Below are 144179 nucleotides of genomic sequence, written 5' to 3' on the forward strand. Positions count from 1 at the left end.
TTAAAAAATGTTTAAATGCATAACTGAGCCTTCAAGAAAGTAAGGAAAATTCTTAGAAGAAACAAATAAGGCTAGACCCCAAATCCAGAGAAGTTAGGAGGCCCTGACCCTGGACACTTGGTGACTCCTATCCCCAGAGGTGTCAGTTTGTCCAGATACGTGGGGACAGGACACAGGCCCTGATGAAATACCTTCCACACAGCCGGGACACCTGAAGGACTCACCTCCGGCTAAAGGTGAATGAGGGAAGCCTGCTCTATGGACACAGTGAGAGGCATGTGGGAGCACATGGTGGGGGTAAAGAGAAGAGAGAGTAGGGTCCTGCAAGACAGGCGTGAGGGCAGAGCCAGCCAGAGGACACCCGCAAAGGGCAGCCGAGGGCAGCAGCGGGGGTGGCCGGGCACCCTAGGGCTCACCACCACAGCAAGGAATCTCGGGGCCAGCTGGATTTTGGTTGTAGGCCTGAGGGCTCCGGACCAAGGGGCAGGACAACACGCTGTAGGTACGGGTGGGAAGCAAGCACAGAAGGGCATAGCAATGGGGGAGGATAGAGGTCACGTCCAAGCTAGGGAGAGGTCTCACACACTAGGGCATTTACAGGCGCATTTCAAGAGAAGGGGCGGTTCAGCATGGGGCCCAGTGCCCATGGAGGATTGGGTTATCAGAAAGATGACTGATCAGCAGACCACAGTGGGTGTTTCAAGATAGAAGCCAAGCCTCACAGGCAGGGCTGATGGAGAAGGAGATGGTGAGGCATTGTGGGGCATGCACAGGGTCCGGGTCCAGGCAGAAGTTAAACCTACATGGTCCCAGCGGGGCCCGTAGGGACACAAACAGAGAACAGAGAACGTGATGTGATTGAATGGAAACCCAAGGGGGAGCTTAAGCCTCTAGCAATGCCGTGTGCTTCACTCAAGATCTGCTCAGGTTTGGGAGTGAGCCTTCAACCAGAGGCGCCCCAGGAAGGCTGTCTTAGGCTGCTGGGGCTGCCATAACAGAATGCCACAGATGGGGTGGCTGAAACAGCAGACATTTATTTTCTCCCGGTCTGGAGGCTGGAAGTCCAAGATCAAGGTCCAGCAGGGTGGGATTCTGGTGAGGCCTCTCTCCTCGTTTGCAGATGGTGCCTTCTTGCTGTGTCCTCACATGGCCTTTTCTCTGCATGCGTCCCTGGTGTCTCTTCCTCTTCTTATAAGGACACCAGTCCTATTGGATTAGGGTCCCATCCTTATAACCCCACTTAGCCTTAATTACTTCCTTCAAGGCCCCATCTCCAAATACAGTCACACTGGGGGTTAGAGCGTCAACATAGGAATTTGGGGGGAAACAACTCAGTCCAAACACAGGCTGAGGCAGAGGACGTGAGGTCAGGGTGAACTCTGGGAATGTTTGATGCAGAGGGAAATAATAAAGTACAGCACGGGACTGCTCTCCAGCATTCCATCAGGTCACCCCACCGGAGGCAGGCTATGAGTGGCACTGACGAGGCCGGCTCCCAGGACCAGCGCATGCCCCACAGCGTTTCCTGGGCTAGATGCTCTGACCCTCACACTGGCCAGCAGGGGGTGGGCGGCCCCATGTCCTTACCCTGGTGCCCTGGCTCAGCCACTTCCCAAGTGAAGCCAGTTCCTTACGCCCTCGCCACGTGACCTGGTGGTGTGAGGCTTCACCCCTCCCACAGAACCCAGAGAAAGCATTTCTACCCAGCTTTGGAAGTGAGATTCTGGTGGGGTTTTCTTGTTTTGTTTTTTTAATTTCTGATTTTTTCCCTTTTCCTTCAATTTCAAATTGCATTTTTTATTGTATTAAAATATATATAACGTAAAGTTTACCTTTCAACCACTTTTAAGTGCACAGTTCAGTGGCATTAAGTATGTTCGCATTGTAGTACAACCATCCCCACCATCCCTCTCCAGAACTTTTCATCTTCCCAAACTGAAACTCTGTCCCTATTAAATACTGACTCCCCATCCCCCTCCCCCAGCCCCTGGCAGCCCCCACTGTACTTTCTGTCTCTACAAGTGTGACCACTCTAGGGACCTCATATGAGTGGAATCATGCCGGATTGCCTTTCGCAACTGGCTTATTTAGCTCAGCATAATGCCCTCAAGGTCCATCCATGTTGTAGCAGGTGTCAGAATGTCCTTCCTTTAGGCTGAACAACCTTCCATTGTCTGGATGGACCACACTTTGTTCATCTGTTCATCCATTGATGGACACTGGGCTGCCTTGTCCCTCCTGAGCACACGAAGCTGCCTCACCCAGGCTGGTCCCCTGCCCTTGTCGGGTGAGAGGGCAGGTGCCCAAACTCGCTCTGTGCACACTGTATGTTTGGGAAGAGAGAAAAAAAATCAAAAAGTGTGTCTAAATATGGAAACACCAGAGTTCCTCCTCTCCTCAGCACGCTCGTTTACAGGCACTGGGACGTCCTGCTCCTCCCTTCAGTCCCCCCCACAGCTGGGGTCTTGTCCCCTCTCGAGCAGACACCAGTCAGCAGCTGGGTTGTCATCCAGGGACCTCCTGTGCAGGCACCACAGTTCTTCAATACATAAGGAACGGCCTCTGAAAGAGGGGTTGGCCAAACTACAACCCCCAGGCCAATGTGAGGAAGAACTTTCTGAGGAAGGGAGCTCCACATTATAGGGGGTATTCAATGGCTTCATAGCCAGGAGGGAGGGAGGGAGGGATATTGAAGAGGTCCCTGAATCAGAACGTGGGAGACATGAGAGAGTCTCTGTGTCCTTTCCAACTCCAAGACCATGACAAGACAGCCCCGAGGCCTCGATACCACAGGCAGGACGAAGACTGCAAGGGATGCTCCAGTGTCACTGAAAGATGAGGGAGCTGCCAGCTGAGGGGGAGAAAGATGGAGCTCACACAAGGGAGCCTGAGGTTCAGAGGAAGAGACACTGGACAAGAAGCCCGAGAAGAGGGTCTGAGTAGAGGGGACTCATGTGGGCAGGAGGAAGGTGACCAGGGAATCGCCTTCACAGAGTTGGCCCTCTCTCCTCCACAGGTACTGTTAATGGGCAGCTCTGTCCCTCTTTGGCGTGTTGGCAGGACAGGCAGGTGCAGGCCCCCTCCTGGCCAGCGCTGAGGTGGAGGGGAGTGTGCCCCACCTCTCCACGGCGTAGCCTCCTCGCTTGGCTTGGCTGGAGCTGGTCTTCATGAGGTCGCGGTCTCCCGCTGGCCACCCCAGGGCCAGGTGGCCTTGCTGAGGGCAGAGGCTCTCCTCAGCCGGTTCAAGGCCACGGGGTCAGACAGGAGGACAGCCCGGATGAATCAGCACAGACCACTCTCGCTCATCATGACAGCTATTGGTGGACACAGGAAAATAACAATGGTGACAGGGAACATCTGAGTGGAGGCCAGTGGACGTCACAGGCTATAAACTGGGGAACAGAAGACCGACCCATTTCTTTACCTCCTTTAACTCCGTTTAATCCTGACTTGGGTCCCCAATCTGCCGTGCGGACAGGACACAGAGTCTCAGCCAAGTCCATGAGACTCCCGGGGTCCTCGCAGAGCCAAGACCCTGGAGTCCTTGCTCCACTGCCCACACCGGTCACTGTGGAGATGCCCACTGTCCAGCCCCGTGGACCCTTTAGAGAGTCCTGCAACTCTATTGTCCCCAGACGGGGACCCCAGTGGCCTTGGGTGGCGGCTGACCTCCCTGAGGGCCCACAGCCCTTTTCTCCGAGGCCCGGCCACCTCCCTAGGGATCCCCAAGTCCCCTCTGCGCCTGGGACCCCCGTATTCAAGGACCCCTTCCTCCTCTGAACACCAGAAAACCTCCACCCTCGACTGGGCTTTCACCAAATACAGGGAGGGAAGATCCTTGCAGACAGCTTCTGCTCTTGACTGTGTAACATGACTCACCCATCCTGCCTGAAGTGACAGGCAGGTACTGTCCATCCTCACTCACCCAGCCCTGTAACAACCCCCCAAGGAGGCTATGCTCATTATCCCATTTGGGGAACGTGAGGTGTGGCCATCTATGGGACTTGCCCAAGGCTTCCTGGCAGGGAACATGACATCAGAAACCCTACCCACCTGGCCGTAGGTAGACACAGACTCTCCACTGTGATGGTTCGTTTTATGTGTCAACTTGCCTGGACCATGGTGTCCAGTTGTTTGGCCAAACACCAATCCAGATGTTGCTATTAAATTACGTTTTAGTTGTGAGTAATATTTAAATCAGAAGACTTTGAGTAAAGCAGATTATCCTCCATAATGGGGGTAGGCCTCACCCAATCAGTTGAAGGCCTCACGGGCAAAGACTGAGGTTTTCCCGAGAATTGGGAATCTGGCCTCAAGACTGCCACATAGGAACTGTGCCTGAGTTTCCAGCCCGCTGCTCTGTGGAATTCAGGCTCAAGATGCAACACCCACTCTTCCCTCACTCTGCACCTTATCGGCTCTGTTTCTCTGGAGAACTCTGACCACACACCCATCTATCTGTGGGTGTCATGGAGGCTCCCTTGAGCACCCATAACCTTGACCAGATGTCCAGGACCACAGAGGGCAGCAAGCCCTGGGACCCGTCAGGTCCTGGTGTTGGTGTACCGGGTGGAGCCCTCGCCACACTGGTGCATCCTTGCTTTCACTGACAGAGTTTTTTCACTCGGGGTCCAGCCGTAAGCTCTACCTCAGCGCCCTTAGCGGGGAGGGACAGAGGCACTGTGTGCGAGTGTACGTCGGTTCCCATCCTGTTTATTTTTCTTTCAAAATATGGAAAGGGCTTTTTTCGGCTAAAATGTACATCTACTCACAGGTTTCCATCTGTCTTCGTTGTTCTGTAATTGCCTCTGAGACGTGGTATCAAGTCATGATGGAAATCTCCACACTGCAGCACTGTAACGGAGTGTTTTGAGAAAAGAAGCAATCCCCCCATGCTCTGTCACGGCCAGCATCTCTGCTCAGGGGGGCATCACTACAGGGGCAGCGAGCTCGGAGATGGAGACAGCCCATGTGAGGACGCGGAGTGACGGCACAATCAAGGCCGCACCCACAATGGGGGGAAGCAGCCCAGTCGTTTACGTGGACTCAAAGAGAAACTCTTTATTTAATCAAGTTAGTGCAGTATAGTCACATCCCACATCAGAAAACTAGAAAACCAGTAAAGGATGATCTTATGTTGCTAAAAAAAGAACTTATCTGAGTCTTAGGGAGATTCCCTTCCCCAGAAGTCCAGTTCCAACAATAGTCACCGTCCTGAGGTTTCCCAGCACCTTAGGTCCCGGGGCACTGTTAGGACGGGCGGGGTTATCGTCATAGACCAGAAAATGTTCGCTTTTGGATCCTTTGCTCCTAGGGCTTGAATTTTATACTCTCTTAAATTTGGCCAGAAGGGTCAGTGTAGACATGGCATTGAGGAAGACAGAGTTTTGGGTGGAATGGTGGCTGGTCATTCTGCTGGTCGCAAATGGCCCACTCGGGGCCAGAGGGCTGCCCCACTCCAGAGCAGGGCTCTGGGTGGTCACCTGGAGATTGCTGGTTAAGCCGTGGAAGGCAGGGTTGTTTGTTAGGGGAGCTCTGAGATCCTCCAGTTGGGGGTTGTGCATTAAGGATCTCCCAGCGAGGAGAGGATGGTGGAGTAGGTACTGTGGGTAGCATTTGCCAAACTCCACAACAGTGAGCACCAGTGAAGGACCCAGGGTTCACCTTGGAGGGCCAGGTGCCAACCAGCAGCAGGCAGGACTGAGGTGCCAGGGGTGGCCCGACGGGGACTCACCATGGAAGGAAGAGTTGAATCTGGCTCCCTTCGGGCAGAGAAGGGAGAGCAAGCAGGTTCCGGACACGCAGTTTCCTGGGGCCTCCATCGAAACTGACCTGGTGTTTTGAGTAAGAACATTTTCTTGAAAGGGAGATGGGATGAGGCCATCCAAGCAAGTTTGTAAGCAGAAATCAGCCCCTCTTCCTGGGGTCCCAAAGTCAACACTAAGCTCCTTTTGCGTTAGGCGCCAAAAGGGATTCACCTTCCAAGTCGGTATACGTGGAGCCACCCCCAAGCAAAGTTAGTTACCTGGACACCAAAGAAATGGATGCCTGAAACAGGGGGAGATGAGAGCACCTGCTGAGGGAGGTCAAGGTCCAGGGACTGCGTGGGCAGTCCCGTAAGGAGGGCCTTACGAGAGTTAGCAGGGGAGCTCTCCCAGAGAGGGGCTCCCCTCGGGGACTGGGGATCTAGGCTGCTTCCTGGGTCCCTGGGACCTGCCTCAGCCCACCGGCCCATTTAACACCTAGGAGAAGCTTGGTCTAAGCTGCATTGTCCAATCTGGTAGCTGTCAGCTACACACGGCCAGTCCAAATTGAGACATGGTGCAAGTCTATAATACCCACCAGACTTCAAACACTGAGTATGAAAAGAGGAAAGTGAAATATCTCTTTCATAACTTTTATATTGACTACATGTTGAAATTATATTTTAGATACATTTGATTAAATAAAATATATTATTAAAATTAATTTACCAGTTTATTCTATTTAACGTTTCTACAAGAAAATTTTAAATTACACACGTGTGGCCTGCATCGTATTTCCAGTGGATGGCGCTGATCTGTGCCCGGTGGCAGCAGCTTCTGGGGGTCCCGAGGATGCCCACCTCCTGCATCCACAGTCGTGTGTGGTCCCCTCCCCCCGGTGACTGCCTCAAACCACCAGAATCTGGCAATATTGAGGGGAAGTCACTTCCGTGACGGGGTTACAAGAGCCTGTGACCTCACCTTGCTGCAGGCTCTCTCGCTGGCTCTGGTGGAGCGAGCTGCCAGCTGAGGGGCCCACGTGGCGGGGCCCTGAGGGTGGCCCTCAGCCAATAGCCCACGAAGAAGCGGATCCTGCCATCAACTATTGAGAGGCTTGGAGGCCGATCCTTCTCCAGTTGAAGCTTGACGTGACTGAGGCTGTCACCAATGCCTCGATGGCAGCAGGGGACCCAGCAAAGCCAGGCGCAGACTCCTGGTCCCTAGAGACGGTCATGGACTAAGCATGTGTTGCTTGAAGCTACTAAGTTTTGGGGTAATTTGTCACGTGGCCACGGATGACTAATAACCACCCTCCACCATGCCCCCCACGGGAAGACATGTTCCTCTGGCCTCGGGCCTTTGGACTTTCCCTGTTTGGGTTTAAATTCTCCAGATAAACGGTGCAGACACAGCCCTGAGCAGCCGCGAGTTGGGTCCCAGAGCGATAAGCCAGCGGAGGCGTGGCACTGCCATTGGGTGGAGCGTGAGAAGCAGCTGTGGTTTGCGGCAGCCCCTCAGCTGCAAGAAAGTCGTGTCACTGTGAGCTGTGGCCCCTGAGCTCTCCGAGCAATCCGGTGTCACAGTTTAAGATACTTAGAGTAAATTAGGTGCCGCAGCCTGTCTATGATTTGAAAGCTCCCAATCAAGGCTCCTGACTGCGATCCTGTTGTCTGGAGACCGCAGCAAGTCCCCACTCTGGTTTCTCTCCTGGATCGTGGGTGCCCTGCACGACCTTGGGGCAGGTCGTGCTCCATAGAGGGGACATGTGCAGAGTCCAGGTCCCGCCTGGTCAGCTCCGTGAGGGGTTCCCAGGACGATGCAGCGGGGGACAGGAGCGGACCCAGCAGTGCTCTGGGAGGGCTGCAGCCTGCGTCTGTCCCTGCCATCACCACAGAGCTCCTGCACCGGCCTCCAGACAGCCCAAGCCAGCTGGCTTACTCGGATGTCCCACCTGAGTCACTGAGTCACCACCCTCAAGAGCTTGATCCACTTCTGCTGTGGAGGTCCGCAGGGGATGAACACGGGGGCACACACGGACAAACACACAGGGCCCCAGCCTCCTCCCTACCTCTGGAGCATTGTGGACTTCTGGGGGTAATTTAATGACACTCAAACCCAAGGGCATCCCCAAGGCCTCTTTTGAGATCAAGAGTCTGGTTCAGGAAGCTGGGGGCTTTCGAGCGTAAGCTCACATTGTTCAGGACGGTGGGGGGTGTGATGAGGTGAGGGCTCCAGGACCAACCATTTTAACCAGAGCTGCGCTTCTCTTGTCTCTTGTATGGTGGACGGAGGCTTCCACAGAGTATGGTTTGCAACACCGACTGGGCGCCTGATGCTTTTCAGTTGTATAGACCGCCACTGCTGGCACATGGAGATGGTAGTCAGGAGACGGAGGAGGCCCCTGGCTCCACAGGAGGGGCACGCCTGGCCCCTAGTCCCAGGAGAGGGTGCAGGACACCTGCAAATGCCCTTCATCTACAGAGTCCTTCCTCTTCCCTCTGTGCAGACACCCTCAAGCATAGCCCTGTACGGGCCCTGCAGCCGCTCCTAGGAAGAAGCAAGTCCTCGAGCCTTACCCTCCTGGGTGCTGGATAAAGCCCTGACCTTGTATATCCACACCTGCGCTCACTTCTACGCTCTGGAACTCAGACTCCACCTCCTCCCATCTCCCCCCTCCTCCTTCCTTCCCAGACCCTGGTCCCCATCCCTGAGGCACCTTCTTCCCAACCTTTCCCTTTCCTGGCGCCCTCTCCCTGGGCCCCTTTGGACTACACACCCCTCCCCACCCACCTGCACCCAGGACCTTTCTACTCTGCTCCTGACAGCACCTCGGAGCCTTTGCAGCTTTCTCTGCTTTACAGCACGCATCTCTGTTCTCTACAACTCCCTCAGGCTGTGGAGTTTTGCTAGAAAAAAATAAGTGAGATAATCTGGCAGCTGGCTGCATGACGAAGGGCTCGGCTTGTCCCCAGTCCTTCCATCCCGGGCATCCTGGCTCCCCATCCCATTTGCCTCGTCACGTCCTATCTCTCTGCCTCCTCCTCCTCCTGTCCCCCTCATGCTGGCTGGCTGCACGTTACCATCTACTGGCCATCTCCGCACTCTCTGCATTATCTCACTAATTGCAGCTGCCCCTATTATTTTGGTGTAACATCTACCCAGGCCTGTCCCTTAATACTAAGCCCCCATTTCCAACAGCCTGAGTGTTCTCTGCCCCGAGTCAACTCACAATCTTTCCTAATGTGCTCTTCCCACCATCTTCTCAGCTCTCAAGCATAAAACTTGAGCATCATCTAAACCTCTCTCTCTTCCTCACGCCTCCCACACCAATGAGTCATCAAGACCTGAGTCTCGAGCTACCAGGATGTATCACCATTAGTCTTAATCTCCCTTCTCCAAGTGTGTTAGGATTTGGTTCAACTACGTATAACAGAAAACCTCCAAACAACAGAACTTAAACATGAGGTATCATTCTTTTGTATAAAATAAACTCAGAGGTGTAGTCTCTTGCAGAAGTCTTGACTTGGTCTCTGGCATTAAAGGTCTAGAGCCTTCATGCTAGAAGTTTATTTGGGTGACTGGTATGGTGACCCCACAGATGTCATGAACCAGGCAACTTCTATCTAGTTCCTCCACCATCCTTAGTGCATTGTCTTAAAGTCAAAAATAGCTGCTTGAGCTCCAGCCATCACATTCACATTCCAGACAACAGGAAAGAGGATGGGAGGAAAGAAGGGTATGCTGTCTTTCAAAAATAATTTCTAGACACTTCACATAACATTTCAAAGTACATCTTATTGTCAGAATCTGACTGCCACAGAAGTTGGAAATGTTTGTCTTTTATTGAGGCCCCAAACAAAATCAAGTGAGTGTTTTCTGCCCCACATCAACTCATGATCTTTCCTAATGTACTTTTCCCCCCATTATCCCAGCTCTCTAGAATAAAACTACACTGTGGGAGAAGGGAGAATAGATATAGGGAAGCAACCAGCCATTGTGGCCACACCAAAACTCTCTTCTCCAACTGAACACCAAAATGAAGCAGTCAGCTTGTACTTAAGAGTCTTGTGTTGTTTTTTTTTTTTTAAAGTAACTGTAAAGATTGCAGTTATAGGCAATTTGGTTCAATGCCTACATGGAGAAGCAGGCACAAAGCCATACCCAAGCACAGATGTATGGCTCCCACCTGGGCAGAGCCCCATGGGGTGAAGAAGGGCAGGCAAAGTCGTTTCTCTGCCACCCACCCCTCACTGCATTGTCTCCCTAGACAAGAACATCTTATGTGATTTCACCGAGCCTTGGCCCCAGCCTCATGGCCTCTCCTCTCCCCGCCTGCCCCCTCCACGGTTCCTGCCTGCCCTTTTTCCTATCTGTCATTCCCTCTAACCCACTCCACCCCTCTCCACCCCTCTCCTCGCCCTACACCCCCACCAACCTCACTTAGTGGATCTCACATACAGAGTGTTGACACAGACCCGCTGCTGGTTCACTCTCTCCATGCTTGGTCCATGTAAACACCTGTCCTGCTTTATGAGTTTATTTATCCCTGACTATCCTCCTCCCCCGTCCTAATCTTCACACACACACACACACACACACACACACACAACCATTCCAGTGCGAGTGGTACACATCCTTTCATCTGTAGGCTCCTGTACACCATGGTGGGTGTTTGAGGCAGATGCATTCTTACATAATTCACGTATGTGTGTTGGCTGTGGGTCTCGTGCTGTTTCTTCCTTTTTCCACCCAGCCCTGTGTGTTAAGACCCATCGCATGTGCACAGGCGTCCTGTGGCTCTAGCTGCCTCCAGTGCTTGACGGGGTGTGTATCAGTCAGGGCTCCACCAGAGAAACAGAACCAGCAGGAGACACATATATGAAGAGAGTTATTGCAAGGAGTTGGCTTACCCGGTGGGGGCTGGCAGGCAAGTCCGAATCTGAGGGGCAGGCCATCGGGAAGGGTAGGCTGGAACTCGTAGCCGGGCTGAAGCTGCCATCCACACTGGATTTCTTCTCCAGGGAGCTCTGGCTCTGCTCTTAAACTCTTTCAGCTGATTGATTCAGGACCACTCAGATTATCCAGGATGATCTTCCTTACTTAAAGTAAACTGATTATAGACCTTAATCATGTCTACAGAATTCCTTCACAGGAACACGAGAAGAGTGTTGGATTGAATAACTGGGGACCATAGTTATTCACAACAATCTGAGCTCCGTGGTGCCCGCTCCACACTCTGCCCATCCTCTCCCCTGGAGACGACACCCAGACGGCCTCCACCTTCCCGCCGCGTGAGAACACCGTGATGACCCTCTTCACACAGGCCACCTAAAGATTCTTGGCGAGAATTTCTTTAGGATCCATGTCTAGGAGCAGAACTGCTGGGCTATAGGTGTGTATGTACTTCGTTTTACTAAATCCCAATAGATTGCACTAAAAATGACTACACCAGTCTGTGCTCTCCCCAGAAGTGCAGGAGGGTTCCATCTCTGGCACAAATGGCATCGCCCAACTTTCAAATGTTTGCATGTCTGATGGGTGGAAAGTGATGGTTTTAATGGGGGTAAAGTGATACTGTTTTTCAATTAGCAATTCTTTAATTATAAATGGGTTTAAACAACTCTCTATCTGTGTATGTCTGTAAAGTTTCTTCTTCTATAAATTATCTCTTTGTACCTCTTGTTCATTGTTTATTTTTTATTGAAGTTCTTGACTTTTTCTTGTTAATTTCAGTGTTTCCTTGTATAACTTATTTTTTCAGTTATTGTTTTCAGGCCTTATAGATATCTTCTCCCAATCAGCACTCAACAGAAATCTGTATCATGGAATCACTATCATCAATAGTTTATTTTGTCTTATAGTTCATCTTGTATTTGGAGATTTAGTTTAACAAGCCTTCTGCACCTCTGTACTACAGAGATATCCGTTTATATTATCTTCTATTACTTTAAGGAGGTGCCACTTTTACTGTGTATAATATTCCCACATGTACAGGAGTCTCTTTCTGATCTTTGTCTTCTAGTTCACTGGTCCTTTTCTTCCTTCAAAAATACCATATTGTTTTTATTGCTACATCTTCATAGAATGTCCTGCTATCTAGTAGGACAAATCTCTTTCTCTTCTTTTTCAAAGTCTTTAGAGATTTCAAACAAATTTGATAGTAAGTTTACCAAGTTCCTCAAACAAAATTCAACTACAAATATGATTGGCCTTGCATTAGATTCATGGCTTAATTTAGGAAGAAATGTCTTCTTGATAATGCTGTCATCTCAACCCAGTGCATGGATCATTCCTATTTATTCATATCAGCTTCTGGGTCTGTCATTGGAGTTTGCCGTAGAAGTTTTATATGGTCTTAGATGATTCCTACACCCTTTATAATTTTTGTTATTATTGCGAGTAATATGTTACTTTTTTATTATATTTCTTAGTTGATTATTTCTGGTATGAAGAAACACTGTTGATGTTTTAACTTAATCAGGTATCCATCAACATTGCTAAACTTCCTTATCATTGTAATCATTTGCTGATTCTGTTGGTTTTTCTTGTAAGATGATCATATAATTTGCATATACTGACCTTGTATTAAAGTTATTCGTGTATCTGACTCTTTGGGGAACACAGACTCCATGCTTGACCCGTCTTTTATCACCACGGCACCAAGCAAAGTGCAGAGATGTTCAATTAATATTTTATTGAATGCATAAATGAATGAGTCATCAAAAGAATGTGGTGAACAAATTGAGGTCATTCAGAAGTGAAAAATTTAGTCAAATTGGGTTTTGAAATTGGGTTGAGCAAAAAGTCATACACGTCTAGTTGACTCCCATGGGCATCTGATTGAATCTAATTCAGGGCCCATGTCTTTGGGGACTTATTATCAAAGAGACGCCACAGCTGAATCAACAGACATAAAAACAGTGTGAGCACGTGAATCAAGGACAAACCAGTGATGCACTAGTACCAGCCAGCTCCACACTGACCTGCTAGGGCTTCACCAGGTGAGGCCAGCAGAGCCTGGGTCCCTCCAGCTCCGCCTCCTGCCTGCCTGTCAAGAACCTCGTCCTGGCTGCCATTGTGGTTTCTATTCCGTCCTTGCCTTTCAACAAACTGCGGGGCTAGAACTAGGCCACTGTTGAGTCAGTACAACCCGTGGGATCTCCTAACCCAGGGCTGCCGGCTGGAAACTTCAGCCTCCATGAAGACCTCTGCTGTGCCCGTCAACATCTCAGGTCTTCACCAATCACTCAGAGCTGTCGACCTGGTGCCTCGTGAGGTCCCCCTGCAGGGAACAAGAGCTAGGGTCAGCTGAAGCAGGACCCACTGTCTTTGTCCCAACTCCAGTCACCCAGCTCTTCTCTTTCTCTGTTGCTCACATTGAAATGCTCTAGGATCCACCAAATGAGGGATTCTCCTCTCTCTGGGTCATTCTGAACTTGGAGCAGCTGTCACTGCAATGAGTAGGCAATTGGGGAACACAAAGAGGCAAAGACCAGCCCAGTGGTCTCCTTATCCTGGACCTTATTATTATTCTGACAGAAGTCCATATCCAGCAACACATAGTTATGGCCAGCTCTGCTCCTGCCCTCTGCCCGAGGGTGCAGATCCTCAGTCCTCAAGTTGTCCCGGGCCTCTGAACAAGCTCCTCCACTCAGTCTTTGCGGGCAAATGACACAAGGGCCCCCTGGTTGTTGCAGAGCCTCTGTAAGCATCACCAGGTGGTGATTCTACACGATGAGCATTCTGCTCACTTTCACTGCTCTCCAGCCCTCCTATCTAGGGCCGGCTTAATGAGGATGTACAATCACCACCGGCATCACCAGGGGGCAAATTTTTTTTCTGTTCTTTACTAGAAAAAATACAATGCTAGCAAGTCTAATTTCTAGGCAAAGCAGATTCGTGTTAGAAATTTGCAGATGTGAGCTGTTCTCTTCTTCGTGTTGTGTGTACCATTTATCTTCTTCTGGAAAATGTTACACAGGTCCTTGCAGAACTTTGCTTACGAGCAATAGAAAATAGCCCCATGTGTACTGGAGGGAGGTCTTCTGAAACTCTCCCCTCCATACGGAGAGGAAAACAGGATTCGTCCCGCATGGAACCCTCACAGAACCACCCACCAGGAAGGAGAGGACGATGGGTTCAGCTTTCACGGCATCTGCTTAGCTTCTCCCCCCAGCTCAACTCCCGAACCTCCCACATCTTAAACAACACCTCTCGAAACCTATGGCCTGTTCCTGTGCAGCTCCTTGGAGTCTATGATGGTTAATTTCTAGTGTTAACTTGACTAGGCCATAATGTGCCCAGCTATTTGGTCAACCGTTATTTTGGGTGTGTCTGCGAGGGTGTCATGGACGAGATTTACATTTAAATCAGTAGACTAAATAAGGCAAATTGCCCTCCCTAGTGTGGGTGAGCCTTATCTAACCAGTTCAAGGCCTGACTAGAACAAAAGGACAAAAGGTCCCCCAAGTAAGAGAGACTTCTTCCTGGTTCATGGCCTTAGAACTGGGACAGCAGCTTTCTTCTGCCTTCAGACTCAAGCTGAAACATTGGGTCTTCCCAAGTCTCCAGCTTGCTCTCTCATCTTGCAGATCTTGGAGCTTGCCTGCCTTCATAATTACATGAGCCAATTCACTATAACAAATCTATCTATCCATCTATCTATCTATCTATCTGTCTGTCTGTCTATCTATCTATCTACCCACCCACATCCTATCGGTTCTCTTTCTCTGGAGAACTCTGACTAATATAGAGCATCAGCAATTTGCTTGCTTCATGGCTTCAGAAAAGATCTGGCTTGGTTGGGACCTGTAGAGTGCTGGTGAGTTCACACTGATCTCTGAGAGCACTGGGTGTAGAGTCAGGACATGTGTATTCTCTCCACCTCCACCACCTCCTGTGTCTTGATGGTCAAGTCACCTTTCTGGGCCTCATTGTACAATTCACTAACAGGAAGGGGTAAGAATAGTAATCTTTCACATCTCTTCATTTCTAACATCTTCTCTAAGTGCTATGAAGGCTGGATTCTGGTCTATCATGTCTACTGCCTATTATCAAGTGCCTGGCATGATGTCTAGCACATAGCAGGTGCTCAGTGGGAAGTTGTTGGATGGACGGATGGATGGAGGGAAGGAGGAGTGGATGGATAAAGGGATGGATGGATAGATAAAGGAATGGATGGATGAATGGATGGATAGTTGGATGGAGGGATGGAGGGATGGAGGCATGGATGCAGTGATGGATAAAGGGATCAATGGATGCATGCATGGATGGAGGGATGGTTGGATGGGTGGATGGTTGGTTGGATGACTGGATGGATGGTGTGATAGTTAATTTTATGTGTTAGTTTGACCGCATTACAGGATGACCAGGTATTTGGTAAAACATTATTTTTTGGTGTGTCTACGAGAGTGTTTCCATAAGAGACTAGCATTTGAATCTGTGGGATCTGTGGTAAAGTGGATTGCCCTTCCCAATGTGGATGGATATCATCCAATCATTTAAGGGTCTCAATAAAACACAAAAATGGAGAATGGGAGGATTCACTGGCTCTCTGCCCAACTGTTGAGCTGGGACATCAATCTTCTGCCCTCAATGCTCCCGGCTCTCAGACCTTCAGACACAGACTGGAATCTACACCATCAGCTCTCTGGCTTTCACTCTTTGGAACTACACCTGGATTTCCTGGGTCTCCAGCTTATAGGTGGCAGATCATGGAACTTCTTTGCCTCCATAATCATGTCAGCCAATATCTTATAATAAATAGTATATATACTGGAGATCCCAGCACTGATTTGAAACACCAGAGTATTTTTTTTTTCATTTTTTTCAAATATATATTTCCAGAGGTTTCTCTGGAAAACCCTGACCAATACAGATGGATTGATGGATGGATGGATAGGTGGCTCAATGAATCCCATTACTCTGTACCTTGTTCTTTTCTTCGTACTCATACTCTGGTGTTTCAAGTTAGTGTTGGGATCTCCTGTAGATCTCATTAGTACCTGCCAATAGCAGAGACTGGCATTCATGTGTGCTGCTGTGCACCTGTGCAAGTGCACGGGTCTACAACACAGAGTGAGATGGGGAAGTAGTGGACAGAGACTGGCCATGGGCCGTGATCTGGTGTAGACACAATCCTAACCAAGTGGATACAGAATTGAGGACTCATTGGTGTAGATCTTCTGAGTCAGTCTGGCTGGGAAGTGGAATTCTCAGCAGCCAAGCTTCCCTGGGACTGTCCTGCCCTGCCTGTCCCTCGGGGGTCCTGACGGACTCCAGTCTTGGACTTCTCCAATAACCACTGGTCAGGCCAACGTGGACTTATCCTGGTACACCAGCCTATGAGCTCACTTTCCATGACCCTTTATCTTCCAGCATCATTGCAAGTTGAGCTGATCCACAAAGGTGGTTTCCAGGCCAAAAAAATCTTAAATAATGTTTAGACAAAACTTTAAGTGTTTTAGTCATTTTGATGAAAGCACTCAAACGTGAATGCTCATGACCATACTCTTGAATTGAGAATCCTGACCCTAGTTAAACATCGTGGTGATTCAGCGTGAGCCTTAGGAATGCCAGTTGTCCTGACACTGCCCACATCCCACCCTCCAGCAGTGTGGTGTGCAGGGAAGCTTCCCCAGGGCACAGGTGGCTGTGACTTTGAGTTCTTGGTCTGCTTATGATTATTTGGGGCTCTTGTCTCTTATTGCAGCTTTGAATCTGAATCTACCTCCTCCGCCCCATTCTGATTTCCTGCATCCAGCCCGTGGCAACCTGGAAAAGCAGCTTCCAACACTTATTGGAAATTTACCAAAATTCAGAGTCATTAACAGGCTCCAAGTAAAAGCTGGAGGGACTCTTCTATGTTAAAAACACACATACACGTAAACGAGCCTTAGCAGTTGGATCAGCAGCAGCAGCGTTATCTTCGACATCAGCATTATCATTAGCATCAACAGCAACATCAGCAGCAGCATTGTCAACATCAACAGCAGCAGCAGCAGCAACATCAGCAGCAGCAGCAGCAGCATCCTTAACTAGCTCAAGGCAAGGCATCCCTGGTTGTGCCCCTGCCCACCTGCACTAGAGGGCAGAATGAATTAATCTTCCTATAACAGAACTAGCTGTTTTGTGTGGCTTCTCATGACCTTGGGCATGCTCTTCATCCACCTCTGAGGCCCTGCCATTTTGCTGAGCCATGGACCTTCCTGCTCCAGCCCTGTCTCATCCTTGGCACATTCCTACCACCATGTCTGCCCCGCTCTTCCCTTTTATGGACCTCTTCTGCCTCCTGCCTCACCCATACAGGTCTGCCCATCTGCTCCAAGAAGCCTTGCCCTCACCACCCCAATTCTCCACTGCAGTCTGCACCTCCCATCTTGGAAATCTGTTGCTACCGTGGTCTTCACAGTTGGCGATTCCCACTGTCTCAAGCTGGTCAGGTTTTCATTTGTGGCCACCATGTGCTGCCTCTGTTGTGGTCTGGAGCCTCAGGGGCTCCATTCTGGGCTTGGGTGACCTCTCCCTGCCTCACCCAGCTCTTCTCTCCAGAGACAGGGAGCAAGGGTGGGGATAGCTGTGCCATCCAGCCTTGAGCACGACCCCTTTCCCCAGCAGTCCTGCATTCTCCCACACCCATATCCCTTTCCCCAGGAATTTTTCATTTCTCATTAAATTAGTTACTGAGTTATCTGCTATAATTATACACTGTTGGTAGTTTATATGATGCTCATTTCTCAGTGACTCGGTTTTATTTGTATTTCCTTTTCTCAGCTGCATCGAATTGTTCTGTAATCTAATTGCTCAGAGTGTGCTCCTGAGACCAAGCTCCCCAACTGAATTTTAGGAACATAGAGGGTTATTGGTGCCTAATCTTGTGTGCTCCCTACCAAGGCCTTGTGCAGTGTCTGGGCTCTGGGTGGATACCTGGGGATTGGCAGATTGAGCTGTGCAACCAAATTCCAGAAACTAAGATTTGTCACAAAATGCAGGCACAAGACGGGTTCCCAGTGCCTGGCCCAGGGTGGCCCTGAATAACATCTGAATAGGTGGGTGGTCCACGAGTGAGTGAAGGAGTAAAGACTCGCTCTCTACGTGAGCAGACGCTACCAGGAGCTCAGCAAGTCTCAGCCCGGCCCGAGCAGGGGCAAAAGGGCCAAACCAGGCTCAGCCCACCTCCCCGATGGTCCCCTCATCTTCTCATGTCCTGTGAGAGGCTGAGGGGTCGGTGGTACCGGTAGTGTAGACAGAAACCTGAGAAATGTGAGCAAGCTGTGGACACTGCTCTGGCATGCCCAAGATGGACACTGCTTTGTGTTTTTTTGACATTTAGTGAAATGTAATTCTCCTACTATACATCCACCCATTGGCAGCGTGCAATTCGATGGTTTTAGTATATTCACACATGTGTGCGGCCATCACCACAGTCAGTTTTAGAACATTTTCATCACCTCAAAAGGAAACCTTGTGCCCTTTACCTCTCACCCCCCAGCCCCTCCTGCCCTAGGTGGCCGCTAATCTAATCTCCATCTCTATAGAGCTCCCTGTCCTGGACGTGTCATGTAGATGGAATCACTCAATGTGTGACCTTTGTGTCTGGCTTCTTTCACTTAGCACAATGGTTTCAAGGTTCATCCACGTTCTATCAGGACCTCCTTCTTCTTTAAGGCCAAATAATATTCCATTGTCTGGATAGACCACGTTTATTTATCCATTTATCCATTGATGGTTGGTGGACATTGGGTCGCCTCCACCTTTTCGCTGTTATGAGTGATGCTGTTAAGAACCTTGTGTGTCGCTGGTTGCTTTGGTTTGTCCGTTGTTTTCCAGAGAAAGATGAAATCCAAAACAGGCTTTCCCATCACTCCACACACATAAACCCACCAGGCACGTGCTCATAACCACCACTGCCAGGCACAGGGCTGACTGTAGGCACAGTGACAGAGCAAATCCTCCACTGCAGGAGGTCACCACACAGCCCCCCATGCTGGGGGAAGGGCCATATTTTAAGGACTGATGTCCTATGGGGGGCAGTGTGTCCTGTCTACCCTCAGTGGCCCTTGGGCATTCCTGGGCTCCACCCCCAACCTCTGGGATCAGAAGAGGGGCAGGCTCTCCCCAGGGATCTCAGGGTTAGCCAGGTGAGGGGCCCTGGCCTGGCCCTGGAAGAAACGTTTGGGATTTTGATGGGAAGAGCGTCCTCTACCTTTTAGGCATCTGTAAGTGAAGCAGGACTATCGGGCCCCCAAGGTTCAAGCAGAAGAGGGCTCCAGGCAAGGCCATCTGGCTAGAAAGTCTCTGATTCCTTCATAGCCCTGAGTTTCCAAAGCCAGGATGTCTGCTCAGAGCACACCCGTCCCTGCGGCTCCTGCTGGTTTGCGGGTCCAGCTGTCCCTGCAGTGACCCTGTGGGGCCTGATCAAGTTACCCTCCCTCCCTTTTCCTTTTCCTCCTTCCCTCACTTCCTGCGTCACTCTTTCCTCTCTCCTTCTCTCCTTCCTTCCTTCCTTCTTTCCTTCCTTCTTTCCTTTTTTCCTTCTTTCCCTCCGTCCCTCCGTCCCTCCCATAATCCTTCTTGCAGGATGAGAGCCACTCAGCCCAGAGGAATTGGAAGATTCCAGTTGCAGGAAGATGAACACCCCCTCCCTGTAGATTTTTGGTAACTCTTCTGGAATAACCTTTTTCCTTACACTAAGCTGTAAATATTTGGCGGCGGGGGAGGAGGAGCTCGCTGCTCAGGATTCCGAGGCTGCTGACACACCGTTACACCCATGGCCCCTCAGGACGGCCCTGTACCTGGGAGATTTCCTACTCTCTGGCAGGGACACGTTTCCTTGGGGAGGTGATGACGGGGACCAGCGCCCGTCTGCCAGGGCTGTGGAGGGGAGATGAGCCGATGCCCTGTCGCGCTGGGCAGAACACTGGGCACAGGAAGGCCATGGATCAACACTGGCTGTCCACTTCACCTTCCCACCACCAGCACCAGCACAGGGCTTTACACATAAGAGATGACTAATAAGTATTTGTTGAATAAATAAGTTTATTGGTGTTGCTCCCTCGCCAGACAAGATCAGCTATTTGAGGATCCTGTTTATTTTTCTGGATAGAAAATTTAGAACAACATCTAATTGTCGAGTTAGAGGAACCCTGGGGCTCATCCAGACTGTGGTTGTCGACCCTGGCTGCACAGGGGAGACTTTGAAATGCTGAGCAGCCCATGAATTCAGGTTCTCTGGGGTGGGGTATGTTTTAACGGCTCCTAGGTGGCTTGAACGTGCAGCGTGAATACCAGCCATGGTGCAGATGGAGACAGCGAGGCTCAGCAGGGCAAGGAGGGCTCTGCAAGGCCGGGCAGAACAGCAGTCCAGGCGTGTATTCGGAGACTCACAAGAAGGCAACTTGGCTCAGCAGGGGAAGCTGGTGGGGCTCAGGGCGAGATGTGAGCCAGGCCGCCTTTAAGCTTCTGAGCAGCGTTGAGCTCATTTTGATGTAATTTGGTGAAATCCAACTCAATATATTGCAGATGTACTGTAACGTTATTCACTTTCGTCACCACGACAGGAGAAGAGTTTCCGTGACATGAAGTCTTCAGCCTCAAGGGGGCTACCATGGTGCATGGGAGACCAAAAACTATTTTAGCACCGTAAAATTTTGTGCAATGATATTAGAGGGCACATAATTAAAAGCGCAATAGTGAGGTAGAAATAAGTGCAGTAGAACTTTAGAGGGAGAGAGGGATCATTGGTGGCTTAGATTTGTGAAGTCTCATGGATAAGGGACGGTGTGAGCTAGGACAGAACGAAGAGTGGCCTTTGATAGGCAGAGAAGATGAGGGACACCTCCATCAGCGCATGTCAGGGGCCAAGGTCAGAGGGGAGCAGAAGAAACAATGTGAAGACTGCACACCTTGTGTAGTGAAAACTCAGCTCCAGAGTTAGAAGTAAGGAGAGTGGTTACTTTTGGGGAGGGGGTGTTGAGATAGAAGAAACAAAGGGGCTTCTGGGATGCTAGGAATTTCTTGTCTTGGAGGTGGGGTCCCCCAATATGCATGACATGGTGAGCTTGAGGGTGGGCTAGAGGTGAAGGTTCACGTTGGGGAAGAGGTAAGTTGGGAAGGGAAGACTTCCGGTGACCTTGGCCGAGTCTTGGCCTGGATTGTGGAGGCTCATGAATGGCAGGTGGCCATTTTACCCAGTGGGGTGGCAAGATGGCAGTTCTGCTGTTGGAAGGCCACTCTGTAGCAGCAGGGAGCATGGACTGCAGAGGAGGATGCTGAGTCCAGGATGGCAAAGTCACTATAACAATCGTCTGAACATGAGGTTGGAGGACGAGGCTCAGATATTGGCAATGGGATTGAGTATTTGATGCAATCAAACGTCACTTCACGGAGAAATTGGAACACTCATACACTGCTGTGGGAATGGAAAATGGTGCAGCCACTTTGTAAAACCATCTGGTGGTTCCTTAAATGGTTAAACATAGAGTTACCATCTGACCCAGCAGTTCCACTCCTAGGTATATGTCCAAGAGAAATGAAAACATGCAAAAATTTGTGCATGAGTGTTCACAGCAGCACTATTCACAATAGCCAAAAGGTAGAAACAACCCAAATGTCTGTCAACTAATGAATGTATAAACAAAATGTGGCATATCCATACAATGGAATATTATCTGACCATAAAAAGGAATGAAGCACTGACACACCCTACAACATGGATGAAACTTGAAACATTATGGTACGTGAAATACAATTACAATTACAAAACGACAAATATTGTATGATTCCATTTATATGAAATGTCCAGAATAGGGAAATCTAGAGAGACAAAAGTAGATTGGGGGGTTCAGGGCAGGAGGGAATGGGGGCAAGGGTGCAGGAAGGTGACAGCTAAGGGGTATTGGGTTTCTTTGTGAGGTGATGAAATTTTCTAAAATTGATGTGATTGCATGTATCTGAATATACTAAAACTATTGAATTTTATACTTTAAATGGTAAATTGTATGGTATGTGAATTATACCTCCATAAAACTGTTTAAAAAAAGTCATTTCAATGGAAGCATTGGCAGAATCTTGTGAAAGACTGGATATGGGAGATGAAAAGAGGAAAGAGAAATTCCACTGGGACGTAGGTGCAGCATCTTGGTCATGGGAGTCTGTTCTGTCTCAACTCTCCTCTGTTTCCACTGGGCCCTGTTGGCCTCCTGGGCTCCAAAGTAAATGATTGTGCACAGGATGGGAGGAGGGAGTGAGGAACAGCCCAGACCCAGCCAGAGAAGGAAATGTTGAGTTACATCAGCTCACAGTCGGAATACACACAACAGTGAACCCGCTGACAGGTAATTGTGAGACCAAGGCTTTGAAGCAGAATTTAAGCATTTTGAAAGCTAGAGTGAGAGAAGAAATTTGTCCTCACCCATGAGTATTCAGTGTGCGTATCTCAAGGCCTGCCCATGAGTCTGAGATGTTTTCCAGATTTGGGCCGGAAAGCACTTTGGAAGTGGCAGGTAGATTTAAGAGTCTGGTAGGGACAGAGCCCAGGGACAGCCATGTCACTGCCTGCTTTCTGACTCGGAACAAGCCATTCCATCTCCCACCCCGGACTTCTCAGCTGTGCATTGACGCCCCAGACACAGATCTTTGGAAACTTGTCTATGCTAAGAATGCAATAAAAAAGTTATCATCCAGCATTTATATCTGTCAAGTCTTTGAAAAATGCTGAGTGCTAATAAAATAGCTATGTCAAAGTTATGGCAGTCCCTCTCTGAAGACACATTTTACAGAACAGCAGCAAAAGAAAGTAGAGAAAACATTTATTAAAAACTGGACATTTGAAGCAGCAGGAAGGAAATTTTTCCTCAACATTTTCCAAATTGAAAATTTTCCTTTTGTATTGCAGCTATGAACAAAGCTTAGTAAAGTGAAGAATGTTTCTTCCTGGGAAAACAGCTTTCTTTGGATGTTATCTTACTATTTCTGTAGCATCCCCCTCTCACATTGGTGGAGGGGAAGGCCCAGCAGTAATCAATATCTTCATGATCCCCTGCTATGGACAGAAACTCTGCAAGAAACAGAAAAGTAGATGCCCTCATCCATCTGTCTTGTTTGTTTCTCATGTATCTAGGAAGAGGGACCAGCTAGTCTGGGGCATGCGGATGGTGTCTACTCTAGGCTTGGCCTGCAGTCCACTCCCCATCTATTTCCAATGTGACAAATGAAAACAGAGAGAGAAGCGAGATGCAAAGGAGGATATGGAGAAGAGAGAACCCTTGTGCATTGTTGGTGGGAATGTAAATTGGTGCAACCACTATGGAAAACAGTATGACGATTCCTCAAAAAATTAAAAATAGAACTACCATATGATCCAGCAATTCTGCTTCTGGGTATTTATTTGAAGGAAACAAAACACTAACTCAAAAAGATATCTGCACCCCCATGTTCATCGCAGCATTATTTACAATAGCCAAGACATGGAAACAACCTGAGTGTCCATCAACAGATGAATGCATAAAGAAATTGTGGTATATATAAACATACATATGTATATATACACACACAATGGAATATTATTCAGCCATAAAAAAGAAGGAAATTCTGCCATTTGTGACAACATGGATGGATCTCAAGGGCATTATGCTAAGTGAAATAAGAGAAAGACAAATACTGTATGATCTCACTTATATGTAGAATCTAAAAAAATCAAGCTCATAGATACAGAGAACAGATTGGTGGTTGCCAGAGGTGGGGGGTGAGGGGTGGGGGAAATGAGTGAAGGTGATCAAAAGGTACAAATTTCCAGTTATAAGATATATAAGCTCTTGGGATCTAATGAACGGCATGATGACTACAGTTAACAATACTGTATTGTATATATTTTTGTTGTTGTTTTTGGTTTTGGTTTTGAGGAAGACTAGCCCTGAGCTAACATCCAATGACAATCCTCCTCTTTTTGCCAAGGAAGACTGGCCCTGGGCTAATATCTGTGCCCATCTTCCTCTACTTTATATGGGATGCCGCCACAGCGTGGCTTGACAAGCGGTGCGTCGGTGCACGCCCGGGATCTGAACTTGCAAACCTCAGGCCACCAAAGCAGGGCACGTGCACTTAACTGCTATGCCAGCGGGCTGGCCCCTACTGTATTGTATATTTAAAAGTTGCTAAGAGAGTAGATCTTAAAAGTTCTCATCACAAGAAAAAAAAATTGTAACTGTGAGGTGACAGGTGTTAACTAAACTTATCATAGTGATCATTTCACAATATACGCATATATCAAATCGTTATGTTGTGCACCTTAGACGAACACAATGTTGTATATCAATTATATCTCAATAAAATTGGAAAACAAACGAACAAAGGAATTCATTCATGTGAATTAGCCTGGGCAGAAGATTGGAGAAGAAAAATGGAAACTTCAGATTGCCAACCAACAAAAAGACTGTGGACTTTTCTAGGGTCAGAGCAAGGACATTTGGCTGGCCCATCCCCATCTTCACAATGCATCTCATGCCTATTCTGCCCACTTCCCTTTGCTCCCTCTCTCCCTTCTTCTCAAGACGCTTTGATGCGATCCGAGGCAACCTCACAATGGAGATTTTAGAGAGGAGGCGATAGAAAAGCTGGGAACGTGAACATTTAATATGTGAATCATGGGCCTGAACACAGAGGGGAAGCCCGGGAAATCTGTGAGGATTTGTCATTGTTAAGATGGGAGTGTGGCAGCTTAGAGTTGGGAAGCTGACAAGAACGAAGGTGAAGTAAATTAGGAGGTGTGAGGCAAAGACTAGAGTAGCCAGAGCAGACAGAGGGAAAGACAGGGAAAACAGCCTCCAAGGCCCAGGGCATCAGGGCCCGGATGAAGCAGCCACCAGGGAGTCTGCAGAGCAGAGGGGACTGTGTGCAGCCCCGTGGCTGAGGGTGGGTGCATGGGGGAGCCCATCATGGGTGCTAGGAGTTGAGGAGAAAGAGGGAACCAGCAGAGCTTTCTGTGCCTGGGTGGAGTCAGGGAAGTATCAGAGTCGGGAAGTATCAGTCTCAGATTTGGATAGACCTGGGGCCCAGACAGAGAGTATCCTGCCAGAGGGGCTGAGAAGGGCTGGAAGGGCAGTGTGTCCCAAGTGGGGAATGGGGAAGGGAGGTGGCTGTCCGAATGGCAAAGCCCTGCGCTGCATGGAGGAGGAAAGGGAAGGGAAGTAGCAGGCCTGAGACTCCATCATCCCAGCACTTGCGCACTTGAAGGGAGGCTGGTGAGACTGGCGCCCAGCCCCTGGGTTTCTAAGACTGTTGGTGCCGGAACCCCACTTCACACAGCAAGGGCGGAGGACTGCAGTGCAGACAGTGTGGTCAGATGGGATGACACAAGCTTCCAAGGAACTGGGTAGGGGCGGGAGGGGAGAGCAGTGGTCTGCAGGGTCCAATGAGGACTTGAGGAGTGAGGAGGACACAGCACCCACCCGGCACCGGAAGGGCTGGGAGGGAGGGGTAACAGAGCAGCCCAGGCAGAGCGATGTCTTCCAGGAACTGTCAGGCTTTAGGAGGAGATAGAAGCAGGGCAGAAGCTTCAGAGCTGAGGCTGAGCAGAGAGAAGGTCTGGCTGACGGCCTGTGCATCCCTGGGCTCAGGGGAGGGGCATTGAAGAGCCTGGAGAAGGAGGAGCCAGCAGGGTTTCCACAGGAAATCCAGCCCCTCCGGACTCGGCTGCTTGTCTGCACTACGCCGGCCAGCACTGGTGCAGGGACAGCCATCCCAGGGCCCCGGACACCACTGCCTTCCCAGACAGGCACCCATGGGAGCGGGGACAGCAGGTGCCTGGAGGTCAGGTTGCTGGAGGATCGTGCTGGCGTTGTGGGGCGACAGCCATGTCAGACAGGACTTCAGAGGAGCATCAAGCCTTGTGCTGCTGGGGACCGCATCCCCTGGTGTAACCCTCCCCAGCAGCCTGCCTCATGCCCAGTGCCAGGGGTCACTAAAGCCTCCACGTCCCTAAAAGGTTTTCCCATTCCCATGTTACTTGTTCTTTTGATGATGGTTACTGACGATATTAATCAAAATGCCCATGACATCTCAGAGTGTGTATTCCTTTCCTCGGCAGCAGTAACAAATTACCACAAAAAATGTATCGTCTCACAGTTCTGGAGGCCAGAAGACTGAAATCAAGAGGTCTGCACTCCCTCTGAAGGCTCTGGAGGAGGGTCCCTCCTGCCTCTTCCAGCTCTGGTGTTGCTGGCAACCCTTGGCGTTCCTTGGCTTATGGCAGCGTCACTCCAGTCTCTGCCTTTGTCTTCATGTGGCTTCCTCCCCTGGGTGTCTGTCTCCAGATCTCTTGCCCCTTATAAAGACACAGTCCTTGGATTAGGGTCTGCCCTAATAATCCAATATGATGCCTGAACTTGACTACATCTGCAAAGACCATCTTTCCAAATAAGGTCACCTTCACAGGTATGACAGGTTAGGACTTCAACACATCTTTTGGGGGACACAATTTAACCTGCATCAGACAGGGAAGCAGAGGAAATAACCACTAGTTATTAACCCCTTAGTTCACCCTTTTTTCCCCCACTAATTAGCCTGCCAGTTGCTTAGAGCCCAGAAGCGGAGGGCCCATTTTGATGGGCTGTGCAGGAGGCAGAGCCAGCAGCTCCTCAGGGTCTGTGGCAAGAGGGGAGAGGGATGGAGGCAGTTGGGGTGGGGGGAGTGGTGCTGGGGTTGGGGTTAGGGTCAGGGAACAGACGAGGAGGAAGTTTCATGGTTCCGGATTAGGGCAATTGTGCTGAAGACCACCTCTGAACTTCATCCTGGTGTCTCTGGATCCAGGATCCCCAGGGCTGCTCAGAACCCACAACAGTTTTAGGTTGTGAGGAGCAAGGAATGGACATACCACACAGTTGAGAAAATAATTCTTGGGACTTGACTCCTGAGAATTGCTATCTCATAGATTTATGGGATCTTAGACTTGAGCCATTATAAAGGTCATTGAAGTCCTCTCTCCCGCCCAACCTGGAACCCCTGGTTTTAATAAAATGCTGGAGAGGTTGCCCTGCAGGGAGGGGAGGGTCACCCAGCCCAGCATCATCTGCCAAGAATAAAAGCTCAGACCCTGCAAACTTGGAACTTTTTTTATTATGAAAGAAACTTAAGTTCATTGGGAAAAAAATGAAAAAAAAATTCTTTTCTACAGACATGTAAGGAGAGAAATTTTGCCTCCTCCCACCTTCACTTCTGCTCCGAGAAGGTTCCTGTCCTTAAATGTCTGATGCGTGTCCCCGTTTTATCCACATGTAAATGCATATCAGCTTAGGATAAAAATGGGGTCACATGGATAAAAACAGGGTCCCACGTGCATTCTGTGCCACATGCATTCCTTTCATGGACCCGCACACACCACTCCCCTTCACGCTGACAGCCGGTGACCAGGCAGGGTGTTCTCAGTGTCCCCAGCGGGCGCCGCGCCATCCCCCACCCTGGCCACTCCAGCCTCATCCATCCCTCCACATCTGCATCAGCACCACTATGTTCTGTCAGCTTCGTGCCGACAGGCCATCTGCCCGCCCCCAGAAATGCCACCTCCACCCGGACCTGTGTTCTTTGGTCAGTTGCCTCAGAGGGCAATGTTGTCTACCTCCGTTACATATTCAAACTACCTGAACGTTTGGCATCTTGTGATTTGGAGATGAATATTTACACCCGTAGAGTTCATGGGCTGAAATTTAGACAAATCACTGGATTTGTTATATCCCCCCCACTTCTTTTTTGGGATCATTTTGATGTTTTGTGTTTTGGGTAGTTTTGTCTCAAGTAAATGTAACAAATGACCAAATTAGTTTAGTGCAGATAAGAGTGTTTTGCGATTGCAACTATGCCAAAAGTCCAAATCTAGAACCCTGTGCCTGCAGGAAGTGCCTGGGTGGGGTAAGGGGTTCCCGTTTCAATGCAGAGGGTGCAGCTGGGTAGGGCTGGAGCAGGGCAGGAGCGCATGTATGCGGACACAAAGAAGCTTCCAGAAGCCAGGACCAAGGTCACAGCTGGCCCCTACCAACCGGCTGGTTTACACCCTGCAGTCAATGCTCTAGAATCCTTCCCTTGGTATGGAGACGCTCTAGGGCTGGTTATAGCCCAGGAGCGGGTATTTTTAGAACATCTGCACTCAACTAATTTAGTTACTTTTGGCTTCGGAAAGAGGAGTCAGTGTCCTTGGGTTGGTTTTCTTGGGCAGCCATAATAAACACCGCACACCAGGGAGCTTAAAACAGGAGAAGTTTATTCTCTCATAGCACTGGAGGCTAGAAGTCTGAAATCAAAGTGTCAGCAGGGTCATGCTCCCTCTGACACTGGGTAGAATCCTTCTTCTCCTCTTCAAGCTTCTGGTGGTGGCCGCAATCCTTGTGTTCCTTGGCTCCTGGATCTCTGCCCCGGCCATCACGTGGCTCTCTCCCTGTGGGTGGCTGTGCCTCTTCCTCTCTTCTCATAAGAACACTAGTCATATCGGATTAGGGGCCACCTTACTCTACTGTGACCCCATCGTGACTTAACTAATTACATCTGCAGTGAACCTATGTCCAAATTTGGCCACGTTCTGAGGTTCCAGGGGTTAGACTTCAACATATGTTTGGGAGACACAATTCAATCATAACAGGCCTCTTCTCTCACCAACCAGGTTGCAGTACCAGCCACTGGCGGCCTCGATATGGGTTGACAATAACTCCCAGAGCCCCGTGAGGGTTAGATTGTGGGTGTTACCAACAGGCTCCTCAGTGGAGGAAATTTAAGTCTCATAGTTACCAATAACCCTGAGATCGTCCTCACCTTTTTTGGAACAAAAGGTAAGTTTTTTCAGCCTGTAGCTTAGAGCAGAAAGGTAATTACGCATCATCCCCTTCCCCATTTCCATCAGGAGAGGCAGGCACTGCCCTGGAGGCAGAGGAGGGAAGATGGCTCCTGCTGAAGTGAGAGATGGGAAGACCCAAGGAGGACAGGCTCAGGGGCCAGCAGTGTCTCCAGGGCCCTCCTCCTCATCACCAAGGATGCTGGCACCCATTTGGGGACCTTCCTCTCCTCCGGGACCCCTGCCCTCTCCAGGCCACATCAGAGGTGAGGGCACCTCCATCTGTACCTCTCCTCCGCTGTGTTCCACCTCCAATGACATTCAGACATCCTTGCCACTCTGCACAGCCTCTTGTCCCTTCATCCCAAATCCCTCTCCGCGAACCACTGTGGACATCTCCTAGGCGCCCCCATTCCCCAGGTCTGCCTTTTCCTCACCTCACTTCCTCCCCACCCAGCAGGTGCCCCTCCTCGTCCCCCTGCCTCACCCTCCCCAGCAGAGCCCAGGCACCCTCAGCCTCCCCTCTGCACCCCCACATCTCATCGGCCCCTCACCCTGATACTCGGAGCCCTAAGCAGGCTTGTATCTGCCCTCGGGCAGTAACTGGACTCGGGCTCTCCTCCCATTGAAACCATCCCCACGAGAGGGGAGAGTAAATGCCGCTGCCTGCACCTTACAAACCAGGTCCTGACCACCGCTCCGTGTGTTTCCTTCCCTCCCCCACCATGAGCCAGGCCTCCGGGGGCAGAGTCAGGTCTTGCTCACTTGGGGCCCGGCGGACAGCACGTCCACCAAGCTGTCTGGGACATGAGAGAGGCTCAGAGTTCTTAGGAAAAATGAATAGTTCTAAGGAAAAAATGAATAAATTCCCAAGGGAAGCTAAGTCATTACTTCTACACAATCTTAAAAACTGTAAGTTAACATTACATGTTTAATGTTGACATTCTATTATTTAAATAAAATGTTTAGTGCTCTACCTCTGGGAGACTTGCAAATTGTCCAAGAAAACTAGCTTCCAAGTGAACTTTTCACATTTCCTGGTTGTCCCTGTCCCATCCTGTGTTCTGTGCCAGGAGGGAAATAGGAAAGGACAATTAAGACTGACTCTCCTTGCTTCTAGATCATTCCAACAGCTCCTGTGGCCCCTCCCAGGTCAGGCTGGTGGTTGAGGACCATGGTGGCCGCTTCTCCTGGGAATGAGTGGGAGTGAGCATGTCTTTTGGGCAAAGCCCCTCCCCCTCTTCCCTGCAGGCCACAGGGAAACCACCTCCAGAATGGCTGTTTCCCACTCACATCCCTTCGTTGGGGAGTAGCTTCCAGGCCCTGGGGGCTCCTGGAAACCCCCTCACTGGCTGAACACAAAGTGAGCCGTGGCATCCAGAGGCTTCCTGCTAACATTTTGAGCCTGACCTCTCTCCAGTCCAAACTGGTGTCCCACAGACATGAATGGAGGGTGCCCATTCCCAAGGAGAGGAGTGGCCCACCAAGACGCCTTTCCTGGCTGGGAGGGTTTGGGATGAGTTGACACTGCACGAGGCTCCATGATCCAAACCTGCCTGCCACCTCCTTCGTTTCATTTGATGCAGGCCCTGGGGCTTGGCAAGCTGCTGTCTAGCCACCAGGGCTCTGGCCAAGGTGAGGTGTTTTTTTCTAAAAGAACGGATGGCATTCTTGGCAGAAATGAAAGACGATGGCCTTCCTGCAGCACAGCCCAGTGATGCTCTGAAGAGCAATTGATGCTGAAATTCACTTGCAAGGGTTTCCCTCCAGCAAAGCCTTCAGAAGCACTGTCTCCCTGGGCAACTTGCCCTGGCTCAGAGGGTCCATGATGGCAACAAATTGAAGAAGTGAAACCTGACTGGTCGCCAAACTGCTGCAGGGACACAGTCGCCCCTCCATCCCTGATTGGTGCCACGTGTGATGGACAGGGATGTTTGCAGGGCCCTTGGGCTGAAGCCCCCTGCCAGCTGAGAGCTCAGGCCCTGTCTAGTGGCCTTAGTGGAGGACCCCAGCAGGCCTCGCTGCCTCTCTCTGGGCTGTGCATGGGGTGGTCAGCATCCCTCCCACCTTAGCTGCAAGGGGCACTGGAAACACTGATTTTTTCAAGGGACGGAGTTGCCTCAGATGAAATTGGGTTTCCATCGGTAAGAAAGGGGCTAGTGAACACTGGACACACAAGCAGCATCGTCTGCCCCAAACGTGGAGAAGTTTCTTCGGAAGGAAATGGGTGACCAGTGACCCTGCAGCAGTGCAGGGGCAGGATGCCAGGCTCCCCGAGCTGAGGAGTGGATGGGGCCCGGAAGGGCAAGGGCGGCAGTGGGCAGAGGTGATATTCCCAGGTTGCAAAGGGGAGGAGAGAAATTGCAGAGCCCAGAGGCCGAGGGAAGGCCGTTTGCCTTCTTAGGAGGGCAAGGCAGCACATTATGGTGGTGGGAGGAGCTGGAGGAGATGTTGGGGGGCGGGAAGGTGGTAAAATTGATGAGTAACATCCCAAGGACAGAGGGGCTGTGGAACCCACCCCCCAGAGGAGGGTAGAAGACAGGAGCAAGTAGAGGCAGCTCGTGGGGCAGGGGTGCTGGGGAGGACCCAGGGTCTTGCCGGCCCACCACACTCCCTGCCTGAAGTAGCGGGGAGTGCTGCCACGTCAGCCCTGCAGCAGGGCTCCCTCCCCACTCCACCCTCTGCACCTTACTGGGTGGGGCGTGCTCTGGCCTCTGAGGAGTGAGCTCCACGCCATAATCCTACGTGTGATCTCTCAGGCCCGAGGTAGGAGGCTGCAAGCCTTTGCCTGGTGGGCCTCATGGGGAAGCCGTCCCCACCAGACTTGGTGAACGGCATCACATTTTCTGGAGGGAACTGCAGTCAGGACTGAAGCCCCTAAGCCAGACGTGCTCACACCCGTGTCTGAACCCCTAGCCCAGGTGCCTCCACTCACCTCCCCGTCTGGGCCTCAGCTGGGGCACTTTTCTCCACAGGGTTCATCACTTTCCCACTCCTGGCACCTCCCCCCCGCCCCCAGGTCCACAAAGAGGCAGGAGCGTTGGTTGGGGCTCCCGGGCAGTGGAGTGACTTTCCCTGTCTGCACTAACCCACCGCCCCCACGTGATGCGTCTGCGTCTGGGGAGCAAGCGGAACACTGGGGTCTGGGCCTCCTTCCTCCTCCCACGCTGTCCCGTGAGTGAAGAAGGGCTTGACTGTTACTTTCGGTTTAGCTCGTTGATCTAACTGACTATCTGGATGCCTGATTAGTTTTTAGCATCAGTCTGAGGGCTTCCAACCTCCTAACACGGGTGATGATGCCAGGGGAGAAGCTGACCGGGAGCCAGCCTCGGAAGGGAGCGTCGGGCGCAGCTGACTGCCCTGCAGGCTGAGCCAGGCTGAGCCACGGTGAAGGCTCCCGAGGTCTCACTGGAAAGGTCACCGCCTCTGCCAGGTCCAGAGGCCTCACGGGCCGCACTGCTGGGCTCTTCTCGCAGGCACAGTTTAACTCACCTGCCGAAACACAGATGACTGTCTTGCCACACGCTGGACTTGAAGCAGTTGAGGACCACCCGAACTAGCTCTGTGTTCCATCACTGTTGTGTTTTCAGCGCCTGGCCCAGGGCCTGGTATACATATTCAGCAAATACTCATTGAGTGACTGAGTGGGTGAGTGAATGGATGAATGAATGAATGAATCCCTAAGCTCTCCGAAGAGACCAAGCCAGAGCCATTTGCTGCATTGCTCATGTGCCTCATACCCCAAGCATTCAAGTTACTCAACTGATAGAAGCGGGGTCCCCCCTTTACTGCTGACTTTGAAGCCCTTCCCCATCTCAGGCCCTGTGGAAATGCCTCCTTCACTGGAGGCACCCCTTTCCCTCCCTTCTGTGTTCACATCCTATCCATGGAGCCACAGCAGGGCCCCCGTGCCAGTGTCCAAGCCCAGGCCTTGAGAAAGAAGAAGCTTCTGCTTCCTGTGTCCTGGCACTTGGTCTTACCCCGCAGCCATGCCGGAGGAAGTCCAGGCCACATGGAGGTCCTTGCTAACAATCAGCATCGGCCACCAGCCGTGTGAGTGAGGACAGCTCTGAGAGTAACCTGCCTGGGTCTCCATCTGAGTGCAGTCATGCAGGAGACCCCACAACTGCCCAGCTGAGCCCAGTCAACCCCTGAAGGAGGAGGGCCAATAATAGGAATACAAATAATAATAGAAGTATTGTTTTTGCTTCATTCTCTTAAGTTTTAGGATGGTTAGATATCCAGCTATAACAACTGGAACAGACGGTACACTAATAAGTGTTGGACGACAGTAATAGCTCATCACCCGTCCATCTTAGCAGCCTCTCAGCTGTTCTACTTCATGAAAATGAGTCCCACCTCTTCTTAGCCAAACCACAGAACTTGTTCTTATCACTCTGAATCTCTTTTGAGAGGTACCACTAGGCATCACTAACACTGTGTGCTGGAGTAGAGAAGCTAGATCATTTAAGGGGTCTTTAAAATTTAAAGTGTCCATTTGCAGAGCATGCCCTAAAGGCTCCTCATAATAAACACCTCCATGAGTCCAGTCAGTGTGTTCATTAACACAGCAATTTCTGCCAGGTTCTTTCTTTGAGCAACATAAAACTGTTTGCTCAAGGACCCGATATTTGAGCATGAACAGGTGGCTTTAATAATTGATAATTAAATAACTTCAATATAGGATAGAAGTACAGTGAGACACAAGGTAGATGCATGAAGAAGAATGAACCAGGCTAATAGCATCGCTGGGGAAAAGACCTCCTAATGCCAAGCAGGACAAGATTTCCTTGACAAGAAAAGTCAGCCACTCACACTCCTTAGAGAAGGTCAGAGTGTGTTAGCCAAGAGCCGGGAACGGGGAACGGGGAGGGACAGGTTAGTGTCCGGGAGGGACGTTCTTTGCACATCAGCAGGGACTCATTCAAACAGCAAGTGTTCACAGAGCGCGGACTCCAGGCCTCTTCTACAGCAAGCCTGGGAACACAGTGCTACTTCCTGTTGCCAGAAAGACAAAACCAAAGCAGTTTCCAGGAAGTTGTTGACAGCTGCATGGCGGCTCCATGCAGACTCTATACATAGATGCTAGAACGGCTCAGAACAAAAGGTGTATTTGCTTGGGGGTGGGAATGATCAAGATTGTCTGAAAGACTTCTACAGAATTATATTTCAAGACCTTTCAATTTTTCACAATGCAGCCCTTGAATCAAGAGTGCCTGTCATTCTTGGAAGATGGATTTGGGAACCGAAGCCAACCTACAAGATTTATAAACAGTGCATTTGTTCCTGGGCTTCTCAACATGTGGTAGCTCAATTAAAGCAAGGTACCTATTCTCTTTTCCTCTTTTTTAAAAAATTGGACCTCAGATGCACAGAACTGGGGTCTGTCATAATCCTAGATTCAGGTTACAATATCATCATTGGTCCATGCACAGCCTTCTTTGCTATGTACGCATGTCTGTCAGTATTATATAATGAACACCCTGAACTCACCAGCCAACCCAAGGATGAAAACACTACAAATAACTAATACCATCACATGTGCTCTTTTTCCATTATCGCTTTGCCTCTTTGCCCAGAGGCAACTACTGTCTTGAATTTGGGGATCATCATTTCTTTGCTTTATTTTTTTGTTTTTCATTTATTTTTTGTTTATTGAGGTAACATTGGCTTATAACATTGTATAAATTTCAGGTGTACATCATTATACTTCTATTTCTGCATGGATTACATCATGTTCTCATGTTCACCACCCAAATACTAGTTACAATCCATCACCACACACATGGGCCTAATTATCCCTTTCACCCTCCTCCCTCCCCGCTTCCCTTCTGGTAACCACCAATCCAATCTCTGTGTCTATGTGTTTGTTCGTTGGTGTTATTATCTACTACTTAATGAGTGAGGTCATATCATTTCTTTGCTTTAAAAAATATATATGTTATGACATACATATGGAGGCCCAAACATATTTTATTTAGCTGTGCATCTTTAAAACTATATAAAAAGAATCTCACACTATATGAAGTTTTTTGGGACTGGCTTTCTCACGTATCTTTATGTTACTACAAGGCATCTGTGTTTTTAATGTGTTCATTCCTTTTCACCCTTGTAACCTATTGTGTGAATAGGCTCCAATTTATATAGGCATTTGGGATGTTTCCAGTTTTTTGCTATTAGAAACAGCACCGCGTTAAACATTCTTGCTTGTGACTTATATGCATTTGCAAGCATTTCTCTTAGCTCTATAACTAGGAATGGAATTGCCAGATTGTAGGGTATACTAATGTTCAAATTTACCAGATTGATTTCCAAAGTGGTTGTAACAATCTTCACTCCCAACCAGCAGTGTATAAAGTACACTCTTGATCCACTTCCTCTCCAATACCTGGCACTATCAGACTTGGTAGCTTTGCCAATCAAACATGGGTGTGCAATGGTAGATCATTGGGTGACTGGTATGTCTCTGATTTCTTATGAGGTTTGTCATCTCTTCGTACTTTATTGGCCTCATGTATTTCCTCTTCTTTGAAATGCCTGTTCATGTCTTTTATCCATTTTTTAAAGTTCAGGTGTCTTTTTCTTATTAACTTGTAGAAGTTTGTTTTATACAATCTGTGTTGGTTACATATGCTGCTAATACCTTCCTTTTTCTAGCTTGCCAAATTCATCAATGTTTTATAGTGCAGGCTTCCTGTGGATTGTTTAAGAAAGCTTTTCCTATACCAAGATCATAAAAACAGTCATCTATATTTTCTCCTACAAATTTTAGAATTTTGTTTTGACATTTCTATTTCTGATCAAAGTAGAGTTGACTTTTGTGTATGGTGTGAGGTAGGGATCCCATTTTATTCTCTTCTATATGACCAATGGAAAACCAGCTTTCCCAGCTCCATTTACTGAACAGTCTCCCTCTCAGCCACTGATGTTCCATCTCACCTCTGTCATGGATCAAGTGGTCATGCATCTGTTGTTCTGTTTCTGGGTTCTCTATTCTGTCCCATTGCTTGGTTTGTTACCCTTAGCCCAACACTACACAGTCTTAATTCCTACAGCTTCGTGATAAGGCTTGAAGTCTGCTGCTGGGAAAATCCTCCTCCCTTTATTCTTCTTCCTTAGAATATTCATGGCTAGTGTCAGTCCTATGATCTTCCCTATACATGTTAGAGTTCAGATGTCAAATTCATGAAAACTCTGTTGTGATTCTGATTGGAGCTACATTAAATCTAGAGTTCTATTTGGAGACAATTTATATCTTTATGATATTAAGTTTCCCTATTCATGAACACAGGATATCCGTCTATGTATTTGGTCCTTCTTCAATGTCTTTGTGTGTACCAGTTTTCTGGATACAACTTTTAGAAATGATTTCTTAGATTTGTTCCAAAGCAACTTAGAGATTTTTTTACATTATATTTCTTTGGCTATTGACTTTTGTGTATCCATTTTATATCCAGCCACCTTGCTAAACAACTATTTTTTCTAATAATTTGTAGACTTTTGTTTTATCTCTGTAGATAATCATATCATCTGCAAATAACAACAAATTTCTTTTTATATTATATGCTATTAATTCCTTTTTCAATATGATGTTAAAAAGAAACATAGAGAAATGGGACATCCTTGTCTTTCTGCTGATTTTAAAGTGGATGCTTCCAATGTTTCATCATTAGAATGGTTCATTTTGTATATTTTTAGGTACCCTTTATCAGATTAAGAACATTTACCATTACTCCCAGTTTTATAAGAAAGTTTTTATCTTTCATTATGAATGGTTAATTTTATAATATGCTTTTCCTACATCCACCGAGATGATTTTCTCTTTCAAAACAATGACAATTTTCAGATTTTCTAATAGTAAATATCTCTTGCATTCCTAGGCAATTCCTAGGTATTGGTTATTATCAGTTTTATACACTCTTGGATTCAGTTTGCTAATATTTTGTTAGGGATCCGTCTTCATAAGTGATATGTGCCTGCAATTTGGCTTTCTTGTACTATCCTTGTTTAGTTTTGGTTTCAAGGTCATACCTAAAATGAACAAAGGATAGTTCTCTCAAATAAATTAATTTTTTATCTCTGCTGGTTGACATCCTCAAGTTGATGTGGCCATCTCAGTAAGCAAGATGGGACAGAGTTCAAAAAGAGGCAAGTGGAACATTTTACAAGTTATGAAGATATGAACAGCACCTTTTTTTATAAAGACTGCCTATTTCAGTGTTTCTTAACCCTCGCTGCAAATTAGAATCACGTGGAGAGTGTTTTTTTTTAAACGCCTGTGACAGGCACACTCATGCCAATTAAATTAGAATCTCCCAGTTTGGGCCCAGCATTGTATTTACTAAAAGCCCCCTTGAGTGAGTCTAATCTGCAGCTAGGATTAGAAATACCAGCACATAAGAATCAGAATTTTCCTCTCCATGAAGCAGTCTCACAGACCTTCATCTTATTTATGGACCAGGCCATCAATTTATCAACAGGTGAGTATTTGCCAACTGCTGGCATATTTCTGTGTGGTAACAATGATGCTGATCACAGCATAAACAACACAGACACTCGATAATACACGATCAAATAAACTATGGTTCATTTATTCGATGAAGCTGTGCAGCCACCAAGCATGAGGCTGGGGAGGGCAGTGGCCGTCCCTCCACCTTTGCCTTCTCTGAGCAGTCACCATGAGCTGGATTTTACTGTCCCGGCCAGCATGACCTGAAGAGACAGAGGCTGGATGCACTGGCATAGACAAGGATGGGTGCCCACAGTGGAGAGACAAAATGAGTCCGTTTCTCCACCTCTGCTCAGACTCTAACTCCAACAGTCAGTGCGGGCGGTTCACAAGCACTCACTCTGAGCCAGGGCCATCAGGGCCTTTGCACTCGCTGACCCCTTGAGTTCGCCGACCCACTGAGGCCACGGTTGTCCCCATTTACAGATGAGGGTCATGGTTGGGGGGCTTGGGGGCACATATCCACCTCCATGTTCAAATTCAGCAGACCCCAAGCGCACCCCTGAACCCCTCCCCTGGAGCCTGTGATCCTCCAGGGTTCCACAAGGAGGCGTCTCTGTCCCTGGGGCCTGGCCATCCTCAGCTCCTCTCGCTCCCAACTCCATTTCCTGCACACCTTCGAGTCCATGTCTCTCCCCTCCCACAGCCACCGCCTGGGACCAGGTCTCTTCTGAATGACTGCGCTGACCTCTGAGATGCCAGGCTCCTGCCCCACATTGGCCCATGTCATCAAAACAGCCACAGAGACCTTCCTACACTCCCCACATGACAGTGCCAGCTCCCTGCCCAGAGCCCCTCCCTGGATCCCCATTGCCTGCAGCCGCGTGTCCCAAGCCAGGTCGTGGAATGTTATTCCTAGGAGATGCTCTCTGAGAAAGGACTTCGGGTCTAACACACTTGGAGAAGGCGGCACCCTGCCTGCCCTTCCTGGGATCTGCTGACACATGAGCATGTTCAACGCTCTGAATGAGCCCAGAAACAGATTGTTTATTGAATCCAATTTCTTCCCACACTTTGGTGGTGAACTTTGTATGCCCATGTCCCATGGCCTGGCTTAGATGGCATCTCTGAACTGGCCCAGCCCACCTCTCCACCTCACCTTCATCCTGTTCCACAATCCCTCCAAGCAACTTTTAAGAGCTCCCTAAGAAAGTCAAATACCATATGATTTCACTCCTAAGTAGAAGATAACAATGACAACAAATAAACACATTGATACGGAGATTAGATTGGTGGTTACCAGAGGGGAAGGGAGGAGGGCAAAAGGGGTGACAGGGCACATGTGCACGGTGATGGATGGTAATTAGTCTTTGGGTGGTGAACATGATGTTTTCTACACAGAAATTGAAATATAATGATGTACACCTGAAATCTATATAATGTTATAAACCAATGTTACCTCAATTAAAAAAATACAATAAACATAAAAAAAAAAGCTCGTAAATCCGTGAGGCTTTCTCCAGCCCTATTGACCTATGTACCCCCAGCGCACGGCCAGAGCGGACACCAATAGCTTATAATCTAGTCTGATTCAACAGAACTAGACAGAGACTTTCCCTAATGCAAAACTGACATTCATACCTTCTATCCTTGTTCTCTCTCTGGGCCAGGCAGCAGTTCCATAAACAAAACTGTCGCACTACAAACATTTCCGTTCTCATGGATATGAACTCCATAGACTGACATTTAGTCTAAGTGAACATGCACAGACACCCTCAGAATTCACTCAAGAAACGTCGCCGGCTGTCAGAGCCATCATCTTGCAAGTATGGCAGGCATCATGGAAATATTTTTCAGGAACAAGCTCTCCATTTGATTTTAAAATGCACGCTATGTTTATCCCTTAGCTGCTTCCAAGTGGTTCAAAAGAACTGTTTTCAAGAACTTATAGTCATAATCCCCCTGGGAAACGAAGGGCTGGTACTTCTATGTCCACCCAAAGAGATGGAGTCACCAGCCGGTCACCCCACAGCCTTCCTGTGCTCCATGCAGTGGAACCCACGAGCTACCCCTCCTTTTCCTGCAGGTCCCGGCTCAACCTGGAGGACCCTTGGGCTGCGAGCGCTGACAGACCAAGGATGGAGGAAAGACACTGTGTCAGCTGTCCCCAGCACAAGGCACTGGGTCACGGGGACATACCAGCTTGGAGGAGGCTGGAGGAAGGGGAGTCGGGTGCAGGGGGGCCAGTTGTACGAGGGTTACACTGTGCAGTCCAGTGTGTGTCAGAAGCAGCCCTGGGTCATTTCAGTTCTGCCTTCCCCACCCTCGGCTGTCGTGAAGGTAAAGCAAGACACACTTAGGAAAGCATTTAAGTATTTACACTGTTTATTATCTACAAATACAACATTTTACATGAAGATTTCCTTTTAGAATCTGGTTTGTCTTCTGTATTAGTTTTCTGTTGCCGTGTAACAAATTGCAAAGGAACTTGGCAACTTCAGGACTCAGATGGATTCCTGTCACCCATGTTCATGGCAGCATCATTCACAACAGCCAAAAGGTGGAAGCAACCCAAATGTCCATCAGTGGATGAATGTATAAACAAAACGTGGTCTATCTGTACAATGGAATATTATTCAGCCATAAAAAGGACGGAAATTCTGACACCTGCCACAACATGGCTGAACCTTGAAGACATTACGCTAAATGAAAAAAGCCAATCACAAAAAGACAAATACTGTATGATTCCAATTATATGAGGTCCCTAGAGTGGTCAAAGTCCTAGAGACAGAAAGTAGAATGGAGGTTACCAAGGTTGGGGGAAGGGAGATGGGACCTTAGTGTTTAACGGGGACAGAGTTTCAGTTTGGAAAGATGAAAAATTTCCAGAAATAGCAGTGATAGTTGCACAGGATTGTGAATGTACTTAATGCCACTGAATTGTACACCTAAAAATGATTAAAATGGTAAATTTTATATTTTATATATATTTTACTATAATTAAAAAAAATCCTAAACAAACCTCACAAATTTACTATCTCACAGTTTCCATGGAGTCGGGGCACACATTAGTTGGGTCCCCTGCTCAGGATCTCACTAGGCTGAAATCAAGGTGCTGCCCAACTTTGTCCTCACCTGGAGACTCGACTGGGGAAAGATCCACTTCCAACACCCCTTAGAGAGTTGGCAGAATTTATTGCTTTGAGGTTGTAACACTCAGGTCCCTGTGGTCTTGCCAGCTATCAGCTGGGGACCGCTCTCAGCTACTACAGGTCACTCTTAGGCCCTTGCCATGTGGCCCTTCCATAGGCCTCTCAAACTTCCAACCTCTCATTCTAGGAAGGGCCCAGTCCCTTGTAAGGGTTCCCCTGATTAGGCCAGGCCCACCATGATTGTCTCCCTTTTGATTAACATCAAGTCAACTGATTAGTAACCTACTCATGGGCATCATATCCCATTATAATCATAGGTTCTGCCTGCAGTCCAGGGAAGGGGGTTATAAACAGTGTGCCCACCAGGGGACAGGAATCCTGGGGGTCACCCTCAGGTTCTCCCTAATATCCTGTGTATATTAGAAGTCCCACTAAATCCGACTTAACCTGCAATAACCACATGAGGATGGGTGCCCACTGAGTTCTCTGCTTGGCTTATAGAGCCTTCTGGGAAAGAAGGTTTTACTGTGGGACATAGAAGGAACAAAAATGAGTCTTCACCCTTCCAAAGGGCTCAGCCTACTTCGAAGTCCTTAGAAGCATCATTTGTAAGACACAGGAGGTTGGAAGGGGCTTTTCAAGCTGCTCCGTCTCTCTGGGAAAGGGAGCCCCCTGTGGTCTTCAATTAGCCGTGCTCACTGGCTTCACAGTCTGCCTTCAGCTGTTGCTGGACATGAAAGTAAAAAACTAGCTCAAACAAATGATCTCGGGTACCCGGAGCAGTTCTTCCTGCTGAGCATCGTGTCTGTGCTCTGGACACCGTCAGCACTTGGAGGTGGATGGACAGGGGTCCCCACTGGGGACCCTTAAGAACCCCAGTGTCCGGGCTCCACCCACCCAGACCGTTCTCAGCTCTGCTCAGGCGATTCTAGTGGGCAGCCAGGGTGGAGAACCACTAGGTCAGATAATCATTTGGGGAAAAACGTCCCCAGTAAGATAAGAATTAGAATTCGAGCTGATTTCGTTGAACGGATATTCAGCTTAGTAGAGCGAGGAGTGGAGCCCTGCAGGGAGTGGGGATGTGGTCTGGGAAGAAATGGTTTTGTGCAAACAGGGGAGGAAAGCGCTTGTCTGAGGATGTCGAACGTCATTCCATGAGGGTTTACGGCCGCTCCTGAGGGCCAGGTGCTAGAGCTACAGCCAACTGCACACAAGATGCACAAGGGCCCCTCACAGGGCTGACAGTCTCCTGGGAAGGTACAATGACACCATGTGTCTTGAAAGCTGGTAGGGTCCTTGCTGTTTTTTTTTTTTTTTTTAGTGGAGCACAGCAGAACTCAACTCTGCCGACATGCACTTTTTAGGTGACAAAATCATATCATGGTATGTTAAAACACATTTTTTTTTCTTCTGGGAATTTATGAATGAAATAATAGAATGTCTTGGGTTTGCTTTAAAACCATCTGCAGTGTGTGTGTGTGTGTGTGTGTGTGTGTGTTGGGGAAGGGTCTGTGTGGACATAACAAGATCAGCCCACATGTGACTTGTTGGAGTTGGGCGATGGTTGTGTGAGGATTCAGCGTACCATTCTCCCCACTTTTGTATGTTTGAAATTTTCCATAATAAAAAATTAACAAAATTAAATTAAATTAAATTTATGAGTCAAGAGACTGAAGAATAATGTATCAATTACGACTTTAAAGGTAAATTGAAAAGAAAAAGCTGAGAGTTCAAGGTGGGGAGAGGACCGCTGCTGTATGAAGACCCTCAGCTGTATTAACCTTGTAAAGGACGTGCATCGTCACTCATGTGACACAAGTGTGAAATCCCAGGTGGGTGGGACTGGGTCCCTGCCCCTACCTCAGTGCTACTGCGACTCCTTGGCTCATGACACAGAGGTGGACGCTCTGGCATGGGCCTCCCATCGGACCACTGCTCATGGACGGCAGGGTCGGGGTCTGTGTGTCCTTGCACCCCCAGCACCCAGGATGGTGCAGGCACGGAGAAGTGGCCTGAGAACTCAATGGATATTTGTACAACTGAAATGAACCAACATGAGCCCTCGATTTCTTCTTCTCCTACTAGCTCTGGTCAGGCTCTTGTGGAAAATACATCCAGTTTGCTTCCAGCTTGGGGGTTTCCATTCCGGAGGATGTAAACATATTGGAGGGGTCGAGATGTTGAGAAAGAGAGGCCTTAGCCAAGGGAGCAAAGGCAAACAGCAATGTGTATAAGTTTGTGAAGGTTTGCCAAGGATGGGGAGGGGCTGCTTCTCCATATAGCACCCAATGGAAGACAAATGGGGTCTATTCTGGAAACCAGGGATGAGCCATGTCAGAGGTGTGCTAGGGATCATTGCTGAGAGCTACTCTCCATGGGGCAGAGATCACACCTGCCATCCCACCAGCGATCCCGAGCACATGTCACCATGCTGGGAACATAAGGGTATGTTGTAGAAGGAAGGAGGGAGGGAGGGTGGGAGAGAGGGTCATTATGGGAAGTTATGGCATATTCTACACTGGGGACCTTTTAAAGAAGACAAAAACCATTTCTGATTTGGACCACTGAATTGCAATATTGAAATTGAAGGAGGCAAACTAGTCCAGGAGGCCTGAACCTTGAAGGGGGATAGAAGAAACACACAGGACATATGAGAATAGAACTCCGACCCACAACCTGCAGCAACCTGTCCAGGAACCCAACCCCTTATCTATAGCAGCCCGCCCAGGCAGCCAGCCTGCTGTCTCCAGCGAGGATCCAGGAAGCCAGACCATGACCCCTGTAACAGTCGGCCCACGTGACCAGCACTTCACAAATGACTGACGGCTTCCCTAATTTCTTTTTGCCATTTCCTAATTAGGACCAACCAGAGAAAGCCAAACGTGCATCGTGACCAACCACACAGGACGCTCCACTTTGGGCTAGCCTTCCTCCAGCTGCCCACACCTACAGCCTCCATCAGGGCCCACCTGGCTGCCCCTTCTCTCCACCTTGAGCTCCCCCATTCCCCGCCTGCTCTGAGGCTCTGCAGACACTGTGAGTGGCCAACTCCCAGGCTCTGGGTGAACAGCCTGTGCTTTCCTCAGAGGGGTGGTCTTCGTTTATTTCTACAATTCTCACCCCAGACCATGTGCCCCACCTGTGCACATGGTGGCTGCCTCTGGCCGGCCCTGCCCTCCCCTCCTTGGTTGCTCCTCTGCAGGTCACACCATCCTTTGACCATCTGCCCCACACTCTCCCCCAGGGGCATCCTCTCGAAGCACCTCTACCCCCTCCCTCCTCCCCTCCTCCCTCTTCCGTGGCCCTGTTCCTCTTTTTGCCCTCTCTGGTCTCTGGGCCAGGGTTACCAGATAAAATACAGGATGGGAGTGACATTTGAATTTCAGAGAAACAACAAATAATTGTTTAGTAGATCTTAAATATTGCATGGGACATATTTATGCTTAAAAAACATATACGTGTTTATCTGATAGTCAAATTTAGCTGGTGTCCTGTATTTTTATTTACTAAATCCAGCAACCCTATCCTGGGCTTCGCCAGCTGGCCCATTGCCAGTGCCGTATTCTGACATTTCGAACTGTCGAGCCCTCTGGCCTGACCGTCTGCCTTCCTCACACGGCACTCTCGGTTCCGTCCCCTGGCTCCTCGCCATCTTCTTCAGCAGGCCAAGAGGGATCATTTACCCCCCAGCCAGTGAGGACCTGGGACACGAAAAAATCGCCTCTGGCAACAGGGCCACTCCCCCAAGATTTCAGAGAGGAAGCGGACAGTCAGGATGTGGAAGCGCCCAGCCAGCCCAACCACGTGGCACACTGGCAGGAGCCCGAGGAGAGCCAGCACTAAGAAGCTTCGGGAAAGGCTCCACGTCTGTGCTCTCCCAAGGCGGAGAAAGGGGGCCCTGCCTGCTGCCTGAGAGTCACATGGTCATACATGTCTCATGAATCTGATCCCCAAATCAATATCGTGCGGTCATGTTTCCCCACGGTTCAGATGGGGAAACTGAGGTCACAGCGGGAATCGACCCACACTCCAGCCACAGCTCCCCCCAGGCTCCTGGTGCATGGAGGCTGTGAGCTGAGGAGACGGGGAGGCAGGAGGACCCCACGTAGAAGAATTTCTCCAAGCCTGGAAATTCGGAGAGTTTAACTCACCTGCCGAAGGTTACCTTCTGCACTGGGACACACCTGATTGTGCCTTGATTAGAGCCACACTCCAGATGCCAGCTATTAACTCAATAAACCGCAAATGACATTTGTTGGATAGAAAAGATGACCCCAAAGGTGACACCATTATTGCCCTGGAGGCTGTCGCCCAATTCCGCATCTCCATGCCAAGCTTCTTCCAGCATCTCTCTCATCCCCAAGTTAAATGAATCGTCCATGAATCATGATCCACGCTACTATATACTTGTCTCAGAATCATGTTTTGAAACTATACTTGGACCTCATGATGGCATGCCTGTGTTTACTAAGTATGATATATGCTGCAAGTCAGGCCATGTTTAAAATATATATGTATTCAGAAAAGGTCCAACATTATCATTAGTCTATAGGCTAATATTTGTCTTGTCCTCGAATACCAGCATTATTTCTTGAAAAAAGAAAAATCTTGCTGGAGCACTGGGCAAATGGCAGCAGACAGAGCCCCAAACTTGCCTCTAGTTGGAAGATCACCCACCAGCTTTGGTTTCCACCATGGAGTGTCACCACCAGGTGGGTTAGGAGGTGGGTCTCACATCTCCATGTCCGGTGATGGTGCTGCTCCTAGTCTATAAAGCCCAGAGCAGCCAGACCTATCCCAAGGGGCAGTAATTATGAAAGTCCCTCGCAGGTGAACTAATTTGATGAGATAAGCAAGCAGCCCACAGGTGTGTATCCACCAAGACCCCCCATCAAGAGGGGAAAGTGAGGCAATTATCGGAAGTGACATGGATCATGGAGCAGTCAGTGGGCCCGGCCTCGGGGACCTGGGCTCAGGCCCAGCTGGACACTGTGCAGTCTGCTCTCACTCTGAACAACAAAGCAGGGGGACGGGGGATCCCTAAGACCCACTGTGGGGAAAGGCTATTTCAAATTTTCCCTGAAAGCAAAGTTGTGCTGTCTCCCAAAACTATTAGTCAAAACAAAGAGCCAGCAGTATCCCCCAAAAGCACGGATTTGTCACAGATCTCAGCCATCGGACATAAGAAAGTCAAGCGTCTTCTCAAAGCGTCACCCAAGTCACTTAACGTCTTCCAAACCCTTGGCCTCCCACAAGGTTCCTGGATCTGTTTCTCCTCCTCTCTTGTCACTTCCTCATCAATCAAATTGTTTCTGATTCACAGTAACATGAAAAGGGAAAAACATTTCCCATCCTTACTTCTCTCCTCCTAAGTGATTCCAAAAGTGGTACAGAGTGGAAAAACACAAGAAATAAACAGGATGTACCTTGAATTACAAATGAGGATTGACTGGTCACCAGTTTAGGAGGACTCTCACCCAGGGGTCCAGCAGAGAAACAGAACAGAACCAGTAGAATATATGCAGAGGGGAGAGGAAGAGGAGGGAGAGAGATTTAAAGGAATCAGCCCCTGCAATCGTGGGAGCTGACAAGTCTGAAATCCACAGGGGAGGCCAGCAGAAAGGGCGAGCTGGGAACTGTCAGGCAAGAGCTGATGCTGCTGTCTTGGGGCAGAAACACTTCTTCTTCAGGGAAACTTAAGTTTTGTGCTAAAGGCCTTCAACTGATTAGACAAGGCTCACCCACATCATCAGGGTGACCTCCTTGACTTGACCTCTCCACAGCAATACCTAGATTTGGCTATGATTGCTCAGCCAAGTCGACACATAAAACAGACCATCGCAAACACTATAGAATTAACTTTTCCAGTAGAGTGCACGTCATTCTCGCCTTCCTGAGCTGCCTGGCATCAGGAGCATTGCTGTGCGAGCTGCCCCCAGACCATAGGACGCACACAAGGGGCCCTCAGCCACCCTCTGAATGTGCACGGTCAAGAGCCAAATCCAGGAGACCCCTGTCCTCCAAGCTTCCAAGCCTCCAAGCCACGGGGAGAGACCACAGCATGAGACCTGAAGAGGTTTCATCTCCTCTGGTTCCCTGCGTGGCCCCCACTGTTACAGTCAAGAAGCTGAGGCCCCAAGGGAGCCCCGTGACTGTCCCGAGCAGTGCAGACATAGGGCCAGACGGCAGGCCCGTAGAATGAGCAATGAGTACGTGACTTGACACGCCACCCGCCGTCAGTTCCTCCTTATTCTGGATGAGTCAGAAGGGACGAGGATTCCCCAAGTAGTTCCCCATTTCCCACACCTCAAAACCCTTCTACACCCAAGTGTAAGAAATGGAATAAAAATGATTGATCAAACATTTGTCATTTTTTATAGCCAGGATATAGATTTTAGACCAGTGGGGATTGTGATCCTCAGAAGAGATGTATGGGATGTGCAGGTCTGTGGCACACGGGACCCCCTGCACTTGACCTCAGCACCTGGTCACTTGGAAGCCACGCACAGCGTGGACCTGTTCTGCATCTGGAGGGGGAGACCTGTGTGTCTCAGGGCCCTGCCCTGCCATCCCCAGCTCTGTGACTTTGGATGAATGCCCTTCTCTGTCCAGAATGCCATTTCCTCTCCTGCAAATGTGGACGGAGGGCTAGGTGAGCTCTGAAATCCTGTGCCTTGGTGGATAATGACATGCTTGCCCATGATTACAGAAGTTTATAGTCGTCATATGTTTGTTTTCATGACATCTTTTTGGGTTTTGCTATGATTTGTTTAATGCCAGGTCCTTGGTACAACAGGCAACCTCCAATCATTTTATACCATCTGTGATTCCCATTGTTCCTTTGGAGAAATGCTGCCCACCTTCCAAAGCAGCTTCTAGAAATGCACTGCAGCAGAATGCCTGTGGTGTTTGCACCTCATCTCTCCTGGTCACCTGGGTAAGAGAGCTTTTGCCATGGCCAGGAAGGTCAGTCTGAGAGTTTTCAGCCGTCTGGGACTCCCCACAGCAGTGGTTGTGGTGGTTCCGAAGGCGCAGAGGAATGGAGGGCTGGGAGGAGGACGGCCCCGGGTTACACAGCCCTCCAAGTCTCCACGTCACCTCGGGTGCCGTCACGGGGAGGTGGGGCGCTGAGGAGACTCATGGTTTAAAGCATTTCCGAATGCCTGCAGGTACTTCTCAAAACCACCACACCTACTGCCAAAGAGATCAGTCCTCGTGGGAAGTTCACGTGTGTCTGGGAAGCTACTAGAATGTTAGTATGTATTCATCCTTAGAAGAAGGCAAGATCCGGCAAGAAACAGTTATCTTCCACAAAATAGAGGAGAATCTCCCCGATCCATAGTCCACACGAGTCCTGGCACAAACAGGGACCTTGCACAAGAGCTGGTGTCCATCATCAAAGTGAGGTTAAAGGGCATCGTGGATTTAGGCTGAAACGGAGGCGGTACAGTGGGTCAGCCAGGGAGAGTGGGATCGTGGCTCAGGGATCCTACAGTTCTGATGACTCTTCAGTGGCTTCCGTCCATTTTTCTTTGCATCAATTCCAGGCTGTCTGTTACCAATCTGCAGTCTTGGTGGGCAGGGGCCACAAACGAGCCTGGTGTCTGTGGTTGTCCAGGAAGACCATCCCAGGCCAGGCCTAGGTGGGAAGGATACTGATGAGGCACAGGACAGCACGGTAAACACACATCTGCACCAGCCATATACAGTCACCGTCGCTCCAAAGGCAAAGGAACCAGTTCATCAGGGCACACAGCAATGCTGCCGGCCATGGGGACTCATGAGCGTGGCAGCCAGCATGAGCCAGGCACCAGAAGCCAGAACGGGCCTCGGTTTCCACATGGGCATCAAACTGCCTGGGAAGTTATTCTAGAGTTTGAAGATGTGTTTTCTTAACCCCAAGCCTCTCCTTCATCTGAGGCTCAGCTGAGGAAGGGGTGATCTCTTCCAAGGTGGGACGAAAGCTCTGTCCATCTCCCCCTGGCGCCTTCGCTGTCTTGTGTCATTTTGATCACAGGAAGTGGTTTGACATAGGAGTTCACTTTTGTCCCAGTTAGCTCGGGCTGCTGCAACAGGATACCACAGACTGGGCGGCCATAAAGCAACAGACGTTCATCCCTCACAGTTCTGGAGGCTCGAAGTACAAAAGCAGGTGCCAGCATGGTGGGCTCTGGTGAGAGCCGCCTTCCTGACTTGTGGGTGGCCCCTTTCCTGCTGTGGTGCCAGCATGGTGGGCTCTGGTGAGAGCCGCCTTCCTGACTTGTGGGTGGCCCCTTTCCTGCTGTGGTGCCAGCATGGTGGGCTCTGGTGAGAGCCCCCTTCCTGACTTGTGGGTGGCCCCTTTCCTGCTGTGGTGCCAGCATGGTGGGCTCTGGTGAGAGCCGCCTTCCTGACTTGTGGGTGGCCCCTTTCCTGCTGTGGTGCCAGCATGGTGGGCTCTGGTGAGAGCCGCCTTCCTGACTTGTGGATGGCCCCTTTCCTGCTGTGGTGCCAGCATGGTGGGCTCTGGTGAGAGCCGCCTTCCTGACTTGTGGATGGCCCCTTTCCTGCTGTGGTGCCAGCATGGTGGGCTCTGGTGAGAGCCGCCTTCCTGACTTGTGGATGGCCCCTTTCCTGCTGTGGTGCCAGCATGGTGGGCTCTGGTGAGAGCCCCCTTCCTGACTTGTGGATGGCTCCTTTCCTGCTGTGTTTTCACGCAACAGAGAGCAGAGAGGAAGCAAGCTCTCTTGAGTCTCTTCATATAAGGGCGCTAATCCCATCGTGGGGGTTCCACCCTCATGACCTCATCACCTCCCAAAGGCCCCGCCTCCTAATGACATCACATTGGGGGGTAGGGTTTCAACATGTGAATTCTGGGAGGACACAAACATTCAGTCCATAGCAACATTAACATTTTTAAGTGTTCTATTTATTTTTAACACACAATACGTGTACACAGAACCAAATTTAAAAGTATAGAGCTCATTCCCCTCTGATTCCTGTCCCCCCAGACACTCAGTTTCCTCCCCCAAGACAAGCACTGTGACAAGTTGCATGGGTGGCCTTCCAGAGATGTCCTGTAGAAAGCACCAATGCTAGCAGGCTGTACATACGGCCGCTCTGCACCTTGCTTCTCTGCACTTCCCAATATCTATTGGAGGAGCACGCCAGTAAACACACAGCTGCCTTGTTCCTTTAGCAACTGCACAGTACTATTCCACTGTGCACACATGATAATCGACTTCCTCAATTCCCTATTAGCTGGTGGTTTCCAATCCTTCGCTCTTACCATGCTGAGGTGATTATCCTTGCACACACATCCCCTCGCACTCACCAAAATATTGGTTGGATAAGTTTCTGGGGATATAATTTTCAAGTCAAAGACTTTACACTGGACAGGGACTGTCCTGCCATCCAGAGAGCTTTAATCAATATACGTTCCCACCAGCAATGTGCGATATGGCCTTGCCGATACAGTGTTGCAGAGAAAAGACAATTTGTATCTCTTTGCTTAGATTTGCATTCTCTTATGAGAGTGAGCAAATTTCACATGTTTATTAGCTACTAGGATTTATATCTTTTGCCTCTTTCTCTGTTTGTTTATTGATCTTTTTCTTTTCGATTTAGAGGCACTCTATTTACTATAGAAATTGCCCCTTTGGTTCATCATGCCTTTCAATTTGTCTTGGCTATTTTATAGGGTTTTCTTTTCCATACTGGAGATTTTTATGTAATTGCACTTATGAATCTTTTCTTTCATGTTTCCGGGTTTGGGGTCATATTTTAAAAAGCCTTTCCCGCTCCAAGATTATAAAAATTGGCTGCCTTTAAACCCTCCCTCCACACAAGCACGCACTGTATTAAATGGAACTCCTCTGCAGTTACATTGCTTAATCTCCCCCCATAGAATCACCCATCTCCAAAGCTGCAAGGGAGATCAGAGATCAACAGGTCCAGCCCCTGTTTTAGTAGTGAGAGAACTGAGACCCTTGGGGTGACTATCATCCCCTGAAGTCACATAGCCAGCTGGCCATGTGGCTGTGTGAGCACAGGCCAGAGGGAACCTGCCCTCAGTCTCCCCAGAAATCTGCCCAGCCCCACATCACCTCCACACCTGGCCTCTCTGCGGAACCCAGGAGAAGAGCTGAAGAGCGGCTTCCACTTTATAATCTTCACATTCAGTTTCTGGTTGAAATTCAATTGATTTTAAAATAATGCAATCCCGTAGATTGTGGGTTTTGGCAGAAATTTCAAGATACAGATACAATTCCAGGTAGCAAAGAGGAGAAATGCTTTTCCTGCCAATCCTCTTTCAGGGGAATAGAAAAATGCATTCTTGAGAAAGCCCATCCTGGCTGTGTGTTCCCTGGGAGGAAGACACATATAAAAACCACGACTCAGAGCTCAGAAAGGAGGGGCCAGCTGTGCCCACACACGGCTTTTGGGGAGAACCCAGCGGAAGATGCCTGGACACCTGACCAGCCACCAGTGGGGCATGCACAGGGGTGAGAATGGAGGGACAGCACTGTTAATTATTAAATTAATTAAATTAATTATTGCTCGTCTGCAGCTCAGTGGAGTCCAGCCCTCCTGTCACCTAACTTTGGTCTAAGAGAAGCCCGCAGACTGGGGTTGGAAGGTGGCTGATCTGCAGGCACACTTTTCTTAGCTTGTCTGTAAAACAGACTCATCCATTACCCACCCCATGGGGACGATCCTAATCCTCAAAATCAAAGGGCAAGGCTCTCTAACCCTCTGGTACATGGTCTCAAACAGATCCATGTGACCTTCTGCTCCACACCCTAACTCCTGGGGCCCGGTGACTCAGAGGGGTCACAGCCTCCCAACTCCAGTTAAGGGAGAGCAAAGCCACCTCCTACATGAGGAGCTGGCCGCTGTGAACCAGCTCAGAGGAATTTGGGCCTTGCAGGGAAGCATCTTCAGCGATTCTCCCTGGCTCTGCTCCCCCAGGGCAAAGATGAAATGAGATGGGAGGCTGGAACCCCTGCCAGGTGCGGGAGGATGGAGCACGGTGTGTGGGGACTGTGTGCTCAGAGGGCATCATCAACCCCCGTTGGTCTGATCTTCATTATTCCCGGTATACGAGGGTGCCATGGGGCCTGTGGCTGGTCCTTGCAGGAGTTAGCCCGATACAAAAACACATGGAAAGTCTACGTACCTGTGTGACTTCCTAGATTAGAGCTGAGCTGCTGCCCACCACCCCTGCGGATCCCACCTTCCCAGGCTCACCCTGGTCATCAACGAAGAAGCCGGGGAATGCCCCCCCTCCACCGCCCCCTGCAAAGGGAACCAAACCACCCCTCTCTCTCCGGGGGGGCAGCCGAGGGACCAGGGCGCACGGGTTCCTTCTCCAGTCCAGCCCACCCGGCCGCGACTCGGAGCTGCCCCCTGCTGTCCCCTGGCTGAGAGCCTGAGAGCAGCGCGAGCCTGGGAGAGCCGGCTCCGGGGACCTGCGCCGACAGGTCGGCTCTGGGCGGCGAGGGGGCCGCAGCGGGCGGGGGCGTCCGCCGGCCCGTTCATCCGCGCGGTCTGCGCGTCCTTCTGCGGCTCCTGGGGTTGGTGCGCCGCTTGTTCCCGGAGATGCGGGGTTTGGAAGCCGCACCAGTTACCACTGCACGTGCGTGCTGCCCGCGGGGACCGGCAGCGGGGCGTTGCATGTCAATCACGGGTGGAAACCCCCAGCAGCAGGCGGAGTCTTCATTTCGCAGAATCTTGGCGGCGTTTGCCCTCGATGCCCGCGCCCCACTCTGCCCCTTCCAGGTGAAAAAGCGAGAGAGGCGGTCATCGGGCTCAGAGCAGGTGGGACCCACCTGTGTGCCCGTGTGCGCACACAACCCAGCCTGGCCTCTGGGTCTGCAGCTCCGGGTGTTTCTGGACCTCATAAAACCCTCTCGATGGAACTTAGCGTCTCTCCCCGCCCCTCACCCTCCTGAGGGTTTGTCCACTCTGCGTGTGGGGGTGGGGGGGTCAGGCCGGGAAGGGGGCGCCTTCTCCATGGCTCCACCTCCGTAGCTCCAAGAGGATTATGATGGCCTTAATTTTCTGCAATTATTGTTTTTCCAGTGTCATTTTCCACATGTAAAGTTCATATTCACAATGCTAAGTATGCTTTTCAGACTACGTCCCCACAAGACCCCAGAAGGAGTCTCTCCCCCTTCTGCGCGCTGTCCTTGTGAGGCGGGGGAGAAGCCCCAGCTCTGTCTCTGGGCAGCCCTCTGAGAGCCTCCTCCTGGTTCCTCATCCTAAAACGCGCCAGGCCACGATGCCCGCCTGCAGCCGGTCTCCGTGGAGAAGCGGGAGGATGGGCGCTCACAGATGTCGGCTGAGATGGAAGGGGGGATCGGCCGCCAGGTAGATGCTAACAAGCATGCCTGAGTCAGATGCGACTGCGCCAGGCGGGGACAGAGAAGTCAGTGTTCCCTCTCTGGAGCCTGCCGCCACACACAACGCCTGGTGCTGCAGACTCCTTCACCAACATTCATTCAACCAACGCTCACGAGTGCCCGCTGGGCACCAGGCACTGGGGACGGAGACAACCCTGCCTGTCCACATGGAATCTGCTTTCTAGAGGGAGCAAGGTGGACAGTCGGCAAAATAAACTAGTCCATACAAAGTTGAAGAAAACGTACAAATGCCGCCCTCAGGGGTTCATAATGAGCAGACACCAGCGGTGTCGCCCTGAGAACCTCAGCCGGGAAAAGAGCTGGGGAAACGTCTCAGGTCTCAGACTTCTGGGTGACACTTGAGAACATCATTGCGGCTTTTGATTCTTTGTGCATCTCATGCTAGGTGACCGGGATTGTCACCCGTGGAGGTGTCACGGCCAGCAGGGCAGAGGCTAAACACTCCCCACAAACACAGTTGGCCACCGTTCATCACCGAGAAAGGCCGAGGCTGCTGAGGAGGAAGATCTTCATCCATCCGACTCCTGGCTTTTTGCAGCCACTGGGACCCAGTTTCAAGGGCAGCCTTGATGCACCGAGATCCCTGTGCTTAACTCCAACCTTCGCGTAACCCGAGGTCACGCTGGTGGTGTCAGCAACACTGCCTCTTCTGGAATCAAATCAGAAGCACAGGGAACACCGACCTTCCAAAAAGACCGGGCTAACCTGAAAGCACCCACCGCCCCACACCATTGTCATCACTGGGCATTATTTCTCCTTAACCTTTTGTCACTTTGATGAGTGAAAAATTGAAAGTCATTGATATTATCATTTTTCAGTATGAGTGAGGCCGTCTATTGGTCACCTGTATGTCTTTTTATGCAAATTACCTGTTTATATCCTTTGTCTACTTTTCTCTCAAATTGTTCATCTTTTTCTTATTGATTTGTAGAAGCTATTTACATATTATTAATGTGATGTTATCTAATATACATACATATATAGCAAATATTTTCTCCCAGTGTGTCACTATTTAAAAACCTTTACTTATGATGTCTTTCGTCTTTATCAAATTACTAAACTATTATGAGTTTTTGTACCTTTCTGGTTTATTCTCTTATGGATTTTCATACATAGATAATTATCTGACATGCAAATAATGGCAGCGTTAGTCTCATCTTTTCCATTACTACACCTCACTTCTCTTGGTCTTATTGCACTGACTAGGATTCTCACTGTGGACTAATTGAGATGCAAGTGAGCAATATCTGTTACCTGGTTCCTGTTCCTAATATTTTACCATTTTGTATGTTGTTTGATACAGGATTTCTGATAAATATCCATCAAGTTATATATGATTCCTTCCATTCTTCGCTTATTGTTATTTTTTAAAGAAATGAGTCTTGAATTTTATTAAATCAATATTTTAATTTTTCTCCTTTAATATCTTAATATTCTTTATAATTCTCTATGTAATTATATTAAATATATAAATTCATATATAATTTATTTTATAATATAAATATAATATATAATTATATAAAGAATATAGTTCTTTATATTTCACTATTACATCATGACACGTTTCTTTTTTAAGTCCCTATTCATCTCATTTCACTAACATTTTACTTCGGTCTTTTTACATCAGCAAGAGTGATGGTGTCAGAGCAGTGTGTCTTTTTTTGTATCCTTGCTCATTTCAGACCTCCTTGATAACACCAGTCTCATAGAATGATTGGGGAAACTTTCCAATAACTTTTTCTATAAAACGAATTTAACATGGGAAATAGGCATTTCCTGAAAATTTGGCAAAACTTGCCTGAAAACTTCCCTGGGCCTAGTGGCTGTTTTGCGGGGCATGGAAGTGGGCAGATCCCCAACTGCCTTTTCCTTTTTTCTGTGGTTGTTATTCCTACTGAGGCCTTTCTCCTCTTCTTGGAATAATGCTGGTAACTTGCACTTTCCTGGATGTTTGCATTTCACCTGTGTGTTCAGTCCACTGATATGGAAGGAGGTGGTGTGTGTTCTTGCAAGCTAAGAGTCTCTTCATCCTGCACGGCCTTCTCTCCTTGTCTTTTTCTTCCTTGAACAGTTACCGAAGGTTTGTCTATTTTATTGGTCTTTTCAAAAGCTTTTGAATTATTGATCACCCCTCCTAGGTAAGTGTTCTATTTCATTAATCTGTGTTTCCTCAAGCTTGTTAATTGATACTCAAATCCCTATATTCTACTTTGTCAATTTCTGATAGATGCTGTTATCAAAATTTCTTAATATAACTGTGGATCTCTCCATTTCTTCTATTGGTAATATTTTTCGCTATTTTCAATATTTTGTTGTAAGGTGCTTTAAGGTTAAAGGCTGTTACATGTTCTTGGTAGATCATTTCTTTTATAAATATAAAATATATAAAGTGCCCCTGTTTTTCCCATTTCATGTGCCTGGCCATGAATTCTATTTCATTTTATATTAAAATCAACACATCTAATATCTACCGTAATTTAAAATGCACATACTCCTTCACCAATAAATATTACTTCTGGGAATTTATTCTAACCCATATGCGTGTGCAAGATTTGAAATGAAAGATCCAACGTTATTCATTACAGGATTTTTTGGTAAAAAGAAAGGACTGGAAGCAATCCAGGAACCTGTTCACGGGGTCTGGTTAAATGGGAGGTCCTCGGCGCCTTAAGGAAGAGTGGGGCTCCTGCTGTGCTGGTATGAAACGATCTCCAAGCTGTACTACTAACCAGAAACAAACGCTGGGGCAGAACATTCTGTGCAGATGTCCACATTGGTGGAAAGGGGGAAGATGTCTCCCCACTCCTGTATGTGGAAGGAGGGACAGGAAATGTTGACACTGGTGGCCTCCATGGAGGAGAATGGGGGCTGGTGGGAGGGGAGCCGCTCACTGCTCTGAATCTCTCAAATGTCAACCTCTTCAAAATATAATCAAAATAAAAACCCACACCTGCATCTTTCGTTCGCATTTGCCTGTGTCAGTCTTGTTTCAATTTTTTGAGCTGTTTTGCATTTTCTGTTTACTGTGTTTTCTTATTTCTATCCTTTTTTCCCTTTCCTCTCTTCCCTTAGACTGATAAAACTTGTTACTTTTTTCCTCTAGTGGGTAGGGAGTCAGAGGTCCTGTTTCTGGTTTTCTACCATGTTGACAACGTGTTTCAATGGTGCAGTGGATGCGTGGTGCTCAGGCGGGAAACCCTCCTCTGCCCAGGAGCCGGCTGCTGAGGTCTTTGTCTTGCTGGACACAGCCAAGCCTGCTTCCTTCCTGCAGCCTCCGGTTCTGATCCAAACATCCTGCACACAAATCTCCAGCCTGGGTCTGTTTCCCTGAGAAGCTAAAACAAACATTGTTTCATCAGCCTTAGCATTCATCAACTATTGCCTCCCTCCCAAGCAGGACAGTCCCCCCACACACCTAGACCTTGCCTCTCCCACCCGGAGTTGATTTACTGAAATCACTGGGAAGTGGAACCCTGCGTGCTATCTATTTGTATTTACTTTGTCTTTTCTTCTCCAAAGATTGGTTTGTCTAACAAGTTCTAACACACACGCTAACATGCAAATAGGTCCAGTGCTAATACTGAAAGATGATCCATTATTCAAAGGCATGTCTGTACGTTGACGCTGGTTAGATCCCGTTCATGTATGCTCTGGATCCTTCCTTTGGATCGTTTGTAGTTGTCATTGTTTAAAACTGGTGTAAATATTTAGAAATTTTGTTACTGGGAAATGCTGTTTGTTGTAACCAAAATCCACCTGGAAAAACAAACCACAGATATTTACTTATATTTTTTAAAGTGCAGCTGTTCTCCTGACACCAACAACAATCTGACAAATAATCTGATTAGAACATGAATTTGCATTATTTCCCAGGTGCTTGATACTTTGAATGTGAGGTCTATGTTTTCCAATCTTTATTAGTTTTTCATTCACTAGTTTAAAATAATCAGTACTAAAGTTGACTTTGCGGATGGGGAGCAGGTGGTGGAAACTGGTGTTTGAAATCAAAGAGTGGAGTCAACTATGCAATTCCATGTTTCCTGCGGCGACGGCTCCTGGGCTGTCTCTCCCTCACAGCTCAGGAGAAGCCTCAGGAAATGTCCCTCCCTGAACCGATGAAAAGAAACATGAACACAAGCATCTGAACCACGCAGTGCTACCTGGTTCTAAGGACTGTGCTTCCATGACCGCGTGCACTAGTCACCACGAGGGTGGAGGACCGTTGCAGCGGCAGAATGTGTGAGCGAAACCCACAATTGACACACTTCACCCACCTGATCTCTGTCTCCCCTAATCAAAAAGTTTTGTCTAGTAGCAAAAAGAACAAGCGCTTATCAGTGAATGTCTTGTCTCAGCAGCCTGAAAAAATCAGCCTCTATCTGGAAACATTTGCTGCCGGGTGCCGTTTTCCATGTGTCCCACACAGTCACTAATTCAGTCCTCACAGGGCCTATCAAATGGGTGCTATCAGTATGCCCATTTCACAGATGAGGAAATGGAGGCCCAGAGACGTTAAGAAACTTGCCCTGGGTCACACAGTGTGGGTAAAAGTTATGTCTATTTGTCATTCTTTTTTATGAAATTTATTTTATTTTTTTCATCTTCTCAATAGGTATTTCAAAGTTCAAAGGGAACAGAGGGTTTTAAGCTAAAATTTGTCTCCCTTAAACCCCACCTGCAAAGAGGCAACTGTTGGCTCCCAATCCCGGATGCCCTAGGCACACACAAGAGTGTCTGTGAATGGGAGAGAAACCCTCCTTCAGCCAGACCTGTCTTTTCTTCTGCATTCTGCGATGCCCTCTTTCTGGAGCAGAAGCCCTTCGCCAAACTCTTGATTAAAACTGGAGGAAAAACCTTCAGTGTAACCATTGGTGTTCAGAGCATCCTTTGTTTTGTTTTTCAAACTGTCTCCTCAGGCTTAGCCATACACCATCATCTAGCTTATTTTTCAATAACAGGGATTTTTTCTTTTAAGCTGTCTTCTCCCTGTGTCGTCTGTGCTTCTTCCTGGCTGCTTTTCTTGTCTGCTTTGACCCCTGTTTTCAGTGCCAGAGGCTGCTCTCAGATGTCGCAGTCCTTGGTGGTTTGCTCCTGATCAAGCGAGGGGCCACAGGGCACACTGGCAGCCCCGCTGGAGCGACTTGTCCTCGTTGGGGGGGTGCGAGTGGGCCACTTCTTGGAAGCCCGAGACCGCTATCCTCAGGTCTTTTCTCTGGAGCTGGACAGGTTCCAGAGAGGCGTCTTCCAATAACCTCCTGCTGGGAGCCCGCGGTCTGACTGCCCCAAACTCTCTGGGAGCCCAGGGAAGGGCAGCATGTGGAGAGTCGCTAATCCCCCTTAGACAAGTCAACCCCCCTGGGCCCCCAGACCCTCCGCCTGGCCAGGCCCCCAGTCCCCAGCAGCACAGATGAGGGAGACCTAGAATTCAACTGCTTCTCAAACCTTGAATCCTGTGTTAGCCAGAACGGAGCCTTCTATGAATCTGTGGAGCACAACGGACTGCTTCTCTGCTGTTCTCACCACTGGCTTAGGGTTCCCTCCTGGTTTATTGTTACCACCTGTCCATTGCTCACCAGCTTCCAAAATTGTGTTGCTTCTGTAACCCCCTTCCCTCTGTTTTGTTTACTGTAGTTCTATTAGCGTCTGGGAGGCAGTGAAATTAGCTGCATGGATTCAATCCATATTGCAACCCAAACAGACCCTCCTAATCATAATCTGCTTTGAGAAAAGTTCGTAAGTCCACATTTGACAAAAGAGTTTAGAGGTTTTAAAGAGCCTTAAAAGAAGAAAACATACACTCAAATATCACATTTGTCCCTCTGGACAGTCACTCATTTCTGGCAATTTTGAAGAGCTGCCAAAATCATGAAAATTTGATCGCTAAAGAAGGGCTGTTGCGGTGCAGCTCTCCATTAAGAAGGGAGGTACACCGGGACAGAGACCCTCACTCACAACTGAACTCCAGCTCTGCTCCTGCTGGCTACGACTTTTTTAAATTGGAATCCTGGCTTTGTCACTTAGTGTGATGTCTGGTTGGTTACTTAATTTTTGCTTCAATTTTCTCATCTGTAAGTAGGGGTAATGGGAACCTCCCCTCCATTGGGTTGTTGGATCAAATGAGTCACATGTCAATTATCAGTTTACTGTCTCCTGGCTCCAAACTCACCTGTCATTGCTCTCTCTGCCAAAATGGATCTGGGACCCTGAAATATTTTTTGCCAGCTGGGACAATGTCATGCTTTGTCAGTAGAGGGCACTAGAGAGACATGGCAGGAAGAAGGGGTTTTGCTTCTTGGTCCTGGCGCCCTCCACCCCCAGGCTACTCCACTGCATGTGGCCTCCTGGTGCCCGGCAGTACAGCGCTCAGCAGCCCTTCCCAGCACCCCCTTCACGCTCTTGTAGCAGAGCACCTCTGTCGAGATACTTCTCCATAAAAAGATTTCACCTGCACCCTAAGGGGCAGATTTCCAGCAAGTTCCACCAAGGCAGAACCACAGCAACTCCCCTGCCATTCAGTGAGTTCTGGTCACACCCTTCCCAACAAATCTCAGGGTGTGGGTTCCTCCTGAGGTGCTCTATCTCAGCCCTAGGGGTAACAGCTGTTCCTTCTGTCTTCCTATATTTTCAGCATTTTTACTTTTTACTAGCCAATCCCCTTATTACCCCAATCCCATTAGAGTTAGTAATTCTATTAAATTTCCCCTGTTCAAATTACTGAGTGGTTTCTCCTATCAGACCCTGACTGATACAAGTCAACATAAGTAAATCACTTAAATATTACCTGCGATGGCCAGGCCTTGTCCTGTTAGATGTCTGTTATTATCTAGGCCTGGGTTTGCTGAGATGTCAAATTGGGAAGAGATCTGTTTAAATACATAAGAGTGTTTTGTTGTCTGAATGAGCTCGTGGTAATTAGGATGCAGTGTGGACATCCCTGGGTTTGAATCCTGGCTCTGCCATACAATATTTGGTCTTGACAATCTAACCATGCCTATAGTTAGATCATAACTACACAAAACAATGTTTGTAAAGCATCTCAACTAAACAAACACTAGCCATTTTTACTGCAAAGAAAACACCAAGGGTTATAATTCGTTATTGTAGTATGACATTGCTAGATGAGCTAAGGTTATTTAAACCAGTGGTCCCTCAACCTGGCCACACACCAGAACCATATGGGGTTTAGACTCCACTCCAGCCACGTGAAATAGAATCTCTAAGAAGTAGGGCCAGAGAACCTCATTTTAATGGAGCTCTGGGGGGAAACGTTGAGAGAACTAAGAGCTTCTTCTTCCCTTCGGTTGGTGCTGAAGTTCATGCTGGCTTGTCGGCAAGTGTCTTCAGGGAACGAGTTGAAGGAAGGATGGTCAAGTTTGGCCCTGGCACAGCCAGTGGGGTTCAGGAGGGCCAGGGTCTGAGGTTTCAGAGTCAGCAACAGGGGGAGATCAGAACGTGCAAAGGTTAATTAAACAAATAAGTAAATATAGTGAAGAAAATCAGGGCCATGCTGCTTACTACTAGGGAAAGGAGTGCTAATTATGGAAGAGAGAGGCTACAACAGAACCCAGAGTGTGGGGCTGGACTCAGACATATCGGTGTGATGTGGTTTTAAACAATTTATAGGCAACATATACATATACGTATGTATGTATGCATGTGTGCACACACAGACACGTTTGCTGAGATGGTCTATAAAAAACGATAAGCGGGAGCAGGGAGCACACCTAATACCAGATCTTGGTTTCTAACTACCATGCTCCACTAAGGAGCCGGGCTCCAGGGGGCAACTCCAGGGCCAGAGCATCTCATTGCGCCAGGAAGTAGAATGATGGGGACATGTGGAAGGACATTAGAACTAGGAGCAGCTCCCACAGACCAACTCTGGGACAATGAGGGCAACAAAATAATGACAGTAACATAGCTTACTGAGTAAAATAGGGATCCTTGAATCCATATGACATAAATAAATGAACAAAGAAGTAAACAGAGGAGAGGGAGGAGCATCTAATGTAGAATGCAAACTAATAATGTAGAAGAATGATAGAATTGGAAATTGTCATTTTGCAGCTATCATCCTAAAAATTGGTTCAGGCAAAAATTACCAAGAGATGCTAAGGCTGGCAGTTGGTTTGATAAAGAACAGGTATACATACAGTCTTGAAGCATCTCCCTACAAAACACTAACTTTTCAGTGGAGAAACGTGGCAAGCAGACACCATCTTAATCAAGTAAAACTTAACGTCACTAGGAAGGAGACACACCACACCAAGGGCCTCCTGACACCTTCTAGGGAAAGAAGCAGAGCACCACCTCTGTAGTACTGTCATCAAAATGCGCACATCACAAGGGCACGCTAGACAAACCAAAACTGAAGAACACTCTGTCCTCCCCCAAAATGTCACAATCACAAAAGACTGAGAACCATCCAGATTGGAGGGAACTCAAAAGACATGACAACTGAACACATGTTGCTGACCTGCAAAGGGCACCATTGGGCCAACAGCAGACTGAGGTCTGAGGGTTAGGTGGTCATCTTGTATCCATGTTAACATTTGTGCCACTGCTCCATAAGAGTAACAGTGGCACTGCTTGTTTTCAGGAAAGGCAGGCTGAAGTATTAAGGAGCAATGGAAGATGTCTGCAACTCCACTCAAAAGGTCCAGAAAATAACTGGTTACACATAGACACACACACAGGAATTTAGGGAAAGAGCTAAATGGGAGCCCTTTACACTACTGAGTTTGCAAGTATTTCAAACAAAGAGACTTAGACAAATCAACCAAATGCAATGTGTGGTGTTTGTCCAAACCAATTAAAACAAATGAGATAAACAAGCAAATGCGAACATTAAGCTATTTGTGTGGGGGTTTGTCTGTCTTTCTTCCCTATTTCCCCCACCCCCTAGGCCCTGGAAACCACTTTTTCACTCTGTTTCTGTGAGCTGGACTTTTTAGATTCCACATCTAAGTGATACCATGCAGTACTTGTCTTTCTCTGGCTTACTTCACATAGCATAATGCTCTCACGGTCCATCCATGTTGTCACAAATGACAAGATTTCCTTTTTTTATGGCCGAATAATATTCCATTGTGTGTGTGTGTCTGTGCACACATTTTCCTTATCCACTCATCTGCTGATGGACACTAAGGGTTGTTCCATACTTGGCTATTGTGAGTAATGCTGCGATGAACATGAGGAGTGCAGATACCTCTTGGGGATAATGGTTTCATTCCCTTTGAATAAACACCCAGAAGTGGGATGGTCGGATCGTGCGGTAGTTCTATTTTTACTTTCTTGAGGATCCTCCATACTGTTTTCCATAGTGGCTGCACCAATTTACATTCCCACCAACAGTGCACAAAGGTTCCCTTTTCTCTACATGCTCCACTTACCTCGTCTTCTTGATAAGGGCTATATTAACAGGAGTGAGGTGATATCTCACTGTGGTTTTGCTTTGCATTTCCCTGGTGATCAGTGATGTTTAGCACCTTTCCATGTATCTGTTGGCCATCTATGTCTTCTTTAGAATAATGTCTGTTCAGATCCCTGCCTGTTTTTTAATTGGTTTTTTAATTGTTCTTTTGGCTATTCAGTTGTATGAGTTCCTTGTATATTTTGGACATTAACCCAAATATGGTTTGCAAATAGCTTCTCCCATCCCATAAGTTGCCTTTTCATTTTGATTTCCTTTGCTGTTTACTTTTGCTTTTGTTGCTTTTGTTTTTGGTGTCAAATCCAAAACATCACCCCCAAGACTGATGTCAAGAAGCTTACCACCTATGTTTTCTTCTAGTTTTACAGTTTCGGGTCTTACATTCAAGTCTTGAATCCATTTTGAGTTGATTTTCGTGTATGGTGTAAGATAGGGGTCCAGTTTTCCCAACACTATTTATTGAAGAGGCTATCCTTTCCACATTATATATTTTTGACTCCTTTGTTGTAAATTAATTGACCATATATGCATGGGTTTATTTCTGGGCTAATCTGTCCCATTGATCTGTGTGTCTGTTTTCACGCCAATATCTTACTATTTTGATTACTACAGCTTTCTAACATAGTTTGAAATCAGGAAATATGATGCCTTCACCTTTATTCTTTTCTCAAGATTGCTTTGGCTATTCAGGGTCTTTTGTGGTTCCATACAAACTTTAGGATATTTTTTTCTATTTCTGTGAAAAATACCATTGGAATTTTTATGGGGATTGCATTGAATCTATAGACAGCTTTGGGTAATATAAACATTTAACAATATTAATGCTTCCAATCCATGAACACAGGATATCTTTCCATTTATGGGTGTCTTCAACGTCTTTCGTCAACATCTTAAGAGTTTTCAGTGTATAGCTCAATCACACAAGCTACTTGATATTAAAGAATTGTTAGTGTTTCTGGTGTGAAGTTATTGAGGTTATTTTTTAAAAAGAAAAAGGGTCCTTTTCACAGGCTGTTGGATGCAATTTGCTTCAAAATAATACAAAGAGATAGGGTGGGAAAGTAAGCAGGGGTATTGGTAAAATGAGACTGTGTTAATGATTGTGAAAGCTAGGTGACAAGGACATGAAGGTTCACCATAGCATACTCCTCTTTTGAATATCTGAAATTGTCTGTCTTGATAAACTGAGTCACCAGCCCCCAGAACCCTGTCTGGCACACAGCGGGAACTTAGTAAGTGATTAACTGAAACGGTCACAGAGCTCCTGCCTGATTAGCATCACCTCCAGGTTCCTTAACAACAGTGCCCAAGGGAGCCCATTCAGTACTGGAGTCTTTTCTCAAACTGCTCAGTGAACCCTGATCCACCCAAACCTGTCTCCTTGTAGCTACAGCGTTAATACTGCCCTTTAGAGGATAAGGGGTAAACCCACAGAAAAGTCCTTCAAGTGCTGTCACTTCACACTCCCCACTTCACTCCCGAGCAGCCTTCACATTAAAATTCCCTTCATTTGCTAAGGTACGAATGCTTTAATCCTTACACTTCCATTCACCCAAAATAAGTTCGTTCCTTCTGCCTCATGAACAGTAAAACAAGACTCATACACACACATGAGCATTAACAACTGTTTATTTAAATGTTTCAAGGATCCCAAAACCCATTTAAAAATTAAAATTGCAAAGCACTCCATTCAATAAAAGCACATAAAACCCTCATAATTAGTATCACAATTCACCATACAGCTCTTACTCTGAGAAACAATTTTACCCTTTATTACAAAGGCACAGAAGTCATCTGAGACCTCAGATGTTAACCCCACTGCATATTAATGTCACACTGCTAATGTGCAACTTCATACGATTAAAGCTTAGAGCACAGTTTTCCAACACTTCATAGTGGGTTATAGATTCTTTCTATAAATAATAATTAAAAGAAATACTGGACCTTAAGACCAATATAGGCATCACAAAAAGGACCTGAAATTTTCTGCAAGGGCAGCTATATTTCCTGATGGAAGACTTTAACAGGGAAAGTCTACTGCCTGCAGCAGGCACTCTGGACCCAGCTTCGCCAAGGAAACACAGTGAAACGAGCAACCTCTAACACGCTAAAAAAATACTTTCTTGTAGGCCTCTGTGTGAACGCAGCACTGGGATCACTCGTTCACGGCTCTCATCATCCCACCAGTTTCCAGTCTTTAAAAATACGTACTTGACAGTCGAGAAGTTCTGGATTCGGTTTTAGACACCACGGTGGAGGCCCCTGTGGTGCAGCGCGCCTGAGGGTCTCCTCACCGGCGTGGGGCGGCCCCTGCGGGGTCACTGCCGGGGGTGGCGTCTGGGCTGGCAGCCCGCTCTGCTCCCTCTTCCGCACTCACCTCATCCTCCGGCGGCCCAGAGCTGGCTGCACTCTCCTCCATGAGAACGGTCCCTTCTTTCTTCTTTTCTGTCGACACCTCTAGCCCCATCATCCTGAGGTAATGAAGCCGTTCGTTCTTGGGCACGAAAGTTCGAATTGATGCCTTCCCCCGCCATCCGCATAACACAATGGGACACTGGAGGGTCTCTGGTTTCCTACAAACAAAATGGCTTCATGTAAGTATTACAAGTCCTCATAAATGCATCTACAGAGGGATTAATATGCAACCTCTCCAAAAAAAATACCCCCAAACCACTGGGAAAGCATTTTGGTCTGTGACCCTATGGAGGGTTTTCTCGAAGGAAGATCAGCTTCCTTCTTCAAGTCCTGAATACTATCAACACCCTCAGGCTGGCCAGAGTTTCCTTCTAAAAGCTCACAGTGGAATAACCCCAGATCTGCTGACTTCACAAACACTCTCGATGTTAGAATGTCTACATGCTTCCTTCCTCTGGAATCTGAAGACCTGTCCGTGATGCCCCACTACACCACCCAGCCGGCAGTTCTGTCCCACTGCCTCACTGCTCCTCATGCTCACTGCCCGTTGTTACAGATGAACAAACTGAGGCTCCTGAGAGGCTGGACAACCGGGCCCAGAGTAACACTGCCAGCAGGCTGGAGCACCAGGCCTGGTACCAGGACTGCCCACTCTTCCGACAGTCCACGCTTCAGTAATTTGGTCTGAGTGACCCTAAACTCTTCTTTGTTACCCACCCCCATGACAATATGAGCCCCTGGACACACTGAGCCCATTGGCTTCCAGCATGCAGTGTTATCTGGGTCCAGAACACTCCCGCCTCCCCTAGTCCGCTCGACCCCACCTTACAGACACACCAGGCGCATCAGCTCCCCTTTCCTCAATGAAGAGCATGGGTATCGTCTGTGTTACTCCTGTGCCCTCAAGTACTTATACGCATCACTATTTACTACGCACACTGTTAACTTCTTTCAAATGGGGCTCTGGTCTAGTTTTTGGCTCCTAAAGGCCCCACTAAGTTAAACATATGTCCCAAATCTACTTGATGCCAGGCATCAGTGACACAGGCTGAGAAAGGAACAAAGACAGAAGGGTTCAATTATATTTTTAAAAAACAAACAGTAAAAGAGAAGGGCCTGAACCAAGAAGAGAGAAATAAACCACTAAAAAGAGGGAAACAGAAACACATCAGTACCTCCCCATTTTCCCTAGGGTAAAGCATGGACAGTAAGTTGATAAGAAACAATGAGAGGAACACACGAGAAATCTCCAGACTCCCACTCTTTTTCTTTACTTTTTCTCAACCTAGTAATTCCTGACGCTGTCTTTTCACCCGTGTTCTTCAACCAGGAGAAACCAGTGTTAGTAAGGGGGAACACGAATCCACGTCCTAAACTATCGTCAAGTTTCTACCTGAGCCACATAGCACCGTTATTTTAAATACCATTTCTAGGTCTTCGTCCAAACGGTTCTGTGACCCCACCTGCACTCCCGACACATGAGCGGGCCCCCTTGTTCTCCTGGCTCCCCCATCAGTAGAGAAGCATGTCGCAATACCTCCCACCTCAAACCTTCTCTCCACCCCACCACTCACCCGAGGAAGGCCCGTTCACTGTTTTCCACAGCAAACATCTCCAAAGTGGCGTCTACGCCGGCTCTCCACTGCCCTGGCCCATTCCACAACCGTCTCCAGTTATACTTCCATACACGCACTCCATCTCGGCCACCCGGCCAACGCCAAGCGCCCTCCTCCACTCTTTGCCTGGGACACCGTCTTTCCTCTCAACTGGGTTCCCAGAACCTTTCCCCCCGGCTTCTGCAGTACCCTCCCTTCTGCTCTGTCTCCCACCTGCCCTGTTGCTCCCACTTTTACTGACCTCTCCTCCTCTAATGCCGGCACATCCCAGGGCAAGGTCCTGCACACCTTCTCTGTGCCACCTGCAGTCTCTTTCTAAGTTTCTCATCCAGCCTCCTGGCTTTAAATAGCATCGATGTGCTCATGAATCCCCAGGGTCTATCTCTGGACCTTCCTTTCCCCTTAATTCCCCAAACTTCTACCTAGCTGCCTACCCAGGTCTATTGTCTGTCTCTTCCAGCATTTCAAATTTATATGTTAGTTCTTCTCTCGTTTCCCATTTTAGGAGACAACACTTGCTCAACACAAAAACCCAGAAGCCATCAGAGTGCTCCGGTCCCTTCACTGCCCACGACCCATCTCATCAGCTCTACCTCCAAAACATATCCCAAAGGGACCCACATGCACCACTCTACCCTTGACCAACCCTCAGGCACCTGCACCTGCCTCCCAACTCACCTGCTGTCTTACTCCCCCCGCCACCCCCCACGTGTGAGCACACGCACACAGGCTGCTCTCTTTACGGCCCTTGGACCTTGCAGGGTGCTTGGGCCTGCCCTCCTTCCGGAGCTCCCCACCAACTGCTCCCCAGCTTGTTCCCGCCTCAGGGTTTGAGCTTTTCAGCTTCCTTCTCACTGTTCAGACTCAGGTCACACAGTACCTTCCCAGAGAAACTGCCTCAGCTCTACCTAAGCTCTCCCCCAAATCCCTTTCTAGCCCCGTACCCTGTTTATTCCCTCTTCTCAGAAACGGTATTCTATTTCTCACTAGCTGAGGCACTCCGGGCCCACCACTGAGCTCTCCATCCCGTTTCTAGCAAGTGCTGACCTTCCGGGACCTACTCCTCCAGGATCCCCGTGAGGGGCCAGGTGCACACGTGTACAGTGTACAGTCCCGTGGTGGCTGTCAGTGTGAGCTACAGGGGGGCTAGACCCTTCTGTCTTCTTCAGCAAGTCCCCACACCCCGCCCTAGAACAGCACTGCCTGAAATGTAGCAGGGAATCCACAAACACTGGCCGAAACAGGAGAGACGGCAGAGATGGAAGAACTCAACCTCTCTCAACCGTTCAATCTTTACACTAGTTCTGTGCAAGACAGAAATTAGATTTCTAAGGCACGGAGAATAAGTACTATGTATTTTGTTCTCTAAATAAAAATACATTTGGCCTGAGTTGAATGTTCTATGAAACAATATCTTCTCTATGATATACAAGAATAAGATCTCTGTTCTAAAATTTCCACAGTCCTATCTTTAGGGGAACATTCACAAAAGGCTTCTCAGACTACCCCCGCCCTCAGGCTGATGCGACCGCCAACGCCGACTGCAGGAGCGCCCTCACTTACATGGGGTCTGGCTCGTACTTCAGGACGACGCTCCCCTTGGCTGGAAGAGAAACAGACGTGCATTGGCCAAGCTCTCCAGTTGGTGGACGCCTTTGTGGAGCACATTCACGTGCCCAGCATTGTGGACAGATAGCAACAAATAATCTAGCCTCTTGGTCTCAAGGATCTCGACGGAGAAGACAGGCCTTTCTTTTTAAAAACACAAAGCCATCAGCAAGTCAAACGCCAAGCGGGGCAGTCAAGACAACCTGGCGGGGCACGGTGGCAAAGACCTTCAGGGATTTAGTGAAGCTCCTCAGCAAGCCTCGCTCGGAAGCAGGGAGGTGGAGACCACTACAGGTTAAGTACCCAAATTCAAGATTAAATACATAATTGCTCCAACTCCTAGAAACAGCATGAAACAACACTCAAAAATTGTCAAAAATTATATTGCAATCCTCTAAATGCAGGATTAAAAAAAAGGAAAACAAGCAGTTCCCTTATCCTTTAAAAACATCTCCACTGTAACTGTGGTTCTTGTCTGAGGAGATGGCAGGAGGAGATGGATTCAACACGGCATATTTCATATTCTCCAGGCCGTCAGTTTACACATGAGTAAGAGAGATGATTATGTAACTGCAAGAACTGATTTGTGCAGTTCTCATCAAATTGAGCCAGAAACATTGAACAGTAAGTTATAAAAAATAAACAAGAATAAAAAGAAAAACAAACTTAGAACCCTTGGAATTATTTTTATTCTTAGGTGAAAATTTCACTAGAGTGATTCAAAATGGACGTTTATGAACTATAAAAGCAACATCGTGACCAATAATCTATTTTGGCTGCCTAGCAAAGCAGAGGGAACTGCTGGCAAGACTTCAAGTTCTGCTTTGACAGGGTTGATTAAATGCCAAATAAACTCGACGGCCTACGTGATTTGGTCTCATGCACCTCGCGATGCAGGCGAACCCCGCACAACTTGCCCTGGGCTTCCACACGGGGCCCTTCCCTGGCTGCCTGCTCTAGGGGGCAGCTTGGAGCTCTGGCTAGTGGGCAGGCCAGGCCCCAGCACCTGCACAGATGCCCTGAGGGCAGCCGGCAGCCCATGGCTCCACAGGGCCTGAGGAAGTAGATCAACCCCAGGGATGCCCTTGACCCTCAATACACTGAGACATCAATTATGTTTCCACAAAGCACTCTGGAATTGACACAGTCAGTAAAAAGAAAGCCACGACACACTAAAATCTAAGAATGAGAAAGATGAAACAAGCAGGAACAGCTCTCTCTGCAGTCTGTATTAGGAGGTGTTATGCCTCTATGCAAGTCAAACGGCTTACCCAAGTCCTTGGCTTGGCTGTATGTCTCACTGCTAAGTTTTCTAAAAAATGGGTTTTCCTGGGTTAACAGAATTTTAACATCTTCTAGCGTTACAGTGATAATTCTTGAATTAATAAATGGATACAATGTATATATTCCCTGTGAGAATAGAGAGAGAGATCAACATTATGAATGGTGACAACCACCCACCCTCCAGTGTACAGTGAGTGCCAGGTGTCCTCAGGGACTTTCTGGGGTCTGCAGTTGGCCCTCACCTCACCAACAGCTCCAGGCAGGTGCAGCGCCCCTGCCCAGAATCTGTAATACATGAGCAAGCAGGCCCTGGGCAGGAGAGGAAACCCGCCCTCGGAGAGCTCAGTAACCCACCAGGCTGGCTCAGAAACACCTACTTACACCCGACTGCTCCACATTTATTCATGGCTAGGGCTATCCAAGTACACTGCCCAAATTACCTCCTGGGCTAACCGGAAAGCACAATCAAACTCTTCACCACTGTTATTTCGACACCAGACTTTTATCCCTGTGTTAATAACCTGTAAGCGAGAAAATGAGATGAAACACAATCATACATCAAAGTCACAGGATAATCAATTAAAATAAGCCCTTCTACCCCGAGGAGGCAGAGCAGTAAGTAGCTGCTGACGTGGAGAAGGGAAGAAGAAGGGAAAACTCTGAAAGGCATCTGACTAAGGGCTCTCACAGCCCGAGTGCTGCTCTCACATGGCTTTGGTTTATGTGGCTCATAGTGACTAATAATTACCAGAACACACAAAACCAGGAGACTTCAAAAAGACAAGAATATGTGTATGCACAAATTCCACAGGCTGCTGGGAACAACGATGCCGTCACCCTGAAAACCCCAGTGGACACCCAAGAGAGGAGAATAAAAAAGGCAACTAATATCTTAGTGTTGTTATGAAAATACTTCTGACCTCATGAACTCCAGACCACACTTGGAGGCATGCTGCACTAAGTAAGCAAAGGGAAAAATGAGTTGGGAAAACAGTAAAGCCAATGAAAACAGGGGCCTAAATGCGGAAAAATCCTAAGAAAATGGGAAAGACAAACACTGCCAAAGGCCCACGGAGCAGCTGCAGTCAGCCCTCCAAATCCTCTGCACCTGCCCCCGTGATACCCACAGCGGGAACACCATTGACCCTCACCCTCGGTGAGCACAGTGGGACGGACAGGACACAGGCCGTGCATCCCATGCTTGCTAACAGCTCTAAAACCACGCAGCAGGCTCGGGCACCCTCAGCCCATGATGGACACAGAGAGCAGATGCCAGGATTTGCTCCTCCCAAATGAAACCTCAGCAGATGGGGAAAAACACACATGTCCCTAATCATGCATCGTCACCTGTCCATGAGGTGCGCACCTTCATCCTCTCACTGTTATTCAGCAGCACATTCCTCAGCTCCTTAGAAACCATGTAGAGCTGCCTTTTCTTCCCTTCTGTAGTCCGAGTTAACAAATTCATCTTTGGGAACGAAGGGTCCAAAGCATAAAATTTCCTATAAACAAGATTGTGCTGTTTACAAGAGTTTAGTTCAAAATTTAACAGACTGTCTCTAAGCATCTTACTCTCCCTCGACAGAATTCAATTTCTAAAACTCAGTGTGATTTAAGGGCAGTCGAGCTCTGTGATGGGCTCTCATTTTCTAAAACTTCATCTATTTTGCCTGAAACCTCCAAGCAGTTTTTATTTGAGGCACAGCCAGATGAGGGACCTACATTAACAGGTGCAACGTCTTTCCCTCAACTGCTACTCCAAGGACAACGACCTGAGAACACCCACACTACTTCTGAGGGACTTGTACAAACGTATGCAAAGAACCGTTACCCACAGGACAACATAAGTGACCACTCTGGTAAATATGTACTAAAACTTAATGAATAAAGAGGAGATGAATCTGAGACTGTTATCCTAAGCACCTTTCCTCTCTGTTCTGCCTGGGAAATTCCTAATTAGGGCCCTCCACCTCCACCCAGACCCTCTGGTCTTCCTTTCCCAAACAGGAACCGAGGTGGGCAGCCTTGGCCACTGATGTCTAAACTCGAGTAATTTACATGTGCGATCACAGTCCAGGGTTTTCCACCTCTGTATCATCTTCCCCTCTGGGCAGTTTACTTTCTCTGATTACTGCTCACTTCAAATTGAAAGATACAGTCGACCTCAAGTTTCACCGAGCTCTAACATGCAGTTAAAGGAAAAAAAAATGCTATACACAGCTAAACAAAAAACTACGGTTAAACGTGACCAGTTACAATTTCGAAACTCTACAGTAAATTTCTTTAAATGAAGAATTAAAAAGGTTGAATTAATCCTTACTGGATAGGTGGAAATAATGGGTCATCTTCAGGAATAAATACAAACGGATCTTCTTTAAATCCAAATAACTTCATTTTTTTAGATGGAGGAGGACTAAGGGAATCGGGATGAGAAAAATCCATCTGTAATCTCAGTAATAATGTTGAACACCAAAAGTACCTTCTTCCTTTCCCACCCAACCCACCTCCCCAGCTCGGTGCGATACGGGGTTACACACACGCAGGCTCCGCAGGGAGGCTCGTGATAGACTTCTACCTCCAGATAACAGACAGCAGCAATCGCCACAAGTTCATTAGCACTGACCCCCATCCTATGCCAGCCGAGGATGTCCCACACCCATCCGCTGCAAAACCACTACAGGAACGGCCCCCTGATCCCATTCAATCTACGAGGGCTGCAAAGCCACTACAATGTTAGGATCAAGACATAACCATTTTTCTTACCCACACACACCATCTTTCCTATTTCCATTATTCTCTAAATTCTCAGTTCTTTCAATTATGTCTGTGTCGCCAATTCCTGTGACCGGTTTACTTTCAAGCTTGGAGGGGTCTGCAGCTTTTCCTGTGGTAGGATCGGCAGGGTTCACCTGCACAGGTTGTCTCGGCTCCGCAGAGTCACCCTGCAGCTGTAATGGGCAATAAGTTTGTTTACACTCAGAGAGCAACCCACTTTACAGTGCCGCAGGAAAATCAAGAACACGAGTTCACAAAATCAGTCTTAACTATTTTTCTACAGCACTTTATATATACAAGACAACAATCTTTTCTTTAAAAAGTATTTTAAACCTATTTGCTATTATAAACAGAATTCATGAGCACTGTTTCTTCCAGGTTAAATTCAATTACCTTAACCCCCTAACGAGCAGAGCCAGCCTGTTTCCTAGCAGAGGCCGACAGCGTGGCCAGCTGGTCTCCATTTACAATGCTCCCGTGCATCTGCTCTGTGTAAAGCTCACTGAGGGACACAAGTGAGCCCAATACTGCCCCTAAAACAGCAGACAGGCCAAAAAGACAAGTACGTAAATAACTGTGACATGAGAAGGACAGTGAATACTGTCCAAGGCACCTGGATAAACTGCTGTGGAAATTAGAAGAGTGTACCTCCAGGGACCAAAGAAATACCTAGGAATAATGAATGAACTTCTGAACTGGGCAACAGTATAATCTGGCTTTGAGAACAAGCAAAATGTTTAATTATACTAAAATTTTTTATATGTATTTTTTATAAAATCTCATAAAAATTATTTAAAATTATATGCCCTTTCTTATCAAGTCACAGATTGGTACAAGTAATAATTCCCAGTTCGTATGAAGCAACTTTACAAATTAGGATACTTGAGCACAGAAAAATTAAACATGTTCCCCAAGGTCACCCCACTGTAAGGCAGACAAGCTGGGGAGATTCTAAAGCCACTAATGCTACGCAACACTGCCTCCCAGAGAATACATTTTATTTAAATGTAAAAAAAAAGCAAAAAACAAAACCACCCCCCCAAACCTCTTGACAAGGCTAGCAATGGCACATATCCATCCTAGCCCCATCTCCACTTCTGGAAATGCTGCCTTCTTTTTCAGAGCCTATCTTAATGCCACCTTCCCCAGGAAGCTTTCTCTGTTCCATGTCAGGGATCTGCCTCCCGAAATACACCAACAGCACTTCGTCAGTGCGGCTCTCCCTGGCTTGGACTCTAGCTCTGTTTACACGTCGCATCACTTCATCTAGATTAGGGCGTCTGGAGGACGAAGAGTCTGTCTGAGTTATCAGTGTGGCCCCAGAAGTGCCAAGTTGTGCTAGCTCATAGGGCAGGCAACCAGAACATATTTACTCAGCAAAATGAATAAGGAACTGACGTCGTTAACAGAAATGCGGAGAAGTAATAATATTTAAATGAGCAAATAATACCAAGTTGTTATAAAAAGAATGACACCACATCAGAGGAGATAGACTGAAGGAAAAGTTCCAACTCCACTTACATACGTGGTTACATGACAAAAATGTCAACGTAGCCCCAAATGCAAGTAAATCTGAAGCACACGTACGTATAACAGGCTCTAAACTGGTGCTGTGCAGGACATGTGCTGTCCGACCACTTCGACCACTTCAAAGGTGACGAGTGCAAAGTCAGACATATCTTAGAGTGTAAAATTCACACTATGTTAAAAACTCAGTATGAAAGCACGTAAACTGCCCCATTAATAACTTACTTTGATTACATGTAAATAACATTTTAAATATACCTGGATAAATAAAACATTATTACAATTAATTTCACTTTTGTTCCTGTTTACTTTTTTAAATGTGGCTGCAAGAAAACAAATTGTATCTGTGACTGGGTCCCATTTCTATCAGACAGCACTGCTCCGAGCTCCACAGCTTTACTCCCGACCAAGGAGTCTGGGACTGAGCAGAGTCAAGAATACCACGCAAGGAGACTTTCAGTCTCCAAGAGAACGTTCCCTAGCCCGCCACCAACAGCAGAGGGACTGCTCCAGAAGTGACCATTCCCTTCCTGTGCCAGGGTGAGGCCGTGCCTTTCCAACGTGAACCTAGGTTAGCCACAGCCCAGAGAACGCTTTCCTTTCTGTCTCTCTAAAGGCGAAGCATTGTTTGTCCTAATTTTAAAGCATGGATATGGAAGAAACAAACCTTCAGACTGTGATTCCAGGCCGTGTTCTATGATTATGGAAGGCTGACATACAAACTAACAAAACAATGCCAGTGGCATTGACAGAGAGGGGCCACATACCGATAAAGACTGATAGACAGCACATATTAAACGGCAACTTCAAGTTGAGGCTGGGAAGGCTGCCCTCTTTCTCAACCACTCGACTTTGTGGCCTCCCTTCTAACCACCAGCAGGCAGCTGACATTCATGGCAACAGGTCAGGCCCTCTCTATTTCAGTTCAGCCAGCCCTGGACAAAGCCTGTCATTATCCCTCACGACAGGTGAAGACAGGCTGGCCTGAGGCTAGCAGAGTGCTGTCGAGCTGCCAACAGGCTGAACTGAACCAACCCACAGTGTTTACCAGAGCACAGACGCCAGCCTGGGGGGCGCTCTGATTCAGAGCCACAGAGCAATCTTGATGTCTTTTCAATTTTTATTAAAGAACTAGATTTAAGATTTAGAAGGAATACATTCCCCAAACACTGCCTTTCACACTTATCTCTTCCTTACAAGAAATTGCTGCTTTTTGGAAAACTCAAAACTTAACTGAATTTTTCCCCATCACATGTTCAGGGTCAGCCCCCTTCTACCCTCTAAAAATCTTTCCACCAACCTCTGTCAGTTTCTGCCTGAAATGCACAAAAAGATCACACGGAACACTATGTTATTTTGGAAGTCATTTACCTTTGGTGGACGTTTATTCCATGGCATTGAACATTTTTTCACTAATACTGCCACAAAGAACCCTCCAGTATTTTGATGATGTGGTAATATTCTAAGGCTAAAAAAAAACACAATTCATACTTTTTAACCGATCCAAAATACATTCTTTTAGTATTTTACCATAAAGATGATCTGTGCTAGAAAAGTCACGTCTTACTGTAATATTCACACAACCCTCGCTCACAGAATGGCCACTGTGTAATGTGTCTAAAGTTAATGAAGTATCCAGTCTTATCAGTTACGTCCGAACCACTTTCATGGCTCACAAATGCTCGATGCCAGCAGGCACTGAGAAGTTCTTACATGCTGGAAAGTTCACATACCTGAGTTTGGCCCGGGGTGCAGCCTTGGCCTCGCAGGAATGCTGGAGGGCCCGACCTCTCCACCTTCCCTAAACCCTGAGTGCCCCACAAACTCACCACCGCTCTAGGTGCATCGCCTGCAACTTTTCTGGGTCCTTTGGTGGGAACATGGTAGGTCGAATCTGGGTGTGTCTGCTGTGAGGAACCTCATCCCACTCTGCAAACCACTGTCCATCTTTCGTCATTACCTGCAAAATGAGAGGGTGGCATTCAAAATTACCAGCACCATCTAATAAGAAGAAAAATCACAGGGTGGTAGTGTAAATGCTCTCAAACACGATAAATGGTGATTCTCATTTGTCTCCAAAAACTAGGAAAACTATTTGCAAAGATAAAAATGTGATAATCTTTTATTCCATAAAACAGATCATTTTATAATAGAGCATTTTCCGTGTGGGTTTTTTTTTTTTTAACAAGCATCAGATTGTTTCTGGCTTAAAACTGAAAAGTGAATTGTTTCATACTGGAAAGGCAGTTTGAATCCCCAGTGAATAAAAAAAATAAAGCAAAGCTATACTGACAGGGACGAGAATAAACAGAGCCGATTTCTAATTGCAGAATAAAGGCAGAAAAACTGTTCCACGGCCAGAGAAAAATACTTGTATAATCATACCCTTCGTCATTAAATACCATTTTGAAATTGATTCTAAACTGTATAATCAAACGTAGTGTTTACTCAAGTTACCCAACTGTGGATGCTTTCACACTTTCAAGACGCTAGGAAGCCTGTTAGGCTGCAGCTGCTCTGCTGAGCTCGAGTCCCCACAGAGATTACCTTCCACTGCGTGATTCCAGGCATCCACTTCAGTCCCGGCAACTCCGAAGACACGTCAGCAAGCTCCAAAGCACCTATGGATCCAAAAAAGATTTCCTGAAGATCACTCAATCCCACACTTAGAACAAGCATCACGGTGTGTGAATTACAGCTCGATGGAGCTGCAGCAACGAGGTGGGCGGCCGAGCCCACGACGCACCCAGGCTCACGGCCACCGCACAGGCCACCTCGGATGCACACTCGGCGAGACTCCTGGCTTCTAGATACGCACCAGTCAGACGATTCGGGTCTTCACACTTTTATGGCTAACAAACATTCCAGAACCAAAAAACGACATTTAAAGTGAACTGTAGAAATTTTTAAACATTCAGGTTTAGACCCAAGTTAGTTTTCTAAAACTGCCCATCAGGACGATCAGTCCAGTTTTAAAAACACTGTGTCTACAGTAGCAATCTTACAAGAAGCTGTAAGACAGGGCCATGACAGGAAACCTCTTAAATGAAGTACCACCCACAGATCACGGATACAGATTTGACAGCCTCACGGGACAGGAAAATCCAACAAAGCTCCACAGAGGAGCCGTGCAAAGCATGGACAATTATAAAAACAAAGCAAAAGAATCCCCAAGGGGAGGTCTGACAGTAAGAAACCTTTGACAAAAACATCGCACTGACTCCTGCTATCAGGTCTGAACACTATTCCTTTAACAGTGAACACTCAGCAGTGCAGGTACACAGAAACTGGCTTCTCAATCAAACAGCGCACAGGGCTCACCAGGGACATCCTGCCAGCATGCGGTCAGAAGCTGCCAGTGCTGGCCCAGCGTTCGTAAACTGGATGTTTGTCGGCTGCCCTTCCTCCAGCTAAATTCCAGGGTACTTTCAGGAGGGGACCACACTGTCTCCAGTGAATATCCCAGCAACTGTGAAGTACGAGGCTGAGCAAGGGTCTAATTCTCCCAAAAAGGAATGTGGACACGACGCCTCTGCCAGGGTCGAGAGGAAGAGCTACAACACCGTCTGAAACAACCGCGTGCAGAAAGACGGCTATGAGGGCAAAACCTAGACTGGAAACCCGCCTGCCCAGTAAGAAAACAGTACCACACCCATAGCTAAATTTACTATTACATCACCCACAGTCCTTCCCTTCACATGCCTTTTGAAATAAAAGCAGCAGCAAAAACGTAGAGATTAGGATCATGCAAAAACACCAGTCAGAAATCATGTCTTTATGTACCCCTACATAAGTAAAGCAAAACAAGATAAACACAACATATTAAATTCGAGTCCCAAGGACTCCGAAGGTGTGAACAATTAGAGGGCTGACTTCACAGCCACTGAGAAGAAGGGAACTGGAAGCCTGGTCAGTTGTGGCTACCACCTCGGGAAATGCATACTTGTTTCAATATTTATGTTTCAAGTCACTTCATACACACGTGTAGTAAATTTGGAAGCATTCTATTCTGGAAACATAGTCTGAAACTTTTCATTATTTACTTTAGGAGAATATGATGGGAAAGGTTAACATTTCAGTGAAAACATAACAGGAAAAATAATATTTTACACCAAAGCATTATGGAAATTACTGTTTCATAACATTTCATACAATCTGTCCAGTCCCTCGGCAAAAAACCATGTTATAAGACCTCACACCCATTAGGATGACTATTATCAAAAAAACAGAAAATAACAAGTGCTGGTGAGGATGTGGAGAAATTGGAACCTTTGCGCACTATTGGTGGGAATGTGAAATGGTGCAGCTGCTGTGGAAAACAGTATGGCAGTTCCTCAATCATAGAATTATCACATCATCTAGCAATTCCACTTCTGGGCATACACCCAAGAGAACTGAAAGCAGGATCTCAAAGAGTTATTCATACAGCCATGTTCCTAGTAGCATTATTCACAATAGCTAAAACGAGGAAGCAACTGAAATATCCATAGATGGATGAATGGATAAACAAAATGTGGTCTATACATACAATGGAACATTATTCAGCCTTAAAAAAGAATGAAATTCTGATACAGGCTACGACATGGATAAACCTTGAAAACATTATGCTAAGTGAAAAACCCAGTCACAAAAAGACAGATACCATATGATTTCACTCACAACATACCTAGAGGGATCAAACATAGAGACAGAAAACTCAATGGTGGGAAGACGATAATGTGGAGTGGTTTACTGGGTCCAGAATTTCAGTTTTGCAAGACGAAGAGCTCTGGAGATGGCTGCACAACAATGTGAATGTACTTAACACTACTAAATTGTATACTTAAAAATAGGTAACACAGTAAATTTTACATTACTTGTGTTTTACCATAATTAAAATTTTTTTTTAAACCATATCTTTCAAACTTGGAGAAACAAAATGGGCAAACTTCATAATTCATGAAATACAACAAATCCATTATATAAACATGTTTTTAATTAGGGATATCTCACTTTAGAGTTTATAGTTATAGACTAATCACATAAGCAAATGCTCAGAAAAAGGTCTACAGAAATATACAATATAGCAATAAACAAGATTTCTGAAAAGTACTTGCTTTTATTAAAAGCTTCGTCAAGCATGCTTACCTTCACTCTTTTCCAGTAAAGCAGCTATGACTGCCTCATCTTCAATAGGGTTTAGTGAACACGTGGAATACACCATCCTACCGCCGTCCACCAGCTGTTCTGCACCTCTCGTGGCAATCCGCAGCTGTAAGCTAAGGATTAGATACTAGGTTACCCTAAGACCAAACAAAACCTGCACAGCACATACATTACAGGCACCTATTATATCATACATTTATTACAAGCTTTTATGACAGATACAATAAAGAAGAAAATACTCCAGGTAAAATGAACAATTTCCATAAAGAAAAAATTTTTTAAGGTTCTAAATGAAGTTAGAGTAAACCTATATAAAGTGGTTCCTGTTGATAAAAAAACCATCTATTTATATAAACAAGGGTTCTACTGTTCTGTGTGCCTTTCCTAACACGTCAATGAGCAAAGCATAAAGCTGATCACCAACCGAATTCAAGATATTAGATGAATTTCACTATTAAAAAGCCTCTAAACTTGTACAAATATCTGAGTTCTCTTTCTGTGAACCATTTGTATCACTGTACGTTCTAATCCTAATGTTTGTTTCACAAAAACAGTGCTAAGTGTTTAGAGAGAAACAAAATCTGCTGCTGGAGTTCTTTTTTTTATAATTTTTACTTATTTATGTTTTCCCCCAAAGCCCCAGTAGATAGTTGTATGTCATAGCTGCACATCCTTCTAGTTGCTGTACGTGGGACGAGGCCTCAGCATGGCCGAAGCAGCGGTGCGTCAGTGCGCGCCCGGGATCCAAACCCGGGCCGCCAGCAGCGGAGCCCGTGCACTTCACCGCTAAGCCATGGGGCCGGCCCTGCTGGAGTTCTTTATGGTGAATATTCATTAGTGCTCTTTAGATCAAGCACAGTTCTACCTTGAAGAATGTATAACTTTCAATGTTAAATGAAAAAAAATACAAAGCTCTGTACATAATACAGTCAAAACTGCTCAAAACAGGTATTTTAAAAATCCCTCTGCATAAAAAAACACTACAATACACGAGACATTACTGAAGTTATCTTTGAGTTATGGGATTTTCTTTTTCCTTCTACTTTTAAGAATTGTTTTAAAATTTTCTTTAATGAACATTTTTCCCATCATAAAAAAGCCAATCAAAAATACTTCTAAGAGATCAAAATGTTAAGCGAAATAATTCAACACAAAAGAACAGAAAACAGAGGAGAAAGATTAGTAAGACAGTTAAGATAAACAGTCATTTCATGGAAAATGTACGTTTGAAATGTTACAGGAAATTGTTATAAACGGCATTTTTAGTAAATGTGTACCTGAAAAGCATACAATCTTCTATTTACTACTCTTAAAATGTTTTAAATGGGGCAGGCCCAGTGGCGTAGCCTTTAAGTGCACGCGCTCTGCTGCGGCGGCCCGGGGTTCGTGGGTTCGGATCCCGGGCGCACACCGATGCACCGCTTGTCAGCCATGCTGTGGCGGCGTCCCATATAAAGTAGAGGAGAATAGGCACAGATGTTAGCCCAGGGCCAATCTTCCTCAGCAAAAAAAGGAGGATTGGCATCAGATGTTAGCTCAGGGCTGATATTCCCCACACACACAAAAAAAGGGTTTTAAAAACAACTATTTCTGATATATAAGCAAACTCTCATGAAGGTGGCCATTAACACTCTGATGCTTAGTCAGTCCATTAAAGATCTGGGTGCTCAGTTAGCTAATTCAACAATAAATCTTTACTCATCTATTTGTCAAACAATGCTACGGTTTTATTTACCCATGCAGCTGCAAGCTATTTAAGGTGGTCCACTTTTTCCAAACATCAATGTTTTTTCTCATAGTGCCATCTCCACTGGAAAGAAAGATATTTAAGAACTTAAAACTCTGTACAGATAGATGATTAGAATTTAACAAATATGTCATGTTCAAGCTAAATTACAAAACAGGTATTATTATAATAAATACCAATTAGAAAACAATCTAAATTCTCACAAACTACAATCAACTTGCTATTTCTGTCTTGGGGACACACTAATACATTAAACTTTTTAATTATACTTCAATTTTCAATTCAATTAGGGAAATAAAAGATTTGACAAGGAAACCTCATTCAACACTTAAAGAAAGAGTAATTTGCTTCCAGTTGACAGAAATAACTAGCAAAACTAATTTTCAGGCCTAGAACACAGAACCATGAATACATATAAGACATTTTGATCCTGCTACTTACAAACTCAGTTAATCCACAGTGGCATTTAAATCAGAATTACACGAATACTGATAAACAGACTCATAAAGGACTTTCCACACAGCAAACTCAATTAAGCCAACTTAATTTCTTCACTAAGATTTTTCTATATATCACAGTTAAACATTTTTGATTTTCTACTTAATGGAAATTATTTCCATGTAAATTTTATAATACAGACTTGATCCATTAATCTTTCTGTCTGCATCTAATTTTATCTGCCCAGTTTTTCTGGGGTAACTCCTGCATCTGTTGGCTTTCTCTGTAAAGCTAATTTTCCTTGGTGGTCTAGCCACATGTCCTTGAGGTGAAGAGTCTGCAGGATGAAAATGTCCTATGAGATATAATGGCTTTCCAATGACATACTTCACTTGTGTGGTGGTGGCTTAAAATTCCACCATACTTGCATCAATTTCCTCAGCTTACAACTTAGTGCTTGTGAGGTCACTTCGTTCTCACAATATGATACGAGAAATGAGTTATATTTCTGATCAAAAGAACAGAGGAATGAGAAAATAACTGATTCAAAGGAAAACTATAAAACTGCAACCCAGAGGAAAAGGGATGTAGTCCATGACCTATTTTAAATTTACTTTAAAGGGGAATTCTTTCACGTATTTTGAAACTCAGCCACCTTCAGAGCTACCAGCTACAATTTTCAAACTGAGTTCTGCCAATAGCAGTAAACCTGTCGCTTGTTTAAACAAGATGAAACTTAACATTGCTGTGTCATAGTAAACACTGTGTTCAGTGCTAACAGTTTTGTGGCCATTTTGCACTTGACAAATTCATGTGTTCAGAAGGCATTAAACTGTGATCATCATCTATGTCACTGCCTCCAGGAACTTAACAGACATCTTTCGTTTTATTCTTTTCTTTGTGGAAAAACTCAGTTATGCCAAGAAATTCTTTTAAGGGTAAACTCTACAATTCTAAAATTTATATGTAAAACTTGAAGGAAGGTATGTGTATAAATACTGGTAAAATGAGTTTCTCAAAGTTTGAACTCCTAAATTTCATGGTGCTAAATAACAAGACTTACCATTAAGACCCAATGTGACCACGTATCATTCTACAATAAAGTGTTTTATGTACCCACTGGCAGTACGAACATAAATACCTGGGATGAGCACATCACTCCCAGCAATATCCTGAAATGCACCACACTGAGAGTCTACGGTGTTATTTTCCTCTCAGCTGTTTTCTTTATATATTTTTTTAAGATTACTTATCAAAACCATCCCTTGTTGTTCCGTATCCTAAGTCTGCTGTGCTGTTCATCACTAAGATTTTGAGTGTCTGTCTTCTGATTGAGGCTCATGACGTCCCTCTCTTCACATCAGCTGCCACAAGAATCAAACAAACACTTGTGCATGTGTTCACGTGCAGCTTCATTTCAGTCTATATTTGATTTGATTCCTTAGTGGATTTCAGGCTTTCTGGCCTCTGAATAATATAAATACCTGCAAGGGACATCACACAAAATGCGATCATAGAAGAGAACCTCTTTCCTTCCGTTCACGTCTATTTGGAGTCTAGGTATGCTGGACGCATCGTGGTTGACCACCATGATGCAGGGACTGCTCAACCTTTTGGCTTGATGAACAAGCAGATAGCAGCGCTTGTTGTCCACATCATTAGCGATGACAAATCCCTCTGGAAATAGAAAATTGTAGGGTCAAGTGAAATGCAGCATAAGAAGAATAACTTCCTGAAATACATAAACTGTATGTTGGCAGAGGAGAAGCGGCAATCCACCAAATTTAAGACCAGAGCTTAAGATGTGCAGGAACGACATAAGCAGTCCAAAAAGGAACCCGGTGGCTCAGCATAGATTTTATGGTCACCTCAAACTTCCAAACTTCAAGATTCATTTTTTTCAACAATTATTCACTTTGTACAAATTACTGTGCCAAAAATGTCTTTTGTTAATAACTATTTATAAAAAAGAAGGAGGTAATGGGATAAAAAAAGGTGTAGAAAACAACAGAATCACTGAACAAGTGTTTAAAATGCTGCATGTGTGCTGGGGCCCCCTGCTAGACTCTGCAGATCAGACACCTAGGGTGGGGTCTAGTCTCCTGTATGTCTATGCTGTTCCCTGGGAAATTCGAATCTGCACCCCTGGCTAAGAGCTGCTTCTGGGAAGTTTCCTGGGGGCTGCCTCTTATCACTTCAACTTCTGTGATACAGATATTTATCACAGAAAAGAGGACTTAAAAAACACAGCTAACAAGCATGCACATTAAAACAGAACTAGAGCAGCTGGCTTAAACAAAAGGAAGCAATATGAGATAAAGGCAGATAAAAATATTACAAGACTAGCACACACTATGAACAGTATTTTTCACTTCTTAAAAGAACCCCTATGAAGGAGCAGCAGTGATACTGTAATAGCTGCCATTTCCTGAGCACTCTGCAATTCTATATACCATCCCCTGAGTTCAGGACCGATGTCCATTCCCTAAGTGATGTCTAGTAATGTCACGAACCTTGCCTATTAAATGGTGGTGAGATTTGAACCTGGGAGTCCGGGCAGCTCTTAACAACTATACTCTACTGCCTCTCACATAGGCAGTAAGTAATCAAAAAACACAAAAACCAACGCAAAACTGTTACTACTGAAAATTCAAACTGCAATCTCTGCTACAGCTTAATAAATAAACACTATTTGCTTTTATAGAAAACACACATAATTCTAAAATAAAGGTTCCCTTCCCACAATGTACAAAATCTAGTTTGAGAACTAGTGATGGTGGTGTGCAAAATGTCCAGATCTACTTTCAGAGAGAGAAAACCCACCGACTTGTCACAGGAGGCTTGAAGCAATGTTGTTATCTTTTCCTCACCTACAACCCACCAAAAGCAGCATTCCTACCCTCTGAAGTGCCAGCCCAGCGCATACCTGGGAAAGGGACATTCATGTCGGCATGCAGCATCTCAATTAACTGTGCGGTCTTTGATCCAGGTGCTGCACACATGTCTAAGATCTGTTAACAAAGCAAGAAAATGATGTTTTTATTTTAAGAAGTCAAACATTCTACATTTAATTTAAAACAATTTTATGAGTCATTCTAGTATCTGACTTCTATCCCAAGACCTAAATTTCTTTATAGAATGAAACTATAGCAGGATATATTTAACTTATACAGATCTCATAATATATACTGCCCCCAAATCACAGAAGGACAAAGATACTCCCCCCAGGGGATAGGAATAGAACGCCATCAGAAACCAGTAAAAGCAATAAATTTAAGGAAGAATGAGTAAAGAGATTAAGTGCAAGAAGTATTATAACATACTGCTCCAGGGCAGAGCTGCTGGGGTTCAAACCTCAGCTTAGCCACTGACCAGCCCGGTAACCGTGGGCCAGTAACTTCAACTTTTGCCTCCTTTTCCTCATCTGAAAAAATGGGGACGGGGTAGCATCTACTCTCCCAGGGATGTGTGGATAATAAATGAATTAACTCATGAAAAGAATGCAGAACAATGCTCGGCATGCGACAAGCTCTCGATACATGTTCACTGTGATTTCAATCTGATTTTGTCAGTCTAGACCATTGAGGATAATCTGTGTAGTAAATAAACAAATTAATAACAAACTTGAAAAGGGAAGAAAATAGTTATCTGAGTTTTAAAAATTAAATAGGATAAAAATGCAAAAAAGAACCTAAAATAAAATACATATCATTCTCTACTGTAGCCAAAGTGAAAAAAAAAACAAGGATTAATTATATTAAGAACAAAGATCTCAACAAAACAGAGAGGCAGCCTAGCCACTGCAATTTTCTACGTAATACACGTACCTTATGGTGAGGCTGGGCATTCAGCAACAGTGGTGGAATCATGCTAACAGCTTCTTGACGGCTGATATTTCCCTTAGAAAATAAATTTTTAAAAAAATCAGCGACAACATTAAAAAAGGCAGATTTCAATGTTGGGCATTATTTCAAGTGCAACAGAAAAAGACCATATATTCAGACACAAACGAAAAAGTCAGTACTATCACACAAACATTAAATAAGCGGGACAGAGGGCCGGCCCCGTGGCTTAGCGGTTAAGTGCGCGCGCTCCGCTGCTGGCAACCCGGGGTTCGGATCCCAGATGTGCACCGAGGAACCACTTCTCCGGCCATGCTGAGGCCGTGTCCCACATACAGCAACTAGAAGGATGTGCAACTATGACATACAACTATCTACTGGGGCTTTGGGGGAAAATAAGTTAAATAAATAAATAAATAAATAAGTGGGACAGATTTCTGTAGTAGGAGATAAATGGTTGCTAACTAAAGGCTAAGTAGGGATGACCATTAATACCAAAACTTACTGTCAGAATATCAGAAATGCAGGTATAATACTAAATTTTATTTAAAAAGGGGACTTTAAGCTTACATAGTCCCAATCCGCCATCTTAAGAAAGTATGGAAGATGGATGACCATCTCTCAAAAGTAGACAATGCCACTGAAATACCTTCAGTAACAGGAGTAACCAAAACACGCACAAGACAGAAAGTCACTGTTGGGAAGTTTTTCCCCTTTAGCTAAAATTATAACTTCTATTTCTTAGTCCTCCTCTGTTTTCAGGACAGACCACATCTGCTTTCTATTCCTGAGAAATGCCTCTCAAAAAGATAAAGACATCAACCACTGCTCCTCTTTTTGCTTCTCAAAGAGAAACAGTATCTAAAATTCCTCACTAAATCATCCCTCCTCAAGATCTTTGCTGACGGGCCAGGGCATCTGTTAAAACGTAAAACTGTTCAGATTCGGACAAAACTTCCTTGATTAAGTCCAGCACTCGCCTCAATCACAACTCTATCTTAACAGCCTTAAGAACAAATGCTTAAAAAAAAAAAAAGAAAAAAGGCTATCTCACAGCAGCTACCAGGCGGCTTCTGCTCCATTACAACACAGGTCTTTTGTACTTGAACAGCCACCCTCTCATACTTATGCATCTGACCAACTTGTACATTCACACCTGCTAATTTTTACCTCATGGGTTTCTGGCCAGCATCGAGTCTGTAAAGACTGAATCCTGATAGACTCACCGGCACAGTGATTCCAAGCTCTGTGTTATACCTGTGATTCTGATAAGCCTGCCCTGTTTTCATCCAAGTTTTCAATTAAAGCATTGAAGTGGGATGGAGACATTAGGCCACGACTACAGACTTCCCAGCCGTTGAGTCACCTGATTCACAGACACGCTTTGAAGAGGTTTTGCAGCCAGCTTTGAAGAACCCAGAAACTATCTCACCCTGCTGACTCCTGATAAAAACCCAGACTGGCTCCTAACAATACACGCTACCAACACTAAACTCCCATCTCCTCCACCTTTCGCAGCCACCTCACAACCTACAACTGTGTATCACTCCATTCCCCACAAAGCCTCTGCTCTGCTGAAGCTCAGACCTGATTTGTTCTAGATTAAAAGCTGAGCCAGAGAATCCTTTCTTGTACTGGCCCAAATACAGAATTGGGTATGTGGCAGTGCTTACTTCCCTTTATTCCTTACTAAAGCTGGTGGGCGGGGGGGCCACAGGCAGAGACAGAGCTCAGTTTACCAGGTTACCTAAATGGACAGAAAGCCACCGTGGTAGGAAACAGCTGTCGGTCAAGCAGAGGTTAGAACTAACTGGGCAAGGTAAAGGGTTTCTGAATCGGTTACGGCTTCCAGAAAAAAACACGGGAAGCATGACAATTCTGTTGAGTGGACAGAGAAGCCCAGAATGAAATAAGCATCATCTGGTGACAGTGAGGTTTCCTTGGCTAGAAAAAGGAGATTAGAAAACAGGACAGAGAAATTCCTGAATTTAAAATGTGAGACTACTAAGAATTCCAAAAGAATAAGAAGAAAACAGCAAAGCTTAAAATATCTAGACTTTATGGATGTTCATTTAATCACATATTGCATGAGGGAACAGCTATTCTGTTGGAGAAGGTTTGATGCTAGAGGTAAGCAGTTCAGTGACTAAACTATAATCGAGGAATTTGGTATGGCAAAGAAACAGAGAGGTCGTTTTTGAGAACCAAAGTTGTCCTATTTAGGTGTTTTCTGTATGTTTGTTTGTTTGTTTTGGCAAAGGTCAAGTATAGACAGGAGCAAGAAAAAACAGAAGTGATAAAAAGTGAGTTTAAAAACCTCACTTTAATAAAATAAATAACAGGGCCATAAGAACACATTACTTTTTCTGTGCGACAGGCCCCTGGCACGTGCACCTAAGAAGGACGTGAGAGTGGACTGAGAAGTGGTCTCCTGAGTGACACCCCATCCAGAGGGAGAGTGCTGTGCTCACCCCAGCTCTGCAGCCACAAAACCCAGGAGCGGCAAGAAACGATAAATCAAGGCAACAACTGTGATGAAGTCCTCACTAAATTTCAGGATTAGATGAGCCAAAGAAGATAACGGCTATATAAATAACCAGAAATTGAAGGTGGCACAGACACTGGAAGGTGTCTTTTCTGCATGCCTTATCTACCTAATTGCTCCCAGTTAACAAGCATGGTTAAAATATAAAACTAATGCACGGTAAAGCTTTAAGGAAACCAGCAAATCAAAAGAAATCTACTCACAGATTCAGTTTCGCTAACTAGAAACTGGTGAAACTTTTCCAGTTGTGGAGACTTTCTCAAGATTTTTCGACTTAAATTTGTGTGCCAGGCAAGTTCTTCAGGATACCTGACCAAAAAGAAAGTAAAACACTTATGGATTATATACATTAAAGTGCTCCCTTAGTGACTTCCTTATACAGGTCACATACCAAATGAAACACCCAGTTTTGTCCTACTTGCTCACACCCACCGTCCCCTCAAGCACAGTCAGCCGACAGTGCGAGACGTCACTGGGACATACGGAGCACTGTTCTAACTGTATCACAGCCCACACAGACACAGGAAAGCTGGAGGCTTACAAGAGACATATGCATATGATATCATTACAAAATTTTAATGAGGAATGTTCAAGAACAGATGAAAAAGTGCAGACTCCTCTGCTCTTCGCTATGTATAGTAAATTAAGGATGGTATAGAGGTCACCAGAAAAAAAGACGTAAGATAACAAATTACTTAAGTTTAAAGAAGTGCACACGATACACAATAAAATAATGCAGTAAGGCAGGTATCAGAATGTTGGACAAACATTTGATTATAATCTTTTTTATTATATCTTTCACTATTTCTAAAACAAACCAGTCCAATAATTTACTGAAATGTTTTACATATCAAGAAACCTTGGAAAGCACCAACGTGTTAATTTGACCTCCTAGGTTGTTATTTACAGATGTAAGAATGCAGCATCTCCTGCCGTTTCTGTGAATATATTTGAACTTTCTGTAAATGATGGATGTCAGTGATTAGGAAATGTGTTTTTAAACTTGGCTTGCACCCGTCCACTGATCTCCAAGTGCAAAAGTCAGTACACTGATATGACACACAGCCACGCTCAATTCACCCACTGCAAACGTAAACATAACATGGCCTTCCGTGATAAATCCCACTGCAGTTTTAGCATTTACGTTATTAAGTCCTAGGTGTAATAATGAGATTAACTTAACAATGCAAGGTCACAATGTTTCCACTCTCAAACTGCAGCTAAGGTGACAGCCATGAAAACCAGAATGTCTGGAAAACAATACATTTGACTGCTTGGAAACTGAGTGATCAATTGACAGAAACAAACTCAAGCCTTAAGATTTTAAGACACTGCTCAAATGTCATACTATGAAATACATTTGAAAAGTTCTTTCTACCAAATAACGAAGGTTAAACTGGCTGAACCTGCTCATGGCCACCCTCCAAAGGTCCCCAGTGCTTTCATTCTATTTCCTACACCTGGTTTCCTCTTCAGTATTTAACCTGTTACAAAAATATAAAAGCAAAATACAATCATACTTACCAGGCAACTAAAAAAATAAGAGTTTAGTTTTAAATACTCCTCATTAGAGGTGAAATGGTACAGATACACTCACATTTGGCTTTAGCTATAGTATTCTGCAAAATCTGCCATCCCACTGCAACTTTTGCAAGGCTGAATAGCCAAAAGTCGACTTTTACAAAATTTCTGACAACCCTGACCTGGCTGTGATGAACGACAGTATAATCATGTCAAGTTACTACCTTACCAATTCACCAAAACATCATTAACTGGAATGCTCCCTGTCATTAGTTTTTGTCAATGGGTGAATTTTTGTTTTCAAATACAGATCAGCAGTCTAGATATAACCTGAGTGAACATTTCTTCATGTGCCTTACAGGTTGAATTTCTAAGAGTTAAAATGTAAACTTACTGTAACAAGATTACAATTCTACTTCAAGTAACTATGATTGTGAAAGCTGTTAATCTTATGAAAAAACTATTTAAGAACTTTCAAACAGTTAAATACAAAAACAAACTGGCAGTTAAAATGAATAAAAAGTATGTTTCATATATACCTTTAGGAACGAAACATTTTTGAGTCAACAAACGTTTATTAAAATCTTTGTAGATTTTAACATCAAACAACGTAATCTCAAAGAACTATACTGAATGTTTAGTTACGTAATTCAAATTTAGCTCCAATCTTTGAAGTCCTATTTGGAAACTTTTCGTGTCTTTTGAGGATAACTTATAAGCACCACTGTCACCTTTACATCTCAATAATTCTTAAGGTACAATAAAATCTCTGTAAATACGTACAACATCTATGATAAATCACCTTCAATCCAGACATAAACAGAATGATGATAAGGTATGTTCTCAACAACGTATTGTCAAAAAAAGGCTTTTATAAGAACGCTTTAGGATAACTCCTTACAATTCTGAGTCTATGAAGAGTAAGGAAAAAAAAATGAAATCTACCTAAGGTATAAATCCTATACTTAATATTCCTTCTGGAAAACATGGTTCCCAAAAACACTTTGCTAAATTTTATCCCACTGTGTACCAAAAGGTTAAGAATAACATATGATCTCTTTTTGTTTTCTGAACAACACAGAAAACCACCAGATACCTTGGTTAAGTGTCTGCTTTACTTGCTTGCTGAGAGATTTATGGGTATCCCACACTTGCCAAGTGAGTTTGATTAAATAAATGTTTATACAGTAAAACCGTCAAGCAACTGTCACTGATAATGGAAAAAGCTGAGTATTAGGAACCCAAATCCTACAATATGTTCTTCACACCCTTCAGCTGTGTTCAGAAAATTAAAGCAAACAATAAGATGAAGAGAATGACTGGCTGTTATGAGACAGTGATTCACTTTCATTCTTCAACCACAGACAACCTTGGCTGAATACAATTTTAGCATCTGGCCATTCAGCATTCATTCAAAATGTGTGTGCTGCGCACATCCGTGATTTGGACACTGGAAATCCAAATGGCCAACGAAAAAAGAAAAGCAAGCAAATCCATGGCCCATGATTAATGAAAACCTGACCCTGGTTTGCCATTGCTAATGGGTATCTACAGAGGAAAGATAACTCATACACTTGAATAGTCAAAATCTCCAACAGTTGCCAGAAAATGCTGGTAAAATTCACCTTTTTATGGCAATCATTTAAAATAATTTCTTCTGTCTTGTAAGAACTCTCAATGTCTCAAAGTTGATAACCTGAAATGTGGAACTATAACAATTTACTTTAATATCTATAAATTAACCCAGGTCATGGCATTTCTATAGTTTGTGCTTGAGTCCTCCAGGCATTTCGCAAGACAGCCTATGCTGTCGACACAAGGCATCATCTTCAGACAACTGAGACTTGAACTGGGCCATGAGAAACAACCTACAGACCAGGTAAAGAAAGGGTTAGCACGGAGGGCTGCAGTGTGCTTGGGCGCTGGAGACAGTGGAAATACAGAATCAGCTGGGCAGCCTTGGAGAACTTCTGTCAGGTTAAGTCTGTCCTTTTTCTGAAGGTAGAGAAGCCACTCTGCATCAGTTCTGACGTGAGAACACAAGGGGTTTACATGGAAATGGTAAAAGTGGTAACATCACGGAAAGAAAGAGGCTGGATCAACTTGGAAAAATTAACTCAACTCAGTGATTCAAACATAAAGAGCTGCAAATCACACAGGAAAATTTGCACACCAATGTAAAGTAATATTGATAAAAAGCACTGGGTAAAGGCACATAAGGATGTCCGGGAAGTATATTCAGGTTCTTTCATGTTAACAACAAATCCATCACTAAGAAATACATTCAAGTGACAAAGATTAAAATCCCCAAGAAACATCCAACAGCATAAAGCCCTGTTGTACCTACCAACTCAGGGGCTGTGGAACTTCAACTTTCTGACCATCCACCTCCAGGTCCTCCAATTCCTTGAAATACTTGTTCTTTAAGCAATGGAGAATCTCTTTTGCGTGGCTATTAAAAAGTAAACACATTTCAAACTGATCTGAAAAGCTAATTTAATATATTTTATCTTCTCGTAAATTTAAGATTACAAAGGTTTTAAAACTAAAATCATCTTTGCATGGAGAGAAGACATTCCTTAATCACTGCCTTTTTATTCTATTCCTTCAAAATTTAAAGAATCTTCATTGTCTAATCACTAAAGGACAACTAAATGCAATCCTAGTACATTCCTTCCCTCCTAAATGTTCCTACAGTTCCATTTTTACTTGCAATCGATTTTGGAAAGATATAACCACAAAGATTTAAAAAGAGAAGAAGAGAGCCAAAAGTTTTAAGCAAATTCGGTAATGTCGCAAATTCTCACGCGTTCTAAAGGGCCAGCATCCTCAGCTCACGAATCCCCAGGAGTCAACCCTTTCTCAGGTTGCATTTTCGTTTCTTATTCTAGCCTCCCAACTCGAAATACCTCCTTAACCCATTCCACTGGACCCTTGTGCTCCGTCCTCAGTGCTTCCAGACTCTAGAATCCACACGGCTGATGTGCAGCGGTTCTGTAGCACTGTAACACTTCTTGGGGAAAACGTGCTCATTTTCAACCTTGGGCCCCCTAATAACTACTCTCAAGGAAATCCGGCAAGGCGCGCTACCTTTTATAACCAGTAATTCTCAACGTGGCCGGGAGGGGCTCCCGAAGCGCTCCCATGAACTGGTCCCACTCGCCCTCGGGCACGATCTTGAGCTCCTGGTAGTAGTGCTCGAAGAGTTTGTTCTCCTTGATGATCTCCGGGTACCCGCCTTCCCAGCCCTGCGGAACGAGAGGGACGTCTACCCAGGGCCCGAGGAGCCGCCCCCCGCCGCCCCGCTAGCCACGGGGTCGGTGAGGCCCACGCGAGGCCCCGGCGCGCCTTCGCCCCAGCTCCTACCGCCTCATTGCGCTTCCCGCCGCCCTCGGCGCCGTCCTCCGCGCCGCCGGCCCGCTGCTGCTGCTGGAGCCGCCGGCCCCGCGCCCGCCGCCCCATGGCCGCGGCAGCCACGCACACTACCCGCGCCCACCGGCCCGCCAACGCCGCCGCCGCCGCCGCCGCCGGACTTCCGGGCTGAGCTGAGGCCCCCGCGAGCCGCGCCTGCGCCTCTCCGGGTCTGCAGGAACCTTGAAGTGCGCCAAGAGCTCCGCGACCCGCGCTCCCGGAAAACAAGGAAAGAAGGGAACCGCTGACAGCCCAGCCCTGCGTGGGACAATGGCCCCAGAGAACAACCTCAAGGGCGCGGACGCCCGGGTTTCCCGCGCGGCCTCAGGCAGCTGCGCGGACAGCCCGGGGTCGCTCGTGCGCAGAGCAGCGGGGGCGGGGCGGGCCAGGGAGGGGCGGGGGCTCCGGCCTGTGGGCGGGGCGGGCCTGGGGAAGGGCGGGGCTACGGCCGAGGGGGCGGGGCGGGGCGGTCTACAAAGCCGCCTCCCGCTGCGCCTCGCTCGCCTCCGGACCGCCCCCCGGGGGTGCGGATCCTGAACCCCGGGCGTTGGCGGCCCGCGTGGGCCTCGAGTAACCGCGCCTCCCGCCCCCTCGCCGCCGCCCTATATGTGGACTCCTGCCGCCACCGGGCCATGGACTGCAGCCGCCGTGTCCCGCGATGAAGCTGGCCGAGCGGTTCGTGCTGGATGCGCTCGCCTACCTATTGTGCGTCCTGTCCTGCCTGTGCTTCGTGGGGCTCAAGCTGGTGGGCTCGCCCTACGGGCGCTATGCGTCCCCGCGCTCCGCCTTTCGGCTGCCCGCGCGGGCCGCCTGGGCGATGCAGGAGCTGCCCTCGGTGGCCGTGCCGCTCTTCGTGTGCGCCGGAGCGGCGTCCGAGCGCCTCCAACGCTGGCCCAACCGCATCCTCCTGGCCATGTTCCTCGTCCACTACGCGCAAAGGTAACGGCCGGCTGCCCCGCGCCTCTCCCTGCGCCCCCGGCCCACCTCCTTCTGCCTGCATCCCCGGCCCGGCGCCCTCTCCCTGCGCCCCCGGCCCACCTCCTTCTGCCTGCATCCCCGGCCCGGCGCCCTCTCCCTGCGCCCCCGGCCCACCTCCTTCTGCCTGCATCCCCGGCCCGGCGCCCTCTCCCTGCGCCCCCGGCCCACCTCCTTCTGCCTGCATCCCCGGCCCGGCGCCCTCTCCCTGCGCCGCCGGCCCACCTCCTTCTGCCTGTATCCCCGGCCCTGCGCCTCTCTCTGCGCCTCTCCCTGCACCCCGGGCCTGGCTCTTTCTGCCTGCATCCGCGGCCCGGCGCCCTCTCCCTGCGCCCCCGGACCCGCGCCTCTCTCTGCGCTTCCCGACCGGCGTCCTCTGCCTGCGCCCCGCCGCCCCGCTCCCTCCGCCTGCACCCCTCGGCCCGGCTCCCTCCACCTGCACCCCCGGTCCTGCGCCTCTCCCTGCACCCCGGGCCTGGCTCTTTCTGCCTGCATCCGCGGCCCGGCGCTCTCTCCCTGCGCCCCCGGACCCGCGCCTCTCTCTGCGCTTCCCGACCGGCGTCCTCGGCCTGCGCCCCGCCGCCCCGCTCCCTCCGCCTGCACCCCTCGGCCCGGCTCCCTCCACCTGCACCCCCGGTCCTGCGCCTCTCCCTGCACCCCGGGCCTGGCTCTTTCTGCCTGCATCCGCGGCCCGGCGCTCTCTCCCTGTGCCCCCGGACCCGCGCCTCTCTCTGTGCTTCCCGACCGGCGTCCTCTGCCTGCACCCCGCCGCCCCGCTCCCTCCGCCTGCACCCCCGGTCCTGCGCCTCTGCCTGCGCCCCCGGCCCGGCTCCTTCTGCCTGCGCCCCAGGCCCCGCGCCTCTCCCTCTGCCTGGCCCCTGGCTCCCGCTCCCAGTGTTGTCTCCTTCTTCTCCCCCGCACCGCGCCCCCCTCCCCGGGCCTTCTTGTAGCCTCCTCCCTCCTACCATCCCCTGTGCCACCACCCTGCGCCTCTCCAGGCACCCTCGCCCATCGACTCCTGCCTGGCGTCTTCTCCCTGCCCCCCCCCCCGCCCCGTAGTTCCTGGCGTCCTCCCAATACCTTTGTGCCTTCTCCCTCTGTCCCCTGGCCAGGTAGTTAGCTTAGAAATAAGAATTAGTCTGAAAAGTGGAGGAGACGCTTAGAGAGGACTTGGCAGTAATGGAAAAGGCTTTTCTGTACAACTTGCTCTGGAAAGCGTCGACTATGACATAATCCTGAACTTTGATCCGTTTTATCAAGACGTTATCTAATGTAAATGTAGGTGGCCTCGAATCACCCTAAGCAATTTTTTCCGGCTCCTTTTGTACGTTTCCTCTCTAGTCTCCTTTGGTGTGGGTGGAGCTGTTTTCTCCCAGCCAAGTGATCCTGCAGCTTAGAAACCTGGCTTCCTAAAAGGACTGGTGATTTCCCTTTACAGTAGGGCTCTGGGCTTGAACCCATCACCAGCAGACTCTTTCGCCTCTTCTTTCCGCAGGGCCCCATGACTGGCAGTGGCTTTCCAAGAGCGATGACCTTACACACAAATAGTCTTAAGGGTGACTTCCAAATCTTTGTTTTTTTGTGAAGAATTTTAAATTCTTCTGAATTCATCAAGTCTTCTAATAAGTTGGGGCTCCCTCCAGCTCTTAGGCTTTAACTTTTATACAGCTAAACCAAATGGCCAAACAAAAGCTTAAAATCAAATTTTAAAATTTTTTCATTCAGACTTGAAAAGGCTGCACAGGTAAAAAGGAAGTTCTCTGCATCCAAGAGAGCTGGGGTCACTTACTCTGTGACTGTGGGCCAGTTACTGGTTTTGGGTCCCACCTTACAACACCCACTGCATAGAGAGATAGGAAGAAGTAATTGTGTGTGTGTGTGTGTGTGTGTGTGTGTGTGTGTGTAAGCCTCTCTTCAGTATGGTTCTCAGGGATGGCGTTCCTGGTTCAGTGTGTGTCCCCATCTGCCATTATGCAGGCATTTTAAATGGGCAGTGTCAGTGTTGAACAAAGCCTCTCTGAGTCCTGTGTTCCGGACACTCCAAGAGTATTCCATTAAGCAAGGTTACTGTCACACTGCTAGATTTGTTTGTAATGTGATTGAGCATGACTGCAATTTGAATGTCAATAGAACTCTCATGTTTATCTACCCTTCTCCATAAATATGCCGGAACCGTGTCTGTCCCTTTCTCTAATGGCTAAAAGCAAGCTCTGGAGGCAGACTGCCAGGTGTTACCCCCACCCCGTCACTCAGGAGTGGGCTAAGTTAGTGAGCTGCTCTGCTGCAGGGCTTCCCCATCTGTGAAATGGGCACAGTGATGGTACCAGCCTGTGGGATTGGCATGCATATTAAATAAAGGCAACTCCATGAAAAGCTTGCACAGTGCTGGCAAATCTGAATGGTTAGTAATGACTAAAAAAAATACCATTTTATATTGCTATGCAAATGGACACATCCATGTACATAGTCTACGTGTCATTCATGCACATTGTTGCCAGCTTTGAGTTCCAATAAAGAACTTATAAAGACATGGTGTTGGAAACGGGTAAAGGGAGCACTGTACAGGGCTTTGTCTGAAAGCCTGGAGTCGAAGCTTTTTAACTGAGGATGTTGTGTTTAATTGTATCTAGGCTCGCTCTAGTGGAAGACTGCATGCAACCTCCCAAAAGACCAAAGTCACTTCCAGAGTGATAGAACTTGAATTGATCATTTCATACAGTTGAGGCCACCAAGGCACAGAATTCAGGTGTTATACCCAAGGCTGTTAGACGCGAGATTGCTGGGACTAAAACCCCTGGTTCCAAGATGAGTGGCTTTAAAAACTCTGCTCCAGAGGATTGGCTGTGTCAGGGGTAGTTTTTTAAACTGCCAAGCTATTCTTTTTTTCAGTTTGTACTTGTTACTGTACATGTAGCCTGTGTGGTTTGGGGACATTTAAGTTTTCCAAATAGAAGGATAAACATTTTCCGTTCTACCCAAGCAGCTAATTTATTAAACGGTCATTTGACCTAAGTCGGTGAGCGCCTGGGGAGAACACAAGCGCAGACAGCACTGAGCACGTGTTTTAACCCATCAGCCGAGCCAGTCAACGTGTACGGAGCCCCCACTTGTACAAGGCTCTGCAGAGGATTCGAAGCTGAGTGAGAAAGGAGACTGGATGAATGCCAGCCTGAATCGGGCTGATGGGGGAGAAACCAACTAGGGACAAGCTCCAACAAGGCCTATGGGGGTAGCGACTTAGGGAACTTGGCACATGTCTGCAGAGGCCCCCTCCTAAGCTTTGAGGAGTGAGGTAAGGCCCTGCCCTAAGGGAGTTTGAGCCTCTTGAGGGAGTGGTGAGGACCGAAGCCAGCTAGAGAGGCTTCCCAGGGTTGATGGGAAGGGTGTGTTTGCCTATAGGAGAAGGAGACCTGGGTGTTTTTATGTATTCATTCATTCAGCATGCATTTACTGAGGACTGTATTCGTGTGCCTGGAACTGTACTCATTACTGGGGACAAGATATTCCTGTAGGGAGTCAAAGAGTGTGAGACCGATTGTGGAGCATCTACAGGATCTTTTTGGCAGAAGAGCCATGGAGGGAAGGGAAGGCCAGCCTGGAAGGGGACAAGGGGACAGCTGTAGCAAAGAAGGCACAGGGTCCTGCCCAGTTCCCCTGTGGATGGCGAAGGACCTTTGTAGGAACGTTTTTAATCCGTGACTAACAACTCGGTTGTCCCTTGGCCCTTGGTGGTTGCCGTGTTCACCCACATCCCCGAGGTCTCCTCCTGCTGATCTCAGGTCTTCTGAGCTCTGAGGGCACAGGCACGTCTTCTCACTCCACCCTTGATTTTGCTGTGTGTGGAACAGCGTCTGACCTCTTACCTGCTAATCAGAGACAAGTGCATGCTAGAAATCGGCAATGGTTTCCAGTTGTCACCAACATCAGCTCAGAGCTGCTCTGCATTTGTGAAAATCTCTTGGTGTGGCTCCTGAAACTGCTTCCCGACCTTAGGTTCTGCTGCTTTCTATCCAGCCAAGCAGGTTTTTTCAGTATTACCTGAAACCAGGCTGCCTTTGCTTAGGAGTTTTTCCTTTCTGCTCGGCGGTGAGGGCGGGAGCAGGTCCCTGGATTACTTCTTCATCCGCCTGTCCATTTAGCCTTAGTTAGGAAGTCCCAGTTGAGCATGGATGGAGCTGCTTACCACTGAGGCCGTGACCTCCTTTACCATGACTGGTTGGGGGCCACACAGGGAGGCTGTTGATTGGCCCCCAGAGTGCAGACTTTCACACACTCACCTGAACACTCGCCCCAAGGTCTGTGCTCAGCCAGATCCATCACCTTGTGGGATCTTAATTCTGTGGTTGTCCCTGATTGTGATGCCTCAGAGGAGCTCACCTACTTCAGATTCATCCTTTCTCCTGCTCGGTTCTGTTAATGGCCCCCTGGGGAGAGCCTGGCCCAGCCTCACTTTGTAAGTTAAAACACAGCAGAAACCTTGAGGGGGTGAGGGGGACTACTGGATCCTCAGCGCTTGCCTTGTGGATTCAAATAATTTAAGAAAAAAACTTATGCAAAACTATAGATGACAGGAAGTGAAATAGTCGTTGTGTTTGTAACTCTACCTTGAAAGCACAAAGTGCTTAATGAAGTATGTAGCTTTACTGGGGTCTGTGCACTGTAGTCATCGTGGCCAAAGAGTCTTTTACGGAAGGGAAGACAAGAAAAGGGAACTGACCCAAATCTAGGAAGTGCTGTAGATTTCAGTGATGTCAAGTTGTTGAGAAAAAAGTCATGAAGTCAATTATGAAAATCAACAACCACTGTCAGTTTTAAATATTTGAAAATGATTAAATCTACTATTACTTAAATGACTGCCAAGTCACCAAATTAGATATTTCATTGTTTGCAAACTTGGAGGTGCAACGTTACAAGTTGTCCTGGGAGATGACGTTCAATTGCTTTTATTTCGAGACTCAAATCATTTGCTGAGTGAACGCGCTGTGTCTCATTGCAAGAGAACTGGGGTGTTATTATTCCAGTTTGTTGGGAAAACATTTCAAGAGATAATTCTTGTAGTTTACTAAATGAATTAAGCAGACTGAGAACTTGTGTCTGGGATTCCAAAACATGAAATCTTACTTTCAGTGTTTAAAGAACAGTCATTCCAAGTGGTCACCTGCGTGTTGACCTCTGGAAGGAATGCTTTCCCTCGAGTCTTCCTCACTTTGAGCAAATCAAATCTAGCAGATGGGTACAGTGGGTATTTACCAGTTAGTTGGGTTTCGTAGAGGCATTAATCCTGCTGGCTTGAAGAGTACGAGAAACCACTCGAGTACTGCTTGTAAGGAGGGCGAGAAGCTTGGAGCTCTGGACGCTGTTTGCAGTGAGAATGGCCATGTAGGCTAGCTTTGGTGATTTTTGTGGATTTTTTTGGTAATCCATTTGCCTTCATTCCTTTCCTTTCTTTTTTCTTAAAATTCAGAAACTTCCCCACAGATATACTGTGTGTTTGCTTGTTTATTAATTTTGCCTGATTCTGAGCCCTTCAATAAGCAACTGCAAGTCTTCAGCCGAAGAAATCTATTTTCTCCCTCTCCCTCATCTGGTCTGTTCTAAATGTATTAGTCCCCAGGATTTAAAATATATGTCAGTATTGCTTGTGAACGAACCTACAGTCGAAGTACATGCTCCTTGTAAAAAACTTAGAAAATGCAGTGGATTTCAAGGAAGAAAATAAAAACCACCTATAATTCCATCATTTAGAGATAACACTGACAATATTTTGGCGTATCTGTTTCTCATCTCTTTCATTGTTTTTAATAAGTTTTTGATCATTTTTTCTAAGCAGTAAAGTTATACACTCACATATAAACATACAAAATCTTGTGTCTATTTAGTATGCCATGGAGTGACGGTCCTGCTTCTCGCCATGTCCTCATGATATGGTGGATGGAGAAAGCCTAGGAAGGTGACATTGCCATGGAGTCCACGACTGCCTAGCATCTGTCTCCATCGCCCAAGTCACTATATTCCTCTGAGCCTCTGGGTCCTGATCTGTTAAATAGGGTAATAGTAACAGTTTTAAAGTCCCAAAAAAAGCGTGTTGTGTAGTATTAGGAATTATTAGAAACATTTTTATCAGGAACTATGAGAAGCACTTTTATGCCATGCCTAACCTTGTAAACTCACCCAAAAGGAGACAGACAGCAGACTGCCCCAGCCATCGAAGCTCCAGAGGGTCTCGGGCTTCTTAAAGCTCTTGGTTTACGCCGTCATCAAACACGTCCCATGTTCCTGGTTGCCTACAGACACAAAGATTTGCAAGTTTCCATGGGTAATAAAAACAACTTGATGAAAAGTGAATCTTGCTTCTTTACGTGGAACAGCAAGAAAATAAAATAGGAAAATTGTAACATGACAGAGAAAATTGTAACATGTCGAATTCAATCTCACACTCCACCAGATGAGTTAGAAAACAGAATCTGTCTGTGGCTCCCTGGGACCTGACTATTTTGTATCCTTTAGCTCCTTATCAGAACAGAAAAGTGGATTTGTAACACATTACCTAAATAGGTACTTTAATTCCAAGTGCTTCATTGTTCCTCTTAAAGATGATTCCCATTTTAAGGTATTTTCAACTTCTAACATAAAGCCCTTTCTCAAAGAGGGGTAATATTTGTTTCCCACAGTTCCTGTGTGGAAGAGTGATTTTGAATGTGAAGGAGACCACGGGTGAGAAGAGGCTTTTGAATGCCCATACCTGGGGTAACTGAGATGGCCTGGGCCCCAGACCTGGGGTAACTGTGATGGGTGCTGCGTATGTTGGTCCAGCAGGCATGCCCACCTTCCTTGTTGTCTGAGCCTGTCCCTGTGTCACTAAGTGAGCCTTCACTGTAATAAACTGCCTGGGGTCCACTGCGGTCCTCGAGCTGCCCTGTCCTTCTAGGTCTAGATGAAGGCTCAGATAAAAGCCATGCCCAGAAGCCTCTTTCCCCACCCCCATTCTGTTTCCTAATTGGCCCAAGTCAAAGGAAAACCTTTGCTGACAACAACTGCATGGATTTCCAAGGAAAAGAAGTAAAGCTAAAGGGAATAACCCAAAAGGAGAGAGACAATCCATAACATGCCAGGAGGGAGCAGAGTGCTCCCCTCCAGAAGGTGTGTTGCATCTGAACGTCAGGCTCGCCGAAGACACTGACAACCTCAGCTAGTGTGTCCTCGGAGTCAGAGGTGCTTGGTCCACATGAGCGTGCCCAGTTTTGGGGAAAGAGAGGGTAGAGAAGGAAGCTCTTGTCTCCCTCCTGGAGATCTGGGCATAGGCTACATTGCCTGAGCCAGCAGTTCTCCTCCTGACCTCAGCAGAAGTATGGCCAGGCCTGTGGGCAAAAGGATCACTGCTGAACCCTTCAAGAGCAGCGATCAGAGAGTCACAGAAGAGACCTGTGTCCGCCTTCGTAAGGCCCTGTTTCCAGTCCTGGCCGCTTTTCTGATGTTCATGTGAAACCAAAAAGGGGCAAATCCCCCAAGGTCCTTTATGAATGTCTTTTCCAGGTTCCCCCAGGGCATATGCTGCAGCAGAAGTCAGTGGCCTCTCCTTCCCATTCAGTAACTGAGGACACAGACACAGGCCCCACCACCCAGCACAAGCGAGCCCCAGACCGCAGTGGCTGCCTGCAACCCAAGTGCCAGCGCCTCCAGCAAGAGCATTTTCTCAGGAAATCAAAGTGATGCTTTCAGAATAGAACTCCTATTTTAATCTAGACCAAGGGTCAGCAAACTTTTTTTGGAAACGTCCAGATAGTGCATATTTTAAGCTTTATGGGCCAAGAGGCAAAATAGGCGTTATTGTATAGGTATTGATAACAAGAGACAACAAATGTTCACTAAGTTTATGGACAAAACTCAAACTATGATACTTGAGTGCAATTTTTGTAACACAGGTGTAATGAGTAGAATGGAATTCTTTTTTTGGTGAGGGATAACATTTCCTTTAAGTGGGCTTCAGAGTTAGCGTCCCCTATTATCAAAATCTCTTGTAAGTGTTCACCTCTTAGTGCTGATCTGCAATGAGATTTATCTTTGAAAAGGTCTTTTTACACAGGTAGGTACTGCCAAAAATTGATACCGGTCCACAAGTTTATGATTTTAAGTTAGCATATTCATTGCATGAAAGGTATTTATAGAATTCTGTTAGGTTCTTCTCTTGATATTTCCCTTCTACTATGCCATTACGTTGTAGATTAATGTCTTCCAATTGTAGATTAGGTGGCAACTCCTCAATTGCACAGCTAAATGGATTTTAAAATATGGAAACCAAGGTTCGAAAAACACTGGTAGAACTGTAGTTTGGGCTTAGAAATTATATCCACTGCAAATTTATGTGAGGATGGAGACCTCACCTCTTCTTTTGATTTTCACAGGAAAGTATATAAAGCAATTTGACATGACTTGCACTTCAAACAATGTCAGCTATCCTTGAAATGACTTCAACACAGTATAAGTTTTGCACATAAGCGATGTTTTACATTGTAATTTTAGGTTGAATTCACTAAGAAACATTGTCAAGTCTGCAGTAAAAGCTAATTTCCAAAGCCCTTCAGAACTCAATCACAGTGGCTGAGGGCAATTTTTCTCATTAAAAATTTCAGGCTCAGCTCTGAGCTCAAAATGGTGGTTAACTCTGTGGAGGGAATGTCAAATCACTGTTAACACTAATGGTTCAGTCATGTACAAAAGATTTTTTTTTTTTTTGCAAAGTATCTGCTGATACAGGGAATAGCTTTAAGCAACTTAACATTTTCACGAGCTTTGTAAATTTGTGACTTGTCCGGTTTTCTTTTTCACACATTTTTACCACCCTCAGTTATAACATCTTAGCAGATTCCACTTAGAGTTGTAGTGAATTCGTGTTTCCTCAACTTCTCTGGAAAACTCCTACCTCGAGCTGTCCCACACATGCTGTTCAGAGAGCCTAATGCCTCAGTCGCTTCAGCCTCAGCACTGAGTCCTCAAACAAGCAACTCAGCAGTGTCAGCGTGGACTCGCCAAGAGCCGAGGGAGGCTGCTCGTTGGATCTTTGGCCTTTTTTTTTTTAACTTATTCTTGATACTGATCCTGACGTGCTAAGTCCTCTGGCAGCTGTTCTTCTGGAAAGATGAATGAGTTTATATTGTTTGGACCTGTTTCTTTGGCTGCTGCAATTAGTTGACTCTAAGAGATGAGGTTGCCACATACAAGCTCTGTCACACCTACTCAACTCGCAGTTGTAGCTTATGAGCAGCCAGTGACAATATGTAAACAAGTGACCATGGCCGTGTTCCAAAACTCCTCTATTTATGGACACTGAAACTTGAATTTGATGTGTTATGAAATATTCTTTTGATTCCACCCCCCTCCCCCCACCCCATTTAAAAATGTAAAAACCATTCTTGGCTCACAGGCGGTACAGAAACAGGTGGTAGACTGGATCGGGCCCCAGGGCCGTGGTTTGCTGACACCTGATCTAGACTCTTGTTGCCATCACAGGCGTAGAACACGAGTGACAGATGAGGGAGGGGATGTGAAGACCAAACAAGAGAGGTTCGGGTTTCACCTTTACAAGGTGCCAGCCAGTGTTTGCCAGTTGTTCAGAAGTCAGCCCCAAACTTGAAACCAAATTGGGAGGAATCTATCAAAAGTTTGCTGTACATGATTCTCACCTCCCAGAGGGAACGTCTACCACGTGTTCATCTCCTGGAGGGGAATGACTACCGCATTTGCAGAATGCCTCCTCAGAGGTGCTCCTTTAACACTTCATTCATCTACAGTTTAGAAATTTGTGACATCTAGCCCAGAGGTCTTCCCTGGACCATTTTCTTTTAGTATCTATTCTGTATATTTCAAGCTTCCTAAACTTTTTCCATCCTCTTTTTGGCCGTGCATTCCTATTATCCTGTGCTGAGTTTAGCATGGATTTTTTTTGGGTCAACAGTCCCAATCTCTAATGAACTGAGTGGTTTTTAACAGGCATTTTCTAAACCAGGGCCAGCCCCTACATCCCCCACCATTCTTATTTCTTGCTCTTTTTTCTATTTCTTCAAACTTAGAATTCTCACACTCTCTCAGCTCTATCCTGCCGTCTGCCTCCTGGGAAAATCCTTGAGACCCCAGCTCCCAAGGGAGTTTTCTCTCCACTTTCTCATCCTGCTCTCCCTTGTCCATTCCCCATGGCTCGAGAATGCCCTCCACTGACTTCAGAAGTGAGGCTGCTCACTGTGGGCGCTTCTCAAGTCTGTACACTCAGGAATAGACTGAGAACCCCTTTGTCTTCTGCCATTCATTGTCTCCTCTGTGTCTAACGCAAGGCCCTCTGCCCTGGCTGAGAAACAGGGCGAGGAGAAGTGCCATGACAACAATGCCTGATCCCCAGGCAAAATCTCTACCTGTTTTTAAGGGAGCCCACGCTGGTCCAAGACACACACACACCCCCAATCAAGACCAAAGCCTCTCCATCCACAGGCAGTGTGGCCTCTAACAGCACAAGCATTTGCAGTGAGCCTGCATCCCAGATGCCAGCCCACTGTACCAGCTATCTGCGCAGGTATGAATCACGTTTCCACGATGCAGAGAGAAATGGCCAGGATTCCCTGTTCTTTGTGTGTGTGTGTGTGTGAGGCAGATCAGCCCTGAGCTAACATCTGTTGCCAACCCTCCTCTTTTTTTGCTGAGGAAGACTGGCCCTGAGCTAACATCCATGCCCATCTTCCTCTACTTTATATGGGACACCGCCACAGCATGGCTTGAGAGGCAGTGCGTCAGTGCGCACCTGGGATCTGAACCTGCAGACCCTGGGCCACTGAAGCGGAGCGCTATGCCACTGGGCTAGCGCCCCTGTTCTTTTTAGGTGCTTGCCAACACCACAGCTTCCAGGCGAGTAACTACCTGACTCATGACGTCATACCCAAATGTATGCTTCATGTCCAACTAGTGCTTTGCCCTAAAGTTATATGAAGTATTCTTTGGGGACTTGGTCAGAACAAGATGAGAACCTTGAAGACTGCTTTTAATTCATGTGAATGTTCTCCCAAGGAGCTGAGGGAGACTATTGGGGAGAGAATGCCTTGAAGATGCATAGCCAACATTATATTACTATTATCATGCTATTACTATTGCTGTTAATAATTAAGTATGTTTTCGCCCTGGAGTAGGTGGCCAGAATAGAAACAAATAATAAGCTTTTACATTTTTTCTCTGTCTTAAGGTAGAATTTACATACGATAAAATTCACTCATTTTAAGTCTGTAGTTTGATCGGTTTTGATGATTGTATGCAGTTGTGTAGTCATTACCATGATCAAAATATGGAACACTTATGTTCCCCTTCAGTATCCCTGTGCCTCTTTACACTTCATGGCCTCTCCTGACTCTAGTTTTGCCTTTTCTAGAATTTCATAAGTCTAAATTCAATTTCTTTCATTGATAGAGGACTATTGGTTAATTTCTTTTTGGGTCAGTTTTGCTCACCTGTGTCTTTTAAGAATGTTGTCTGTTTTCATCCAGGTTGTCAAATTTACTGGCATAAAGTTGTTCATAATAGCTCCTTATTATCCTTGAAAAGTCTATAGGACCTGTAGTGATGTACCCTCTTTCAATGTATTATATATTGATTTTAAAGAAAAAATCAAACACAAAATAAAATCTTGCATCCTCTTTTCTTCATAAGTTTCTAATTTCTTGTCCTTAAATTTTCTCTCTTTAAACTATTAGTAGTGTGCACCTAAGCCAGTGTGGTATACGGAAGAACATGGTCTTTGAATTACCAAGATTTACACTTAAACTCAGCCACTCACTAGCCCTGTGACCTTGAACAGATGCCACTGTGAATCTTCATCTTGTTCTCTGTTAAATGTGGGTAACAGTGTCTCCTGCCCAGGTAGCTGGGAGGCCTTGCAGGTAATGGATGCTCCCTGAGTGAGAGCCATTGTGGTGGTGATGGATGAGATGGTGTCCCCCAAATTGTGTTGCTCAGGCTAGAATGAGTTACTGGTTTTAGGGTAGTGGAAATTTTGAGAGCCTCTTGAAGCCTTCGGTTTTCTCTAACTCCGTGTGTCTGTTTCACATTCCGTATTAGAATCCTGAGTTTGTGCACTATGGTGTACATTATTGAAATGTGGTTCATTCTTTATCTAGAAATTCTGCTTTTGACAGATATAGTACATCAGTACAAGTATTACTGGGAATGGCTTTTGTACAAGGAAGCAAAATCAAAACCCAAGACGTTTAAAATAGAATTGCAAAAATGATATTCCTTATTGTTGGTAGTTTTTTCTTTAATTTGTTTCTATTTCTTATTTCCTAAGGTCCTTGATTTTCCCATTTCTGATCCGAGGAGGAAAGCCAATGCCATTGTGCTTGAGTGTGCTGGCATTCGTGTTCTGTACCTATAATAGCTACTTGCAAAGCAGATACTTGAGCCAATACGCTGTGTATGCTGATGACTGGATCACTGACCCCCGATTCATAACAGGTGAATGTCCTTGGTGATGCACTCTGTCGTTCTAATCATCACTTTGATTTTCATGTTCCAGTAGCTTCCAGTTAGAAAGCCCATTCTTCTCGAGAGAACAAGGAGTCTGTGATGGTCCCTGACCCAGCAAACAGGGGGGCCAGGGCACCAGAGGTAGAGACAGGCTGTCCCAGCTCGGCATCAGCAGGGGGAGATGACGCAGGTGCCTAGCATCTTTGCCCACTCAGGCACTGAATGTGCAAATACCTGTTTTTAAGGCAATGCTAAAAATAGCAACACGCTCCAGCAGAGTGAGCAGTTAGCTAAGTTTGAGGAGACTTGGGCGCTAATTGACTGTGTAATCTAAGATAGGCATTAAACCTCCTGCAGTTTCCTCTGGAACATGAGGACAAGTCAGACTGGGTTATCTTCCAACAAGGTAATTAAACTTTTATGGTTATACTAACTTGAATAAACTTTTAGGTTTGTGAAGTTTTTGGAAGTTTTTTATTTTTATCAATTAATGTAAATTAGTGTACATTTTCAAAATCTAATGATAACCTTAAAGTTTTGAGCAAAAATGAAAATAAAGCATTAGCAATCAAAAATATTTGCAAGTGGGCCGGCCCCGTGGCTTAGCGGTTAAGTGCGCGCACTCCGCTCTTGGCGGCCCAGGTTCGGATCCCGGGCGCACACTGATGCACCGCTTCTTCAGCCATGCTGAGGCCGCGTCCCACATACAGCAACTGGAAGGATGTGCAGCTATGACATACAACTATCTGCTGGGGCTTTGGGGGGGAAAATAAATAAATTAAAATATATATATATTTTCAAGAGCATGAAAAATATGTGATCTCAGGGCTCTTGTTTATAGGGAAGGTTCTTCTATATATTTATGTAGTTTATTCTCCTAGAGTTTAGAAATTCTAGCACGTTCAGATGTAGCTTGCCCCCATGGTAGCAAACTAAGTCTGATATTGTTCCATCAGATTTTCAAACTGCCCTGCAGGCCTTTACCCTAAGCTACATGAAGTGACCTTACATTTCACTTGGCTTTTTCTTTATGTGTATGAATTTGTAATAATAGAGAAAACTAACATTCGAATAATCCTTTATTGTTGACAAAGCACTTGCACATTGCTCAGCCGTATTTTTTTCTGTGAATTAAAATCTTCCCAGGGCAGTGCCCTCGTCGGACCTGAGAATTGTTACAGTGAGAGCTCTGCTTCCTCTTCTCTCACAGGAGGGACGGAGGAGAACGTTTCCAAGATCCTTTTCTAGCTCCACGGGTCTGTGCCTCCATGAAATGCTAGACTAATTTTGTTTGTGCACTGCCCCCAACTGTCTTCCTGATTTACCTGCTCTTTGCCTGATTTTCTTCTGCCCCGATCACCAGAAGGAGGAGAAAGAACAGGCTTTGGAGTCCCCGTGAAGAAGGCTTGCCCCTCTGCACACACACGTTCTGCCTCCCACAGTCCTGGAAAGGGCAGAAATTAGGCCCTTTTCAGGTGAGAAGGGAAAGGTCAGAGGGATAAGCAGTAGGCCCAAGATCTGACTCGAGTAAAATAGCAGAGCTAAGGTTTAAACCAGCTCATCACCCTGGTTACCCTAAAGAAGGCAACGAGGCATAGGAGGAAAGGGATTTTTTTTTAACTAAAAGGTAAAAATTGTAAATATTTATTTGAGATTCTAATAGGAACATGATGAATTGTTTGGATATTTTTGATGAACAGCAACAAAACAAAGAATCCTTTTCGTCGGTGAATTTATATGTCATTTAAAGTAGCTCGGCAGACAGACCCCCGTCACCTGCAGGTGCCTTGAAGCTGGTCTACAATTCAAGACGCCAATAAATTGTATGCAAACTTCTAGACTTCTCTACAATTAAACAGAAGGATTTGAAAATAAAAAAAATATGCCAACTAGGAACCAAACTACATTACATTTTTTGTATTATATTTATTTTGTACTTTATAGTTTTTGTAAGGAGACAAACATGAAATTACATGAATAATTAATTACGCTTATGATAGTTACTGTAAAGAGCTAAGCAAATAATAATAATAATATCCTAAAAAAAGTTTTTCAGAGCAAATAAAAGTGGCTAATCTAAAAGATTTTAAGATCCCTAAAAATGGAATTAAATATTTAGCTTAGATGAGCACAAATACTAGTTTTTTTTTTTTACCAATCTAGGGAATAAAGGGAGTTTGTCTCTTGGAAGAGAAATAAAGTAAGCACGGAATTTTGGGAAAGTGATTCTTTCTGAAACCTCATATTGGGGCCAAATTATCCGGAGGTGACATACTGAAATGCAAAAAGGATAGCAAATCAACCATAAATTTATGGATCCAGTAAGTGACTTATTAAATGTACTACAAAATTTGTACAAATTGTTTAGAATTTCTTTCTAAAGAAATTCCACCTACAGTGGTGAAATCAGAGGAAGCTAGTATAGACTAGAATGCTCTACCTGTCCCTGTTCTAACTGAAAAATTATTTTATGTCACTAGGACAAGTGATGATAATTAATAATAATGTTACTCCAAGTATACATTTCTTCGATGTTGAATTGAATGCTACCATTAAGCATCATTTGCCTTTCACATTTTTTTTAATATCTCAGAACAATCAAATTAACTTTTTATCAAATTAAGTTATTCTTCTCATAAAACACTATTTTGGCATTTTGCCTTTTCTCGTTGGAATTAATTGATGTGATACTAGTAATGATGGGGCTCAATAAGTTACTAAGATACTAGAAACTTAAAAATACCCCTTTAAGTGATGAAAAACCTCTGCAGACTTTTAAGAATGGGAGATAAAACATTGGGGACACTATGGGATATCTTGGAAGAGCCGGGAAGCCAGCAGTTGACGATTTTGTTCGGAGCAGAGGCAAATGAATGGACCCAGGAATGCTGATTGAAGAGTGAGCAGGAAATTAGCGGTGGGGGAAGCCACGGATGTGCATTAAATTGTTCAAACGAACTTGCAAGAAAGAAGAGAACCAGGGATTAGCTCCTAGGAACCACCACCCCTCCAGGAGCCTGAAAGCAGCTAATCGTGAGAGCGAGCGCACTGGGATTTCCTCTCCTCCTCTGCAAATGGAGGGCGTGGTCCTGCCTGATAACAGCTGTTGTGAGGATGAGTAAATCTCGTGGGCTGATCCACTGATGACAGTAACACCTTTTGCTAGGAAGAAGCCTGATGCCACAGTCAAAAGTCCTATTTCTAATCATACCAGTCATCCTAAAGACATAGATTGTGGCCACCAGGTCAAAGCACTTTGAATGGATTAAATAATTTATTAGTATTATTAGAAAAACTAAGCCCTAGCAGTGCTTATAAATTATCTTTTAAATAAAGGACAATGTTTATCATAATGATTTTTACTATCAATTCTGGCTAATATGTCATACTAATAATGATAATATGAAAGATTATAGTGATACTATTCATTCAGTCTTGGATTCTTAAATTTTGTAGTTCATTACCCATAATAATCTTGTACATTTTTTTTCTTTAGGTTTTGTCCTGTGGTTAGTAGGCCTGCTGATAAACATCCATTCAGATCATATCCTAAGGAATCTCAGGAAACCAGGGGAAACTGGGTACAAAATACCCAGGGGTAGGTACCGAAAATGGAGAGCTCATTTTAAAATTGCATTTCATGGTGCCTTGCTGTTTTAGTTTTGCCAGATCTAATAAGTAACGTATAATATTTGTTAGTTGCAAGTTTTCAATGTGAGTTACTATTATTAATAGCAGTCACTATGATTATTGTTTTATTAGAATGATAAAAGAACCAATTCTGGATAACCAAATCGTTATTAGCCAAAAGGATACTCTAGTTATATCTGTGTTTGGAAAGAGAGTATGAGGAAGAATTTTTGGCTTACAAGAGTGTCTAATGCTTCGTTTCTGGCAATATAATAGAATTGATACCGTAACTGACCCTCCCTCTGAAAACAATTAAAAATGTTGGATGAAATTTTTTAAAAATCTGTTTAAATGCATCAGTATCAAGAAAGGAAGTAATCCTCAGAGGGCAACATCTAAGTAAGTGCTCAAGTCCAGAGCGCACCTTGTGAGAATCTGTAACTACAGCTGCCCTCACGCTGGTTTGTGGCCTTAATTCACATCACTTGGAGGGTCTGAAAAACCTCAAGCCAAGAATGAGGATCCGTGTGGTCCTATGGGGTGGTGGCCTCACGCATCGGCCAGCATAAGCCCAGATCCCCAGTGGGACCTGCCCTCCATTCAAGCCTCAGAGAGAGCCTGACAGACCACACAGCATGAAATAAGAGCCACACTGGAAGGGGGCAGAACCCACAAGGAAAGATGGCAGCACAAGTAAGCGCATCATTGAACTTGAGAGATTTCATATCTTAGAGTTCATAGAAGCAGACTATAAAGTGAATACTAAATGTTTTAAAAAATAAAAAGGGATTGAAATTATGAGTAAAGGAGTAATACACTATAAAAAGGACTCAGCAGACATAAGATAGGAAGCAATAGAGCTTCTAAAGATAAAATAAATAAACCTCAGTAGGTAAAGCCAGAACTGCAGTGGAGCTGGAAAACCCATGGCGGTGCTTAGTTTAGAATCCCTCCACTTGTCTTCCTGGAAACCATGTGAGGAGAAGAACATAGCAGACAAATGACGAAGAACTCCTACAAATCCCAAATCACTTCACCTGTGTCCTGAGGTGGTCCTTGGAGTGTGCTCTGCTCTCCAGCCTCAGGGCCTTTGCTTCTCCTCCCTGGGGCACTCGCACCCCAACAGCTGCAGCCCAGCTCTCTCCACCAGCCTTGGATCAAACCTCACCTGCCCAGCGAGGCGGATCCCAACCACCGACTGTGACTGTGACCTCCCTCCACCCCCAGCCCGACTCTCACCTGTTCTGCTCCTCGAAGTACTCCTTACCCTCTGCTGTGCTCTGTGCTTTCCTGGTTTGTCCACTGGGTTTACTGTTCCAGATGGGGGGGTCTTGTCCACAGTGCACCCCAAGTGCCTAGAGCAGGGTCTGGCCCATAATGTCGACCTGAGGAATCTGCAAAGATTTGGTGAGTGAATGAATGAAATACTTGAATGAATCTGTCCTTGAAAATTAATATGTCCTTCAAGTTTTGGTCTAGGGTTCTATATAGGTCCATTTTATTAAGCTAGTTCAATCGTTGTTATTCTGTATTCTCTGTCCTTGATCCATTAAGTAGTAAAGTGATATATTAAAGTATATTAAAACTGTGGCATTTTATGTTCAGATAAATAGATAGGTATTGACATAGGTATTTAGTTACTCTCAGACATTGTGATGTGAAATAGTAAAACTGGTAATATTGAGTGTGTTTCATTGATTAAAATTCTGTAAAGATTGTATTTTCCCAGAGTTGAATTTATGTTTTCCAAGTGAGGCTCCGCTGGCGTATCTTATGTCAGAATTTCCTTAGGCATCATTTGGTGGTAAATGCTCTGCCTGGTCTGTGTTTCCTTCCAGGGGGCTTATTTGAGTACATAAGTGCAGCCAACTACTTTGGAGAAGTCGTGGAGTGGTGTGGCTATGCCCTGGCCAGCTGGTCTATCCAGGGCGGGGCCTTCGCTCTGTTCACATTCTGCTTTTTATTCACCAGAGCACAGCATCATCACCAGTAAGTTTTAAAACACTTAATAACGTTTAGCATTTTGAATTTGTTTTCTGAGCTTATTATAACAATTTTCACGTGAGATTTTTGAAATGTTAATATTAATTTCAATTGCCAAGTCCGTTTATACCATGCGTAGCTAAACAAGTTACAAAACCATGCAAATATCTGAAGAATAACCCACGACAAGGAATCATCAGATACACATGAGCATCGTTGTTTGCTCCACCCCGTTCTGAGCCTCTTCAAAGGTATGTTGCTGGACTCAGTGGTCAAGTTACATGTCAGGTGGAGAGTCTGGATTCTGACCTGGAACACGCTGTACAGTGGGGAGTGCTGACTGCACAGTAACAGACCGCAGAAGGCTGCAGTGGGAGGAATCCCTGAAGCTGGAGGGACGTTCCAGCCTCGGGCCCTCACAGTGCTTCTTCACACAGGGCTCTCCACTGTGTGAACCCGGGGTCCCTGATAGGCTCCCAAGCTCTGTGCACCCCAAAATTACATCATTTTCCAAACTGTGGATCCTCAGCCTTTATCAGATCCCCAAAAGGGCCTGTGATCCATTTGACCAATAAAATAAAAAATAGAGGATGTGAAGGCTGAAGCGAACTTAGAGAGCATCTTTCTAGTCTGACAGATGAAGAAACTGAGGCTCAGGGAACAGAGTCTCAGACAGGTTGGAAGGCACGTCTCATTGAGAAGGGAGAGACCTCAGGGCCGTATCAGCATTGGGACAGTCCTCTGACGCTGCAGCGAGGATGGAGATTTGGCGTGGGCGGGTTGCCCTGGTGCCCACCTTGATCGCGCGTGTCCTCTGAGCCAGAGAACACGGCACCGCTTCCCTGGCTTCCTTCACTCCCAGTGCTGCTGACACTGTGAGGCATACAAAAATGTGTAACGATGTCCTACTTCATGGAATTTGTTATCTCTTTTGGGAAGAGGACACAGATAAAAAGCCAACAGAAGAATGGATAGATATCATGGCATAGTGGACAGACTTTTTAGAGTCAAAATTCCTAGGTTTATTTCCCAGGCTCACCACCCATTTAAAGGTGCAAAGAATTATTGTTAGAGATAATAATGGAGAACGGTCAGAGCTGCAATGCCTAGTTAGCTAATATTTGAAGACATTATCTCAAAAGCGTGAGAGTTACTGAGATCCTAAGAGAGACACCCACATGCTTTGTGGTGTTCCATTGTGCTGGTGAGCTTGGTATGTTTACAGACAGACAGTGAGGGGAAAGCAAGATCCGAGAGCTCCTGTCTGTATCCCAGAGCTGCTAGCAAGACAGAGGTAGGAAGAAAATTCATGCCCAAAAGGGCTGTGGAAAAGGGTTGCAGTGTCAAAAGTAGCAGAAAATGCTGGAGTGCAAGAATGCTTTGCTGCTGTGGGTAATGAGCTGTGTCCTCCCAAAAACACGTTGAAGTCCTAACCCTCGTACCTGTGAAAGTGGCCTTATTTGGGAATGGCATCATTGCAGATGTAATAGTTAAGATGAGGTCACACTGCGGTAGGTGGGACCCCAAATCCACTATGGCTGGTATCCTTACAAAAGGGAAATTTGGACACAGACACGCACACAAAGAAGAGAAGGCTGTGTGAAGACAGACACAGGGAAGACGGGCATGAGAAGGCGGAGGCAGAGAACCAAGGAACGCCTGAGGCTGCCAGAGCTGGAAGAGGCAGAGAAGGAGACTTCCCTAGAGCTTCGGAGGGAGCGTGGCCCTGTCCGCACCTTGATTTCAGACTTCTGGCCTCCAGAACTGTGAGACTATAGATTTCTCTTGTTTTAAAGCCCCTAGTTTATGGCACTTGGTTACGGCAGCCCTAGGAAACTACACACTAGCCTTTCAGCCACTTAAAATCGATCGGGCCACAGTAAAGGCAGTGGGTATGAGTCTCGAAGCCCTCAGTTTTCTCCTCTGCTAGATGGCATCACACTAGAGATTTCCCCAAATCTCATGTTGTTTTTCTATGAAATGCTTTTTTCAGAACCAGAGAGTCACACTCTAAACAGTCTTCACTGAAATAATATGTTACCGCTTTAGACAAAATATGTGTAACAAAGTCCTAGAAAATGAATAAAACAGAGCTAGATTTCATGCAGCAACAGTGACAGCCACCAGTGAATCTCGGCCCAGCCTGACATGCTGTGTGTCTGGGGATCCGTCCTTCTGCTCCTCCTCCTGGCCCCAGAGCAGGAGGCCGAGACCACCACCTCGTGGCTGGCATCACCACTGGGGGAAGATGCTATTCCTGTATGTCTGTTATATTAGATATTAAAAAGTGAATATTGGCTGGTTTCTAGTAACAAAAACAAATGAGATAATATGGATATTTTAAGAAATTGGATCAGAGGAAGATTGAGCATGCCAAATCATTTGCAGAGATGTTTTCTCAAATGAAAACAGGGAACAGGGAAATCCCTCTCAATATTTGAATATGAAACTTAGAGAAATAGAAAATGAATAATTCCATTTTCCAGATGAGAGTCTCTGTTAATGAAAGCCCAAAGGTATTCCTTGCAGAAATATTCATGAGTTGAAAAGGGCTCTTCATCATTCATTTGCTGTTGAAATTGACGTCAGTACAAAGCCAATTTTAATGGCTGAACAATTAATCAGTTCAGTTTAGTGGAAGTATGTTCAGAAATGTTGGATTTATAAGCCAAGGACAAAACAAAAGCTATCCTTTTTTTTAATAATCCAGTGAACCCAACTAATTAAACCATCAGATCAGTTGATTGATACAATGAATTTCTGTAACAACTAGAGGTGAAATATTTAAATTCATAAGTGATTATATTAATAATTAAGCTCTACTTCGGAAACATTGGGTCCACTGTGCCAAGTTGCTAACAGATACTCTGGTTTGAGGGCAAGATTTCCAGGAATTATAAGGAGGGATGTTGTCGCACTGTTTCTTCCCCACCAGCCTCTAGCAGCCACCCTTATTCAGTGGAGCACTGTGCTGGCTCACACGCTCTCACAGCTCTCTCTGAAGCAACAGTCGAGTACAGATGTGTACTTGTTCACGCCTAAACCCTGGAAGCTGGGGGCCAGCCATTGAGGACAGCCTTTGAGGAGGGACTCTATTAAAATAAAAAATTATTGCACACCTACCTAATTCATTCATTAAAAAATGAATTCAATGTGTCTTCAAGACACTGTGATTGACAGTGTAATGATTTAAAAAAATCAGGACGAACCAGAATATGTTTGTGAAATACTTCCTTATCTCACAGCCCCATTCATCAGACTTGAGTCCAAAAGCACAATTTGTGACCACTCAGAAAGTGTTTACTCAGTTGTCAGTGACTGTCTCCGCAGAGAAAGACTTCCATGAGAGAAATTTGGGAACACTAAGCTGTTTGTAAGCCAGAAAAACAATACCTGCTTTGAAGAGTAATTTGAAGAATTATCTCAGATTTAGCATAACCTCAGTGTGACGAAGTGGGTGTCCCTCAGCCAGGGGTTATTTCCCCTCCAACAAAAAAGCAATGGGTTGTTACTTCAGGTTCTGTGATAATAAAATCAAGACAAAGAATTGGTGTCCAGCCCTGGTCAGTGTCACATGAGTGACCCTGATTCCAGGGATAGAAAAATGAGTCAAAAAATAGTACAAATCATGCTGCTTGCCCTTTTAAAGACATTTTTACAAATACACATATCTATAAATCATAAAATATAATTTCTTGAGGTGGATTTGTGATCTCAGTGATTAAATGAATGAGAAAATTTAGCTCTATTTAATCATTTAACAAGGTTTATTTTATTCCTATATAATAATTTCTGTGAAATAAACTTAACTTGTATGACAAACATGCCTTTATTGGGTGAGAAAATCTTGATCTAACAAAGTTCTTCCCAGCATCGTGAGGAGTGCAGCCCTGCTGCACAGCGCTTCTTCTGACCGTCCTGCAGGGGCGTGTGGACGTGGCTGGCCTGTCTTTGCGGATTTTACACTGTCGTTTGCATCTGCTCTCGCCCTTTTTGGGCCAGCATGTCCCTCTTCAGTGAGCAGTTTCTAGGAGTTGGCCTCCTGCCTCTCGGTGCTCAGTCCCCGATGCTGTGGACCCATGGGGAAGCTCTTAGAAGCTTGCTCATGGTCCATGTTCTAGATCCCTAGCAGGCTGTCTTAGTCCGTTCAGGCTGCTATTACAAAAATACCATCAACTGGGTGGCTCTTAAACAACAAACATTTATTTCTTACAGTTCTAGATGCTGGAAGTCCGGGATCAGGGTGCCAGCTTGGTCAGATTCTCATGAAGGTCTTCTTCCGGGCTGCAGATGACACTTCTCACTGTGTCCTCACATGGCGGAAAGAGCGAGGAGCTTTCTGGGCCCTTTTATCAGGGCACTAACCCTATTCCTGAGGGCTCCACCCTCATGACCTAATCACCTCCCCAAGGCCTCACCTCCTGATACCATCACCTTGGGCATGAGGTTTTTAACATATGAATTTGAGGGGTACACATTCAGACTATAGGACAGTATACTCTAAACTTTCAATACCTAATGAGTAAATACGTGTGTTAGGCACTTGCACATCCTTTGCACTGCTGTTATTTGTAGCCACGTTCTGAGATGGGCACTCTTGTCTCCAGGCACATCACTGATCTGGAAAAAGCTGTTGTTACTCTGGTGTTGTGTCAGGGGAAGTGATGCTTGATTCAGAGGGCCACTGACTAGCTTCCCAGGATTTTTCTCATTACCTACTTTTTATTTATTTATTTACTTATTATTTGTGAAGAAGATCAGCCCTGTGCTAACATCTGCCAATCCTCCTCTTTTTTTGCTGAGGAAGACTGGCCCTGGGCTAACGTCCGTGCCCGTCTTCCTCCACTTTATATGGGACACTGCCACAGCATGGCTTGCCAAGCGGTGCGTCGGTGCACGCCCGGGATGCGAACCGGCGAACCCAGGGCCACTACAGCAGAGCGCGCACACTTAACCACTTGCGCCACCGGGCCAGCCTGACTCATTACCTACCTTTTTGAGTGTACAGAACAGCAACTGAAAGTAAACATGGCAGTGTACTATGTCACACTTCTGTATTTGTGGATGACAGTGTTAAACTTATCTAAAATTGACAGGATTTTGCCGGCTTACCTTCAGTTTGTTGTTGTCACATATTTCTGCCATATTAACAAATAGCTAATCATTTTCCGTCGTGATGTTTAGTGTGTTTAGCACTCTTTGGTGTTTATGGAAACTCCCTTTTTCTGCCTATTTCTCCATCTTGTCAAATTATTTTTAACTTTTATTCCATCCGATCAGTTGCCACCCTTTTCAACTAGCTGTTACCCCAAAGGAATGCGTGTACCTTTGTTGATACGATTTATATCAAAACTGAAAACGCCTGTTTGTTCTGAGAGCAGGGCCAAATTATGAACGACCCCATCTTGCATTTTCCCAGGTCTGTTTGAGAGTCACCCGGCACGTAGTTGGTTGCCTTTTTAATAGACCCTAGGTCTGGAGCCAGGGTTCTCCTGGGGACTGAGAAAGCTATCCAAGTCACCAAGAAGATATTCAAGATACCTATGCCTAGTCAGCTCCTCTCCTCCACCCCAGTCTACAGGCTTCCCGGGTCTGGAACATGCTATCAGCATCTGTATCACATGTCAGTAATTTTCCTTGCCAATAGAAAGGTCAACTATTTGGGTTCCTTCTTGTGAGTCATGCTTTATGGTCAGATATATTTAATTATTCATGATATGGACAAAATCAAACTATGTATCTGAAATGCCAAAGCTTTTATTCCTACTTTTAAAAAGTTCAGTATTCCTGTAGAATGAAAAATATTGGCCTGTTTGTTAGCATCTGTTAAATATTTAGGTGACAAAATTATTTCCTTTTTTTAACATTTTGTTTTTCTTATTTTAGGTGGTACCTTGAGAAATTTGAAGATTATCCGAAGTTCAGAAAAATTATAATTCCATTTCTGTTTTAAGTCAGTTGTCAATGGAATTATCTTCCACTTAAAGCTTTTCGATGATGTTTCTTTGGGGATCATGTAAATGAATTATTTTTCTGTAATTTTCGTGCTGCTTAATCTTTTTTAAGATTTGTTCCAGGAATTTTTTTTTCTAGTAAATTTGTAAGCTACCTAATAAGAAACTACTGAAACTGAAATGCAGGTTGAAGTATTACCCTGCATATCAGGTCAGGAATCTGGGACTCTGGGTAATTACTGCTGATTGTTTTTCTGATTTTGGATTTGCCTCTTGGGTCTGTGTACAGCTAAATGTGCGCAAGACCAGAATTTACCAGGCGTCTTTGGTGGCCTCTATGGACCGAAACATTTGACTCCCCCTTCTACAACTCCTACAACAATTGGTTCAAGGTCAAAGGCGATGTTGTCCCCTCCCCTGCATAGAGGCGTGATCTGTCTTCAGATCCTTCTCCTCCTGCTGAGTCAGAGAGGCCTGGGGTACCCACAGTGTAGTCATGGCCTCAGGGAAACTCAAGGCTCTCACTGTTGGGTGCTGTGCAAGCAGAAAACTTGGGGGTAAAGAAAGGAGACATGAGAGGCCCCGTTGAGGCCTAGACAAGGGCATCCGGCACTTGCTCCAGCCTGGCTCACCAGGTGACTTCACTGGTAGGGCCAGGCGCTGGGGGTCCTCATAAGGAGCAAGCCGCTCTGTCCCCCGTGAAAGAGACTTCTTGGAGGCCCGCAGGTGGGAGTGCGATGGTGCAGCAAGGCAGCCCTCCCATCTCGGGTCCTTCCGCATAAGCCATCGGCAGTCTCTGCTCTAAGATGGTTTTTCTTCTTCCTTCTAGGTAGAACTAGAAATTTTTAAGGCATTTTTTTTAAGTACCTCTCAATATTGCAAAACGGTATCTTGACCCAGAATTTCTTACTTTAGATGCACTCTAAGGGTCCATGGAGAGAAATAGCAGTAATACAATTTACTACTTATTGCCAGATATTTAAAGGAAATCTCTAATCAGAAGGCTGTTGAGTCTCTTGGACCCTCTGTGAAAATCTAATGAGCACACGGTAAAGATCCTCTCCTCTACTGGGACAGCGCTGCCTCAGTTGCTGTCGCCTTTGCAGAGGTGGAAACCGAAAGGGAACTGGAAGTGAAGAGACTTTGTGTTCACTTATGGTACACTAATGGTGCTAGGTGGCCTGAAGTTGTGTCCTCTCGTTTTGCTGCCTACCGCCTTTGGGCAGGGGGTGGGCTCTCCTGCACCCCAGCTCCCCGGACCCCTGGGCATCCGGTCGGCTCCCTCCACCCTTCTCCTGTCTCTCCTTCCCAACCAGGGGCTCCCTCCCTCACGAGTTTTCATTAGAAACTGTATTCTTGGTGTTCATGGTTTTTAGAGTCTCTTGGGGTTTTAGAATTACCCAAAAAACCTCTCCTGGTTTGGCTATGCTTCACTTTAACTAAAATCAGAATGGTTTTGCAGGGAAATTTTATTATTAAATCAGCTTTGGCCCTTTTTCTGACCAACTAGTTACTTGAAAACATAAAGCAATAAATATTTTGGATCTCTTCAAAAAAGCTCAAACTTGTGAGCCCATCCTGATTGATTTGGGCTCCTGTGTTCTGGAAGGCACGCCTGGCCAGAAGGATGTCTGTCTGAGAGCCAGAGGAGCTCACTGTGAATTTTACTTCTGTTACTGCTTGCTTTTTATTTGAATGACCGTAGGTAGAAAGGTTTGGGTTAACTCAAGGTTTGCTGCACAGTTTTTACTTTTATTGGCGCTCACTGGATGAATGATTGACATAGGAAGAAATCTTGATCTGTCTTATCTCACTGCCCTCTGTTTCCTAAAGACTCTGACTTAGTAAATTGTTGTCAGTCATTGTATTAACTATAATTAAGGAGATTAATAAAATTACTGTTAAAAGTCCCATCGTTTTTGTCAGCCTTCAGTGTTACTCTACCATGTCAACACCTCTTCACTCTAGAAGTTCAGACAATAACATTATTTTCAGCCCTGAAATCTGCTTCCCACCTATGTTAACATTTCGTAGTGTCAAATGTTCTTTTCTATCTTGGTAGAGCTGTGTAACAGTCTTCATATAAATCTTGTGTGTTTCTGTTAAGGTTATTTTTAAATAGTTGATATTTTGTTTATTGTGAATGAGAATGTGTCCCCAAATACATTTTATAACTAGGATAAATCAAACCTATTGATGTTTGTATGTTTGTCATATCCAGCCATGCTACTGAAATTATTTTATGAATTCCGACTTTTTTCTTTTGTTATTTTTAGACTCTCTAGCTTTGCCGTCATATCATTTGCAAATATCTTAAGCTCCTTTTTGCAACATTTGAAGCTGGTGCTTTTGTTGTTGTTTGCTTCTTATATTAGCAAGAAATTTGAAAACAATATTGACTAATAGAGAGGGTTGTCAGGATTCTTGTGTGATTTTTAACAGGTACGCCTTTTTTCAAGATTACTATTTTGAGTATTCTTTTATTTTCTTACATTGTTACTGGTCTGTTTTCTACTGTAGCCATTGAGATCATTTCTTTGCTTTTTTAAAAAGTCATCTATTTCTTCTGAGATTTTCAAATGTGCTCCATTCAGATCAGAAGTGAGATGGAGGGTTTGCCAACAGGTGTAGAGGAGACCGTGAAGTACAAAAACATGTTCCCTGGGACAGTCTAGCCTTGTGGGCTATTGTTTTTGTTAGATAATCTTATGATTTATCTTTTTTTGTTTTACTCTAAACTAACTTTTATTATGATAATTTCCCCTGAATTTCTTAATTTATTAATATCTGCTTTTGTCTTTTCACTATTCTAATTTGAGGGAGATATTTTTGTTGTGTTCATAACTGCTTAAAGGGAGTGCTTCCTTCAATTATTTTCTTAGCTTTTAAGGCTGTGCGTTTCTGCTAAGTACCATTGACCGCATTTCCTTAAGTTTAATAACGTTCCTGTAATTATGATCCTGAGTTGTCTCCAGCTGTACTTCTTAGGTTTGCTTTGATCTAAATGTTTTTAGGAAACTAATTTTTGTTTGGAATGATGTTTTTTACTTTTCAATCTTTAGGGGATTTTATTTAAAGGTTTTTTCCTTCTTTTTCACAAGTGTGGATATAGTAGAGATCATTTTCAGTGCAATTTCTCCTCTGTGGATTTTGAGTTTTTCTTTGTAGTCTCAAGCCTTTTATAACAATAACAAGACCATTTTAAAAAGTTTATCTTGTTTGTTCTATGGTTATTAATTCAAACATATTAATTAAATTGTTAAAATTCTCTTCAACCTTACTTTTCTTCCATGTCAAATTTTCCTTGTATTTCTAATAGTTTTTGCTTTTTGTTTTGATGCTGTTGTTTTGCAAAACTTTCCACCTTATAGTCTGCATCTGTTGTAAATATCAGATAATCTTCCTGCTGAGTGCTGCTTGCCTTGAATTCTGCTGTGATAAGAATATTGCCACACTGCTTTTTGTGTTGATAAATGCGTCTAGTATTTCTTCACCTATCCTCTCATTCCAAGGTTTTAAATGTCATTTCTTTTAGTTGTCTTTAACAACATAATAAATGGACTTTGTCATTTAATAAGTTAGCTCAAATTCTCTTACTAATTGCTACACCAAAATGTTCTATCTTCTATCATGTTTTCTGTTTTTATTGTTTGTTTGCAGCTTCCTTTGCTTTCTATGGTGATTTGGAAAGGAGATTTCCTTTTAAAAGAAAAGACAGCAACATTAGGAATGATTTTATGTTTTTTAGGAGTACACCCAAAAGCTCCCAGTTAAATATGATGAACTAAACATATGTGTTTCCTTCTCCCCTCCCTATCCTGGCCCCATTACGATCACTGGGAAGGAATTGAAGGGTGAGGGAGGAGTGGCCCCATGAAGAGAACGAGATTGAGTCATCACTGCAGAATAACACAGCACCCGTGGGAACGGGGACTGGTAAAGCGGGGCAAAGGAGCTGTGATGATGGGGGGCCCGCAGTGTGCCCTGCTCAGATGGTAGGTCCTAAGTGCCAGGGCTGAGGGGAGGAAGTGAAATGTGCACTCAAAATGAGGGCCAACTGGAAGTCTGTGCGCAGAGCAGACAACAGTGTCCCCTCAGTTCCTGCTCCCCACAAACAGCACATAAAGTCCAGAAATTAGCCATGTACCCCTTCCCAGGGAAAAGCAAGGGGGGTGTGGGGATGGGGATAAGGGACAGGGGCCTTTCTAAATAAAAATTAGCTCTCTGGGGACAACAGAGCAACTAGATTTTGGCATCCCAGAAAAAAGTGGTTCTCCACATGTCGGTCTTCAGGGGTCTTCCAGCATAGTCCTTGGTCACCTTCTGCCTCGTGTTGCACGGGAGCCTGGGGAGGCATGGTCCCCCACATTACAGGCTCCTACTCAGCTTTTCTAGTGCTTATTTTTTTGTGGTGAGGAAGATTAGCCCTGGGCTAACATCCGTTGCCAGTCCTCCTCTTTTTTGCTGAGGAAGATTGGCCCTGGGCTAACATCCGTGCCCATATTCCTCTACTTTATATGTGGGATGCCTGCCGCAGCATGGCTTTATAAGCAGTGCGTAGGTCCACGCCCGGGATCCAAGCCTGTGAACCCCAGGCCACTGAAGCAGAGTGCGCAAACTTAGCCACTACGCCACCAGGCCAGCCCCCCGGTGCTTTTTAAAAAATGTGAACTGATGACCAAGAATCACTGGATACTTAGAAAGGTCTGCATCATGAAAGAAAGACAAATGCCTCTGGAGAAAATATTCCAGGAGCAAAAGGGAAATGTTTTGTAAAAAAATTCTAACATCAGGGGGATTCATCATCAACAGGTGAGAGGACAAACTGTGGGACATCATGCACTGGAATACGACTCAGCAGTGTGAAGGAATGGACAACAGCTGTAGATTTACAAATCACATATCAGGTAAGGGTTTTGTATCTAAATATGTAAAGAACTCTCAAATTTAAATAATAAAATATTTTAAAACAATTTTTAATGGGCAAAAGATTTGAACAGACACTTCACCAGAGAATATATACAAATGGCAAATAACCAAATACAAAGATGTGTACTGTCTTTAGTCGTTAGGGAAATGCCAATCAAACCACCGTGAGATGCCACTGCACGTCTCTGTATTGTGTACAGATAAGTGTTTGCCTGGGGATGGGGCCAAAGGAGGGAGTTGATAAAAGGGCCAGAGGAAATATTTGGGGTTGATGTTCATTAAGAGGTTGACGTGTGAAGGTTTCATGGTGTATGCATCAAATTATACACTGGAAAGATATGCAGTTCATTCAATTTTCATTATACCTCAATAAAGCTATTATTACACTCATAAGACAGGATGCTGCAAAAACAAAATTATCTAAGCACAATGAATCTAGAAAGTTCTACCAAAATGTGGTAGAAGTAGAAGATAAAATCAAGACTATCTAGAAAATACAACAAAAGACCAAGAAACACAGGATCATGTAGGAGCGCCAACATTTGACTCATGGGCATTACGGAAAAGCACTGTCTCTAATCCTTCTCTAACCCAGATGATTTCAGATACTTGTCTCCATAAAGGCTGATGAGAGGTTTTCTTTAAGGTGGCCCTTGAAGCGAGGTGAGCTCAGACTACAGCAGGAACACCTAGTTGTCTTTCTGGGGAAGGAAGGAGGCAAGTGACAGAATTCACTGGAGAATAATACTGTTTGCCACTTGAGAGGAAACACAAAACAATACTATCTGTGGAGATACATATGTAGCAAAAATGTAAAAATGTGGGCTGGAAACACACAAGTCCATGATTGTGGTTGTCTCTGAAGACAAGAGGAGACTAGAACTGAGGAGGGGAATCTAGCTGACTGCAGCATTCTGTGATGGGTATTTTTTATGTCTTGTTTGTTTGAAAGATCTGAAGCAAATATATCAAATCTATTTTTTCAAATATTCATATTTTTTATGCTGGGTGGTTTTATTACATTTTATAGTTTTATATATTTTTTATTTTTTAATTAAAAAAAGAAAAGATGGGCGGGCCCGGTGGTGTAGTGGTTAAGTGCGTGCACTCAGCTTCCACAGCGCGAGGTTCGTAGGTTTGGATCCCAGGCACAGACCTACGGACCGCTTGTCAAGCCATGCTGTGGCAGTGTCCCACATAAAGTAGAGGGAAGATGGGCACGGATGTTAGCCCAGGACCAATCTTCCTCAGCAAAAAGAGGAGGATTGGCAACGGATGTTAGCTCAGGGCTAATGTTCCTCATCCAAAAAAAAGAAAAGAATACAGAGATGGAACGTGGAGTCTAGATGTGAGGAAAGTGAAGCCACGATATTACAAACAGGGAAGGAGAAAACGGACAATGAAGAACGGCGCATCTCAAATCCAAGCGGCCTTGCACAGGAAGCTCACAGGACCATGGAGAGCTCCACACAGGCGCCTATGGCAGCCGTTGCGTTCCTAGGGCAGAGGGTCTTCCACATTTTTTTGTTGTCGTTTTCGTTGTTGGGGGTGGATAGGAGGCAGCACAGGAGTTCATGAACCCTGTTGAGATTTGATGACAGTTCCTGCACACTGAATGGGAGAGGATAAATACTATATCCCCTGAGTCCCTGTATCCCAAGGGAGGAGTGCAGGGCTAGCTTACTCAGTCAGTACATTTATAAAGTATCCACTGTGGTCAGGCACAGCATTAGACAAAAGGATAAACGGAAAAATACAGTTTTGTCCTCAGTAGAGCTATGGCCTAGTATGGAAATAGATGTACCAAAAGGAAAATACAATATGATGTTTGCGTTACGGAAAATTAAAAGGACAGAGGGCCCTCAAGTCTGGTCAGAGGATATAGTATTTTTACCATTTGGGGAGAAACAGTCAGGACAGAGGTCATACCAGTAGAAGCCAGAGGAATGAAAGAGCAAGGAAGCTTCCTGAAACTGCATTTAGTCCAATGTTGGTGAAAATAGATTGAGAAAGGGGAATGGGAGGGACCAGGATAAAATAGACAGGCAAGCAGCATATACAGAAGGCACCCATGTGGCAGCCAAAGGAGGATAGAAAGCTCCTGTCATTCAGGGCCCGCTGGAGAAGTCTGAGCAGGAGAGTGACCACGTCAGATCTAGACATTACAATGATTTCTCCAGAAGCAACGTGGAAGATGCCAGGGAGATGGCGGGACAAGGGGCTGGGAGGCTGGGAGGGGGTCTAAATAAGAGAAAAGAGGATCTGAACTACAGAAGTGTTGGGGAGGGGAGGGGAAGGAGGTGAATATGGTAAACATTTAGGAGTGGAAGTTGAAGGCTATATTTTCAAATGAGTGAAAGATTTGAACAGACACTTCACTAAAGATGATGTCTCTCTGGCAAATAAGCACATGACAAGATGTCTAACATCTTTAGTCATTAGAAAAATGAAAATTAAAACCATAAATATACTACCACACATGTGACAGAATGGCTCAAATTAAAAAGCCAAACCATGCTAAGTGTTGGTGAGGACATGAAACAGCTGAAACTCTCTACATACATCGCTGGTGGGAATGTAAAATTGCAAGACCACTTTGGATAACTAGCAGTTTCCTTCCCTTCTTATTCCTCTCTCTGTCTCTCTCTCTTTCTCTCTCTCTCTTCCTTCCTTCCCTCCTTCCTTTATTTCTCCCTTTGTTCCTTCCTTTCTTTCATTCTCTCTTTATCCTTTTATTTTGAATTGTCAAATATTTAATGCTAATTAAAGGGCAAGTAATTCACAGTCTTATATTTTTACCACCATTTGGTTGTGAATAGCAAACACTGTTGGTCTACAGCATATCCTCTATGTATACCTAGGAACATCATGATATTTTCTTAATTTCTTAACTCTGAGTTTGAAAGTTTTGCTGAATTTCTGTTGAAATTTAGGAAGTTTTAACCGTAAACAATGACTGAATTTATTAAATTTTTTGCCTGTTCTTTGAAGAGAATTCACAGTGTGAATTTAATAAATTCACCATTGCAAATTTTAGAAATTACACTTCTAATATTCTTCTTGCCTGGACTTAAAATTACTGAAAGCTTTCCTTCATTGTCAAAGCTCAGAAGTGTTTATCCCATGTCAAAGTGAATCAGTAGACCCTTACCTTACACCATACACAAAAATTAACTCCAAATGGATTAAAGACTTGAATGTAAGACCTGAAACTGTGAAAGTTCTAGAAGAAAACATAGGCAGTACGCTCTTCGACATCGGTCTTAGCAACATCTTTTCAAACACCACATCTGACCGGGCAAGAGAAACAATAGAAAAAATAAACAAATGGGACTACATCAAACTAAAAACCTTCTGCACAGCAAAGGAAACCATCAACAAAACGAAAAGACAACCTAACAATTGGGAGAAGATATTTGCAAACCATACATCTGATAAGGGCTTAATCTCCAAAATATATAAAGAACTCATGCATCTCAACAACAAAAAAACTAACAACCCAATTAAAAAATGGGCAAAAGACCTGAACAGACATTTCTCCAAAGAAGATATACAGATGGCCAACAGACACATGAAAAGATGTTCAAAATCACTAACTATCAGGGAAATGCAAATCAAAACTACAATGAGATATCACCTCACGCCCGTCAGAATGGCTATAATTAACAAGACAGGAAACAACATGTGTTGGAGAGGTTGTGGAGAGAAGGGAACTCTCATACACTGCTGGTGGGAGTGCAAACTGGTGCAGCCACTATGGAAAACAGTATGGAGATTCCTCAAAAATTCAACGATAGAACTACCATATGATCCAGCTATTCCACTGTTGGGTATTTATCCAAAGAACTTGAAAACACCAATTTGCAAAGGTACATGCACCCCTGTGTTCATTGCAGCCTTATTCACGATAGCCAAGACTTGGAAGCAACCTAAGTGCCCATCAAGGGACGAATGGATAAAGAAGCTTTGGTATATATACACAATGGAATACTACTCAGCCATAAGAAACGATGAAATCCAGGCATTTGTGACAACATGGATGGACATTGAGGGTATAATGCAAAGTGAAATAAGTCAGAGGGAGAAGGTCAAATACCGTATGATTTCCTTCATTAAGTAGTAGATAATAACAACAATAAACAAACACATAGGGACAGAGATTGGATTGGTGGTTACCAGAGGGGAAGGGGGGAGGGAGGAGGGTGAAAGGGATAATTCGGTACATGTGTGTGGTGATGGGTTGTAATTAGTACTTTGGTGGTGAACATGATGTAGTCCATGCAGAAATAGAAGTACAATGATGTACACCTGAAATTTTTACAATGTTATAAACCAATGTTACTGCAATAAACAAAAAATTTAAAAAATAAATAAATTTTGTTTCCCACTTGAAAAAAAAAAAAAAGAAATGTGATATTACAGGATTTGGAAACAGTTTTTCAGACACTCAGTATAGATCATAATACTATAAGAGCGTCCAGTTCAAGTTGACAGGCAAAACACAATTTAGAGTTAAAGTACTGTATTTAAAAAGAAAGTAAATTTTTAATTTGGGTAAATAAAAATAATTTCATTTTCAAAGGCTTGGCACTGCAAAGAATGGAACACACACACAAGAATCATTACTGTTCAGTTGTCCCACTTTGCTCTTTGTAGAGACTTGCAGCTGGTCAAGTAATGCTTAAGACATTTAATGATTCATAACCCATGAGTTCACAGGTTCCTGTATCAGTCAGCTATTCATGTAGCTCTCTGATGTTAAATGTTGAAATCTATAAAAATTCATTCTCAATGTGATTGTCCCCAAAATGAGAACATTTTCTCAATAACACTCATAAGTCATAACTTATTTACTTTCCTCTGCTAAATATGGTTACATTTACTTCAAAATCATTTAAAACTACAGGTTTGCTTAAAGTGGAGGTTCTCCAGCTACAGTGCAAACTGGTGTGACCAGAAAAAAGCAAACATTTTAGCTAAGAATACCATCTTTATTAAGAAAATTTTAACCCTATTTTTTTCATTAAAAAAAAGCTAGTTCAAAAATAGCCTAATCCTATAAAAATGCATCTTTTCCAAATTATAGTGAAAGAGATGTGAGTAATTTTATTTTATTTTCTACTGCATGCCTCAGAATTCCTCACAAAATCACTCTCTAACCTACCAGAACAGCATTTGCAGAATACATTATTGTAATGACAGTGCATAAGGCTGTCAGATACATATTCAACAAAACCAGGAGGCTGATTGTTAACGTGTTAAAGTGTTCAGACATTAAATGGTTGTTGCTAATTATTTGCATAGAACATTGATTCACTAATGTAAACAGTAAATAGCAGGCAGAAGACTACCTCATTCAGTGTTCAGAGCGTTAACTATTCTCCCCGCTTTCCACAGGCAAGTCATCCTAGAGATAGAAATCTTGTGGCCATTAAACTCAGGCATTTCCCAAGTTAGTGCCTGAACAGCACGCTAGCGGCTGTCATCAACAGTAGATGTCAACCTCACAGTGTTCCATCCACCCAGGCTGATCAGTGCCCAGGAGGCTGGGGGCCAAAGATGAGATGTGAGCACAGCACGGCCTTCGTGGCTCACCTTACGTCCGCTGGACAGCGCTGCCTCAGGCCCTTGGTTGCTGGAGTGCAGTGGCCACGTTTGGGCTGTCCACCGCCGTCCACCCGAAGACCTAGTACATAGACCTGGAACATAGTTAGGGCTCAAAACACACATGTTAAACGAAAAAATGACTCCCACTATGCTCAAACCAAGGTAGAAAGGCTCCATGCTTTCGTGAAAGCCTGGACAGAGCAGCATAGCCTGAGGGGCTGGATCCTGAAATAAGGGTCCTGTAGGGAGTTGGTGGTTTTCACGAGGACGGTTTGGACAAGCATTGTGTCTGTTGCTGCTGCTGGCTATAGGTCATTCAAGTCCATATTGCCAAACACAACCGGCCTGTGTATTTTCATACTCATAACAGTCTTGGAACCCTGTCTCCTTGGAAGCAAATTAGTGGGTGCACAAGGTGGCCTATTTGGGTGTTCCCTTGGGGGCTCCTCTTGGGCAGAAGCAACTTCCAGAAGCTAAAGCCCCTCCCTGGGCCAGTTGGACCCCCCCACGTCTACCTCTCTGCTCCATTTTTTGACCTTATTCTCAAAGCACTGACTCAGTCCTGGCTACATTCACCACGGCTGACATTTGGAGATATGCTTGGGCTATGATGAAGTCCAAGATTGCCAAGCAAATCGTGACTTTATAACCTGCAGCTTAAGTGTGATTCAGTGGTTCCTGGTCCCTTCAGCCTTCTTCTGCACCCCTGGGGAGGGCCCACTGTCTTTGTTTTTCCCATCTGAACATGTGTCCCCAACTCCACCATGACCAGCTCTTAGCTAGGGCTCAGTGTGGGACCCTGGTACTGTCTACCAGTCCCAGGCAGGAAGCTACTCTGCAGGGAAATGGCCCTGCTGGGAGCTGCAGCCTCTCCTCAGGGAACCTGTGCGCCAGCCTCTCTCTAACTGGTGAGGGCCAGTGGCCCCTGGCTTGCTCTGCCCATCCGCAGCTCTGCCTCACGGTTTGGGATCCTCAGGGAACTAGGTGAGTCCGGGCACCCAGCCCACAGCTCTTCATTTGGCATGGTGAGATGCTGGCCTCCCTGGCCAACCTCTGCTTCCTTCTGAGCCACCCCTCGGCATCTGCATGCTCCCAGGAGCCTCCTGCTTCCCCACACCTGGCCTGCCACTGCCAAAATTACTCTGCTGTGGCTGCCCCGGGGCTGGGGCAGAGGCAAAAGCCCTTTTCCACAGTGCTCTCCTGGCATGTCTGACCGTCTCCTTTCCTTGGTTCAGGGTCTGAAGAGCATCTCCTTCCTCCTCTCACTGCCCCCAGGGTTGGAAGGGCCAGGTTTCTCAAGCTTGTGCTCTCTTGCCTAGTTGGACCTTCCTTCCGAGCTCAACCTTGTGGTTATGCCTTGATGTTGCACAGGGTGCAGGACAGAGGGAGGGACTGGCTTAGCATGAAGGGGTTGAAGTCAGGCTGAATTCCCGAAATTGTAATCCTCTTACAGTTGCCCGCTGCCTTATTTGTTTTAACCTCAAATGATTTCCCATCAGCTCTTCAGTCCCTTTCCTTCATTGACTCAGAATCCCTTTCAGCAACGCACAGGCTCCCCACTTGACCTGGTAGCATCTGGCACTCTCCCTGGCAGGGACCTCTCTCACCTGCTTCTCACCCAAACCACCTGCGTCCCAGGATCCTCCCTCAGGGGCCTTGGGGCACAGCCTCAGTCAGCCGCTCTCCACTGTCTGCTCAGTCAGCTGCTACCTGTGGGCAAACCATACCCACCGGCTGTCCTGGCCAGACTGAAATCCAGCAAGGCAGAGGTCTTATGTACTCATGTCCTCCTTGAAGGAAGCTTCTCCAGGCCAGGAAGGCATTCAACACCTCTCATGGAGTGCTGACAAGGTGCGGTCAGAGGCACTGGGGCAGATGAAACAGTCCCTGCCCAGGCACAGTGACAAGCAGAAAACAAATAAGTAGCTAAAATAATGGCCAGTAGGAAAATATGACAAAAATAAACACAAGGCCGTGAGGAGGTAATGACCCTCCATGGTGTCTGAACCTCCACCCAGCCCACTATGATGGCCAAACACTGCCCACCTTTGTCCAGACACTGATCAGTCTGCTCCACGTCCTCACCCACTGTCGGCCTCCCGGGGACGCAAGGAGCCGCCTCCTCTTTCCTGCCCTCTCGTCCATTTGGAGCAAGAACAGGCGTCATCATGGTGCAGCCCTCCTCAAACTCCTCCAGAGACTTCCATCTCCACAGGGTCCAGGAGGGGATTTCTGCTCTGCGTTCCAAGGCACTGCACTTTGGACCACTCTGCCCCACTGATTCCATCTCCAGAACCCCCTGTCCTGTTGGGTAGGATCCTTTGACATTACAGCTCAGAGAAGAGAAATGCCAGAGGGGCTGGACACCCAATGGGTCAGCTCGTGCAGGGAAGCCATATCCAGTGGGCAGCCTTGCCCTCCCCTGGCCAGCCCGGAGCGGGAGGGGTTTCCTGTGGACCAAGCCTACCTCTGATGCACACTTGCAGCCAGTGCTCTGAGATTTGCAGTTACTGCTTGGAGTCGGAGAAAAGACTTTTAGCTCTAAAAACCTCATTTGGATTGTTTTTACAAAATTTAGATTCAAATATGTAATTTAGAAATCCAATTACATTTTAGAACAATCAAAGGAAAAAAGAAGACATCAGATTTGATGCAAATGAAAAGGAGAGTTCGTAAGAGATAAACTCACATCTTGCTTTTTTTCGGAGATATTTGGGGGCTGTTTTGAGGACTCAGGTGTGCGGGCCATCTGAGACCACACCTCTCGGTGCCTTTAGCCAAATGCATCACCAGGAACGACTCCCTGCAGTCCGCCTCTGGCCATCCTGCTGGAGCTTTTGTTCTGTGAGTCGCTGCTGCTGCCGCCACAGCCTAGCGCACTGATGGCCAGCCCTTTGGTCGCATGGACTGCACTTACCTCTCATTCTAACTGAGCCAACCCATTTCCAGGTGTCCAGAGGCACCGGGGCTCTGCCATCCCAGCCTCTAGCGCTGGTCGCTGTTCCTCACTGGGGCTCAAGCGTCTGTGTCCCAGCCCTGATGTGAAGTCTTTCTTTCCACCAGTCACCGCCTTGATCCTCCAACATGTCCTGACCTGCCCAGCGATTCTGAGTTTCAGGGGACACGAATTAACTGTTCATTAGAGGACAGTTCTTCCCTCCCATGGCCCCAGCCCCAACTTAGTGTAGGCTGATAGGACATGCAGGCCCTGAACAAGTCACCTAAATTCTGTGCCTCAGTTTCCTCATTTGCAAAACAAGGATAATAATAGGATTGGCCAGCTGGTGCAGTTGTGAGCAGTAAGTGAAATAACATTTGGAAAGTTCTCAGACACTGTCTGGCACATGGATGTACTTAACAAATGTTAAAAAATAATATTTGCATTATTGAGGAATATCAATATATGGTGCATTCACCTCTGTACCAAAATACTATTGAAATCACCCACTTATGAGAAAGGCGCTCTGCTGTCCCATGGTCTTAGCTTGTCGGTTCCTTTTTAAGTCCATGTGCACTTTCACCTCCTCGTCTTGCACTCTTTATTTTTTTTTAACTTTTTGTTTATTGCAGTAACATTGGTTTATAACATTGTAAAAATTTCAGGTGTACATCATTATACTTCTATTTCTGCATAGATTACATCATGTTCACCACCCAAATACTAATTACAACCCATCACCACACACATGTACCGAATTATCCCTTTCACCCTCCTCTCTCCCCGCTTCCCCTCTGGTAACCACCAATCCAATCTCTGTCTCTATGTGTTTGTTTATTGTTGTTATTATCTACTACTTAATGAAGGAAATCATACGGTATTTGACCTTCTCCCTCTGACTTATTTCACTTTGCATTATACCTTCAATGTCCATCCATGTTGTCACAAATGCCTGGATTCCATCGTTTCTTATGGCTGAGTAGTATTCCATTGTGTATATATACCACATCTTCTTTATCCATTCATCCTTTGATGAGCACTTAGGTTCCTTCCAAGTCTTGGCTATTGTGAATAACGCTGCAATGAACACAGGGGTGCATGTACCTTTACAAATTGGTGTTTTCAAGTTCTTTGGATAAATACCCAACAGTGGAATAGCTGGATCATATGGTAGTTCTATCGTTGATTTTTTGAGGAATCTCCATACTGTTTTCCATAGTGGCTGCACCAGTTTGCACTCCCACCAGCAGTGTATGAGAGTTCCCTTCTCTCCACATCCTCTCCAACACATGTTGTTTCCTGTCTTGTTAGTTATAGCCAATCTGACGGGTGTGAGGTGATATCTCATTGTAGTTTTGATTTGCATTTCCCTGATAGTTAGTGATTTTGAACATCTTTTCATGTGTCTGTTGGCCATCTGTATATCTTCTTTGGAGAAATGTCTGTTCAGGTCTTTTGCCCATTTTTTAATTGGGTTGTTAGTTTTTATGTTGTTGAGATGCATGAGTTCTTTATATATTTTGGAGATTAAGCCCTTATCAGATGTATGGTTTGCAAATATCTTCTCCCAATTGTTAGGTTGTCTTTTCATTTTGTTGATGGTTTCCTTTGCTGTACAGAAGCTTTTTAGTTTGATGTAGTCCCATTTGTTTATTTTTTCTATTGTTTCTCTTGCCCGGTCAGACATGGTGTTTGAAAAGATGTTGCTAAGACTGATGTCGAAGAGCGTACTGCCTATGTTTTCTTCTAGAAGTTTCATAGTTTCAGGTCTTACATTCAAGTCTTTAATGCATTTGGAGTTAATTTTTGTGTATGGTGTAAGGTAAGGGTCTACTTTCATTTTTTGCATGTGGCTATCCAGTTTTCCCAACACCATTTGTTGAAGAGACTTTCTTTTCCCCATTGTATGTTCTTGGCTCCTCTGTCAAAGATTAGCTGTCCATAGATGTGTGGGTTTATTTCTGGGCTTTCCATTCTATTCCATTGATCTGTGTGTCTGTTTTTGTGCCAGTACCATGCTGTTTTGGTTACTATAGCTTTGTAGTATATTTTGAAATCAAGGAGTGTGATACCTCCAGCTTTGTTCTTTTTTCTCAGAATTCCTTTAGGTATTCAGGGTCTTTTGTTGTTCCATAGAAATTTTAGGATTCTTTGTTCTAGTTCTGTGAAAAATGTTGTTGGAACTTTGATAGGGATTGCATTGAATCTATAGATTGCTTTAGGAAGTATGGACATCTTAACTATGTTAATTCTTCCAATCCAAGAACACGGAATATCTTTCCATTTCTTTGTGTCTTCTTCAATTTCTTTCAGAAATGTTTTATAGTTTTCGGTGTACAGATCTTTCACCTCCTCGGTTAAGTTTATTCCTAGGTATTTTATTCTTTTTGTTGCAATTGTAAATGGGATTGTATTCTTAATTTCTCTTTCTGCTACTTCGTTGTTAGTGTACAGAAATGCAACTGATTTTTGTATGTTGATTTTGTATCCTGCAACTTTACCATATTCGTTTATTACTTCTAAAAGTTTTCTGGTGGATTCTTAAGGTTTTCTATATATAAAATCATGTCATCTGCAAATAGTGACAGTTTCACTTCTTCCTTTTCAATTTGGGTCCCTTTTATTTCTTTCTCTTGCCTGATTGCTCTGGCTAGGACTTCCAGTACTATGTTAAATAGGAGTGGTGACAGTGGGCATCCTTGTCTGGTTCCTGTTCTTAGAGGGATAGCTTTCAGTTTTTCACCATTGAGGATGATATGAGCTGTGAGTTTGTCATATATGGTCTTTATTATGTTGAGGTACTTTCCTTCTATACCCATTTTATTCAGAGTTTTTATCATAAATGGATGCTGTATCTTGTCAAATGCTTTCTCTGCATCTATTGAGATGATCATGTGATTTTTATTCTTCATTTTATTAATGTGGTGTATTCCGTTGATTGATTTGCGAATGTTAAACCATCCCTGCATACCTGGAATAAATCCCACTTGATCATGGTGTATAATCTTTTTAACGTATTGTTGGATGCGATTTGCTAGTATTTTGTTGACGATTTTTGCATTGATGTTCATCAGTGATATTGGCCTGTAATTTTCTTTTTTTGTGTTGTCCTTGTCTGGTTTTGGTATCAGGGTGATGTCAGCTTCATAGAATGAGTTAGGGAGCTTCCCCCCCTCCTCAATTTTTGGAAGAGTTTGAGAAGGTTAGGTATTAAGTCTTCTTTGAATGTTTGGTTCGTCTTGCACTCTTAAAGTGATATTTTTGTATGCATAAGTACAGGATTTAATAACTTTACAGGGTTTATTATTGTAGCAGAATGAATTTACAGTGGCCCACATTATCCCCACCTCCCAGTGTTCGCAATCTTGTGTGATCCTCTCCTGTTTTAGTCAGAGTTCTCCTCAGAAATAGAACCCACCCAATAGGAGATATTTATTAGGATCATATATATATATAACTTATTATAGGGAATTGGCTTACATAATCACGGAGGCTGAGAAGTCACACTATCTGCCATTGGCAAGCTGTGTCTCAGGAAAGTGGGTGAGGTAGTTCCGGTCTGCATCCGAAGACCTGAGAACCAGGAGAGCCAACAGCATAAGTTCCAGTCTGAGGGCAGGAGAAGACCTATGTCTCAGCTGGAAAACAGTCAGGCAGAGAGAATTCTTTCTTACTCAGACTTTTGTTCTGTGCAGGCCTCCAACTGATTGGATGAGGCCCACCCACATGAGGGAGGGCAATCTCTTTTACTCAGTCTATGGATTCAAATACTATCTCATCCAGAAACACTCTCACAGACATACCCAGAGTAATATTTAACCAAATTTCTGGGTACCCCACGTCCCAGTCAAGTTAACATGTAAAATTAACCATTACACCTCCTCATGGCCAATGCGGCAGGAGGTATGTGAATATGTGTATGTGATTACAATACATAAGATTGTTAACACCTGGGGCCAGCCTGGTGGCATAGTGATTAAGTTCATGAGTTCTGCTTCTTTGGCCTGGGGTTCGCAGGTTGGGATCCTGGGTGCAGAAATATACACCACTCATCAAGCCATGCTCTTGCGGCGTCCCACATACAAAATAGGGGAAGTTAGGTACAGATATTAGCCCATGGCCAATCTTCCTCAAGCAAAAAGAGGAAGATTGGCAACAGATGTTAGCTCAAGGCTAATCTTCACCACAAAAAAAATAGATTGTTAACACCCATCTTGTGAAGATGAGCTCCCTAGCTGGCTTTGAAGAACGAGCTGCATGTTGGTAGCTGCCCTATGGAGAAGACCACACAGCAAGGAGCTGAGAGTGGCCTCCAGCAGACTCCCAGCAAGAAGCTGATGCCATCAGTCCCACAACTGCAGGAACTGAACGCCACCAATGACCACATGAGCTTGGAAGCAGATCCTTCCCCAGTAGGTCTCTGATGAGGGCCCAGTTCACGTGACATCTTGACTGCAGCCAGGTGAGACCCTGCAGAGAGGACCCCGCTAGGTCGTGCCCAGACTCCCCACCCTCAGAAACTCTGAGGTCATAAACGTGTGTTGTTTTACCCCTCTAAATTTGTGATACCGTTGTTATGCAGCAATAGCTAACTAATGCAATTATAAAGAGTATGACGGTTTGCTTTTTTTTTTTTTCTTTTTCTTTTTTTTTTTTTTTGTGAGGAGATCAGCCCTGTGCTAACATCCGCCAATCCTCCTCTTTTTTTGCTGAGGAAGACGGCCCTGGGCTAACATCTGTGCCCATCTTCCTCCACTTTATATGGGACGCCGCCACAGCATGGCTTGCCAAGCAGTGTGTCGGTGCGCGCCCGGGATCCGAACCAGTGAACCCCGGGCCGCCGCAGCGGAGCGCGCGCACTTAACCGCTTGCGCCACCGGGCCGGCCCCCAACGGTTTGCTTTTTTGAAAACCGCAACTGACCAGGGACAGAAAGCTTTTCAAAACAGCAAAGACAAATATCCATGTGTCAGGACATCAGTTTTAGCTCGCAAAGAACCCAACCATTTTTATTACAAGACCGCGTTTTGTCTGTGTTGTGTTCTAACCCCAGTGGCAGTAGAATGCTCTGGTCCTATTGTCCTCTGCCTTAGGTCATTTCAAAACCCCGTTTGTCAGAAGAAAATAAATGGAACTGCTAAGTCAGCAAAATAGTTTTCCTGAACTTCAAGGACCTTTTCCACGGAGTGATGGAATCTAATTAACTCTATCAATCAACAGTGAACCAGTTTAGAAACTGTTGAAAGCAGACTACTTTCCCAGGTTTTATTTATTTAATGACATTCTCCACTTTTCCCTGAAGACATCGGGGCTAGAAAGTCATATTTATGTTACTGCTGACTAATGGAATTCAAAGGTAATATTTCAGAACGTTCACCCTTCATTTATAGAAAACCTCGTCTCCGTCAAACACGATACAAATGAAATATGTTGTTACTTCTTCAATTCCTGGTTCTCTTAAAGCAATAAATTTTTATGTAAAATGAATGTATATCTAGTGGAGCAATATAAAAATTCCTCAGCGTTTTGTGGTCTGTCTGGACATCTGTTGGCAAATGGACCAGTGTCTGTCTATGGGACAGAACGTGAGGTGTGAAACACCATGCACCTGCATTCCGGAAGGATGGTGGGCCTCTCTGTTCCACCAGAGATGAGGCAAGATGCACCCAATGGGACTGGGGCATGGAGAGTTGAAGAAAGGTCTTAGCGTTCAGCTGAGGACTGGCGGCTTGCATCATTCACACAGCTAGTCCCACAATGTGGCTTCTGCCCCATATGGGAAAGGGGAGGTGGCATTCTACATCTGTTAAAGATTGTGTATATGCAGCCCTCCTGGTCGAAGAAGAAACCTGCCCATGGGCATCCTTTTGCAGACTACCTCCCTAACTTTACATTTCCTCTAGGAAGATGCTGGAAACCAGGTTGCTTTTTGGATTACACTGGAGGAAAGGGTTCTTCAATATCTACAAATGAGCTGGTTGAGAAAGAATAGCTGTGATTGTTAAAGCTCTACGTTTTAGAGAAAATATTTGGAAAAGCTTTATGTAATACTCGGAGTTGAGTGAAAATGAAGGATCCGTGAGCCAGAGACAAACATCAGACTGTGTAAAGACATCTCACTTCCCATCTCGGCTCGTAGAGTGATGCTCAGCAGAGCTTGGCCAAGATGAAGATGAGGAACAATGAAGGTCACAGTGGAACCCTACAAGTCTGGATGAACTTAGGAAGAGTCTGGCCTGGATTCCTAAAAATATTGACTTAAAGAGCCATTTCAGAGCACTGAAATGCTCCCTAATGCTTAAGGAGGAAAATAAGCGAAGCTGTAAGTCAGGGGGCCTCTAGGAACCATCTGCCCGCGCACCGACCATCGCAGACTCCTGTTGAGGATCTGGGACCGACAGTCACAGGGCTCTGTCATGCAGTCCCACTATGAGCAGTTCCTTCTTCAGGTGGCACACCTCAGAGCAGACAGTTCCAATTGTCAATGTCAAACTAGAGACTGAAACAGCTCAAGCATCATGGTCAAGCGGACACTGAAACTCCTGGCTCTTCTGTTCTTATCTGTGCACTATCCTTGCTCTTGTCTGCACATTAATCCTGTCTTCCCATCACGGGGAGGAGTAAGCCACCACTCTTTGCTCTTTGCATCTCTCGCTGTGGTTAACATGGTGGTCCTTAATAGATGTGTGCTAATGTGCCGTAAATATTGGCATATGGAGAATTTGCTGGAGCAAGTGCAGACACTAAATTTAACTTCTTCAGTTTGATGGAATTAAAAACAAGCTGGTTCTCTCAATGAGATAACCATTTCTTTTCTTAAAATCTAGCTGGTCTGGTCTAAAATACACATGTGGGAGGCAGGATTGTAAAAATATCTCAAATTAATTAATGTCTAGCTCTTTGCAAAATATTCCACAGTCTTGTGGATTGGTTGCTTCTCCACCTTGCAAAGCAACAAAATCTGTTCTCAAAGGCTTCATGTGGCTGAGAAAACTCCACTCCCAATGAGGCTTCTCTGGGGAGTGCATCAATTATTCCCAATTGTGTTAGCACTGATTGAGCTGTCTAATTTGAAAGCATCTAAAAAAGGAAATGTTAGTTGCATCAGTATCATTCCCCATCACTTTTGAAAGATGTGTTAAGGGAATGTTTGGCCCAATCAGTCTAGAAACATATTTCTCCCATAATGATAAGCCAATTCTTTCTGCTTTGAATAAGAAATTAGGCCTATTAAACAAAACTGAATGACAGGCATATGAAAAAACACTCAATATCATATGTCATCAGGGAATTGCAAATTAAAACAACAATGAGATATTACTACATATCTATCAGAATGGCCAAAATCCAAACCACTGACAACATCAAAGGCTGGCAAAGATGTGGAGCAGCAGGAACTCTCACTCATTGCTGGTGCAAATGCAAAATGGTACAGCCATTTTGGGAGACAGTTTGGTGGTTTCTTACAAAACTAAACATACTTACCATCCAATCCATCAATCCTGCTCCTAGATGTTTACTTACCTAGTTGCAATGAGTTGAAAATTTATGTCCACACAAAAACCTGCACATGAATGTTTCTAGCAGCTTTACTTGTAATTACCAAAACCTGGAAGCAACCACGATGTCTTTCAATAGATGAATGGTTAAAGGAACTGTGGTACATCTAGACAATGGAATATTATTCAAAGATTTTTAAAAATGAGCTATCAAGTCACAAAAAGACAAAGAAGAACTTTGAATGCATATTGCTAAGTGAAAGACGCCAATCTGAAGACACTACATACTGTGTGATTCCAAGTAGGTGACATTCTGGAAGACACAAAACTATGGAGATAGTAAAAAGATCAGTGGTTTCCAGGGGTTGAGGGGGGTGGATGAATAAGTGGAGCACAGAGGATTTTTAGAGCAGTGAAACTATTCCATATGATTTTATAATGATGGATACATGTCGTCATACATTCGTCGAAACCCATGGAAGGTACAACACCAAAAGTGAACCCTAATGTAAACTATGGACTTTAGTTAATAATAATGTATTATTATTTCAGTATTAATTATTTTGTTATATTTATTTTATATATTTATTTAATTTATTTATTTAAATTTTAATTATTAAATTTTTAATATTATTTTATAATTCTCTTATTTTATTTTAATGATTAAATGTAAATGCTATTTAGATTTTACTTTAACTATTATTATTATATTATTAATTGTATCATCAATTGTAGCAAATGTAGCACACTAATGGAACGTGTTAATAATAGGGCAAACTGTGGGGAGAGAAAGTTATGTGGGGACTCTGTACTTTTCACTCAATTTTTCTGTAAACCTAAAACTACTCTAAAAAGTAGTCTACTAATTAAAGAAAAAATACCTGAGTGGAAAGAGAGGGCGTTTTGCTCATCTGACAGTGTTTGTTCATGCTTGTGATGGAGTCAGCCTGGGGCATAAAGCTGTTGAAGGTGAGGAGCCCCGCCCCTCGCCCCCTGAGGGTTTCCCACAAGATGGTTCTGATATTCTGATTTTAGGGGGGTTGTGCTCCACTACCCTCCTGTCGAAGGTGGCCTGGGAAAATGAGCATCTAATTCAATGATCTGCTTCACAGAGCCTTTGTGCTGGACGGATTTCTCAAAGGCAGGTGCATAACTCCAAGCAAGGGTCACCTCTCCAGGAGTTGGATTCCAGGACACACGTGTCACCCATTCGCACAGCTAATCCCCTCTCCAAGCCCTGCCCTGGACTGGTGGGGGGGGGTGGGCTTGCCTCCTTGTGGCTGCAGCTAGCTCAGGTGCCCCTTTGGGGCAAGTTATAAAAAGATGCCCTTCTTCAAGACACTTCACGTCTACCTGTCAGAAAATTGTCACAATGTTCTAATTATTTTAGAACAAAACACTTCCATCTGCTAGAAAACTGTCTAGATAACTACAAACCTATGCTGTCCACAATGCTGACACCATTACCTAGGTGTAATGCACCCCCCACCACCACCACCTGTCGGCTCCCGACACACCCTTCCTCCAGGACAGACTGGGACACTGAGCTGCTTCCTTCTCCACACTCACACTCCCCAGCCTAGGAGCCAGGAGACACCTCAGATGACGTTCAGAATCCCTTGTCCTCATCAAGGGCCCTTTGTTTCTTGGATTAAGAGCAAGCAATGGGCTATTGTTCCACATTTCTATATATTTCCATCGGTTAATTGGACATGGTTCAGTGTGAATAGGAAGGTTTTCTATCCTGGGCTCCTAGAATAGAGAAACCTTGGGGCACAGTCCTAAATCTTCAGAGGACAGACTCCCCACACATCACCCTCCCAGCACTGAATGGCAACTTGGGTCCTGAAAATGTCCAATGCCCATATTTTATGAGCTTTTTTTTTTCTATTACAGGTAACAGTTTAATTCAGGACAGGAGATGTTATTCAAAGAAATATAAATAATAGCCTCTACTGAGAACTTTCATTGTGTTGAGAATAACCCATTGGGAAAGGCAAAACTGCAAAGTGAGTGCTGAGGAGGGCGGTGGGGGGGACAATATTCCCATTTGAATAAATGAGAAAGAGCATAATGTTACTTTCATTTTTATTAGAAACTATATCTTATAATAACCCCCAATTATTCTCTTCCTAGTAGAGAAACTCCATCCTACCCTGCAGAGAAGACAGACTCTCAATGTCCACTTTTAACTTGACCTCCCTCCCATGTCAGTGTTCTCTCTGCAAGCACTCATTCGGCTTCTGCCACGTGCCAGGCAGAGGGCCAGGCTGCGGTGCTACGGAGATGAATACAGGACAGTTCTTAACCTTGAGCTACTCATTACCTGACTAGTCAATGAAATAATTTTTAATACAACACAGTAGGTACCATGATACAAATTATGTACGACAAGCGTAAGTCGAGGAAGAAATGCCTGATTCTGCAAAGATATAAGGTGACATTTCAGATTGGTCTTTATGGCAGAAATAATTCTAATTATTGTCAACCATTTAATTCTCTTACTGACTACCCAGGACGATGACATTTACTAGCCCCCTTGTACCCTGAGTGGGGCCATGAAACTAATTCTGACCAATGGAATATGGGCAGATGTGATGTATGACACTTAGTAAGTCCATAAAATACCTTGCACACCTGATCCTTTCTTCTCTTCTCCTTTGGCAAATTTGGACCCACATGTTGTAGATGGCAGCTCCAAGATGCAAGGAGCCTCGATCGCTGAGTCACTGCCTGCAGGACGGTGCCCTAACTGGAAAATCCTCATTGAACATTGGGTGGGTGAGAAATAAACTATTACTTTGCTGAGCCACTGAAATTTGGAGGTTGTTTGCGACAACTAGCATGATTTATTTAATACCATGGAAATCAGTATCTTGCAGTGGGTTGTTGCCCTGACAAAATATATGTAGCCATGTCCTTAGCAGTTGGGCAAGAGGTGGGGAAGAAACATAGCATGCTGGGTGGCTGGATATCTACATCATGTAGTGACAAAACATCTGGCAAAATGGTCACCTGCAGAGACTTGGAAGGCAGACCCCATTACGACAGGCTGGTAGAGAGAGTTGCTGGAAAATGGAAAGTTGGAAATGTGTTTTAATTGGAATTGGCTCTGTTTGGAAAGGCAATACAAGAAAGATGAGCTCAGCAAATAACTGGCTGTTTCGTAAGCAAAAAATGAAAGGTAATAGAGAGTGCAGAAATGCAGGGGCTTGTAGAGTTGTAAAAGGTAACTGTTTCTAGTCCCCAAACAGTAAAACATGGGAATAAAAAATAATTTGAGCTGACAAAGTTCTGGGGAACTTTCTGAGTGAAATAGAGTGACTCAGGGCAAAAGTGTGAATAAGCATGTAGACTTCCACTCGAGCCCATTGGCCTCAAAGAGGCTGCCATTATGTTGAGAGAGAGTCACAGGAGTGGGGAGGCAGAGAAACAAAGGAGATTCCAGAATTAAGTCCAGGAAAGATCTTTCAGTGTGGTTACTGGTACATGGAATTGCCTGGAGTCAACTAGATCAGAAGTCACTAAGTTTTTGTGACGATTGCACTGCCATGAATACCGTGAGTCTGGACCAAAAAGCCCTTTGATTGTTTGGAACTTAAAAACAATCTGAGTCCCCAATCTTTCCTAAACAGGAAGTGAGATCCCAAACTGTACTGCCCCAAGGAGAACACACTACCCAAAGTCCATTCTTAAGTGGCCGTGGATAACAATGAGCGAGGAGGAGCCTCCAGACGGTGGGTGAAGTCTGGGGCCATGGGGTCCCAGAGAGCAAATGCAGGGTCGAATCCGAGTTTCCCCAGCATCTAGAGCAGGGAAAGATCACCATGCCTGTCCTGCAGGACTAAAGGATGGGCCAGGGATGGATGTGAGGCTTCCATCCTTCCTTTCTCCAAATGAAAGGGTTTGTGCAGTTCTCCTGTCCTGATCCACCACTGTAGATTGGAAATCAGGGAAGTAGGGTGGCAGATAACTTATTTCTCAGATCACAGGAGACCAGACCAAAAGGAGCTTCAGGGAGAGTCCTTTCCATTCAGAGATTCTGGGTTCTGAGTTGGATGCTGTAACTGGATAGGTGTCTGAGTTCTCTCTCTTGGGAAGAGGGCGAGCAAATTGTATTACGTAGGAAGAAAAACAAAGCAATTTGGTGACCAGAAGGGTGACCAGGAGCAGAGACGATGCTATAACTTTATTAAACTGCTTCATTTTCCTCCTGGGATCCAGGAAACTACATTTCCCTATTCTCTTGCATATGGGTGGGATCATGTGATTAGTTTTGACCAATGTAATATGGGCAGAAATGATGTGAGCCTATATTGGCTTATGCTATAAAAAAAAACAAAACAAAATCTTCCACATATACTTCTCCTCTTTCTTCCCTTCAGTGGTGATCCTAGGGGCCATGCGTTGGGGATGGCAGAGTTGCAAGATATTTCCTCCACTTGGAGGAGAGCTTCCCAGGAGAGCCACCTGACCAGAGACATCCACAGGAGACCTTGAATGAATGAGAAGTGAACAGTTATTATGGTAAAGCACTAAGACTTGGGGGTTGTTGTAACTTCTAGCATTAGTTGCTTGAACAATATTGTCTTGAATAATGATTAGGAGTTGACATGGTAGATAAGGGGGAAAGAAAAAAAGGATTTTGGGTGTAGTGAGGATAAAGATGCTGGAGCATGTTTATTAGAGGGGGTTCAGGATGGCTGCAGAACTGGGTGATTCTAAGGGCCATATGGGAAAGGTGATGAAATGACAGCAGGATCAGATGATAAAGAGTCCGTGTGTTCAGATGGGAAGTTTAAGATATTATTCTGTAAGTGATACAGAAGCAGGAATTTTAAGCCAGAAATAATACGATGTAATATTACCTTTTAAAATACTTCACAGGACACAAATGGAGAGACTTTCTAAAATACCTAACTAATGTTCTTCAAAGATGTCAAGGTTGTAACAGACAAGGAAAGACTGAGGAACTCTCATAGACTGGAGGAGACTAAGGAGACAACACAACTAAACACAATGTGGGTCCTGGGTTGCATCCTGGGGCAGTAAAAGGACATTCATGGAAAAACCGGTGAAATTTCAACAGTCTATGGTTTGGTCAAGAGTGTTCTACCAATGGTAATTTCCTGGTATGATAGTTGCACGAAGGGTTTATGGGAACTCTCTATTATTTTGCAACTTTTCTGTGATCGTCTAAACCTATTACAAAATAAAAGCAAAAGAATTAGAAATACATTGCAGGGCATGGTATCAGATTGAAACTCTAAGCAGGTATCAGGGAATTCTGTCAAACGACCTCTGGCAAGAGGTTGAGGGGACTGGTAAAATGAGTGAGGTAGATGGAGGAGGCAAGTAGAATCCTAGCCATCAAATGACCACACAGGTTATGAAGTCAAGGCCTCAGACTCTAGGGCACCAGATGCCCAAGAACATGTATGGGGCACGAGTCCAGGCTCAAATGGATGTCAAGGGTGACTTGATACTCAGCCTTAGAGATTGGGCTGGCACTTCTTCAATCCTTTTTGTGTTCGGGCAAGATTCATCCTTGGAGCTAAGACATGGGAAACCTGGAGGTGGAGAGCAGTGAGGTAAGTAGGGGAAAAGAGTCTGTCTTCGGCCAAAAAGAGTTGAGAGATGGCCAAGATTCAGTACTCTGAACACTTCGGATCTGGTCCTACCAAGCTGTGACCAACAGGGAGCCTCGGGAGGACAGATGCACAAGCTTGGGTATAGGGCATTCTCTATAACCACTCTTTATGGTCTTTGGTTCCAAATCTGTGTGTAAGCTGGGCCCAGCGCTGAGTCTGTTCCTTTCCCACAGCCCTTCCCCAGTTCATTCATTCAGAAAGTGTTCGCATGCCCCCTCTGTGTCAGGCACTCTGCTAGGTTCTAGGAACGTGAAGGTGAGCCGAGCAGACATGGCTTCTGTGTTTACGGAGTTTAGAGTCCACGGAGAGCAGAGTCATTAAACAATTACAGAACTGAGGACCCTGCAACAAGTATATTCTGTAAATATCCTTCCAAGCCTCCCCCGAAAGGACCAGCATCCATTTAGTAGGATGGAAGTACAGTGGGAAAGGGAAATTATCAAACTCTTGTGGATCACTAGACACTGGCTCTGAGTTGATGCTAATTTGTGGGAATAATAATACTGCTGTGTTCCACTAGTCAAAGTAAAGGCTTATGTTGATCAAATAAGAAATGGAGTTTGGCCCAGGTCTCACCGTGGGTCCAGTTGGCTCAGGGACTCACTTTGCTGTTATTTTCCCCATGCCTGACAATATTAGTTGGAACA

General features: G+C 45.6%; 2 protein-coding genes and 1 non-coding gene across 3 annotated transcripts; 1 reads left to right on the forward strand and 2 right to left on the reverse strand.

Moving 5' to 3' along the window:
• Window positions 1-33913: 33913 nt before the first annotated feature.
• LOC147914574 (small nucleolar RNA SNORD113/SNORD114 family) lies at window positions 33914-33985 on the reverse strand. Its single transcript, XR_015555159.1, has one exon. It is a non-coding gene; the product is annotated as a small nucleolar RNA SNORD113/SNORD114 family (small nucleolar RNA).
• Window positions 33986-63606: 29621 nt separating this feature from the next.
• On the reverse strand, window positions 63607-91971 carry NSUN2 (NOP2/Sun RNA methyltransferase 2). The gene is made up of 19 exons (XM_004440062.3): window positions 91825-91971; window positions 91549-91706; window positions 90806-90910; window positions 87141-87246; window positions 84378-84449; window positions 83477-83561; window positions 82035-82227; window positions 80101-80175; window positions 78348-78478; window positions 75768-75841; window positions 75050-75180; window positions 74592-74688; window positions 71682-71866; window positions 71239-71331; window positions 70285-70420; window positions 69359-69439; window positions 68906-69044; window positions 67590-67629; window positions 63607-64568 (listed from the first exon to the last, which is right to left on the reverse strand). Exons 1-19 carry the CDS (start codon window positions 91918-91920, stop codon window positions 64286-64288), a joined length of 2280 nt encoding a protein of 759 aa, XP_004440119.3. The 5' UTR covers window positions 91921-91971; the 3' UTR covers window positions 63607-64285.
• Window positions 91972-92389: 418 nt separating this feature from the next.
• Window positions 92390-118822, forward strand: SRD5A1 (steroid 5 alpha-reductase 1). The gene is made up of 5 exons (XM_004440049.3): window positions 92390-92808; window positions 105164-105330; window positions 108839-108940; window positions 110811-110961; window positions 116842-118822. Exons 1-5 carry the CDS (start codon window positions 92528-92530, stop codon window positions 116906-116908), a joined length of 768 nt encoding a protein of 255 aa, XP_004440106.2. The 5' UTR covers window positions 92390-92527; the 3' UTR covers window positions 116909-118822.
• Window positions 118823-144179: the final 25357 nt, after the last annotated feature.

Source organism: Ceratotherium simum, chromosome 18 (assembly GCF_057802395.1).
Source record: "Ceratotherium simum simum isolate JZ-2026a chromosome 18, ASM5780239v1, whole genome shotgun sequence".
In the NCBI taxonomy this organism is placed as follows: domain Eukaryota; kingdom Metazoa; phylum Chordata; class Mammalia; order Perissodactyla; family Rhinocerotidae; genus Ceratotherium; species Ceratotherium simum.

Excerpts from the sequence above, each read along its gene's own strand:
- NSUN2 (XM_004440062.3), bottom strand. The coding sequence starts at position 91,920 with ATGGGGCGGCGGGCGCGGGGCCGGCGGCTCCAGCAGCAGCAGCGGGCC. Across the intron at positions 91,707-91,824 it reads GCGGGAAGCGCAATGAGGCG|GGCTGGGAAGGCGGGTACCC; the intron begins GTAGGAGCTGGG and ends CTCGTTCCGCAG. Across the intron at positions 67,630-68,905 it reads CAGCCAAGCCAAGGACTTGG|CCAAGGGGAGCGTCGTCCTG; the intron begins GTAAGCCGTTTG and ends TTTCTCTTCCAG.
- SRD5A1 (XM_004440049.3), top strand. The coding sequence starts at position 92,528 with ATGAAGCTGGCCGAGCGGTTCGTGCTGGATGCGCTCGCCTACCTATTG. Across the intron at positions 92,809-105,163 it reads CTCGTCCACTACGCGCAAAG|GTCCTTGATTTTCCCATTTC; the intron begins GTAACGGCCGGC and ends TTATTTCCTAAG. Across the intron at positions 105,331-108,838 it reads TGACCCCCGATTCATAACAG|GTTTTGTCCTGTGGTTAGTA; the intron begins GTGAATGTCCTT and ends TTTTTTCTTTAG.